At 40.0% G+C, this 144,179-nt stretch overlaps 2 protein-coding genes across 5 annotated transcripts; one reads left to right on the plus strand and one right to left on the minus strand.

Moving 5' to 3' along the window:
* Nucleotides 1–60,188: 60,188 nt before the first annotated feature.
* On the plus strand, nt 60,189–114,488 carry SYTL4 (synaptotagmin like 4). 3 transcript variants are annotated; one of them, XM_084789946.1, is made up of 17 exons: nt 60,189–60,331; nt 87,034–87,208; nt 87,432–87,647; nt 88,659–88,768; nt 89,006–89,108; nt 97,848–97,949; nt 98,453–98,528; nt 98,870–98,960; nt 99,067–99,170; nt 99,934–100,029; nt 101,075–101,253; nt 101,537–101,639; nt 102,401–102,562; nt 107,059–107,167; nt 109,347–109,446; nt 110,149–110,357; nt 112,863–114,488. In XM_084789946.1, exons 2-17 carry the CDS (start codon nt 87,099–87,101, stop codon nt 113,009–113,011), a joined length of 2,019 nt encoding a protein of 672 aa, XP_084646072.1. In that variant the 5' UTR covers nt 60,189–60,331; nt 87,034–87,098; the 3' UTR covers nt 113,012–114,488. The 3 variants fall into 3 exon arrangements, with proteins under 3 accessions (XP_084646072.1, XP_084646073.1, XP_084646074.1); XM_084789947.1 differs by having other exon boundaries at nt 87,060–87,208; XM_084789948.1 differs by lacking the exons at nt 107,059–107,167; nt 109,347–109,446; nt 110,149–110,357.
* Nucleotides 114,489–117,810: 3,322 nt separating this feature from the next.
* Nucleotides 117,811–139,993, minus strand: SRPX2 (sushi repeat containing protein X-linked 2). 2 transcript variants are annotated; one of them, XM_084789954.1, is made up of 12 exons: nt 139,644–139,993; nt 139,427–139,475; nt 137,777–137,986; nt 133,174–133,254; nt 125,161–125,352; nt 123,108–123,284; nt 122,709–122,835; nt 122,447–122,568; nt 120,808–120,987; nt 120,368–120,501; nt 119,301–119,422; nt 117,811–118,291 (listed from the first exon to the last, which is right to left on the minus strand). In XM_084789954.1, the coding sequence occupies exons 3-12, from the start codon at nt 137,856–137,858 to the stop codon at nt 118,111–118,113; spliced, it is 1,398 nt and encodes a 465-aa protein (XP_084646080.1). In that variant the 5' UTR covers nt 137,859–137,986; nt 139,427–139,475; nt 139,644–139,993; the 3' UTR covers nt 117,811–118,110. The 2 variants fall into 2 exon arrangements, with proteins under 2 accessions (XP_084646080.1, XP_084646081.1); XM_084789955.1 differs by lacking the exon at nt 137,777–137,986.
* Nucleotides 139,994–144,179: the final 4,186 nt, after the last annotated feature.

Here is a 144,179-nt window from a genome sequence, read left to right on the forward strand (position 1 = left end):
GGCTACATAGTGAGGCACTGTCTCAAAAAATATTTGCATAACTTACTTTAGGTTTCACAATAAGAAGCTGTGGCATGGTTTCTTTGGTGCCAGAGACTGTGTAAATGCTGTTTTTACTCCCTCCTAATATAACTGAGAACATTTAGATAGCTCAATATGCTTTATTACCATCTTGGGAAAATAATGTTAAGCATATGATCTTTTGATTGTGAGTAGATAGCTCATAGAGTAAAACCACCAAGAAAAGATTGAGGCACTTAGCCAGAATTAGTTCTGCATCACCACCCATCTGTGGAAAATGTACTGTATGTACTATCACATCAGCAGCTAAGCTGACTCTAGTAGCTATGCAAGAGGAGGTGGTGCAAGGGTATATCCTAATTGCTGTTTTATCTTTGGATTTCCTGCATAGGCTGTGAATTAGTTACTCTTAGCTCAGCGCCTGCCTATTGAGAATCTTCTCATGATTGGGACATTCCCTGTGTGGCATTTCTTTTGTCATCAGTTTATCGAAAAGTGAAGACACAAAGTGAAACGGCTCATCCTCTTGTAGCTGTTATGTTTGAGAGCTAAATTAGCAATGATATGGATATGATATTAAGAAGTAGGAAAATTTTGCCGGGCGTGGTGGCGCACGCCTTTAATCCCAGCACTCAGGAGGCAGAGGCAGGCGGATCACTGTGAGTTCGAGGCCAGCCTGGTCTACAAAGTGAGTCCAGGACAGCCAAGGTTACACAGAGAAACCCTGTCTTGAAAAACAAACAAACAAACAAACAAAAAGAAGTAGGAAAATTTTAACAAAAAACATTTATACACCAGTGGAATTATATTGGATAAAGTTACTTGAGGGCTTTAAAAAGATAAACTAACAAACAAACAAACAAACAAAAAACAGCAACAAAAAAAAATCAAAAGCCCTAACAGAGAATCAATGATTTTGGGAATTGTGGTGGTTTGAATGAAAATGTCCCCGATAGGCTCCAATGTTTGAATACTTGGTCCACAGCTGGTGAAAGTGTTTGGGTAGATTTAGGAAGTGTGGGCTTACTGGAGGAAGTACATCATGGGGACAAGCTTTGAGCTTTCAAAACCTTCATGCTCTTCCCAGTGTGCTCTGCTTCTTGCTTCTGGCTCAGGATCTGTGCTTGATACATGCCTTAATCTCCTCAAAATTTGTTAATTTCATAAGTGAACAAAAAAAAAGTCATGTTCACAAACAATGAGTGTAGCAAACGGACTTGGTGGCTCATGTCTGTAATTCCAAGAGTCCAGGAAGTAAGGGAAATCCCTTGTTTGTCTTGCAGAGACTATATGGAAAGAAGACATTCTTAGACAGATACAGTGGTGTTTAAATAATTATAGATGAAACTGGTAGTGAGAAAAAAAATGCTCAATAAACAGAGCCTGCAAGAAATAAGGAGGGATGTGACTTAGAGGCAATACAGTGTCTGGTTGAAGGTCCCAGTTGTCTTTGTTTTCAGAAATACTGATCCTACTTTCTGCACTGCTGCATTACCATATTGGTTCTACAACAATGTGACTACATTTTGATAAGGCTGGAGGTTTTAGCCCTGCTATTCCCGAATAAACCAGAATTGTTCATTTGGGTCTTTTGAGTTTTATCACTTTTATTGATTAGTTAATTAATTTTGTTCTCAATGCAAGCTGTGTACATTTCTCTATTCCATTTCCTAGAATCTTGGTCCATCATAGAAGGTTCTAGGCTCTTATTCCATATCTTTATCTTCAGCCTGTATGTGTGTCATGAAAAGTGAGGTGAGTTTCTTGTATATAACTATACACTTGGGTCTTGCTTTCTAACTCATTGTGTTATTCTACATGCATCAATTGGAAATTTTAATTCACTTATACCTAAGGAAATTATCGATAGGTAAGGCTTTATTACTGCCCTATTGCAACATGCTCCCTGGTTTTACTGTGGCTCATCTTTCCCTCTCTTACAGTCCTTGTGTCTAAGTGACTCCCTAGAGTATTGTATTTTGACTCTTTGCTTAGTATTTTTAACTATTAGACCAAATAAACTCTTCCTTCTGTAAATTGTCTTGGTCATGATGTTTTATCATAGCAATACAAAAGTAACTAAGAGACTTTTTTTGCCTACCACAAATTTTTCTTATATTTTTCCTGCGTATATGTATATATGTGTACCACATGTGTTTGCTGCCCATGGAAGTCAGAAGAAGGTGTTAGATCCCTTCTAACTGGAGTTACATATGGTTATGAAGTACCATATGGGTGCTGGGAACTGAACCTGGGTCCTCTGCAAGAGCAGCAAGTGCTCTTAACAGCTGAGTCATTTCTACAATCCCTTCTATAGATTTTTGTTTTGGGTTCTCACAATGCTTACAGAAACCCATTTTGACTAAAGAAGGGTGTTTTGAGATGAGTGTAATGTAACATGACCATAAAGATAAGCAAGAGAGAGAAAATATTCTAAAAGGCTGTATTTGTATCTGTTGCTTTCTACTTTTTGATTATTTATTATTATTGTTATTATTATTATTGTTGTTGTTGTTGTTATTATTATTATTATTATTATTATTATTATTATTATTATTATTATTATTATGGTTTTTCAAGACAAGGTTTCTCTATTACACAGAGCTTAGCTGTCCTGGACTCACTTTGTAGACCAGGCTGGCCTTGAACTCACAGAGACGTGCCTGCCTCTTTCTCCTGAGTGCTGGGATTAAAGGTGTGTCCTACCACACCAGGTTCCTGTTCTTTGATTTAAAAAAAAACAATATTGATGTTTTAACCCACAGTTTTACACTATTACACAAATGCTCTCTCATTCTTGAATTGTGATTATTTTTTATTTTTGAGGTAATGTCTCATATGTGGCCCACCTTGGACTCAAAATCTCAGCTTTCCAACTACTGAAACTAAGTCCATGGGTTACCATGCTTGGATGATTTTTTTTTTAGATGTTTTATTAGTATAGATTAATTATATATAAGAATGGGTAAATTATGACATTTTCATACATATACATATTTCAGTCATATTTATCCCCATGATTCTCTTTTGTCCCCACCCCACTCCTATTAATCCCTTTTCTCTTCCCAACTAGACCCTTTTTGACTTTCACACCTCTTTTTGGTAACCCAGTGAGTTTCATTAGGATTGTTTACAGTAAAGGTAAGAGTTTGTTTACAGGATCATGGGCATCATGTAATGGCTTTACTCTTTTTTTTAAAAGAAAATAATCATATTTATAATAACATATAAAAGATAAAATATTTTAAAATATGTTATCTGAGACAATGAAGATATCCACACTGAAAACTATGAACAGTGAAGAATTAAAAAAATGCAAGTAAATATAATTCCATGTTCATGACTAGAAAACAAAATTAAATGACCACTTTTCACAAAACGATGTATGCACTCAATGCAAAATTCTATAAAAATTGCTGGATATAGGCAAGACTTTTAAGCTTATATCCAGCAATTCCTCCTAGCTAACTGGATTGGACTGAAAGCACACATACCTTCAAAAACAGAAATAGTAAATGAATGTAAGGATACTTCTAATGCACATCAAAACCCTTTAAAAATCAGCAAAGATAAGTCAAATGTATTCAAATTTTCCTAGAATTGTATTTAACTGTTGGGAGAGAATGTTCATAGAGAATCTTGGTGTGCACAGCACAGTGCAGGTGTGGGTGCTGTAGACTGCTTTGTGGAGTCCACTCTCATCTTCCAGCTTGAGATATGCTCCTGATATCAAAGAAAAATAATAATAATGGTAAAAAATAAAAAACAGAACTACATTTACATGGTGTGTGATTGTGAAAGTTGGTTATGCTATAATAAATACATGAAACTAAAAAGAAACACAAAAGACTGCATGAAATTCCTATTTTTATTTGGCTATAAAAATAACAATATTAGCAACAGTAAGAAAATCAATCACATTCATTTTCTGTACAATACACTCATTGGAAGACACTCAGCTTCCAGTTTTAGTCATGCTGTTAATGTGTCTTCCTACAAATGAAAATCCCAGCCACTTCAATATTTTAAGTTATATATTTACATTATGTTTTATATATTTGACTATTTGACTATTGCTAGAGTTTGAATGATAGTGATAAAATATTGCTAAACATGGCTTTTGGATAAAGCAAAGAGTTTATCTTTACCACCACAAATTTGTTAGAGCTTGGGCCAGCTAGATGGGTCACTGGGAAAAAGTGCTTGTTGTGGCTTTACTCTTGAGGAAAGTGTCTCTCTGTCCTTTCATTAACTGTTATCAGCCAAGATATCCTCTGGGAGGGCTGGAGCCCCATGAACTAATCTTCGCTTGCAGGGTGTTGACAGGTAGTAATCTTGTGCACATCTTATGCAGACATATACTGCTTCTGTGACTACTTGAGGGATGCAATAGCAAGATGATGCTCAGAAGTCAGTGTTGCCACTTGTCCACTTGTCCTACCAACACATTTCCCACTCTTCTTCAGTGTTCCTGAGCCTCATAGGGGAAGTGCTGTAGAGGCCTCGGTTAGGCTGGGCACCCATCGGGTACCTCCTCTATGTACTTTCACTACTTGTAACTCTGTAATCACAGCTGAACACTGTAAAAAGGAACTTCTCTGACCCAAAGGACAGCAGCACGAGTCTGTGCTTATAGTCACATTGGTGGCAACGTGACAGGCACATCATGTTCATTTGGACACAACAGCAGTAGCTCCCCGACTAAACCTATGACCTCCCCAGGCACTCCTGTGGAGTGGGAATCAATCCTAATCAGAAAGCTATTGGCTGACAATTTTTTTCTTTTTAAAATATTTTATTACATTTTTGGAATCTCTTAAGTGTATACAATGGAACATCATATTCTATACTCTTGATGCCTCCAACTTCTCCCCTCCCCTCAACATTCCACTCCCAACTCCATGTTTTGTTTTTTTTTTTTTGTTTTTTGGGTTTTTTTTGAGACAGGGTCCCAGTATGTAGCCCTGTTTGATATGATGCTGGTTATGTAGACCTGCCTGACCTGGAACTCACAGAGACCTACCTGCCTCTGCCTTCTGAGTGCTGGACTATAGACATTTGTCACCATGTCTGGCCTCATGTCTGCTTTTTGACACCCCACTGAGTCCCCTTAGTGCTGCCTATATGTACATGGGTGTGGGACCATGCTCTGGAGCTTGGGAAACCCACAAGTGGACACATCTGCAAAAAGGACGACTCTGCCTCTCCCAGAGACTACCCACTGCCTATAGCTCCTTGTCGGAACGTGGTCCGAGAATGGAATCCTGTGAAGAGATTTCTGAGGGCTTGTGAGAAAACTACAAGACTCCAAGGCGAGAGTCCTGTGACCTTAGCTTCCTCAAAACCACGGAACTGTTCTCAGGTTGTGCTTTTGTCTCCCTCCTAGCTGTAGTGGATAGGAGTGAGTTTACTTCCGATTATTTGTTACAATTGGCTATTGTTACTGGTTTATATGCCTCTATGGAAAACCATGTTTCTGGCCATGTGTGGTTTGCCTTGTGATTGGACACCTTTCTCGTGTGACTCCTCTTAACCAGGATTTGAGTTGGCTTGATCTTTTGCCTATCTCTTACAACTTAAACATGTTACTATTTTTATTTATTTATTTATTTTGCACGCTGACATACTTGTAAAAGTAATTTTGTTCTCCTGGTTCAATTGTTGTCTGGGAGGCTTACTGCCTCCTTCTGTTAACCTAGGTCTAGTCCTAGGAGCTTCTGGCCTCCGTACAAGCTAACCTAGGCCTAGAATGCTTTCAGCCTCTGAGACTTACTGCTTAATGAGTTCACCTTTTCTTGTTCTTTCTGAGCTCTGGGCTGGCTGGTTCAACTCAGCTGTTCTGGCTCAAACTCTTCTCCCAGCTGACTTATTTAATCTGGTTTCTCTCTCAGCCTGGAATTGCTCTGCTTGGCCTCAAACTAACTCAGCGAACTACTCTAATTTCCTGGCTTCTTCTCATTTCCTGGCTTGTTCCATCTTCACCTGAGTTCTCTCTCTCTGCAACCCATCTCTCTGTTCCTGTCCTGGTAAAACTTCCTCCTCTCTCTGAAAATCTGCCTCTTAAGTAGCTTTCCTTCCACTCTCTTCTCCTGAGCATTGGGCACATGCTGTTTTGTCAAATCCTCACTGATTCATCACATTTTATGCCACTCAATTAGACGTCACTTTCGAATATGGGTGCTTCCTTCTACAAACTAGCTTCACCTTCATTTAGGATTAAAGGCATGTATCACCACACCTGAACCTAAGCTTTTCTTTACTTGATACCTGCTCTATACCAGGCTGCCCTTGGACTCAGATCTGTTTGTCTCTGTCTCCTGGATTAAAGGTGTGTTTGTAGTCCAGCCAGATCACACAGACCCAGAAGATCTTTGGATGCAATCTCTTGCCAGAAAAGCCAGGTTCTGAATTAACATTCTTATACACTGACTTTATATATATAATTGAGATTTTTAACAGTAGTTACTCTGAATTTGACATCACTCTGGTAGTGTTGACAACTTAACAAACCTGTCTCTGAACTCTTAACAAGGAATATGTTTTCAGTTTCATCTTTAACATTTTTCTAAAACATTTTTACAAATTTTCAAATGAAACATTTTAGTGTAAAAATGTCTAAACTCTTTGGTTAAATGTATTTCTTGAAATGTTTTTCTTATTGATTTTTATCCTGATTTTAGTCATTTCTATTTCCTTTTTAGATTATATAATTCATTTGTATAGGAACAACTAATTCTTATGTGTTGATTTCATACTCTGCAACTTTGTCTTCTTTGCATGCTTTGATAGTTTTGTAGAAAACTGAGCATTTACGAGAAGCCAGCCATCTTCCATTATTAGTTATTTTAGTTTTATTGTTATAATATTTACAGTGTTGATATATCGGGTCATCTTTCTGCAGCAGTAATATTACTTTTTTTTCTTTCCAATTCAAATTCTGTTTGTTTCATCATATCTACTTGCCCCGGCAATGCTGAATTTCTTTTATTTAGGAATGCCTCCATTTCTCCCTTATTTTGGAAGAACAGTTTTTTCCAGATGCAGAATTCTCTGCCGACTTTGTATTAGTCTTCTAAATATGTTATTTGAGTCTTTATGACACCCATGGTTTTATGGAGAAATCCACTGAATATATTTCCTTTTTTTGAAATAAGTTTCACTCTATATCTCTGGCTGGTCTGGAGCTTGCCATGTAGAGTAATTAAAGTTGCCCTCAGTATGGAGCTACAGGTATGCACCCCCCATCCAGGCTTCCACAGATAATCTTACTGAGAGTTTCTTGTATGTGATGGAATTAGTTTTCTTTCTGCTTTCAAGATTCACACCTTGTCTTAGTCCTTTGGTAGATTATAATGTGTTATGGTATCTACCTCTTTCAGTTTACCTTATGTCACTGAAATTCTTGTATTTGTAAGTGAATATCTACCATCATATTTGGGGTCTTTTAAGCCACTATTGCATTCAATAATTCTTCTGTCTCATTGTCTTTTCATCTTCTGAGATTTCACTGATGTGTCAACTTGATGGTAATCCCTAAATCTATTAATCTCTGTTTTTCTTAATTCTTTTTTTTTTCAGATTCAAGGGTTTTGTCTTCAAATTAAAGTCTCTTCCTTCTTCCTGTTTGAGTCTACTGTTGAACCCTTACAGTGAGTTCTCCAATAAAGGTACTAGCATTTCTGTTGCATCCATATTTTAAATTTCTCAGTTTTGCTTGCTTTAGATGATTTAAATGTTTTAGTATAGCCATCTATGTCTAATCTTTTGCCTTGGATGCTTGCACCTTGGTGGTGTATTTTTAGTTTTCATAAGCAGTAATAACTTTCCCTAGCCAGATATTCAAGCTACTGGGTTTTTTTCTCCCATATGAGCACTGCAACAGGGAAAACAGAGGCCAGTAGCTAAGGCAGACTCTAAGCAGGTTAGAATACTATGACTAAAGACCACTTTCCTTTCTCCAGAATTCCAGGGAGGAAACTGACAGTTGGTCTGTTGCTTTCTTTAGCTATTCCAAGAGAAAGTGGTGGGACAAAGCAAGTAAATATGTTCCAATTCTCCTATAATCTAGCATGTAGGTTTTAAAAAATTCATTTGATATTTGTATGGCTCTCAAACACCTTTGACTGTTTTCTTGACTTCCTGCCAAGCTATTGGAGCTATTCTCCAATATTTTGGCAATTTCCTTGGAGGTCAGGGCCTGAGGCTTCCTAATCTATCATCATGTAAATGCTACTAAAATAGTAACTTATGCAAGGTTATACTGAAGTTACAGAAGACATTTGATTCTATTTCATTTTTTCCTGGTATTGTGATTTCACATTTTTGGTGTGTTTTAGAGTTATTTAGTTTCAATAAAAATTGCAAAGATGGTACACAGAGTTCCCATATCTGCCTACTCCTGCCCATCTTCTCCATACCATCATAGATTAGTCTGTATATTTGTTAAACTTAACAAACTATTATTGACACATAATCATAGCTAAAGCCTGTACTTTGTTCAAATTTTCTTATTTTTTATCTAACATATTACTTTTAACTAGGATCAAATCCATGATGTGGCATTCTACTTTATTATTGTTTTCTTCCACTCTTCTTTATTTAAATTTTTTTCTTCAGCTCTTCTTGACTGACTGTACAGGCTTTCCTTGTTTTGATGATGTCAACAGTATTGACAGAAAAATGCCACGCTGGCATAGAATACTGTGGTACATTGTAAAGAGCATATTCTTATTTTGAAACAACAAGATGTAATTGTATACCTTGCCACAGCTATTCCTCTATAAGCTCTGACAGAGGATGGTTCAAGCCCAGTCTGGGCTACATAGTGAGACTCCCAACTCAAAAACAAATCTTTCAGAACACAAAAGATTCTGTTATGTTGTATTTGAGCCAGTGGCAACCCACTTGGAGGAGTGTCTGAATACACTCATGGTTAATAGAGCAAAAATTAGAGGAAGATGGGAAGGTTCATAATCTTTTTGACTCCTGAATAATAATGGTCGATGATCAGAGACGATTTAAAAGCACAAAGAAAAAGTCAGATATCATAGGATCAAATCCTACTTTATAGCTGTGTAGTTATGAATCTCATGTTCTTCATCTATAATAGAGGTATAATAACCTGAGGGGTATGATGTGATGAAACTTAAGTGGAATAGAATACATGTTTGAATGATAAGTGTATATGCAAGTATTGTTAGTAGTTTCAATTCTTGTTTAAGCTAGCTACTATACTATAATGTTACTGGCATTGTATGTACTCATTTGTTTTGTTTACTCTTTTCTCCCTTTCTCTTTTGTTGCTTAGCTGGCCTTTATTGCTTTTATTTCCCTAAGTATAGCTTTGATACGATCTGGCAATTTTTTCCTTTTGTAGTTATCACTGAGAGGCTGACAATGACATCATTACTTTGTTCTGGAGAAGTACAGGCTGAGGGGCAGAGAGAGGACTCTTCATTGCAGGTTATGATTCTGGAAGTATATTCATTCTCCTTATACTCTCATTTAGGTTTAGTCCTACTTGAGTCCTTAGTAGTCCTGTTGTTCTAGGCCATAAGGAAATTGTTTTTTTATGGTAATGTATTCAAATCTGTATTAGGCAGCATTCTCTTGAAGAACAGAATATGTTTGTGTGGTGTGTGGTGTGTGTGTGTGTGTGTGTGTGTGTGTGTGTGTGTATGTGTGTATGTGTGTGTATGTGTGTGTGTGTTTATTAGCTTCGTTTACCAGATAAAGGTTGGTATTCTAGCAATGGCTGACTGAATGCAGGAGAGAGAAAGAATCTGGTAGTCACTTAATCTCTGAAGCTAGATATTTCAGTCCTAAATCAGTGCTGGAAGCTCAGAGTTCCCAGACGAGTTGCTGATGTTCATTAAAGAAGGCAAAAAAATGCAGTCCCATAACATGAGAACAACTGCAACTATAGATATATGACAATCATCACAATGAACAGCAGCATAAGGAACACTATAAATCCTCTTTCAAAAATGCAATTAGAATTTTACAGATAAATGGCTAGAACTGCAAATAGCCATCATGAGTGAGGTAACCCAAACCCAGACATTCAAATATCCCTTGTTTTTTCTCATATATAGATGTTAAGCTTTTTAGCTTTAGCTATATGTGTTTCATTTTGAATACCCACAAGGTTAGGAAACTAGGAAGGTTCCATAGGGAGTAAGGGAATATTTCAAGGAAGGGGAAATAGAATATAGTGTTATAAAGGGGGAAAGAATTGGATTGATGGCACATATCTTTAATCCCAGCACTAGGCAAGCAGAGGCTTGTGGATTTCTGTGAGTTTGAGGCCATCTTGGTCTACATAGCCAGTTCTAGGACAACCAAAGCTACATTGTGTGTGTGTATGTGTGTGTGTGTGTGTATGTGTGTAAAGGGGAAAAGGGAATTTAAAGTTGTTATAGGTTATTTTATAAAACTGTGTTTCTCTTTTAACCTGGTTATCACACAAATAATTGAGACTTTTATATTTGTGTATAAGGCTTTAATACAATCTTGAGCAGTTTAAGTCGGTTCTTAACCCTCTATGTTATCCTGACTCCATCTTTGTCAAAATCCCCAAGTTACTTGCTTTTTAGTTCTTTCTTTGTTCCAGCTGAATCTTCTTCATCCTCCTGCCCCTCTGCCTGTGGCTGAATTCCCTGGCTGAATCTCCCACTTTCTCTTCTAATTCCTCCTCCCCTGGTGGGCAAGAAGTCCAGCCCTGTTCCCTCCCCCTGCTCAGCAAATGGCTGTATGCTGCTTTATTGGCATACAAGGGAACACTTGGGGAGCGGAATTTATACAACATTGAGACAGGAGATTCCCAGAACAAGGATTGCAACCAGATGTGGGGGTGGGGTACAGAAATCAGCATTTGAATTATGCAGTAACCTTATGCCCATATCAAGTATTAAATTGGGTAAGGGATGGCTGGGCAAGGGAAAGAAGGGACTATGGGGAGGGATAACTAATGCTAAAGGCACTTTGAAAAATCTATATTGAAACCTGCTGTTGTAGAAGCATCCTAAAATATGTGCATATCCATACAGAAAAAGAGTTTAAGTGTTGTTAGTTTAGAGGAAAATACTTCACCTAGATACCACATGCTTCCAAACAAAAACTCCATTTACAAGGAATGGGTTGCCTTTTGAGTTGTTAGATAATGGAGTCCCATAGAGCTCTAAACAGTATGGGCTACTGCCATTGCTCTTGATCATCCACCAGAACTTTCTGGTAAGACTCTAAAGATGCCACACAATTGAGACACAGAACATAGAGAAATCTACCCGTTAGTCAACTGGAAGCTTTATCACTACTGGCTTTAAAACAGGAAATGAATAAATCACTCAAAGAAATGCAGGGAAATACAAACAAGGGAGGGAATTGCCCGCAGCTGTCCTCTGATGTATGCTCCTCAGGACCCACTGGACTTCTTAGGAACCTGGGTGTGGTTCACCAGGGGAAGTCCTGCCGCCCACCTACTGGCTTTCTTGCTACAATGTTAAATTCCAGCTGTCCAGACACTGCGGTCAGACATTGTGGTCCTTGAGTGTAGCCATTTTGAAGAACCTGCGAGCTCAGAGGTTTGCTTGTTCTACTTAGGGAGACCAGTTCACTTTAGAGAGGCAGCTGGGGCTGTTTCAGTGGATCCCAGGCGTCAGGGAGCCCCGAGGTTGGAGCCTAACACCACTGTACCTGGAAGGTATCCACCGATGGGACCGTGGGAGTATGTGGGTGGCCAGGGTTTGAGACTGCGCTCTGGAGGAACCTGGAGACTTTTCCAAGGATTAGCTGGGTGACCTGAGGTTGGACCTGCTGTTTCTCTCACTGTGGGCTTCCTTCTCATCGCTGAAGTTTTGGGGTCCATAGCCACAACCTGGGGTTGCTCTGTAATCAGTGCTGTCCCGCTGATCTGATACCATGTTCGGATCGGTGCTGCCATCTTGGATCGCCCCCCAAATTTTTTAAGTATAAGTGTATACAGCTGTTAATTTTGCTCCTAGCACTGCATTTATGCAGCTCATCAATTTTGATACATCTTTGTTTTGTCTCAAAATACTGCACAAATATGTGTGAGTGTGTATATTTATAGAAGAGGGGACCAGAAACAGAGAACAAGGGGATATAGATAAAAGAGGTAGAGAAGAGGCAAAGAGGAACAGACAAGGAAATAGGGATGGAGAAAAACTTAATTTAAGGAAATGAGGCACGAAAGAAGGGAAATTATTACTGATTTTACAGTGAGAAAAAACTATAGGGAAATATTATGAACAAATGTAGCCTAGAAAACTAGGGATCCTACATGAAATAGACAAATTCCTAGAAAAGCATGCACTACCAAACCCTACTTTGAACGAAAAGAGAATCTGAGTAGACTTGTAATATTAAAGAGATTACATTGGTAGTCACCATCCTTTCACAAGGTTCGCATGGCTTCCCTGATGAGTTCTGTCAGACACTTAAAGTACTAACATCGATAACATTCCTTTTGATATTAGGAGAAGGAATGCTTCCCAATACATTATATGAGGCAGTATTACACTAATATCAACACAGAGATATGCAAGAAAACAATGCTGGGCAGTGGTGGCACACACCTTTAATCCCAGCACTGGGGAGGCCAGGCCTGGTCTACAGAGTTCCAGGACAGCTAGAGATACCCTTGTTTGACCCTCCCACCACACAAAGAAAATAAAACTACAGACTCTTTATGAAGATAGACAACATTCTACAGCTAAGTACTAGCAAATGGAATCTGGTAAATGATTGTATACATAAAAAATGGTGTTGTTCTTAGGAATTTGGTTCTATGTTTCACCTACTCTAATGTAATATATTACTAGAAAACTTAGAAGACACATAAGATTATTTTAATAGGAAAAGGTATTTCAAAAACACCAGAAACACTTATGGTAACAACAACAAACCAGGTACAAGGAAGGAATTTCCTCAATCTGATAAAAAACATGTATGCAAACTCCACGTACAGCAGTGAGCAAGGGAAATCTGTCTGCAAGCAGGAAGAAATAAGGATGTCTGTTTTACGATTTCTATTCAGCATTGTGCTGGAAGGTCAAACCAGGGCAATTAGGCTAGACAAAGAAACAAAAACACCCAGATTGGAAGGAAATGAACACAGCTATCTCTACTTACAGATTTACCCCAATCCCTATTAAAATGCCACATGCCTTCCTAGTCACCCATTTTGACAAAACAACTCTAAATCATATGGAAATTTAAATGAAATAGCCAGAACAACTTTTATAGTAAGACAACAACTCTGTTGTCCTTGTTCCTGATTTAGTTACTCACTAGCAACCTGGAGTAATAAGGCAGTGTGGCACTGAAATGAAGGCAGTCACAAGTGGGGATGGATATATGTCATTCGGAAGAGTGCTTTCCTAACATGAATGAGGACGCCCTGAATTCTGGCCCAACCTCAACAGTTAGGAGGAACAGAAGTTCAAAGTCAACTTCAGTTATATAGCAAATTCTAGCCAGATGGAGATACATGAGATCCTGTGTGTGTGTGTGTGTGTGTGTGTGTGTGTGTGTGTGTGTGAGAGAGAGAGAGAGAGAGAGAGAGAGAGAGAGAGAGAGAGAGAGAGACAGAGAGACAGAGAGACAGAGAGAGAGACAGAGAGGGACAGAGAAACAGAGAGAGAGAGACAGAGACACAGAGAGACAGAGACACAGACACAGACATACAGAGATAGACAGATACAGAAAGCAGAAACAGACAGAGGTAAATAGATGAGTGAAGTAGAATTGAATATCCAGAAATAAATCCATATACCCATATATCTGTGGCCATTTTATTTTCAACAAAATTGTTAACACAGTTTCTTAAGACAATTCAGTATTAAATATATCAGTGTTGTTAGGAAACCTTTCTGAGATAATTGGTACATCACCTCATTCATACTCAAAATGCAACAAAAGCTTGCATTTAAGAGCTGGTTCTATTAAATTATAAGTTGAAAATACAATTACACACCTTTGTGTATTTGAGCCAACCCATGCAAATATAGATGTTTCACCAAAAAGAAAAAAGCCTCCTGCTTCAAATGACACTGTCAATAAAGTAAAAAAAGAAAAAAAGAAAAAAAAAGTCACCCACAGAATGGGAAAAATGCTTGCATTATCTAGTATTTACGGATATAGTATCAAGAAGGAATAATGCTCTCATACATAGAAACAAACAGATAAATAACTTTATCTGGAGAGGGTCTCCTGTAGATGAGGATAACTGTGACGTCACTATTAGCAAAAGATGGTTCACCCTCCTGCTTTCATCCCATTACAGGTGTGCACCACTACACTCAGCTAAATGAACCAACATAAAAATAAAGGAATTAAGTGAATACTTCTCAAAGAAAACTATGCAGATTGTAAATGACTTGACAAGATGCTTAACACCGTCAGTTTTTAGAGAAAATCAAAACCATAATGAGATACTATGTGACACACTCCAGGATGACTGCAATAAGAATTTTAAAATGACGGTCAGCGGCAATTGTAAGTGTTATTAGGATAGGGAGAAACTGCAGCCTTCATACATTGTTGGTGGGGATATAAAATGGTGTAGCATTCTTGTAAAGTGAAATCGTAAAATATTAAACATAAATGTGGTAGAGTAATCTCGCTCAAAGCTATATATTCAAAAAATTGAAAGCATGTATTCACATCAACTTGTATGTAAATGCTTATCACAACCTTCATAATAACCCAATAAGATAACCAAAATAACCCCAGAGAGGAAATGACTTAACTGTTTATCAACTGATGATTGAGGAAATGTGATATCTATACAAAGGAATATTACTTAGATATTAAAAGCAGTGGAGTCCTAATATACAGCATAGATAAATTTATCAACAATATGCTTCATGAAAAAGCCAGTCCTGAGTGTTCATATACCCCATGTTACCATTTATATGAGACATTCACCACAGACAAATGTTCAGAAAGAGAAAAGATTGCTGGTTGTGTAATGCTTGAAGAAAGGATGGGGCAGGGAAAGGAATGATTGCCAGATGGTATGGATTTTCTTTCTTTTTTTCTTTTTTTTTCTTTTTGGTTTGAGACAGGGTTTCTCTGTGTAGCCTTGGCTGTCCTGGACCCGCTTTGTAGACCAGGCTGGCCTTGAACTCACAGTGATCCACCTGCCTCTGCCTCCCGAGTGCTGGGATTATAGGCGTGCGCCACCATGCTCAGCTTGGATTTTCTTTAAGATGTGACAAATTTGTTCTAAAATTGGTTGTGGTGATGACCACATAATTATATTAACCTACCAGTTCACAATGATACATTATAATGTTGGGTGTCTGTAATATATGAATTGTCTCTCAATTAATATATTCCTCTAATTGGAAATACAGGATCACATAGCTTTACAGATGAATTCTAGTAATTATTTAAAGAAGTCTGACTTTCATACAAACTCTGGTGCCTCATATTTGGCCACGTCCCCTGGATGGGGAGGCCTGGTGGCACTCAGAGGAAGGATAGCAGGCTACCAAGAAGAGACTTGATACCCTATGAGCATATACAGGGGGAGGAGGTCCCCCTAAGTCACAGTCATAGGGGAGGGGAGTAGGGGGGAAGCGGGAGGGAGGGAGGAATGGGAGGATACAAGGGATGGGCTAACATTTGAGATGTAATATGAATAAATTAATAAAAAATAAATATAAAAAAGAAGAATTGAGTCAACTTTACATAAACCCTAGCTAAAAATGAGGAAATGTTTCCTCTTTATTTCTAACATCAAAATCATCAAAGAATATGATAAAAATAAGTTATATGAAAATTTTTAATAAAAACATTTTAAAAATTACCAAATACCTTACAAAACAAAGGACCATCATTCATTAGAATATAGATGAAAAATCCTTAACAAAATAATAGTTCCTTTCTCTTCTTGTTGACAGTTGTAAAAAACATCTAATAATTGCATAAGTATTAAATTGTCAAATATGTTTAGTGTGAATTGACAGCATGAGAGTGTTTCCATTACTCTGTCAATATAATGGATTACAATGGTTGATTTTCAAATTATTGAACTGATCCTTCACACTTAGAAGAAATTTAGCCTATATAAAATATTTTATGTAGCACTGAATTCAAGTTGTTATTCTTTCACTGACTGTTGTTTCATATCATTACATGAGACACTGGTATGCTTTCTGTGTATGTATGTGGTACAATAAAATGTAGTATTATTTGGCTATAAAAAGAAGATCTGACACAGAATACAACATATATGGACATGAAAGCATGATGCTAATAAAAGAAACCAGCAAAGAAAATGCATTATATAATTTCAATCATGAAATGGCCTGAAAAGTGAAATTGAATATAGATATGGGACAAATTACTGGCTGTTAGGTGTTGAGAGGATGGTAGTGATAAGAGAGTGAGAACTACATGACACAAGGCTTCTGTTTGAAGTGATGAAAATGCCCCCAAATTGACTGCAGCGTTGGTTGCGCACACATACCATATATATACACACACACACTGACTTGTAACATTAAAAAGATGAATTGTGTGATGTTTGAATTACAGAAGAAAATAGAGAAAACAGCCAGATGTGGTGACACGCCTGTAATCCTAACACTTGAGAATGGAGACAGATCTATTAAGTTCACGTGTCTTTGAGTACACAGAAAATCTTAGGTCATTATGGAATATGAAAGACCTGGTACAGGAAGGGGTGGGGGGGGGTAAAGGAAAGGGTAGAAGGGAAAGGAAGCAGGGAGGGAGAGAAGGAGGGAAAAACAGAGAGGGAGGAGGGAGAGAGAGAGAGAGTTCTCTATAGGCATGGAATCAGTAACATGGCAGAATAGGAGACTCCAGGCCCTAGTTTTCCCATGGAGACAGTCACTTAATAACGATCAATGGCCCAGTTGCCTTGTAAGAAAGCTGTAAAATAGGTTAAGAGGTTGCTGCCAATGGAAAGACAGATACATCGAAAGTTGGTAGGAAAGTTTGTAATATTCACCAGAGCCCACCTCTTAGAATAGGAGGTGCACTTGGGAAGGAACTCTCAGTCGCTTAGTTCTATCTAAATAGGCAAAGAGACTGGAATATGTATCCAATATTCAAGTTTTCGAGGGAGCTGCCTAAGATAGTGCTTTCTGTCTTGACTAATGTTGAGTGCTAGTAAGAGTTCAGTGTCAAGTTGGAGGCTCCTACAGATGGTCACACTATGCTGTGCAGTACCACAGATAGTCGCTAGGTGGCACTCCAGTACTGCGTGTTACTAGAGCACAAGGACCGATGTAATACTACAGCCAGACAGGAGGGGCAAATTGTGGGCAGAGAACCTCAAAGATTACAAGCCAGAGACCAGGGAACAAACAAACAAATAAACACATGAGAAGGATTGAGAAGTCTTTAATTTCTAGTTAGCTGTCCTGGAGAAAGTGCTTCCCCCACACGAAACCAGACTGGAAAGATTAGGGGTGGAACTTACTTATTTTTGAATGCAAAAAACCTTAGAAAAATAACAAGACATGCAAAGAAATAGAGCGTGAGCCACCATGAGAACAAGTCAAATCTCTGAAAGTGGAATGTAAAGAAACAAAGAAGCATGAACTTCCAGGTAAACGATTCAAAATTATCGTCATAAACTAAATGGAAAAACTCACTAGAGGCTTCCATCACCAGTCTGCTCTGGGAATAGAGTCAGTGAAGCTGAAGATAGGGCATTCTAAATTGTCTAGGCTGAAGAGAAAAGGAGAAGAAAATAAGGAAAAAAGTGAGCCTGAGGGACTAATCATACACCACATGTAAACACATATGCATTCTGTAAGAACCAGAGAGAGAAGAAAAGGAGATGGGAATGGAGAGGCCCTTTGAAGATCTAATAGCTGAAAACCTCTTAAATCTGAACACACACACACACACACACACACACACACACACAAATTTAGGTATATCAAGCAATTTCAATTTGCACGTCTACACTGAGACACCATAATCACACGATCAAAACTCATAGAGAATCTTGAAAGCAGCAAGAAAAAAATGACTCATTTTATACAACTGAGTTCCTATTAGAGCATTAGCAGTTTTTTTCTCAAGACACTCTTTGCTGTATAGAAGGTAGTAGAAAGATAAGAGGAAAACAGCTGACTAAAACTACTGTATCTGGGGCTACAGATATATCTCAGTTGGGACAGAACATTCTCAGTATGTCCCAAGCCCTATACCCAGTACTACAGAAAACAGGGCATGGAGTGCATCTCTGTAATTCTAGATGGAAACAGGAGGACTAGAAATTCAAGATCATCCTTAGCAGCACAGAGATTTGAGGCCATTTGGGGTAATGAGACACTCTGTCTCAACAAATAAAATAAAAAGTATAGTATCTTGGGAAACTATCCTTCAGAAATGAAGGAGAAAATTAAACCCTTTCTAGGTAAACAAAAGCGGAAAGATTTCATAACAGAACGCACAAGAAAATGCTTCAAGGAGTAAAGTTGATCTCATCACTTCTCAATAGTACCTAAAGGAGACCAAGCTACCAACACAGATGATTCTTTTGGGAAAGGGATAATCCACCATCAAACCATGATAAATGATATCTTCTAGGCATCCCAAATAGCAGTGAGATTATAACACCAAGAGGTGACTAATAACTCCAAGGAAACAGCCTTTTTTAGACACAATAAGGCTGATGCTCATATGAACTCACAGAAACTGCCACAGCTGCTGTGAGCTCCTATGTGCACCTGCCCTGCTGTGTCCAGAAGACTCTGCTTTCTTATACTCAGCCACCACCTCTGGCTCTTATACTCTTCTGTGCCTTCTTCCACGATGATCCCTGAGGCACTGGAGGAGTGGTTTCAGTATAGATGTTTCATTTAAGGCTGGACTTTCTGCGGCTATTCCATGTATTTTATTTTTTAAATTTGAGTTCTTGTACTTGTAACTCCAGAATCTTGTTTTGTGTTTTAAAAACATGGTAACCAGGGCTTCATTGGTTTATTCACCCATAATTTCTTTAAAAATTTATAATGGTCACTTCAAATTCTTCTGTTGGTAAACACATCATCTGGTCACTCTTTAAGGCAGTTTCTTTTTTAAAAAATTAATTTATTCAGATTACGACTCAATTGTTAGTCCCTTAACTTGTATCTTCCCATTCCTCCCTCCCTCTCGCTTTCACCCTATTTCCCTCCCCTAGGTCTATGACTGTGACTGAGGGGGACCTCCTCCCCCTGTATATGTTCATAGGGTATCAAATCTCTTCTTGGTAGCCTGCTGTCCTTCCTCTGAGTGCCACCAGGCCTCCCCATCCAGGGGACATGGTCAAATATGGGGCACCAGGGTTCTCATGCCTATAAATTGAAGCACATTTCCAACTTAGATTTTTTTATTTAGTAGAATAGAGGTTTGTTTTGTTTTCTTTTCTTTTCGAGACAGGGTTTCTCTGTGTAGCCTTGGCTGTCCTAGATTCTCTTTGTAGACCAGGCTGGCCTCAAACTCACAGAGATCCCCCTGCCTCTGTCTCCCAGAGTGATTGGATTATAAGCATTAGCCACTGTGCCAGATTTCAGATGATTTTCTTAATTTCATTATTATCTTCTATAATGTTTCTCTTATCATTTTTAATTGTATTAATTTGAGTCCTCTCTCTTTTGGTTAATTTGAATTAAGGGTTTAAAAATAATTTTTATCTTTCAAAGAACAAGCTCTTAGTTTTGTTGATTGTTATTACTTTACAGTTGTTTGTTATATTTCATTAATGTATTCTTTGATTTCGATCATCTCTTCCCATCTACTATCTTGGTGTTTGCTTTTCCCAAGACCTTAAGATGTATCATTATTTTATCACTTTGAGGTCTCTTAAATTTTTGGGTGTAAGGATTTAGCACTATAAACTATCCTCTTTATTGAATCCCACATATTTGGACATATTGTGTTTTTATTTTTATTCGACTGTAGGAATTGATATCTAGCCTTGTTCCATTGTTGTCAGATGGAATACAGGTTGTGGTTTCAATTTTCCTCTATCTGTTGGTACTTGTGTCCTAATAGGAGATCAGTTTTGGAGAAAGCTCCATGGGCCGCTGAGAAGAATGTGTATTTTTAGTTTTTGTGTGGAATATTCTGTGGATGTCTGTTGGGTTCATTTGACTTATGATGTTGTTTAACTCCAATGATTCTCTGTTTAGTTTTTGTCATGATGACCTGTCTGTTGATGAGATTGGCGTACTGAATTCTCCTACTAGCACTGCATTGGAATTAAACTGCGGTTTTAGATCTAGTAGTATTTCTTCTATGAAATTGGGTAACCTATGCTTTGTAAATATTTTGTTTAGACTTGTGATGTTCTCTTTGTGGTTTATTTCTTCAATAAGTATGATGAAGTGACCCTCTTCATTTCTTCTGACCAATTTTGTCAGATACTAGAATAGCTATTCCTGCCTGCTTTTTGGTTACATTTGTGTTGGATATATTTTTTCCATCCCTTTACCTTAAAGTGGTACATATCTTTGCTAGCAAGGTATGTTTCTTGCAGGCAGCAGAAATACAGATCCTGTTTGCTAATGCAATCTGCTAGTAAGTGTCTCTTTATTGGATAATTGAGTCTATTACTATTAAGAGTTATAATTGAAAATATCTATTAATTTCTGTCATTTGAGAGTATTTTCTTAAATCTTTTTCAATTATCTTGGCATTGTGTATTTATTTCCTGTGTCTTCTTAAGTGTATTTATTCTTGTGTTTATGTTAAAGGTTTTCTTTCAGTATCTTACGTAGAGCTGGCTTACTGATCATAAATGTCTGTAGTCTGTTTTTAACATAAAAAACCATTTTTTTAATTTCTCCTTCAATTTTAATGGATAACGTTGCTAGGTATAATATTCTGAATTGACAATTATGGTCTTTCAGAACTTGCAATACATCTATCTAGGCCTTTCTGGCTTTAAACATTTCTGTAAAAAAAAAAATCAGGCTTTCCCCCCTCAGTTAGGCCAGTGTTATAAATTACTTGCTCTTTTTGTCCTGCAACTTCCAATGCCTTTTTAAAAATTAAAAACCAGCTTTTCATGCAATATATTTTGATCATATTTTGCATCACCCAAGTTCTCCATATCCTCTTCTCTTTTCCACCCACTCAACATGTACATATATATATATATATATATATATATATATATATATATATATATATATTGACTTTTACTGAGTGATTCAATTTCTATGTTTTTTCTTCAGCCCTGACACTGTTTCCACATTCAATTAGTGAGGTTTTCAATTGAGGTGTTTATTTGGCTTATTGAAGTTTTCATTTCAGTTTGGCTTTTCTTCAGCAATGCTCTCTTTGTTAAATTCAATTTTCTGCTCATGGATTGACTTCCTTACTGCATTCATGGTTTTGTGTTTGCTTTCTTGGAGGATAGTCATACCTTCTTCTTTAAGTCATTTGAACACATAATTGTAATCATTCTTCATCTGGAAGTTCTTCCGGGTCATTTTCACTAGGGGATATTACTATGAAATTACTAATATTTGAAGGAGACATGTCCCGTTTTTTCTTCTTGCTTTTGTTTCCGTGCTGGGATTTGCACATCTGGAGTTAGTGTGTTAGCTTTCTCCCTTCTCCCTTTGTTGTTTAAGTCACCTTTCTCGCCTCAGTGGAGGCTTGTATAATGTTTACACGTGGACTAACTCATTCAGTCTATGGTTGAGATGGCGTTTTCCTCAGTGGCTCTTGTGTTGAGAGCTGTAACCTCTATCTATCCCAAGTCTTTTCTAATTATCAGTTATTGCCTGGTGATTGCAGTGCCTGGAGAAAGTTTCCCCTGGTTTTGTGGGCTGTTTTCTGGCCCATGTGGGGAACAACTGAAGGGTTCCTGGTGGAGAGCCAGGAGGGCTTTGCTTGGGGGAGGGGCGTTTACAAACCATGAGGGACTGAGAGAAAAGGTATGGGCTCCAGGAAAGGTAGGGGTTGGGGATTTGTGGATTCCTGAGTAAAAAGAGGTTGAAAGGAGGAGACATAAGGCCACTCCCTGGGTTGTCAGGTTTTCTGCCTTGTAGGGAAGCAGGAGGATCCTGGAAGAAGCAGCACAGGGCACCAGAAGCCAGCAGGTGGGAGAAATAGGCAGGGAGGAAGGAGCTTAGGATCCTAAAGCGAGAGTGAAGCTTTGAGGAATCCAGACGACAGAGGAAAAGAGAGAAGAGGTTTGGCAGCAAGGCTCCAGGGACTCCCAGAAAGGCTAGGAGGAGGAGGCCTAAGTTACCCGTCTGGGTCTTTTCTTCCCTCACCACAGAGAGTTGCAGCTGGAGGGTCTCTGGCAAGTGGTTGGGGTTCCCCATATGGGGCTCTTTGCAATGTTGGGCAGCTGGAGGATTCCTGGCAGGCAGCTGGTAGGCTTTGGGGAATCACAGTTTAGGTAATAGATTGTAGTAAGTGTAGATACTGATTTTGCCTCCGTGTGTGTGATTTGTTTTGTTCTTTTCTTATTTATTATGGACTCACTTGGCTGGACTATGTAAGTAGAATGTTTTTTCCCATGCGCTATGAAGCCTTTGTTGCTGCTGTTTATGATTAGCCTGGAGTGTGCTCACTGTCTATGGTACGAGAATGTCTTCAACAGGGTTGTCTTTGGTCTTTCTCATCTGTCTTTTCAACTGTCTATCTCGCTTGCTATCACACCCAGATGTTAGGCTCCTTTAATTGCTGGCTAATTGCTCTATTGTTTTAGAGAATACCCTGTGGTTTAAATTGTTTCACAGCTGAATCCAATTAAGTCTGAACCTCTTACAGGGATAATTTTGAGGCTCCTATTTGAGGTTTGGTTTGATGCCAGGAGGGTCTTATCTTAGCTTTATAATTTCCCTGGTTCTCTCTTGGAAATTAGCTGGCCTACAATTTAGCTTGGTGCTCTCGTAGAAGTTTTAGCTTGCTACAAATATAACCATTGCTTCTGAGAGTACCCTTAGGATTGAATTTCCCCACAAAAAGGTTTCAAATACTGTTAATTCTTACCGGAGAACTTCGGAGTTCTGTGTTTCTACAAGCTGCCCTTTGCCCTGCAAAAAGATCTCTGGGATTTTCTCTGACTATTGGATATGTCTAGTAGCAAGCCTCCATCTCTCCTAACACGGAGCATTCATTTTTCAAATGACCAAGAGGAAGGCAATTTTGATCACTAAACATTTGGTCTAACTGTTAAAGTGTCTCTGCTCTGGGATCTGGCAGCAGGTGGAAAGCAGGGAGCTGCAACTTAAAAAAAATTTTTTTTCACTAAGTGTTTTGTTTCTTCAACATCCAGGGCATGGGAAATGCTGGTGACCTGAATTTCCTAATAAGATACGGTAACCTTGATTTTAAGCTTAAGAGAGACCTTCCTTTTGAGCGACCTTCCGACAGCAGGTTACCAAGAAGAGACTTGATACCCTATGAACATATACAGGGGGAGGAAGTCCCCCTCAGGAACAGTCATAGGGGAGGGGAATAAGGGGAAAATGGGAGAGAGGGAAGAATGGGAGGATACAAGGGAAGGGATAACCATTGAGATGTAACAAGAATAAATTAAGGAAAAAAAAGAGAGAGAGACCTTCCTCTGGTCCCTACTCTCTTGGAGTAGATCTTCCCTCACATCTATCTGAGGAATGGGCATTGAAGAAATGGATCCTGGCTAAACCAGCCCAGCTTCTTGCTGTTCTAGGTTTTAATGAGTTTTTTTGAAAAAAAAATTTTTTCTTCATCTATTGTTTTCTATTCAAGACATCTTCCAGGGAGCCTAATAGGTGGCTTTAAGTGTATTTTCACCAGTTTGTCCTGTACTTCCCTCTTCTATATGTTGCGGTGTCAAACAGTTTTAATGAATTAATGGATCAGGTAGCATTCAATTCATGAAACAAACACGGACTGTTTGTTAATCTGTGTCTGATGATTAGGTGTTCAAACTCGAACAGTGTTCTGTAGTCAACCAGTAGCCATTTTCTAATGAAGAATAATTGTTAAAAGATGAAAATATAATCTTTTTCATAAGCCACAGTGATTGTTAGAGTGAATTTCTGTTTTTCTTTTAGGACTTACCAGTGGTCTGTACTGTTCACTTTTTCTCCTTAGCATGGCATTTTGTGTGGCATTGGCTCTTCTGAGGTATAGGATCCAAGTGTCACACCAGTTTGTCCTACTGAAGCTTGCGACAAAGATATTGTTTTTAGTGTGAGGTTCCTTCAAAAGTAAAGCCTTATAATTTTCCTGGCAAATAGGCCAAATGGCATTTAGATACTTGTCCTCAAATAATGTGTTAAGGGGCTTTACTCCCAGGGTAGTGTTGTTGTGAGGTGGTGGGGGCCTTTAAGATGAGGGGACTAAGCTCATTCTCTTCTACTTCACTCAGTCCTGATGTGACTAGATGTGTTGGGGTGGGTTGATAAGGGGTGGGGCTCCCCTTTTCTGAGAAGGGGAAGGGGGAGGGGGAGGGGGTGGGAGGATTGAACCAGAAGGAGATGAAAAGCTGACTAACATACAGCATAATCAGCTATGGTAAATGTTACCGTCAACATCCAAAGACTCTCACTAAGTAGTGTGACTAATTATGTAAATGATACAAGTATGGGGCTTCAGACATGAACCATGCCATTGGACCCTTGTACACTTTAGTTTGGTAAGCTCCCTAGCTTTGTCTATTCTCTCACATGCATGCCTTACTAAGATATTTAGGGTGTTTGTTATTTCTTCCATACTGGATTCACTTAGCATGATATTATCAGTATAATAAAACCATGAAGCATTCTTTGGGATATAGAGAAAATCCAGTATTTGCTAGATGCTGACAATGAACAGAGAACTGGGAAGCAGTGAACATATACTGCTATCCTTTTGTCTCCAACCTATGAATTAAAACTGTTTCTGATTTTGTTCATTGATGAAAATGAAAAAAAAAAAAGGAATACATTTTCTGGTTTAATTGTTTCATATAACATATATACCCAGTTATATTTGTATCAATTATTAAGTCTATAATAATTTCTTCAATTTCCCATAATCCATTTGGCTCACAGTAGTCAAGTAGGTGGGTTTTGGTATACATTGCCTCTATACCTATCTCTTAAATCTTAAATTTTAATGACATTAATTTGTACAGTTTCCCAAGAAATATGATGTTTCTTTGGGTTAACTATCATGAGGCCAATTTCACCAGCTTCCCCTTAGATTTCACTACTGTAATACTACGAATAGTCCATGGGTCAATGAATTAATTTTGGAACTTTGCCTGTTAATAAATGTATCTGTTCCTCTTATAAATTGTGAATATTAGAAAATAGCCATTAGACGTGTCCTCAGTTGTACTGTGAGATATAGTCAAGGAAAGGTCCTATTGTATAAACCCCTTAGGACCCCTATTCTCAGTCAAGGGCCTTGGTGTCTCTGTTTGGTTTATGAATGTGAACTGTCCGAGAGGCTACTCATTATCTGTAGAGTGAGTAGAGGATGCACAGTTTATTTGTAGCATACATATAAATGTTATTCTTGTATATGCATGATACTTGCGGTCCAGTAAGTAGAGTAAGAGAACAAATGCGATGATGTGTTTGTACAGCTAGCTAGCTAGGGGCGTTGAGCTAGGGGATTTATTCCAGGAATTGGCTCACAAGGATACAGAAGCTAGATAATCACATTATGATAGTCTATTTGTAATCTGGATACTATGGAAAACTTGGCAGGATGGTTCAGTCCTAGTCTAAAGGCCTAAGAAGTTGGAAGAGATACCAGTACAAGAGGCACAGGGGTTGAAGGACTGGTGTGAGGCCAGACTGTGCAGGAATACACAAAGGAAGGCCTGGGAAACCTATCAATCCCCTCTGTCTGAAATAGGGTCCTAGACAGTTCAGACTTGTCTCAAACTTGTTATGTAGCTAAGAATGAATTTGAACTTCTAACCCTTTTAACTCTACCTCCAAATTACTGGGATTTCAGGTGTGTACCACCAAACTGTTTTAATGCAATGCTGGGAATTGAAGCCAGTCTCTTGTGCACACTAGGAAATCAGTATACCAATTGAAGTATATTCCTAACCTTGCTTCATTTCTTATTAGGGTGAGGCACAGTAAAATTTTGTGGGACATTTGGAGGGCAAAGCAGGAGCCATCCATTCATCATTTCACACATCAAATTGTTTATTTTCTGACTCACCTTGTTAGTGTAATGTACCATCTGGCCTGCAACCCCTCCATCAGTGCATCCAACTTCTGGCCCAGATATGTTTTCTTTTCCTATTACTTTGTTTTAAATATAATTTTTAATGTTTAACTTAATTATTCTTTTTAGCTGACACAAGAAAGTTGGACATGTTAATGTGTGTGCTAGTTAATGTTTGCCAACTTGAGACAAGCTAGAGTCACCTGAGAAGAGGGGACATCAATTAAGGAATTACTTCCATCAGGTTGGCTTGTGGATACATATATAGAACATTTTCTTTTCCTTTCTTTCTTTCTTTTTTTCTTGAGACAGGGTTTCTCTGTGTAGCCCTGGCTGTCCTAAGGGCGTGTGCCATCACACCCAGCCAGAACATTTTCTTTTATTTTTTCATTCATTCATTCATTCATTCATTTGTTCTTTATTTCTTTTTTGTTCAGTTGGACAAATTTCTAAATTAAAGTATAATTACACTATTCCTTTGGGGGCATTTTATTGATTGATATTGATGTGGGAGGGTCTAGGCCACTGTGGATGGTGACACCCCTGGGAAAGTATCTTGGCTTGTCTAAGAAGGCAATCTGAGCAAACCAAGGAGAAGAAATCAGTAAGCAACATTCCTCCATGGCCTCTGCTTCGGTTCTGACACCAGCTTTCTGCCTTACATTCCTTCCTCCAACTTCCCTAAGTAATAGACTCTAAGTTGTGTGATGAACAAAACTCCTTTCATCCACAAGTTGGTTTTGGTCAACCTTTTACTATAGCAATAGAGAAAACTAGCTAGAACAGAAAAAAGAGGGAGGAAGGTAAAATAACAATAGGGATATCTCAAAAGTAATTCAGTGTTTAAGTATACATATATAATTTTAATGAACTTTTCCCATTTGGGTTGACATTGCTCCTTCCAAATCAAACACCATGAACAAAACAAACGTCAACACCAGACATGAGACACCCTCTTTTGAGTTGTTGACCAGGGTTCTTCAAGGGATTCCTAGATCATGTGCCTATTGCTATTGCCTTTCGTTGTCTGCTTAGAGGTGGAAGGCAAGTCCCTCAGAAACTCCTGAGCTAGGAATGATCTGAATGTCCCCTCACTGAGGATTAGCCTTCATGGTACCAGAAGGCACCATGTAATCTTCCAAAGGAGGAAGGTAACCAACAGTCCTACCAAGCTATGACATCTATGAACAAGAGTGCATTTAGTAGCATGCATACCTTGATGGTAACCAACGAGCTTTCTAATTGGACTTAAGACAAGAGGGCTATCATACCTGGTACCGGAAACCTAGCTAACTACTCACTGCTAGTGACATCATGGTTATTGGAGGAGAATCTACAATCACATCAGAATAGCTAAGAACTGGAAACAGCCTAATTATCTATCAGCTAATAAGTCAAGACAGAAAGTATATTTTGGCATACCACAAGGGAATTTGTAGAGGAATGTTAATTCAGAACATGGCTGTTCTGGCAAGAGATCACATCCAAAAACCTTCTAGGTTTATGTGATCTGGCTGGCAAGTGATCATATCCAAAGATTTTCTAGGTCTGTTTGATCCAACTAGAATACAAATACGCCTTTAATCCAGGAGATGGAGGCAAACAGATCTCAGTTCAAGGCAAGCCTGGTATAAAAAAGCCTAAATCCAAGTGTGTAATACACGCCTTTAATCACAAATGAAGGTAGAGTTAGTTTGTAGAAGGAAGCACCCATGTTTGAAAGTGATGTCTAATTGAGCGGCATAAGAGGTGATGAATCATGTAAGATTTGACAGAATAGGAATATGCCCAACTCTCATGAGAAGAGAGAGGAAATGGAAGCTACCTAAGAGGCAGTTTTTCAGAGAGAAGAGGCAGTTTTTTTTTTAAACCAGGACAGTGATAGAAAGATGTGTTGCAGAGAGAGAACTCAGGTGAAGACAGAACGAGCCAGAAAATGAGAAGAAGCCAAAATAGTAGGGCAGATCGCTGAGTTAGTTTGAGGCCAAGCAGAGTAATTCTGAGCCCAAAGTGAAGCCAGATTAAATAAGTCAGTTGGGAGAGGAGTTTGAGCCAGAACAGCTGAGTTGAACCAGCCAGCCCAGAGTCAGAAAGAACAAGTAAGGGTGAGCTCATTAAGCAGTAAATCTCAGAGGCTGAAAACATTCTAGGCCTAGATTAGATTGATGGAGACTAGAAGGTTCCAGGACTAGACCTAGGACAGCAAATGGAGGTAGTAAGCCTCCAAGACAACAATTGAGTCAGGAGAATAAAAGTTGTTTTTACAGGAATTATATTATAATATCAAAATATAATTTATGTATATATATATACTAGTACGGGGAGGAAAAGGACTCTTGAGGTCTCAACCCTAGCTAAAGTGTTGTTGGCAGTTGATAAGTGCTAGAGGAAAATCATGTCTCAGGAAAATCACAGAAGAGTGATTTTCTGAAAGAGAGTGTCAAAGAACCAGAGGTCCAGGATGTCTACTGTGAGATAGTGTCATATGGACATGTCAGGGAAACTGTATCCATGGACTCTCAAAAATGACTGCTTTAAACAAGACTTGCAAAATGGCTGCATAGCTCAACAAATGTGCCAGTGTGAACAGGGGAAATTTCACAAGGCCCCAACCCTAGATGAAGTCTTTAATCCATGAATGGCTGATAAGAGAGGGAAGAAGTTTTCTTCAGAGAAGCACCCAGGCTAGGTGTTCTAATTCTAAGTGTTTGGCACTAAATACATGTGCATATGAGTAACACTAAAGGGCTCAGTAGGTAGAAGAATTTGTGAATTTAAGAAGGGTGACAGGGGAAGAGTTGGAAGGGAGAAAGGAAGGGGTGGAGTGTAACTACAGTACTCATGTGTGAAATTATAAAAAAAAAACTAACAAAGAAAACATTATGCTAGGACATGAAGTAAGGGTAGAGCTGTGATTGAGGGTCTTGGGGGAATAGGATAGGGAACTCAGGGTGGACATGATCGAGAAACTTTCTGTACATGTATGAAAATTTCAAAGAATAAATAAAAATTCTAACAAAAATAATTTTAAAGTATTATAAATACCATACTTAAAAAACCTACTTTTACACAATGCACAGTAATGGTTTTACTGTAAGTAGGCATTTGTCCAAGGCTCTCTTGTTTCTTTTGGCAGAGAATGATATTTAGCAATCAACGTCTAGGTGATAATTGTGATTGTAATACCAGGAAGCCATTTTTTTAAGGCCTTCCCAGCACACAAAGCTAGGACTAGATATATGTATAAGAGTGTGGTTAATTTCTATATAAATGCATATCTGTACATTAAAACACACTTATTTCTATGTGTTATGTTGAAATAATACAATTTCTCATTGGTTCATCCATGTGATTCTGGTCTAATACCACAAGCCTCTATTTTCCCCCTTATTATATCCGTAGCTAGTTCCCTTTTCTGTCACTGAGAGTCCTGTATTCAATTAGCATTAACAATCTCATTATGCTTTTTGTTTGTAATTAATAAACATATTGTCTAATACCACTTCACCTATGGAAATACCATTCCAATTTTTTTTGGCACATAATGTCAAACCACTTATGCACATGGATGTTCTTCATGACACTCCCCGTTCTAGGCTATACTTTGTGGAGATTCCCATTTAGTCCTACTCAGTCTCTGATGATGCTTATGTCTTATCTCCTCCCCACTTCTACTGTGTGGATAGCTTTGTAACTACACATGGCTTCTGATACTTCCTGCCAGGCCATCACCATGCAGAGATGGCCTCCTAACCTTTCCTTGCTCAGACCCCACAAATGCCAGGCTGCCCTTCTTCTGTGGATTGTTTCTAACACTTGTTGGGCTCTGAAATTTACACTAGAGAACATTTCTCTGAGGATCCCCCCACTCTGCTAGGGTGCAAGAATTCTGTCTTGGGGTGAATGAAAGTCATTGTCGTAAAGCTGGAGTCATCACACCCCATACCAACAAGTCCTTCCCCTTTGCTAGCTCTTTCCTCAGTCTCCTCAGACTTTGACACTCTTTTGTTCCCAATTCCCCTACCATCAGTTCACTCCATCTCTACTCTGCTTAGACTCTGACATATAGCTATGGGTTACTCTTTTGCCTCATGGACACACCCTTCATCTTGCTCAGAACCTAGTACCTGGCATGCATCTGCTAACCCTTTTAAATCTACTTGGGCTCCTATGCTTTAGGTTGGGCTGAATCTCTATGGGAATGCCTTCCTCACATTACACGTCTCTGACTTTATACTCTAAGTAATTCTCCAGCATGGGATGGTCCTAACTTTACCTAAGGCCTGACATTCTGTGCTTAGGGTACATGTTGTAGATGGGTACCCTCCTTACTTATTTCATCCGGAAAACCCTTTTACTGCACATAGATGTGTTCCACATTATCTTTGGACTCTAATATTACATGCTGAAAGACACCTCTTTGAGGGGATTCTTCTCCCTCAGCCTTGGTTGTGAGTCCCCATGCAGAACTGATTTCTATTATAGATAGCTATTTTAACACTACTTCAGTTCCTGTCATCCATTATTGATCAATCCTCTTCATAAACTCCCTCTTTTCCCTGTTTGGATTTTTGTTACTCCACACTGGCCTGGCCTGTTTTGTACTCACATGGGTACCATCCATACTCTGTGTAAGCTTCATTACCCTATGCCATATATTTTTCCCCCAACATAACATTTTTATTGATTATTTGTGGTCCTGCTGTAGGTTGGGGCCATGTTGATGTCTGTGGCCCATGTTACCACCGTATCTTTCTTACTTGAGCTAGGCTGTAATGCCCTGATCTCCATGTACTGATCCCTTTTTCTTTTATCAAATTACTTTTAGACTAGTATTTTTCAGAAATTGCAGTAAGACACTGATGGCTTTTAAAAATGCTTTAGTAAATGTATCCTTTGTGTGTTCCTAGGATGTATTGTTAGAGTGGTAGCTGAGCAGTTTGTACATATATCCACTCTATTATATCAATTTCCAGGTACCTTTGGACTTACTCCATAGGATACTAGAGAAGTTCAGATATATTGACTTCAGTAATTGCAGGCCATCATTGAGGAGAGGTTTTGATTAGCCAGAACATTCAATTCCAAATTATGAATGAGTTCACCCATGTCAATAAATTTATGGTTACCAGCCCTTATTATCGAGCTTGGGCAACACCCCTATATAATACTTCTGTATGTGCTTCTTATGCTCTTGTCAATAAGACTAATGACATCTTATGATTCTTCTGAGGGTATAGGCTCTCTTCTCTGCTCAGGCTTTGTTCTTCTTCAGTTGGTGCTTCGGTGGATCTAACTTCCACTGTGGACTTGGGCAGATAGGAATATAGATCATTAGGAGGTTTAATGATAATTAATCTCATAACTAACCACAGGATTGTTTACTAAGAAGATTTTGTGTAGAGGAGAACTGATTATCTGCATATAAAAGACAGCAATGTAAGAAGGCTACTAACTTCTCAGTACTTAGAAACTTTAATAAAGATGAATATTTTATGTTACTGTACTGTTTCTTTTTCTCATGCTATCCTTTTTAACTTTCTTGATGAATGATCCTGTGGTGGTTACTTTAGAGTCCAGACAAAAATGTAACTGAATTAATACATTATTATTATTATTATTATTATTATTATTATTATTATTATTATTATTAGCTTTTTATTGATTCCTTGTGAATTTCACATCATGTGTCCCAATCCCACTCATCTCCTCATCCCTTCATATCTGCCCTCTGCCCTTGTAATCTTCCCCCCAAAAGAAAACAACCAACCAACCAACAAAATCTCACCATGGAAGCTGCAGTGTGTCACAGTGTGTCCCACAGCATACCCTTGTGCCCACACATCTTTATTTGCAAATGTTCATTACAATGATTCATTGGTCTAGTTCAAGGCCTCTACTACACTAGCAATTCTGGATCCTCACCAGGATTCCTCTGGGAAACCCTGTTGTTGCCCTGTGTCATGATGATCCTGCAGCTTCGGATATACAGGACCTGTTCCTTCACATACCCCAGCAGTTCCACCAGATCGCCTGCCCCCATACCACCAGGGCAAGCTCTCCAGTACTGCCCCGGCTAGCTCACTCAAGTGCTACAGGAGTGAGGGGCAAGGACAACTCTCTTGCTATCATGCCCTTGGGGTCAACTCTCTCACCTGCCTCAGGCAGTGAGGGGAGACATCTCTCCTGCTCCCAGGTCACCACAGGGCATGAGCAGCTCTCTCATGCCCACACCACCAGGGCCAGCTCTACTGTGCTACCCAGGTGAGGTACAGGGCCCTGCTCCTCCAAGTACTGCAGCTGGCAATGGACAGAGTCACCTCTGTTCACCCCTCAGACTTCAGCATGGTCCCAGGCAGCAGCCCAGACCAGGGGATGCCCTCATAGCCTTTGGTGGTAACATGGGCCAGCCGCTGACATTGACACCGATGCCCAGTACTGCAGGATCACAGACCCAGACATGACCTTCAGTGGCATCGCAGCATTACAGGCCAGAACTTCGCCCTGATCTTAGGCGGCAGTGCAGGCTACTCACATCAGGCTGTTGTTCCTCACCACCCTTGTATCTCCAGTTCTTTCTTTTTAGTGCTCAAACTATTCTACTTTTCTTTCTCTCCCATCTCTCCACCATATTGTAATGGTGCTCACAGTGGACAGGTTATGCACGGGGTGGGCCTTTATTATTCTGTATGGATGATGTATGCACATGTGTGTGTGTGTGCGTGTGTGTGTATGTGTGTAAATGCCAGGGGAGGATGTGGGATGTTAGGTTCTATCAGTCTCTGCCTTATCCCCTTAAAAAAGGAACTCTTCCTGAACCTAGAGCTATGCTGGTGGCCAGAAAACCCAAGCAATACTTCTATTTCCTTTCCTTACAGCTCTGGAGATAAAGGCATGTATGGTCATACCTGGAATTTTATGTGGGCACTGGGTATTCACACTTAGGTATTCATGTGTGTGCAGCAAGCACTTTTACTCACAGAATAATTTCCTCAATATCATATTCTTTTGATGTGGTGGCTTATAGAATTTTGTGTATTTTCTCTACTGGGAATCAGAGTTTTCCCCTTGCACAATGAATAATAATGGCTATTATTCTGTGGTATTAGAGATGGAACCTAGAGGTTCATTTGTTCTTCCTAGGCAAGGTTTTTTTCTTTTTACTGCTGAGATGTATCCCCAGAATTAGAAATGACTTTTGAGCCTCAAAAGTGGTATAACCCATGTCTTCAATAAATAGCACCAGAAAATAGCATACCCACATATTAAAAATGTAAATCTACTATTTTATATGCTTCATATGCATACACACATATGTATTTCATGAAATGGAGTTTAATTGGAGTTACCTTACATAGGGAGTTTAATTGGAGTTACCTTACACAGGGAATAGTGCTCTTCCAAGAAGCCACAGGTTGCCAAATAAAAAGCCTAGTGCCGGGTATGGAATTCTCTCTTCAAATTGTTGGAAAAGAGTGTCTTGGAGACCTCTCCCAACTATAGACTATTGACATTGCTCTTAGTTGCCCACCACAATTTGATGGTGAGAACTTGTTCCTAAAGACACCATACATTTCAGTCAAAGACATGGAGACATCAAGTTTATACTGACTATGAAGCTTCTTCCTTGCTGGCTAGCTTTCATAGTACCAGATTGTGATATGCAATTTACTAGGTAGGAAAGTCATCAGCCTTCGTATCCAACTGTGAACCCTGTGAATTACTGCCATTCCAAGATACGCTAATTAGTACAATAGTGGCATGAATGTTAATGGTGGGTAACCAACCATGTTCTGATTGAAATTAAGGCACAGGTTAAAAAGATAATGCATATCTGTAAGTGAGGAGCTCACAGGCCCTGGGGTGAAACCTCTACTATTATTTTGCTAAATGTATAACATCAAATGCTTCTCTAAATTCATATCTATATACCCATAGATTAGTGAAACTCTCAGACATCATCAGACAGGATGTTTTGTGTAGTGGACATATCTCACAAGTGGTCAAATAACAGAGAATAAAAATGTAATGTTTAACCAGAAACGAAACATCTGTATCACACCTTCTCTCCTCTCCATCTCTCAGGTAATTCATGGAAGGAGCAAGGAAAGAATGTAAGAGCCTGAGTTTCAAGAATATCACAATAAAACAATGTCTTTGGCACATAAACTAATAGAAGTTGTGTTTGCCTGTACAAGACCTATATAAGATCAAGCCAAACAACATACCAGCATGGAGGTGGGAAAGGGTTCATGAGCCCCAACCTCAACTGAGAAGCTACTGACAGTTTATGAATTCTGGGGAAAGGACAATGGGCTTTCTTTATGGGTGTGGCACCTGGTAGGTTGTCCGTTCTCCCATAGATGACCTCATACCCATGATTCTATGGGAAACACAAATTAGACTGGATTTTTAAAAAAGAAGACATGAAGAATGGAGGGCCAGTGGCACAATGGAAAATGTGTCTGATTACAGATCAGAATAAGACATGAAGCAGGTGGGTAGGAGGGGTAGGGTGGGGTGGATCTTAGCAGAGCTATAGGGAGGAGTGGGAGTAAATATGACCAAAATACATCATGTCCATACACAAACTTCTCAGAATTTCAATAAAATATATTTTACTACAAAGAAAATAATTGGACTGTTATATTATAACACACACACACACATACACACACACACAAACTGAAAACAAATTAAACATCTGAACAGAATAGCCAATATATATATATATATATATACTCATAGAAAACATGGGGTAGTACTTTATGATACTGAATTTCTGGCAATGATTTCTTCTTGATTATAACACTAAATTAAAAACGGCAAAACCAAACATAGATGGGTGGGGTTATATCAAACTAAAAATTATCTACAACAAAGAAGCAGTCAACAGAATGAAAAGGAAGGCTATGAAATGAGAAAAATATTTTCAAACCATATACCCAATAAAGGGTTAATATCTAAACTATGAAAGAAATTCTTACAATAACCTGATTAAAATGGGAAGAACTAAATAGACATTTGTCCTAATAAATTGCATACATAGCCAGTAGGTACATGGGAAAAATGCTTAACCACTAACTATTAAGAAGCTATAAATCAACAACAGGGAAAGGTAAGCATGGTAGTGACAGCCCATGTTTATCATCTCAGCATTCTGAAGGTGGAATCAGGAGGATTAGAAGGTCAAGGTCATTTTCGGCTATGTAGAAAGGTCAAGACCAACCTGGGCTACATCCTCCCTCTCCCCCTCTTTCTCTCTTGGTCTCTGTCCCTCCCTTCCTCTCCCTCTCCCTCCCTCCTTCTCCTCTCCTCTCCTCCTCTCCCCTCCCCTCCCCTCTCCTCCCTCCTCCTCCTCCTCCTCCTCCTCCTCCTCCTCCTCCTCCTCCTCCTCCTCCTTCTTCTTCTTCTTCTTCTTCTTCTTCTTCTTCTCTCTCTCTCTCTCTCTCTCTCTCTCTCTCTCTCTCTCTCTCTCTCTCTCTCTCTCTCTCTCTCTCACACACACACACACACACCAAACCACCAGCACCAACAACAAAAAATAAAAATTCAAAAAAGAAAGAAAGAAAGAAAAGAAAGCCACAGTGAGATACTCTCTTACAAAATAGGAATGGTTAATGTTTAAGAGAATGCAGACAAGCCCTATGAGATGGCTCAGTGGATAAAGACATCTGCTGCCAAGCCTGAAGATCTGAATTCGGTCCCTGGGCCCCATGCGATGGAAGAAGAGAACTGACTCTCACAATTTGTCCTCTCACATCCACATATGCACTATAGCACGCTCCCTTTGCCTCACTGCCAAAAAAGGGAAAAAACCCCTCAACAAATACATACAAATGACTAAAGGTAATGGGTACTAGAAAGGATCTGGAGGACAGGAAACTCTTACACACTGTTGGGGAGATCATAAGCTAGTACAGCTATTGTAGAAATCAATACAGGAGATCCTCAAAATTTAAAAACATAAGTACCAGATACTCCTGAAATTGACTTCTAGGGTATATATCTAAGAGAAATAAAATCAGCATCTGGAAGAGATGCATACCTGCATTGTCATGTTCACTGATGAATTATTCACAGCAATGAAGAGGTTAAGCAACCTAATTGTCATCATTTAAGCTTACAATAGAAAAAAAAAAAACCAATGCAGCCATCTACAACACACGAAGAACCTGGAGTCTATTACACTCAGTGTTAGAATCTAGACAAAGTAAGGTGAACACTACATGGTATCACTTATACAGATTCTAAAATAATTAAACTCATAGAAGCAGAAAGTTCTAACTGGTTTTTGCAAGATTACTTAGAGATCTACCATTAACATATTTCCTATTAGAAATACTGCATTTTGTGTTTACATTTTTTGTTGTAAGCATATTTATAAGTGTTCTTATAAAAATAATAATAAATAACAAGGATAAGAAGAAACTTTTGGTAATGATGGGTAAACTTATAGTTTACAATACCAAGTGAAAAAGTGTTTCCTAGCCAGACATAATACCCATTACCATAAAACAATTAGGTAAATGAGCTACATATCTTTACACAAAACTGTTTAAACAGGCCAACATTATCCTCCTATCAACGATTGCGTGTTTGTCTTCTAATCTTAAGAACTCGCTTCTCTTCTTGCAACATTTTATAATCTTTCACAAAAGGCTTTAGGTTCCCGGCAGAAGGCATCACCAAATGACCCTGACCCTCTTGCTAATCTTTATCTTCACTGCTTTGCCCCCAAGAAATTTTAGATCATATTTGTCAATCAGGTTTTTTTTGCCTTTTGCCTTTTCTTTTTATTTATTTTTAATTTTTTAATTTTTTATTAATTTATTCTTGTTACATCTCAATGGTTATCCCATCCCTTGTATCCTCCCATTCTTCCCTCCCTCCCATTTTCCCCTTATTCCCCTCCCCTATGACTGTTCCTGAGGTGGATTACCTCCCCCTGTATATGCTCATAGGGTATCAAGTCTCTTCTTGGTAACCTGCTATCCTTCCTCTGAGTGCCACCAGGTCTCCCCCTCCAGGGGACATGGGAAAAAAACTCTGGTGCCTTTTGCCTTTTCAAATGCCTCTAAACTGAAGTAAACCTAACAAACTTCTTCCAAGATTATTTTTTTCAGTTATTTGAGACAGGGTTTCTCTGTGTAGCCTTGGCTGTCCTGGACTTACTTTGTAGACCAGACTGGCCTTGAACTCACAGCAATCCACCTGCCTCTGCGTCCTGTGTGCCATTAAAGGTGTGCTAGGATTAAAGGCATGCACCACTACGCCCAGCTTCAGCTTCCAAACTTTTTAATGTTAAGGAGCCAGCATGCGCTCCTGTTGCTCTGCCAAACATGCTGTTATATTGTATTAAAACGTTTTTAGTTTTCATGTTACTCATCTCGTTTCTTTTTTTTTTTTCCCCGGTAGTGGTGGTGGGGTTCAAGACATCATCTCAGAATTCCCATCCTGCTAGGAGAAGTCCAGCAAATCTTGTGTTTTCTTTCTTAAACTCATTCACACCAATGCTTTCTTTCTTTGTCTTATTTCTCAGTCACTTTAAAATTTCTACTTTCTTGAGATATGAGCTAAGACTCTCCACTTTGTTTTCCCCTATTTTCTTGTTAATGAACATAGTGCTTTTTATTTACTTTATGCAGTGCTGGGGATCAAATCCAGGTTTACTACTGAGCTTCACTTCCAGCACTGACCATTCTTTTTTATTAGCATTCCTAATACTGTGAGGGAGATGGTGAGAAAACAAAGTAGATAAGGCTTCCTGGACTTCCTGGACTTCCTGTTTTGCTGCAGTAATATTGTATGGGGGGTGCATACTAAAGTGGCTCCCTTAACCACTGCATTTACCATAACTTGATGGCATATTCAGTGGATGAAAATGTTGGTCATCTTAAAGCCAGTCCCATGTGGCTTGCATATAGCCACTTCATTCAGAGTGTTCCCTTGGCACTTGCAGTTGGTGGCATGCAGTCATTTTCCCCCAGGGCAAACAGACTTCATAGTTGCTTTCTTCCAGGCCACAAGCTGGCTATCCCTTAGAAATAAGGGGTATGTTTGTATTGCGTACAACCATCTGTGATTGTTCCACAGTGAGCTAGGCATCCTGCACCAGCCCAAATGTTTTCTTCTACACTCTCCCTTAAAACCAAAGACCTTGTTCTCCTATCAGTTGCTTTTAATGAAAGTCCATTTCAGTAAAATCTCCTTTGGGAGCTAATGCCACTAAATCACAAGATGAGACAATGCTTTCATGCTATACCCTCTACTTTTTAGTGGTTTCTACTTTTGCCCTTCCGTGTTAACTATCTTTTTGGTGACCAAATGTCTTCAAGGTATTTTCTGTTGCCATGGCATACTTTTCTTTGTTGAATGGTAGTGAGGCTCATGGTTTGAACTCTTACACACTACCTCAAAGCCTGATGAGTCACTCTGTTCTACTTTCATTTTAGGTACCACAGATAGTGATACCAAGACAATTGTGTGTTTATTCTACCTCTTAGTTTTCATTTCATTAGATATCCAAGAGCTAGTTCCTTGATAGTTGGGTATGCCACTATTTCTGAATTTCACTGGTGATGTATACTTTCTACAACTGAACACAGAGCAGCTATAGTTTCACATTATATGTGACCAAGCATGAAAGATTTCTTATCTCGTATCATTTAATTTTTTTCCTTCCCTAATCATGTATTTCTGTGAGCTGGGACCATTCTAGAAAAATTCCATCTCACTGATACTAAACAAGTAAAACAAACGAACAAACAAACAAAATCAAATTTGGTGTCTCCTATACTTAGCTAAATACTTTTGAGTGTAACACCCGTGTGTGTGTGTGTTGTCCATGTTATGGTGTGGGTATTCTTTGTTTAAAAGTCAAGCAATGATGAAACAGCAAATATCAGTTTGGTATTCTCTGATCCAATTTCAGCCTGACACTATCTACCAGAAGAGAACATCAGACCCCACAGACTGGGAGCTCAGTTCTTAAGGGTATCATGATTTTAGAATTCAGTTTCAAATCCTGAGGTTATTTTACCTATGCTTCTGACCAACTAGTTATAAACCAGGATTACCAAAATCCTTTTCTAGCATCAGGGTATAGCTTAGTGATAAACTGCTTGCCTAACATGACTAAGGCCCTGAGTTTAGTTCCAAGCACTTAAAGAAAGGTAAAAGAAAAAAATGTTTCTCCAATCTCCTCTTTAAGGTTAGTTAATTATGCCCACCGGACTCAGGAAATACTTAGTTAATTTGTTTATTTTAAAGCATATTGTATAGTATACAGATAAGCAGACAGATGGAAGCAATGTGTAGGGTAGGCAAGACAGGAGGGCATGGAACACATGCTCTCTTTTGGGACAGCACCATCTAATAACCTATATGTGTTCTTCTCTTTAGAAGCTGCTAGAAGTGCATATGACATACATGGTAGTATAGATTTTATGGATTATACCTATCTACAAACTCATCTAGTTGTGTGTGTTAAATATATACATAACTTCATATGTCATTATGCCACAATAAAGTGAGTGTTTGTACGTATAACAGGAACAGACTGACTTAGATAATTTTGTTCCATATCTTCATTCATTTCTACTCTTCTTAGTTCCTCTCTAGGTCCTAGCAGGTTTACCCCTTGTTTTAGTTTCATTTCTACTTCTGAGATAACATATCCTGACAAAATAGAACAGAGAGAAGAAAGGGTTTATTTTAGCTAATAATTCCAGCTTACAGTCCATTATGGAGAAGTCAAGGCAGGACCTTGATGAAGCTAGTCATATCCATAATCAAGATGAGAGAGAATAAATGGATGCATACTTATTTATGCTTAGCCATCTCTCTTTACTTACACAGTCTAGTATCCCCTGCCTAGGAAATAGTGCCACTCACAGTTGGCCGGTTCTTCACACACCAATTGACAACAATAACCAAGACAGTTTCCTACAGACATATTCACAGTACAATGTGATCTAGACAGTCACTTATTGAGACTCTTTCTCAGGTGATTCTAGATTACATTGTTAACAAAGCTAACCATTACACCCCTTATACAATGTATAGTCTTGGTTCATATGTGTGTTGACTTGTAGTTGGCTTTGGTAAAGTAATATGCATAGGATGTTAAGAGATCAGGTCAGATGGTGGGAGAAGAGAAAGGTCAGGATTTCCATCTTACTTTGATCATCCCATGGAAATAGTTGTGTTTCTGTACATTGATAGCATCATCTGAGCAACTGCTCATCCATAGTACTAAGGCTCACTGGACACTGACATTTACATCCTTTTGTTTCCTTGACCTCTTGGCTATAGCAGAAGTAATGTTTTTCCATTCAGACTTCACTATTCCTTGTTTCTTCCTGTAACACTGATCACTTCCTGTAAGTGGTCTTTTCACAAATGTTCTGAATGAATTACAGTGAGTAATTTTCCATTTGAGGCATTGTTGATGAAAGTTGTTCCTGTCTCCGTCCATTGTGATGAGTTATAAACGACAATCATGCTGGACAGAGAAATAGCCTCACTTGGGCACTTTCCTGTATGTTCTCAGTTGTTCAACAGTGCCTGGAGATAGAATATTTGGATTTTAAAAGTATTCATGTTGGAAGATCACCTTTCTAAAGGAATTAAAAATACAGGAATAACCCGGGGCCATGACAGAAAATTTAGGAAGCCATAAAAAGAAACACAAAAAGCATATCCATGAAATAGCCACCATTTTATGTTTTAATGAGTATCATTTTGAAATTGCACATATTTAAGTTGTACACTAATTTTGAATTCCACAGTTCCCGAGGAAGCACCATCTTCAATTCTTGGTCTTTGGTAGTTGTTACTAATTGTCCCTATCCATGGTAATGGTGTGTGTGTGTGTGTGTGTGTGTGTGTGTGTGTGTGTGTGTGTGCGCGCGCACGCACATGTGTGTGTGTGTGCATGTGTGAATTGAAGAAAAAACACAGAAGAGAAACATAACTGGGGTGTTTTCACAGTTCAGTCCCTTTCATAGCCTGACATAGTTGATGCACTAGGTGGACCGCACCCATACTGAGTCCTGCTGCATTGGGCTGGGCTTGTGTGCTCTTTGGGAGGGACTGTGTTCCATGGCTCTCACACTCAGAGCAATCTATGCCAGAGACATGGGTAAATAAGCCATTGTTGCACAGCTGGCTGCCCTGCACCAATCTCCTTTGGAACACATGGAGACCTCTAGAGCCTAAGGCAGCCCAGAGAGAAAAGTTAAGAATCAATTAATTCTCCAGCAGCCCTGAAAAGGTTAATCCCAAATTGACTGCTGAACATAAATGTGTTCCCACAGGGAAGAATCTAATCTTATTGCGGGTAATAACTTCAATCTTTGGAACTGGAGCTTATTTGGTAGATGCCAAGGTCATTTTGTTTTCCCTCAGAATCAGAAGAGCAAAAAATCCCTGCTATTTGATTACTGTGTCTCTCAAAAGAAATGGTACTATTAGGTATGTGTGGAACATCTTGTCCTTGGATTCATTTTTTTTCACTGCCCAGTGTTATGCTGACCCCAAATAAGCAATCCTTTTGTCAATAAGTTTATAAATAAGGCTGGTAAAATAGACTGGAGAGAGAGGGAATCGGTACATGCAGAGACTTACACAGAGTGGCGAGCATTCAGTGCTAGCAGATTTGGTGAGAGTGCAGTATTTCTTTGGGGGACGTATACTCTTATCTGACTTTTGGCCTCACTACTACAGAGCAACTGAAACATCCACATTCTACCACTTCCCTTCTCTTGGACAGTTAGAAATAGCAACAAAAAGATGAAATGTGATAGCATCCTTCTTTGTCCTTTTAAGTATTGTGATTGTATTGACATTTAAGGCCCAATTTCACTGCAAAAAGATTTTGCTTATAAGTCTGATATGTTAAAGACCTAAATAAAGACACATCATTGTGAAAATTTTATTATGGACTAACCAAAGGACATAGAGTACAGATACATCCCCAACTGTGTATTTTGAAAAAAGGAAGACCAATTTTCACTTTAATTCGGCTAGTCAAACTCCTTTGTTTTGGAAATCTTTATGTATGTATATACATATATATATTCATACATTTTTATTTATTGAGTGTATGTGCATGCTCATGACACGGACTGTGTGGAGGTCAGAGGACAACTCATGGGATTTGGTTCTTTCCTTCCACAATGAAGGTTTGTGCGAATGAATCCTGATTGTCAAGCTTTGCAGCAATTGTCTGAATCCACTGAGCTATCTCTCTGGCACTGTTTTGGAAATCATGTTGTCTTTTCAGAACATGCTAAGTGAGATAGGTATGAGTTTATTGAGCTTCAAGTAGGAATGATTTGGACAGAGCAGACTCTAAATATCCTTGTTTATTTGCTAAAAATGTGTGCCACAATTCAACAAATTGCCTGCAGCTTCCCACTTGCATATCAAATTGAAATGTCTTTTGTCGTGCTTCATTCTCACAGACCTTTGGCAACACAGTAAGAACAGATTCAACATTGTCAAGAGTTCAGGATGAATCATAAGGGGAGTATTAGATGAAGAAAGTGGGATTAAACTAATGTAATTTTTAGGGCTGTGGATAAAATAGTTCAGTATTAGAGTGCTTGACACACACACACACACACACACACACACACACACACACACACACACACACACACAGACTGGAGGGGAAGAGGGAGATGTTGGTTGAGATTTTCTTTGTGATCTCAAAGAGGAAGTTTGAGCTGCTTTATCAAAAATGGAAAGGAAACGATAAGGAAGGTAGAGAATGTGACCTTGATCCTTGAAGACAAAGCTGGTAATATTAAAGTGGACATAAACAGAGAAACTCTAGCAATGCACATTGTGGTATAAAACAGTCATAACATTTACTATAAACACACACACACACACACACACACACACACACACACACACACACACACACAAAACCTCTTTTCCCTTGGCCAAATGATAATTCACTGAAGCATTGTAAGACACTGACACTCTATTCCAAATGGACACCATTCCTATGACACCTCTATAAGTTATGAGAAGGCAGTCTTCAGTGTGCTCACAGTAACAGCAGAAATGTATAGTGCATGCTTTCCTGATTCTGGTCCCTCTAATGAGTGATTCCCTTTTAGGGAAGCAATCTTATTTTTAAGTACACATGATTTATTGAATGAGCTCATATCTTTTCCTTCCCAAACCAGGTATGATCCTATTGGCATGGAGTGTCCCCAGGTAGAAATATATCAAATGAAGATAAGTCTTATAAAATTGTGAAAACCCAAATAAAAGGTTAATGGAACTTAGTGTATGCCAACTTGCTTTTTGTTTGTTTGTTTCCTATGCTGGAGATTAACCCTAGGTCTTCATATATGTTAAGCAGGCACTCCACTCAGCCCGTTTCTTCTTATCTAAGTTTTAAAGCACTGAAAGTATTAAAACATCGTTTGCTTTGAGAACTGACTTTGATGTACTTTAAAACTGAGTCATCTTAGCTGGGTGCAGTAGACACTGAACTTAAGCTCCCATTTTGTCATTTGGCATTAATGTTTTCTGAACTTCTGTGGGCCATAGTTTTACAGCGTTCATTTTGTAGTGTTACTGTGAGTATTAAAAGATGATGTGTGAGCCTAGCCTTTAATGGCTGAGCCATCGAAGCTTAGTTGTTTAGGGGTTAAGATATTTTTTGGGTCTAGATAGATGTTTTAAGTTGATAGAGATGAGATATGATAGTGATTTACATTCAGAATTTTAAACTCACCAAGATAAGAAAGATGTTTTCTTCAAGGTTGCCAAATTCAAATAGCTAAAACACTAAGAATGTAACATTTATATAATTCCTGATTGTTTCATGGTTCTTCTTGCTATATTTAGTATATTGTATTTTTTATAATAATATAAATGTATATATGTAAAAAGAAAATTAATAATAAAAATAAATAAATATACAGGACTTTACAAAATTTGATTTGCTGAAATAAAAATAATTCCAATGTATGAAAAAGTCATAAGACTTCAGCTTTAAAAAGTTCCAAAAGAGACAGGGTTTTTCTGTTACATAGAGTCCTGGCTGTCCTGGAACTCACTTTGTAGACCAGGCTGGCCTTGAACTCACAGAGATCCGCCTGTCTCTGCCTTCCAAGTGCTGGGATTAAGGGTATGCGCCACCATGCCCTGGAAGTGTTTGATACTCAGATTGAACAAGCATGGTCAGGCTCGAACCTGAATGTACTTCAGAGCCAACACTCGAAGGGTGGGAGCACAACCTATTTGGTAACAAGGTGTACTACACTGTGGTATAAAAAAGGCATGGTGAAGTGTACCTTTTACTAAAGCTCATGCAAGTCCCTTGGTCCATAACAACTATGTTAGATGTGTGTCTTCTAGCCTAACCTGTACTCCAGCCACGTATCTATTTCTTGATCATTTAATACAAACCAACCAAAAAGGTTGTGGTAGAATTTTCTGTCCCTTAAGCATGGAGCCACTAGTACATTACGAATGCAAACTGTAACTTTTATGGCATTTTTAGTGTCTTTCTGGCTCCCAGGACTTCTGAAAGTTTTCACTTTTAAGAATCCTTTGTCGGGAGCGTTGCCTTCCAGCTTTGCTGCTTTCTCTCACTGTTTTCATAGACTGTGCCACTGTAAATGCCACTCCGACCATCTTTAAACTGCCTCCTCCTGGATTTGTCAAGGGGAAGGCCATCTGTAAAACGTGTGGTGGTGCCAGGTTTTTTTTTTTTTATCAGCCTCAGGCTGTTCTAACAGGTCCTCTTGAGATCAGCTGCAGCCAGTCTCCTCCCCGCCCCACACACACCTCCGGTCTGCTTCAGTGATCAGGGCAGAGCTCACTCTGGCCTTACCTCTCTTTGCAGTAACTGTTATCAGCTTTCCTTCAGAGCTGCTTCTATCGAAGCACCACTCCTCAGCTGCGGTGGAAGCAGGACACTGCGATCTGTTCAGAGAGACTTAGCGTTTTGTTTCCCAGTGCCCCTGTGCCTTCTGAGGTCCTAGGTTTGGAATTTAGTTAAGAAATAATTAAGTTAACAGAACAGATGAGACGCTTTTGAAGAACAAACTATTCCTTACCCAGCTTTGTAACTTAAACTTAAGTTTTCAAGTACATGCCTTTATTAAAATGAACTTTGACTTTTTAAAGTGTTTATATCTTTTAAAAATAGATGGTATGTGTATAAGTACTTACATCTGGCTTGTAGCTTCCTTATCTACTTGTGTAGCACTTGCTCCAGTGTTCTTAGTTTGAGTGTTTCCCAAATATGGGTTTTTACATACATTTAAATTTATTTTGCTCATCCAGCAAAACCAAATGAAACTCTAGCCCACAAAAAAACTATCTTTATGACTCCCTTTTCCTCCTCTTCATTATCTTAGACTCCAGAAGACGGGACTGAATTTCACAGGCAGCTATATAATTCAAAATAAGAAAAGCAAAGCTCAAAAGTATACAGGAGTTGTGATGTTTTGCTTGCCATCAGATAGTGTTTCTTAGCTTCAGTACTATGGATATTTGGGGTTGGAAATTTCTTTGCTGTAGTGGGTTATATAGAGCACTACTCCTGGTCTCTATGAGATATAAGTAGTAATTCTCCGATGAATGTGACAGGCACAAATGTCTCTAGAAAACACAAATAGACCCATGGTAATGGTGACAGCATTATTCCTGGTTGAGAACCATTCCCCTGAGAAACTCATCAGTGAGTTCTTTGACATACAAAACAGAGGCAGACTAAAGTGAAATTTTGATAGTGATTGAAAAGTCAATTAGAAAGGTGAAGTACTGGATATGTAGCTCAAAGGCACAGTGATTGCTTGGCATGCACAAGGCCTTGAGTTCTTCCCCCAGCACCACCACTACCACCACCACCCAAAAAAAAAGCCATTGGGAAAAAGAGTTTGAAATAAAGGGTACTATGGGATAATAGGAGAACTGAGCACTGATACCCACCCTAGAGGAATTCAGGGAAGGCTTTCCATGGGAGGTCACATATGAGTTGAAGGCACAGTAGGAATTAGCCAAGAGAAGAATTACTAATGGCAGATGGCATGGATAATTTAGTGTTTGGGGGGAAATGTGAATCCTTTAGTTTTGCTGGAAGCCAAATTGTCAAGCCCAAGGAAGAACGGAAGACGTGCAAGATAGACAGGGGCTATTTCAAGCCATGAAAACACAAAAACTCCATTCTAAGATCTATGGAAGGCAGGTAACACTTTGAAAGTTGATGAAGTCTAGATGAGAGATGCTTCCAGTCTGAGTTAGATTAGTGATATTCCAAATGAATCCAGACACCATGTAGATATAAGAACAAGATCTAGAGACAATTTAGGTGTGAGAACGATTTCTGGCTTACACTATTGGGTAGATGATACTACTGTCCACTGGGCTAGAAAACATTGGGGCAAAAATAAAGTTGGACTAAAGGTAAAGCTCAAGCTTGCAATAGCTGAATTTTAAGGCACTGGTTGTGGTCATTGAGGTGAAGATAGTCATCATTAAATACATGTCTGAAGGTTGGGACACAGTCTATGTTTGGATGTAAGATTAGAGTTATCATGGGAAATGAGGCTGCAGGCTCAATTTTCTTAGCAAATATATTTTATTATGAACTTATTAACTGAGAGTACCTCACTTATAATCCGACTAACTTAAACAATAGGAAAAGAATATTAAAGAATACAATAATGAAACCGTAAAGATATCAGTTCTGAGGAATGATTCTCCTGGCGTGATCAGCAGGATTTCTTCTGCTGGAACCTGGAGTAACCAGAACCTGGAACCTCAGCAGGAGCACAGAGCCCCGAAACCTTCCCTCCCTAGCAGTTCCAAAGTGGAGCTATAAACAGCCAGAACTATCCCAAGTCTCCAAAGGCCCCGGCCTCTTGTTTTTGGTTCATATTTATATCTCCTCTCAGAATTTGTTCAAGGATGTTTTTCAGCTGATTAATAACCAATCTCCCCCACATGGTGGTCCGACCTGCTCTCTCACAAGTCTTTTTCTCATCCCCCACTTGTGATCTAAACAAAAAAGGCCTTCATGAAGCCGTAGGAAATGATGCTACCCAAGTCAGAACATATATAATAAAAAGAAACTGACTAATAGGTATAGCATATGCAAAACATCTCTCTCATCACTTTCTATTAATTTATCTTTTTTACCAAATGCCATTCACATTATTTTTTTATATACCCCATTATCTCTTGGTTATTCTCATAATTTGTAATAGTTTAATTTGTAAATATTAAATATTCAAGCATTCAAAATTAGGAATAGTATCTCATAACCAATTAAAAGCTCCAGCTCCCAAGCTCTATTGTAGCTTACTGTGCAATACCACAGATCCACTAGAGAAGGAATATGATTTGGTCTTTCCTTTCCTTTTTTTTCCCCTTTCTCTTCCTTCTCTGCTTGGTCTAATGCTTCTGAAAACTCCTGATTGAAGGTAGGGAATGGCATGTGTGTATATCAGCATTTCGTTGTTGTGGTACAATACCTGGGAAAAGCAACCAAAAGGAGGAAAATTTTCTTTTGGATCATCTGGTCAGATGTTTTTAGTCTATGGTCACTTGGATCTTTTTTCTCTGAGCCCATGTGTGGTAAGGTAGACAGACTATCATGGTGACTGAACAAGTGGATCACTTCATGGTGGACAAGAGGCAAAGAGAAGAAAATAAGAAGCAGCCAGGGACAAGATACACTAGTGAGAGGCATTCTTGGTGACTTACTTCCTATGACCAGACCCTACATATTAATAGCCCATTCAGTTAAACATTCATCAGTGGATTAGCTAATAATCAAGTTAGTGCCTTCATGACTCAGTGACTTTTAATAGAACTACTAGTTTTGAACCGAGTGTTCAACACATGAGCCTTCTGGGTGTAAGGCACTTCATATTCAAGCCACAACAGTGAAAAACGCAATTGACTGGTGATGGTATAATTAACTGCCAAGGTGCTTTATGAAGTAAGCACCCTCAAAATATTGCCTTTGGGGGGCCACGCTCTCATAGTTTGTTCACAAAGCCTTCTCAACTCCTTAGGACCTTAGTAAGCACCTTTTCCCTGTACCATTGACAGCTTTCCCTTTCAGTTTTTATCCATATAATTGTCTTCTGGGATTCCCACTTTATGCTATAGTGGCCGGCTATGCATAGAAGAAAAAAAAAGCAAATCTGTCTGTCCCATAGAAAGCATAGTCCATTGGAACATTGCAACTCTACATGCCTCTGTTTCACCACTGTGAGTTCTGTCAACTAGAAACCAGGATTCTTTAGATAAAAGTCAAGTACACAATTTTACTTTTGTCTAAGCACCATCTGATACATGTACGTTCTTCCAGGAATTCTCCCTGCTTTGGTAGTAATACAGGTGAGCCTAAAACTGATTTAGCACAGCAGCCTTCCAGCCTGGAATTAAGATGACAGTTTCATCCCTTGAAAGGTTCAATTGTTTGATTTGTTTGTTTAATTATTCTACTTGGCTTGAGCAGGAAGTCATAGTTGCTTCTTGCTTCTATGAATTCCCCTAAAAGTCCTCTTTGCTTTTCCAGTTAATCTCTAGAATCCCCTTCTCTCTCTTTTACAGACACATACACACACATGTGCACACACACACACACACACACACACACACACACACACACACAGGCTGGAGTTGATTGGTTGGGGTTAGTAATGAAGATGGCAGTTTATTTATTTATTAGGTTTTGTGAGAACCTACCCAGCATCTTTATTTGGACTGGAGTTATTCTTCAATATTGAGGCTTTAGGAAAAATTTGTAGAAAGACAGAAAAAGTACCACCATCAAACATAATTTTACTTATATTTGTATCAACACACACACACATATACACAAATATATATTATTGTACATGCCTGTGTATATATATGAATATATGACATATTTACTTATTATTAAACTGTAACATAGTTACCTAGCTAAAAATATGAAGTGTGAAGCTATATCTCACTTTATACCCTGAGTTAGTCTGTAAGTGTAATAATAGTAGCTAATCATGGAGTTTTAGAGTAGTTAGTGTAATGCAAGTGTATCTTAGAACAGTGTTGATAATAGTAGTAAGTATTATGCATGCTTACTATTAGTGTTGCCTCTTTTTCTTAAACTAACAATGTATGATCCACATGGGCAAGATCTTTGTTGTTGTTTATTGCTGTTTCATGCTCCTTCAAAATTGCATATATAAAACGCCAGTAAATTTGAGTGTCTGTAGACTTCTTATGATTAAACTAATGTGACATTTATGCTTTTAATATGTAAATAAATATAAATATAAATATTTATTAGGAGGAGGAAGAACAGGGTCTGAGAATATTAAGAAGCACAAGCAGAAGAGATGGATGAACCTGGAGGCCATGTTGTTGTTTCAAAAGCCATAGAAGAGGAAGCCTAGGTGAGGAATAATTAGGGAACAATGTCAAACATTGGGTGAGATTCAAAAGAAAATTCAAATAAAAAGAAATCATTACATCTGATAACAGAGAAACTCCGTGTTTTCCTTTCATATCTGGGTACATGTTGATTTTCTTTTCTTGAAAGATGCTCTTATTATAATGAATGACCACTCAGAACAAATCTTTGAAAACACATCTTAAAAGTTTTCATCCTGAATTACCAACTGCCAGAGAACAAATCAATCCAGCACTTACCTAGTCTTGGCCAGAACCACAAAGTACTCATCCTCAATACAATTTGGTACAGGTTTCTCTGACCTGGACACCCCTCTTGAATCAAACAACAAAACCTGCTGTTTATGTCTTCATGCCACTCTCCCTCTTAACACTGTCTTTCTCTTTTCCTCCTGCCTACGTTTAAAACCATAATTACACCATGCAACAACTCTTATAATTCAATAACAAAAGGACAGTTCAATTAAAAGTGGAAAAGTGATGTGAATAGAATCTTTTTCAAAGAAGAAAATGCTAATGGATAATAAAGCACATGAAAGATGTTCAATGTTATTGGTTTGTAGGGAAATGCAAATCAAAGCCACAAGAAGACACGACTTCTCCCTGGGATGTCTGTAATAAAAAGACTGACACTAGCAAGTGCTATTAAAGATCTATGGAAATTCAGTCCTCTGGCCTTGCCCTTGGAAAAGTAAAATGGGGAGGCCACTTTGGAAAGCAACCAGGATTCCTCAAAAGCCTGAACTGCGTTTTAATAAGAACCAGCAATTCTATCCATATATATATATATATATATATATATATATATATATATATATATATATATATTCATTATAACTTCATATATGGTTGTTTATGTGAGCATTATTCATAATGGACAAAACTGGAAACAATTCAAATGGTATCATTTCCTGAATATATAAAGAAAGTATATTAATCTATAAAAAGAGTATTATTCAGCTAGAAAAGAAGATGAAGACCAGTGAAAACTAGTGGTGTCACCAAAAGCAAAAAATCTTAAAAAACACCCTGAAGTTCTAACTCCTACCCATATGTTGTGAGTTGGATTTTATATCTTAAAATTGATGTTGAAGTTCTAACCTCCAGCACCTTAGAATGTGTTCTAAATTTGATCACTGAAGATGTAATTAGGTACGGTAAATTAATTAGGATGGACCCTAATCTATTATGATTGATGCTTTTATTAGTGTAGCTCTTATCCCTCATAAAGCTTTTTTTTTTTTGCAGCAGATGGAGATTATTGGAGAGATACACAGCAGGTCAAAATGCAAAGAATATGGGATAATGGAGTGCCTCACTCTAAATGATACATCTGCAGTGCAACTCATACACCCAAGGCTTAGGAAAATCACAGATGAGGAAGCAGAAAGATGATAAGAGCCAGAGGCCTGGGGGCATCTGGTTTTAGATACTCTTCTCTATACGTGACAGGGGAAATGTACACATGAACTTGCAACAATATGGTTGCCTGAATGAGGCTAGTATGACAAAAACAGGTGACATGCCAAATTGGATAAGGAAAATTCCACATTGTCGCCACACTAACATGAAGAGCTGCAGGAGTCAATGTCTGCTGAGAGAGAGGGAATCAGTTTCTGACAGGAATAAACTCCTGGGTAGGATTCTAATTTCAAATGGTCAGTCCTGAACACACATACATATAAGCAACTCTCTTGGGTGCGCTCTCTCTCTCTCTCTCTCTCTCTCTCTCTCTCTCTCTCTCTCTCTCCCCCTCCCTCATTCTCTCCATCCCTCCTCTCTCCCTTTCTCCCCCTCCTCTTTCTTTGCCTGCCTCCCTCCCTCCCTCTCTCTGCCTCCTTCCCTCCCTCCCTCTCCCCTCTTTCTCTCTCTGTATGAAAAGATCATTCATTAATTTGGCACAGGGAGAGTTGGACAAGCAGGGAAGGAGTGATGTAGATACAATACAAACTTCTCAAAACATATTTTGAGGGAAAATTGACTGGGACACAGATACACATAGGAAGGCCACTACATGAGGGTGAAGATAAAGTTGATCTCTACAAACCAAGAGACCACTAGCTGCCATGATGGAAGCATTAAACAGTTTTTCTCTCATTACTCAGAAAGAGCCAAATCGGCAGACAGCTTGGTTTCAGACTTCTAGTTTTTGGAACTATTAGACAAGTTTCTGTTGCCTAGGCCACTCAGTTTGTGATAACTAGCTATAGCAGCACTCGAAACTCATACACTGTATTTCCCCTATTTTCTATTTACTTTTTGGTGTAATGAATTTTGATCATATTCCACCCTTTCCCAACTCCTTTCAAATTATATGCATCTCCCTACTCACCCAAATTCATGTTCTTTCTCTTTCTTTAAAAACACCACAAAAACAAAAAATTAAATGGCAAAAACTGATAAGATAAAAAGTGTCAAAATGAAACAAAATGCACACACACATACACACACACACACACACACACACACACACACACACAGAGAGAGAGAGAGAGAGAGAGAGAGAGAGAGAGAGAGAGAGAGAGAGAGAGAGAGAGAGAGAACCTCATGGAGTGCGTTTTGTGTTGGGCATAGGGCTTGCACTGGAGTGTGGTGGATATATAAAATAATACTCTATTGGAGAAAATTGATTTTTTTTCTTTCCTAGAATGTTTCAAATAGCTTCTTGGTTAGAGATGGATTTTGGGTCCATTTCTCCTTCTCCATGGAATTTTGTCTCGTTTTAATCTGTATAGGTCTTATGTGTGCTGTGACTTCATATGTATATCAGTCTATTGCCAACCATCTTTTTATCCTCAGCCATCATAAATTTTCCTAGTACTTTATGCTGTAACAAAACTACCTTCTTCGTAGTTCCATTGTACATTGCCTAGTATTTATAGCCCTTTTACTTTACTGTATGCTGTTTTTCTCCTGTAATATCTTTCAACCTTCTTGATCTAAATCCTGCTTATGTTTTAAGAGTCAAAGACCCTAACTTTTCCCAGGGATACTGTATTCATTGCTTTTCTATTGCTGTGATAAAACACCATGACTAAGGCAACTTAGAAAGGAACATTCTTGTTTGGCCTTATGGTTCCAGAGTATTAGAATCCATGATGTAGGCCAGGCAGTGGTGGCTCTTGCCTTTAATCCTAGCACTGGGGAGGCAGAGGCAGGTGGACCTCTGTGAGTTCAAGGCTAGCCTGGACTACACAGCAAGTTCCAGGACAGCCAGAGCTGTTACACAGAGAAACCCTGTCTCGAAAAAAAAATGCTGTGATGTAGTAATGAGTCTTTTGAAACCTTAAATCCTACTCCTAAAGACAGACCTCCCCCAAGACAGCCACACCTACTAATTCTTCCCAAACACTTATATCCACTGGGGACTAAGTATTCAGACATATGAATCTATGGGGGCCATTTTCTTTTTCTTTCTTTTTGCTTGTTTGTTTGCTAAATACTTTTTTTAAAATTTCTGACTGGAGAAAGATGAAATTCCAAAGTAGTTTAATATGCATTTCCATGCTGATTAAGGATGTTGAACATTTTAAAAACTATTTCATAGTCATATGCATTTCTTCTTTTGAGAACTCTGGTTCCATACCACAGTTTTCAATTGGGTTATTTGTTTTCATCATGCTCAATTTTTTTGAGTTATTTACATATTCCATACATCAACCATCAGATGTAATGTGATGGAGATTGATTTACATTCAGAATTTTAGATGCACCAAGATAGGAAAGATGTTTTCTTCAAGGCTGCCAAATACAAATAGCCAAAACACTAAGAATGTAACATTTATATAATTCCTGATTGTGTCGTGGTTCTTCTTGCTATAGGTAGTTTATTGTACGTATGTGTAATATAATATATTGTATATATGTGTAATATAAGCATATATGTAAAATATGAAAAATACCTAAGACCAACAGATAAATGGGACCTCATTAAGCTAATTACTTTTTATGGTTTCATAACTTTTTTTAGTTACTTATAAGGTCATAAATCAAGACATTTTCCAAACATATTGGTAAGAACATCTAATAGACTGCTTATAGCAAACTGGGGGAATCTTCACCTGAAGTCTCAGATACTATCTGATGGCATCTTTCTTTTGTATGTATGCATATATGTATGTATGTGTGTATGTGTATGAATGTATTTACTTTATATCCTGATTGCAGTCCCCCTTCCTCCTCTCCTCCCAGTCCCACCCTTACACTCCCCCGTTCTTTGAGAAGGAGATGCCCCCCAGTAGTGCCAACCTGCCTTGGCACATTAAATAATAGCAGGACTAGGCACACTCTCTCCCACTGAGGCCAGACAAGGCAGCCCAGCAAGGAGAAAGGGATCCAAAGGCAAGCCACAATCAGAGACAGCCTTTGGGAGTGGGGGCATTTTAATTCAAACCACTACAGATTCTTCACTAAGCATTCGCAATCAAGATGGTGTACATGGGCTTTTTAGATATTCCTATATCAATCTACCTAGATTTACATTCTCAGTATTTTATTTATATTTTTAATCCACCTATATTTCCACACCATACTTAATAAACTGTTAACTTCCAGAGGAAAGAGTCACTCATATCTCACTGCCTGTCACAGCATGTGTTGCTCAAAGTGCAGTCTCAGTCCATTTCTCTGAATGAATGGGCTTCTTTAACATTTGTTTTCTCTTCTGCCTTCCCTCAGCACCTACGGCAATGCTTCACACATAGATGCTACTTTGTATATCATGACTTTCTTAAGTGGGGTCATTTGTGAACATATGAAGACATTTTTGGTTGGCATAACTTGGGGAAGTGCTACTAGCATTTAGTGGACAGATGTCAGAGGCGCTGTTCAACATCCTACAAAGCAGCCTACCCCACCCCCGCAGCAGAGCACTCTTCTGTCCCAAATGGCTGTACTGTGAACACTGAGAAACCCTGAACTTGATTGAGTGAGAGACTAAATCTACATTTTCTACCCCATACTCATGGAGTCACTGTGGTTTGTCAAGATACTAGGTTTTTGTTTTGCTTTTACAAAGGGGGTGCGCTGGCAACCATGATTAAAACTTTGACAATTAAACAGTTTTTGGCAGTAGGAGAATACAGACATAAATTGTAGTAGCTTCACGTTTGGGAATGCGATACAGCAGTGAAAATGAGGTCTATCTGCAACAAGGATAAAGTTGTATAAGAATACTCCTGAGTGAGGGAAAAACCTTCAGATGATGGTATATAAAGCTTCATACAGAATAATACTATTTATGCAAAATATTAGATATTATTTTAAGATAGATATGTATATAGCAAATGTAGATATTCCTAGAAATTATAAAGCTTAAATCTGAGACAGTGAAAACACATGGAGAGAGGAGACTACAGAATGTTTTAATTTTATTGGTAAATACAAATAATTTTTAATAAAATTAGTCTTTAGAATTTCTGTTTGAGGGGTGGACTATTTCCCTATTTATCCTCGACTTTCTTTAGATGCTTGATATTCCACCTTAGCTTCTCAATGGCAGTGGATTGTCTATGACACCAACCTGGGCTATTCATGTATTTTTTTAAACACTTCAAACAAGCCCCTCAACATGAAAAATCGGTCAATTCATTTAATCCAAACACTCCCTATAAGATAAGAGATTATACATCAGAACAGGGTTTAAGTAAAAATTCCTGGTTAAATATTTTGTTCTGTTTTCTTTTTTGAGACAAGGTTTCACTGTGTATCCCTGGCTGTCCTGGACTCACTTTGTAGACCAGGCTGGCCTTGAACTCACAGTGATCCACCTGCCTCTGCTTCCCGAGTGCTGGGATTATAAAGGCGTGTGCTACCATGCCTGGCCTGGCTAAATATTTTTATTTTGTTGTATTATTGAGGATTTCAGAGAGAGGGGGGGGGGAGGGAGCGTGAGGGAGGGAAAGGGATGGAGGCAGAGCTGCTGAGTCCATTTAATTTTGCTTCTATGTTTACCTCTGGTCACTTAGGATTGGATAACCGCTCATGGTGCTTGTTCCTAGAAAAGACTGACCCTCCCTCTCTCAGTAGCCATTTAATTGCCTGTAATTCTTCATCAAGGTGTCTGGCCTTGTGAGATTTCCCCAATCCATGTTGAAAAGTCAGCTGGTGCTGTCATTGTGCAAATCCTGTTTAGGTGATCATATTGTGGTGCTGCTCCCAGTGATACAGAGAAGACACTATTTCCCAGAAGATGCACTGGTTCTCTGGCCATTACAATCTTTTAATTCTCTCTATATGAGTTGTATTGCAGATAACCTCAGAGTTAGTTGTCTATATTTTGGCCAGTTGTCAGTTTCTGTGATGGTTTTTCCTCCTGGTACCAAAAAAAAAAAAAAAAAGACGCTTCTTTGACAAGTGATAGGAGCTTATTTATCTGTAAATATAAGAGTAAGTGATTATCTTGATTTAAGAAAGTGGCAATAAGCTAGGCACGGTGGCACATGCCTTTAGTCCCAATGCTCAGGGAGGCAGAGGCAGAGGCAGGGGGATCTCTGTGGTTTCAAGGCCAGTCTGGTCTCCAAAGCGAGTCCAGGACAGCCAAGAGTACACAGAGAAATCCTGTCTCGAAAATGAAAAGAAAGAAATTGACAATAAAAGTCCTGCTCTATAGTCCCAGACATGAAATTTTCTCTTGAACTGACCTTAAGTTCAACTAAATAGATGATTGTTGGGTTCCTTCAAGATAAAAGTGCCACTATTGCACCAGTGGGGCTATTATGAGAGGCCAGTCATTGCTGTCACTTCCTAGCTTTACAATTGGGGAAGATTACTGATTACTTTTCTCCCCTGGTGGCTTACATACAAATTCAGATACAATGAGAGCTAGTCCTTAGGGAGGGAACTCTCTGGATCAATTCTAGCTTAATACCTCCTAGTCCTGTGTCTGAAGTGTGTGGTTTCTTTAGCAGTAAGGTCTTCAAGTTCTGTGCTGCAGTGAAGGGCAGCAGCAGTAGCCTGTTGGAGTCTCTTAGAATCCCCTGACCAACAACTTGAAGGGAGGTTTCCCATGCCTTATAGTAGGGTTTTTATTAGATAGTGTATAACTTTTGAGAGGACCGTTGTCACTCCCCAGCAACATAATTTCATTCAAACTATTTATATGTGTATTCACATATGTACACGTATATTATTTGTGCATTTATATTAAGTAAACATAAAACAGTAAGTTTTCTTATGGGGTTTTCAGTCGTCCTTAGTGTTTTGTATTTCTCTTCCTCCCTATTGCCCTCCCTTCACCCTCACAAGTTAAAGTCCCCCCATTTCCCCCACTTTTTCCTTCATAGCATCTGTGTCCTACTGCCCTCCCTTTTGGAGCTCCTTCATGCCTGATTACATGTTTTTATTGTCTGAATTTGCTTCCATTGTTAGACTCTTCGAAATATTTAGTAGAATTTGAACACGGAAGTATTGTAGCAGTCAAGTCGCGTCCAACCAAAAGTGACAGCAATTTGCAAAGCATAAACTATGTGTAAAAAGGTCAGTTTTGGTTTTGTTTATTGTTCATGCTTGACTCAGTGCATTTACTGCTGGGTAGGGAAAACTGTCCTTGTATGCTTGAAATGAGGTACCTCTTAGTGAGTGAGAAAAGGCACACCTAGAAGTAAAACCTTAAAGTGTTGCTGAGCAATGAAGGTGCTGGAATAATTGTCTTTTTAGGTTAATTCTGGTTGAAGATATTTTAATCCCTACTAGGGACCACCTTCCAAAAAAAGGTGTTTGCACAAGTGTGTGTGTGTTTGTGTGTGTGTGTGTGTGTGTGTGTGTGTGTGTGTGTGTGTATGTGCATAACACAAAATCCACAGACCCTCCCACTCCAACCTAGAACTTAGTTCAGATTTTATTTTCAAAGGTTTTTCTTCACACGTTAGGGTAGAGGAGGGTATTACAAAGTCATGTTTCACAGCCTGGAAGCTGGGTTTTTATTGTTTTGTTTACCAAAATTAGGTGATTTTTCCCCTTTTAAAATTCATTTAAAAAGGTTTTTTAAAAAATCTTAAAAAAGAAAACACCCCAGCAGTACTCCACCAGTACTGGGGCTGGAGAGATGTCTTGGCAGTGAAGAGCACTGGTTGCTCCTCTGGAAGCCTGGAGTCACTTTCCAGCAACTACATGATAGCTCATATCCATCTGTAGCTCCAGTTCCAGTGGGTTTGATGCTTTCTTGTGGCCTCTGCAGACACTATATGCGTATGATGCGCTCACACACATGCAGGCAAAACACCTAGACACATAAAATTTAAAACATTAAAAATTTATAAGAAAAAAATTTGCACTATCAAAGCCACATATATTCATAAGAAAGCTGAAAAATAAAGAACAATGAGAAAATAAAAATTCCATCAGTTGTGTTACTTACAAATATTCATTATTATTATTTTTGTTATTTCCAAACATATTCTATTTCCCTTTTAATAATAATATTATCTATTCAATGTACTTTTTTCAAATAATATTATATATTATACATAATATATTCAAATAATATATACTATATTATACATAGTATAAGCATTTTCTTGTCATTATAAACTGTATTTATCAGTTTAATTGATCATAATATTCCATTTGTAAGACTATAAATATTTTACTTAGCATTGAACTATCTTTATCTGTTTTTAAATTCTAGTTTATATTGAAGGAGAAACTTTGTATCCATCTTTATTTCCTCAGGATTTATTAATTAATTAGTCCACCATACAATTGTTGCTCATGGCTTACCATGTATTATATACTATTTTAGGTGCCAGGTGTCTGACTCAAATGGCTGGTTGTCCTTTACTAAGAATCCCTGCGGAAAAAAAAAAGAATAAATTTTAAAGAAAAGCTGATGGGTTCAGCTTTGGTTGTGGTAAATTTGAGGTGCTTGCAGGATATCTGATTAGAGATGCTAAGGAAACAGAGCTCAATGTAGCCATCTGGGAAGAATTATAGAATTACAGTTGTGGTCATATAGATGAAAGATACCATTTAGACAGAGCATATTTATCTTCGCTCTGAAATTGTCTGACATGACAGCAGAACATGAACCCTACTAAAGAGATGGACGAGAAAGCAACATACTAGAGGAAAAAGCACAACAATGTGATGTCACAGATAGCACAGGAATCATTTCAGGGATAAGGAAATAGCTATTGGGGCTAAATGTAGGGAAGAGGTCAGGCAAGATAAGAACCAGCAATACTTTATTTGTTTATTTCTCAAGGAATGTATTGACACAGAGATCATTGGTTGGGTATCTTGTTTAGCTCAGTTTCAGTGGGGGAAGGAAGCTAGATTGGTAAGAGTTGAGAAGTGAATGAAAAGCGAGGGAGTAAGAAATTGTAAAAAGCATTTTCAATAAATTGACCTTTAAAGGAGGTGTAGAGAGATCTTGCATACGTGCAGGACACAGATCTTCTTTTAAGATGGTAGAAATGTGAATATGTCTAATTGTTGGTGACAGATGAGATCTGCCCACCTTTCATGGCTGCTGTGAAGCAAGGAGAGCCAGAGAAAAAAGTAGAGATGTGGGTAAATGTAAGCATTTTAGTGTGTATTGATAGACACTGCCCACTTGCTTGCTTCCTTTTTTTGAGACAGGGTTTCTCTGTATAGCCTTGGCTGTCCTGGACTTGCTGTGTAGATCAGGCTGGCCTTGGACTCATAAAGATCAGCTTGCCTTTGCCTCCCAAGTACTGGGGTTAAAGGCATGTGCCACCAAGCCCCGGGGCTGCCCACATGCTTTCAGAGAGGGGAGCAGCATACCTTCCTGCTAGTAGTTACAAAAGAGTTTACTTGGCGATTATTCGGTCATCATTAAATGCTATTTACAACTCCCAGAACTGTTTGCTAATGAATTCCACTATTGTTCTAATTTGTTCTCTAGTTTCTAATGAGTTGACTATTTTAACCAGTTGTGTCTTTGAATGTGAATGTGTGAACTTAATTTGTATCCTTTCCCTAAAAGATACTTTTAGTTGCCTCAAAACCCAAAAGGTCGGTCAAAATGTGCATACATTAATATTCCCCAAATAAAATTCAGACTCCTTTTTCATTTTGTACCTCCCGACTATTACCCTCTCCTGTTCCCCTCCCACTCCCGCTGACCTCCTTTCTTTTCTCATCTAGTCCTTTTTCTATTCTTTTTCAAATTTATTTATTTACTTTTGATGACCCAGTCTATTCCATTAGGGTTGCTTAAGGGTCCTGGGTGATTATTTACAGGAGCATGGGTTCCTTACCAGTGCCTATACCACTGAAGAAGAAGTCTTTCCCTCCCAGAGTCAGACTCTAGATTTCTTAGAAGTACTTGACAGACAACTTTTGGCTCGCTGAACCAAGAGGTAAGCGAACTTTACTCCCCACCCCCACCATTTAAAAGTGTGAACAAAGATAGACGTAAATGACATCTAGTAGGCCCTCAAACTCTACTAACTCAGGAGGAAATTCCTCCAGTGCCTTAAGGCTTTGGTTCCCAGAGCGCTCTACTGTGCCAGTTGGCACTCTGCTAAAATATCCCTGCTCTCTGTGCGGCCCCTTTAAGAGTCCAGCTCCTCCCCGCTCCAGGGAAAGTTGCAGCTTTTTCCGCCTCCTGGGAGGGTGAGTAGGACTGGCCGCCTGGGTTGTGGTCTTAGTCTGTTTGGAGCTAAAGACCTTTCCAACCATTCAGCACCGGGACGTTTGGTCACCTAGTAGCACCTGTTGCAGGTGACAGGTAGGTGGCAGCTAGTGTTTGAGCGCCTCCTCGCCCTCTGTCTGGGACTTCGCAGACCCTCCCCCCCAGCACAGTGTCTTGCCCCTTCTCAAGGGCTTGTGTCCTGTTGTACCTTGGGTACGGTCCCTGGTCCCTGTCCTCTCTCCCCAGCTGCTACGCTATCCCTCTGCCATGTCCGTGTCAAGGGACCGCACCCCCACGCGGTGCCTCCCGTCTGCTCCGGGCGGTTTCTCCTAGCCACTTTTCCTTCTCTCGGGCTGCTTCTGCTTGGTTCCCTTGGACCTTGTTTCTGGGTGCCGTCTCTCCACAGGTATCGCTGGCCCAGTGTGCCCCAGCTTTTTCCTGCCAGCCTTGGCCCCTCTGGAGAGCTGGCCCCAGCGCAGGCTGCAAGAGGCTTCTAGCGGAGCTGTGTCCTCAGACTTGGCAGCTAGTCACTTTTTTGGTGACTACTTCTAGAAGGGTTTGGCTAGTCCCACTCATACTGTGGCCCCTCGCTGTTTCTGAGCTCCAGGCTTCTGTTTTCCTAGCTTCCCCTTGTCTCTCCATCGCAGGTACAGGCTAAAGGCCAGTTGACACTGAATTCTGCCTCAGTAGACTCCCTTTGGGCTTGGAGCTGGAGACGCAGCTGTGTACTTTGGAGCTCAACTCCTTTATCATGCACTCTTCAAGCAGACTGGGGTCTGCTCCTGGCAGAAGGACACCAGTGTTTCTCCAGCCTGTAACACTGGAGAAGATAGGGTGGGGGGGAAGTTGATGGCAAAATAATTTGGTTAAAAAATTCTGTTGGCTTGAAAAAGTGATATGTTTTGTTTTAACCAAACCTTTCTTCCACTACTGTGTTACAGTTTCAGGGTTACAGGATGTAGCCTTGTAAAATAGTGCTTCTAGCAGGATTGACCCTAGCTAAGGCCTGTATGTGTGGGAGAAATTAGTCTCCTATGTCCCTGGGCAATCCTTACTCCACTTTTCCTCCTTTCCAGTTTTGGTATTTTGAGACAGGATCTCATTGTAGCTCAGGTTGGTCTGGAATTCATTATGTAGATCAGGCTGGACTCACATCGGCTGGGAATCCTGCCTCTACCTTCCAAAGTGCTATTGCAGGTGTGCAACATCACATCTATCCTCTGCTTCTTTTTTTTTTTAAAAAAAAACTGGATACTTTTTTGCTTTCTTATCCCCAATATTCATAAATGTGTTGATATTAAGGAGATAGTGAACTAAAGAATAATCTTAATGTAAAGTAGTGAAAACAATGTTTAGTGCAGAGAGCTCAGGCAGTTTTTTCTTGGTGTGTGTGTGTGTGTGTGTGTGTGTGTGTGTGTGTGTGTGTAACTACCTGCTGGAAATCCTAGTAGGAAAAGCCCCCACAAAACTGGTTTGTGAGGCTCCCTGTGGGTCACACAGATGAACCCTGGTAACATGATTTCAAATGCTGCACGCTAGGTCCGAGTGGTAAATTTGAGCTTGGAGGCCTGCTCTGGGATTACTACTCTGTAAATGTATGAAGCATGCTGGTTCGTGTTCTCTGAGCACTTTCCCTTCAAGGTTGGAACTCCTATAATGATGGTATGATGAATGGATGAAATTGGGCATGGCGTTAAGTTCTCATAGCATCTCAGATAAGCCACATACGACTTCTACTCAATAGGTACTACAGTTACAGCCATGATATGATGAAAAGGAGACTGAGAGGCTAAGTGGGGTGCCCTAAGTTACACTCTGACAATAGGACAGAGCTTGTGTGAAGCTAAATTTTGGTTCTCGGCTCCATCTTAGATGCTCTGTGGAGGAGGCGAACCACCTCATTCATGTCTTCAAACACAGGGCCGTTGACTGTTGCCATTGTTAAGTACCTACCCCTGAATGTGCCCGGATGCCTGACACCTCCAATGCTCACAGCTCAGTGGTAATTGTCTCGAAGTTTGGAGAGTATAATCCTGGATTTTAGGGGTGCATTCCTGGATTCTAGGGATGGGCACCTGATTTAACTTCTTCCTTTCCTGATGGCCAGGAGAGAAGCAATAGTGTAGCCACTGACAAGTATTTGACAAAAATATGTGTATGCGACCAAGCCACATCAGGTCAACAGAATGACAGTGCCCTCTTTATTTGTAGCTTAGGCAGAGATATGCAGAATGTCTTCCTCAACCCCACCTCTTGAGCTTTGCTTAAACTATTGTTTTTTCCCCTTCTGGTAAACTTGCCACTCATATCCCCCCCCCCAATTCATTTTTATTCATCTCCCAGGATTTAGCTTAAAGTCATAGCTTCTGAAACAAGCTCATTGAATGCATACCTCCTTCCCCCAAGCAGAATGACTAATTATACTATCTTTAAGGGCTTTATTTATACTTCAACAAAGGTCTGAATACCACTCTGGTTTTCCCTCTGGAGGGTTGTAATCTCTGTAAAGGCAGTAACTGGATCTTGAAGCACAAATATTTGTACCAGGGATTGGGGATGCAATGTCTTCAAGGGATTGAGATGTGGTGGTGGGGAGGTGGAAATAAGAAGAAACCATCCTGAGGTACTTGTAACCCACAGTAGGGGTTTGTACATAAGTATTGCACCTCTCTTTCAAGGCAGTCACTTGGCCAACCCACTTAAAATGGCAAACCTGTGCCTAAGCATTCTTCTTTTTTATTTTTTAAGTTCATTTATTTTTATTTTATGTGCACTGGTGTTTTGCCTGTGTTTATGTCTGAATGAGGGTGTTGGATCCCCTGGAACAGGAGTTACAGACAGTTGTGGGCTGCCATGAATGTGCTGGCAATTGAACCCTGGGACTTCTGGAAGAGTAACCAGTGTTCCTAATTGTTGAGCCCCCTAACATTCTTCCTGCACCCTTCCTACATTTGTTTTGATTACTGATTGTTGTACTTCTACTCCTTAACACTTAGGCCACATGGATAGGAATTGCTGTCTTTTGTATTTAGTGATGGTTGGAAGAAGCAGATTCTGAGGACATCACAGGGGCTATACTGATGCTAAGTGAGAGAATGGATGGCATTGCTGTTCCAGGAGTTGGAACCTTTTTCTACTTTTCTGAGTCTGAAACTAAGCCTTCTCAGTTTGCTACCTTATACTTTTAACGGCGTGCCATGCCCAGGCCTAGCTCTCACACAGCTTCCCTTCTGCTGACTTTTTTTCTCCCTTTGAGATTCTATTCCTGATAACAACTTTGACCTAACTATAAATATTTCCTCTTTTTAATTCTAAGTTGTTGGAGATGGAGTCTCATAATGTATCATAGGCTAGCCTAGAACTCACTGTATATCCTAGCTGGCCTCATATTCATGGTGATTGTCCTGTCTCAGCTTCCTGAGTGACAGGAGTGAAGATATGAACAAACACGCTGGACTAGAATCTCCTCTTTATGTTTAAGTACAGGTCTGTGGGTGGAAATATAAAGATATGCCTCTCCTTGGTTCATCTTAACAGTGGCAGCACTGGGAAGGAAGGTGTGACTTATCAGCTGTCCTGAGGTCTTTCTGGCATTTGGCAAGGTCAGTGAGAGGGTACAGAAGGTGACTGCAACAGGGAAGTAAAACAGCCTGAGAGAATATAAACTAGGTTTTTAGTCTTGTCACCTGTAGCCTTTGTAGGTGTGAGATGGTTATTAGGCAACAGACTCTATGGAGAAGTTCCAACTAAGTGGTACTTTTATAACACCTACCTAGTTGTATACTGCTTTTATATAGGAGTAGGCAACAATGGTGTAGCAAAATAAAAGTGCTATTTTGCTTAAAGGTAATTTGAAATATCCAGCCTGAAAAAAAGACCAGAATGCATTTGATAACATTGGACTTGGAAGGAGTTATGCCCTGGAAAAGGTAGAGCTTGTGTACTTCTCAATATATATATATATATATATATATATTGTGTGTTAACTTCTTTGAAATCTAAGTTTGCACAAATAATTGCCTAAGCTCTTTAAAACTTACCTCCCCAAACACTGAGCAGTAGGGTGTCTCCCGGCTCAGCCTACAGACTTTTTTCTCCACCCCAAACCTCCTCAGAAGTTCTCTTTCAGCATCACTGCCGTAATACCTATCTAGACAGCCATCGTTCGTGTTTCTGTTCTGGGCCTTTCTTCTATGTGGACGCCTCATGTTCTTAATGACCTATTTGACATTTTTCCGCGTCATTTGACATGGTAGCATGGCCGAATGAGGATTAGTGATTGCCCTAACATCTTTAACCCTTCCCTTTGCCTTCCCATGACTAAGAAAAAAGGCCACCATTATCCATTTAGTTGCTTGAACCAAGACTGTTGGGTCACCCATGATTTCTGTCTTCTACTTAGCCCATCACATACAGTGTTTGAACCCTTGATTTCACTTTCAAACTGTATCACGTATCCTTCCACATGTTTCCATCTGCTCTGCCTGTTACCCTTGTCCAAGCCACCATGAAGCTTCACTGAACACTCTTGCCCATTGGTCAAATATATAACTATTTCTGTAGAACAGCCTTGTATGGGTGTGGGATGTATATGTGCATGCATATATGAGCTTGTGGTTGTGTATGCAGAGGTGGAGGAGGGCTTTGTATTGGTGTATGATGCATATGTGCATGCCCACATGAGCTTATGGTTGTGTACACAGAGGTAGAGGAGGGCTTTAGGTGTCCAGCTCTATTATTGTTGCCTTATTCCTTTGAAACTGAGTTCTCACTGAACCTGGAGCTTGCTGTGTTTTGGCTAGGCTGGCAGCCAGCGAGCCTCAGCAATATTCCCGTTTCTAACCTGCCTGCCTATATCAGGCTTTTTACATGGGTTCTGTAATGAATGAGCTTAGGTCATCATTAGAGATTTTACCCACTGAATCATCTTCCCAGTCCCTGGAAAATCATTGTAGTAAGTGACCTTCTGAGTGAGAGAGGAATTGATCAATGGATAAATAGTTTCACTTCAACTGGATACATAAGTTTTAGTCATTTATTGTACTGTATGCTGACCACTGCTAATGCATTATTTATTCTTAAAATGTTAAAAAGAATAAAATGAATCTTTCTATAATATATACATAGATCAAAAATTGATTCTATCCCATAAATATACACAATTATTATCAATGAAAGATAAATATTATATACATATATATATTTAAAATCGAGTAACATCTCAGAGGGTTTATATATTTACTATCAAGAGTATTTTTCACTTATGCCCTTATTAGGGATAGATGATCTTTAAAAATATCTTTCATTTTTTTCTATTGTGGAGATCAAAACCATGGTCTCATGCATAGTAGGCAAGTAATATACTGTCAGCTACACTCCCAGTCTGGGACAGTGTGGCATTTACACTAAAGAAGTTTGGCTATGATAGGAAAGAGACAAGGCTCAGGGGAGATCAGGGTATTAATTTTGTGTTGCTTTAAATACAGGACAGAGAGAAGCCTATTTATGAGTCGATCACATAGATTGAGATGATACAGGGTCCCTGAGGAAGCTGAGAGGTGGTGGTTTAGGATAACGAAAGTGGAAAAAATACTGGACTTAGAAAAAGGGAAATAGTTTTTTTTTCATTGAGACAAAAGAGAGAGGGCAAAACTAATGATGCTGTGGACGACAGAGCTGTAGAGGGCCAGTATTCTGAGGGTAGTTCTCCTGACAAGAGTGTTAAAGGGCTCCAGTGCATTTGAGAAAATGAAAAAAGAAGGTGCGCCATCAAGAAGATGCATATATGTTTCACAGCCTCATATAGTTATACCTCCATACAGCTGAAAAACAAAAGGGTTTGGTTTATTGTAGTGTGCTTTTATCTCAAGTCACAGAGGCTGGATTCATTTCTTTACAGCATCACTTTCCAGCCAAGGTCTGGAAGCATTGTGGGCAATCTAGTTTGAGAGATTTGTCAAGATGGCTGTGACAGAAAATGACAAGGTCAGAGATTAGACGGTTCCAGCAACTGAAGAATGGAAATGATAGATCATAGTCAATTTCATGTCTGTGACTGTCTAGAAGTACCTTGAATTCAAGGTCTTTTAAAGAGAAGGAAACACCCTCTGATATCTGAACTATTTCATGTTTGTAGCCTTTTCAGTTTAGGTCCTAGGAGCGCCTTAGTGCCTGTGTCTTTAAATTATCGCTAGTGGCATATCTGAAAGTATGGTGAGAGTCCACAGTATGCTTACTGTGAGGACTTTCAATGTTCTAGGAACCCTGCAATTGGGTCTGGCCAACCATACACTTAACTTGTAGTGGAGATAGACACTGGTCTTTTTTTTTTCCTGCAAAGCATTTTAACAGGGAAGGCATGTGTTAAACAATGGATCATAAAATTCATTGCAATCGGAGAAAGTTCTGTAATGTTCACCTGACCTACAGAGTAAACGAAGCTGGGCCTATCAACCAAAGAGCATGCATGGACTAGACCTTGTTTCCTTACACATATGTAGTTTGCTATTCATGTGGGTCCCCTAACAATTAGAGCAGGGGCTGTCTCTGAGTCTGTTGCCTGACTTTGGATCCCTTTCACAGAGCTGGGCTACCTTGTCTGGTCTCAGTGGGAGAGGATGTGCCTAGTTCTGTACCAACTTGATGTGCCAGGGTGGGTTGGTCCCCATAGGGGGGCCTCTCCTTCTCTGAAGAAAAGGGGATGGGAAGATTGGGGAGGAGGTATGAAGGTGGAACTGGGAGGAGATGAGGAAGGGGGCCTTGGATCAGGCTATGAAGTGAATTTTTAAAAAAGAAAGAAACATTAGCTTGTTTTGACAAGGTTTTACCAGTTCACATTTATCATTGGGGTTGTAGAGATGACTCAGTGGTTAGGAGAGCTTGCTGTGCTTTCAGAGGCCCTGTTTCTGGTTCCTAGCATCCACATTAGGCAGAGTACACATGTGGCATACACCAACAAATAAATAAATACACATGAATAAAAATAAATATTAAAAAATTCAACATTATATTTCTGCAATTTTGCTGAATTGACAACCAAACATGTAAAAAATTATTGCCAGTGTGGGTGGACTTTTTTCTTTAGATATCTCTTGACCATTTGGCTTTCCTCCACTAAGCATTATCTGTTTTTATTTTCTGTCTATTGGACATGTTTTCCCTCTTGTTTGATACTACTAAACACTCTTCTTTCCCTCGTCCATAAGATTTGGAGAGCCTACAACACCTTTTCTCAGTATTTACTGTCTATCTCCTTTCAACTTTCTTATATACCTTAGTGTGCTCAGGGATATGAAGATATTTTTATTACTTGACCCAGTAAGAGTTAAAATATAATTTTATTGCCTCTGCTTATCTTAATTCCTAGAGGGAGATTTTTTTTTTGTTTGCCTTTTTCTCCAGACATTGTTTGTGTACCTATATTAGATATTCCTATCTAGTCATCCATCCTTTCCATCTTTTCATCATAAAACATGCATTTTATTTGATATCCTGTGGTAAGCTTTCAGTGTCAGTGCATAGAACTGCTTTTATTAACAGCTACATATTTTGCCATTACATGTATCACAGCCAATCAATTTCCTATTGATGGAATTTTTTGCTGCTTTAAGGCATTGTTCATCCCTGAATATCTCACTGTCTTTCTCTGTCTCTGTTTCTCTCCATCTATCTGTCTGTCTGACTGTCCATCTGTCTGTCTATCTCACCTTGAATGTCAGCTCAATAGTTTTTTCCAAATATAATAGTCGATTAAAAATGGCCAGTTCTGCTATATTAAAAATAGTTAGTGATATCCAGGCATGGTGGTGCTTGCCTTTAATCTATGGAGGCAGAGACAGGCAGATCTCTTTGAGTTTGAGGCCAACCTGGTCTACAGAACAAGTTCCAGGACAGCCTAAGGCTTCACAGAGAAAACCTGTCTTGAAAAACAAAACCAAAGCAAAGCAAAGAAAAACAAACCAAATGCCATTGGTGCTAAGGACTAAAAGAAGTCTAGGAAGACAGTTTCCCCATTGGATTTGGAGAGATCCTGACTCTTACCATAGTAGGAGCAATTTCAGAGTATTACAAGGTGGAAAGATAGACTGATTAGTTAGGAAGTAATTTAGGAGATGAGGAATTGGAGGAACTGAATATGGACAATTCTTAGAGAAATTTTACTCTAATGAGCAGAGAAAGAGTGGGAGCAGGAGAGGGTTTGAGATCAGGGAATTCACTTTTCATTTAGTATCTCTTAAGGCTTATGAGAAGGACAGTATAATTGATAAAGCAGAATCCTATGCCCCATGGAGGGGGGATCTGGAATTAGGTGGAGGTTCACCATGAGTGGGCAGAGATGAGCATAACTTTATAGATTCAGCAGCAGGAAGTTGTCTGGTGGCATTTATATTTCTGTATGATAAGACAAGAAGCAAGACCAGCCGCTTGGGCAAGAGTTGAGGTAGATAAGGTTTGAGTTGAGTATTAGAGTCACTCGAGCAATAGATATTGTGGAGAATAGGAGAGCAAGCTAGACCCAGAGAAGCATATTTGTGGTGCCAAGCAGTGTTGAGGTGAGCATGGTGATGAAGAATTTATGTGGATAATAATCTACCAGGTCCATTCTGGATCCTAGGAGCTCTCATGAAGGAATAAAAGCACAAAAGTGAGCTCAGATGGGCTAGTGTTTTTATTCAGATATTTGTAAATGAAATTAGGAGTTAATGAGGACACTGTCAAGAGTGTATTTGAAATAATAGAATTCAAACTGTCTAGGAAAGAAAGTGAAGACAGAAAGGAGCTGACCAGATGACAGAGGGTTTAGAGAAGACTGTTCAGTGAGTTCTGTGAGTAGGAATGGCTTGGGAGTGACCACTGGTAGGGTTTTAAATTCACAGAGGAGTATTGAATCAATGATATCAAAGGTGGAGAAGTCTGAGCAATAAACTCTTGGGTGTGGTTGAATGATCAGTGGTATTTTTGATGCCAGCTCATTCATTCAACAAATATTGATTGAGTGCATATTGTAGGCCAAGAAGCATTCTAGACACTACAGGCACAGAGATGAACAAAATAAGGTCCATTTCCTTCCCTCTCCAATAATCTATGAAGTTCATTCTTTCATAAAGTTTACAGTCCAATAAAGGATATTGTATATATTAAAATTTTTGACATTTATAAAATAAGGTAATATAGTATCTTCATTGCTGAGAAGATTTCTCCATGTGTAATTCTGCTTAGAACTAATAATAGTAATAATAATACTAAGGGTAAATATTTACACATATGTGGCAAAGAAAGTACATCTAGTTGTTTTGACTGCTTTACTTTTTAAAATTCTACTTACTTCATTATCAAAATTCACATCTTTCCCCCCTTAGAACTTTTAAAGGTACTTTTATGTGTCTTATTAGTCTTGAAAATAAAGAAATGTATGAATGTAATTCGAACATTTTAGTGTTTGTAACTTTTTATTTTTAACTGTTAGAACATTCTGCAGTACACCAGATGTTGATAATGCCTGTACTAATCTTGCACTAGGGATTTGAAGTAATGTGTCAAGTAATTATGGTTAAACAGTTTAGGAGGCAAGGAAGACTTGCAGTAAGTTAATATATTACATTTATTTCATATTTGGTAACTTCCCTACCTTTTGTGTACACATACTCACATGTGTACTTGCGAGCATTTTACTTGAAAGAAATTAATACTTTAAAATGATCTGCTGAAGTTCCAATCAGTTAAAATTCAAATACAGGTTATTTGGTTGTGTTTAAGGTTTCTGTGGCCATAGCTAGCTCACAGAAGCCCTAAAATTAAAAAGAAGCCAAATGCATGAAATCACAGCTAGGTGTGAACATGGGCTGGATTTGTTACCAACCATCATGATTTCTCATTTCAGGGGATGGCGTGGGTGCTTTTTAGGTGACGTGGCCTGAAAGAAACAGATGCTGGTTAGAGTTCAGTTTAGAAATCACCACCATCTGTGACCCTGACAAGAGAACGGGGTCTTCTCTGTGGGGGTTCTGCTGTACCAGAGCTTATCTAGTAGGCGATGATAAGGAAGCTACAAGGCGATATGCTTTATTGAGAAGTTACAGCTTTACCATACTTTAAAAATGGTTATAAATGAATTAGATTTTATAATAGTCCTTTATTCGGGGGAGTAGGGGTGGGGTGAGTTGGATCAAACCAAATCCAGGGCTTTGTGAATGCTACTCAGTGCTCTTCCACTGAAATACACCCCTAGCTCTTGGATTTTTAAAACAAGATCTCCGTACATAGGCCAGACTGGCTTCAAACTCACAGTCCTGCTGCCTTGGCTGGTACTTGCTGGGATTCCAGGTATGCACCATTCACTATGCTAGAGAGTTTTGATTTTTGAAGGTTATTAGGCTCCTTAGTATAGAAACTTTAAGGCTCTTTAAGGACTTCAGTATAAAAGGTTGTGAACTGGTCAGTCTTCTACCACCAACCTCACGGGGCCTTTATAGAGCCTACATAGTTCATATGAGAGGAGGATTTTTCTAGTGCAGATTTTGAAAGTTAGAGAATTAAATAGGAATTTCTTAATAGCTATTTCTCCTGTTGTCAGATAGGATGTGAGTTCATTTCCGACCAACAATTTCACTTTTTATGATCTTTAATACTTCTGTGAACCACCCGTCTGGAGGCCTGCCTCTAGGATTTGTGGTGGGTATTGTCCTGAAAAGCAGGTTTTTATGACTGTGAAGGCAGGAGGATAAAGCCACAGCCTCATGTTCATGTATGCTGCTCTGTAAGAGCGCTGTGTAGAGTTGGATATCTAGCCCTCTCCTTACAACTTACTGTAGAGTTGTATATAATATATGAAGTAGACATTTCCTCAAACCACTTGTGAACATGATTTGACAGTTTTGAAAGTTAACTGTGTAGACACCATCTGGTGGAAACTGTCCCTGCAGATGAGTCTAAGAGCTAACTAAGGAAATTTCATCTTGGTTACTTTTGCCTCCTTCAGTTTGCCCCCAGTGTCCATTAGAAGAGATATCCTAGATGGGGAAAGTGGGTCTTTTCCTGCCTGCAAAGGAGAGGTTAGTGGAATGAGAAAGTAAGCCAGACTGAGGGCCTCTTAAACATTGATCCATTAGTAGGTAATGACTTTAAAAACCTACCTCAAGTTCCTAGGCATAAAATGTCCCCTTTCCCAAATGTCACCATGCAGAGCACTATTTCTAGAATGGAAAGAGGTGGTACAGTCAAATGGCTAAGACCTTGGACTCTGGAACCTGACTGCCTAGTCAGAAAATTAGACTGTCTTTTCCAGCGTAAATGTCCTTGGGCACATTATTTGCTCAGTCTGTGTCTCACTTTCCTCCTTTGTAAAATGTACACAATATTTTAGTACCTGCCTCGTGATTCAAAGGACTAAACAACTCTATGTGTAGGAAATGCTCAGGAAAGTACCTGATACAAAATACATGCTATAGAAATGTTAGCTGCTGTCACCTTTAACTCAGTCGTCCTACTTGATACATATCTTAAAAGGAGCTGAGACTGCAAACACGATCCCCTTTCATAGAACCCATTAAGAGAAAAAAAAATAGTTGCGATCATAAGCCTTCGTGTAGAACTGTGAACTAGCTGTAAATTTCTCACCATTAATGACAAACAGAAGACAACTGTGCTCCTATAAAGCTGTTGACAGTAGCCCCAGAGAGGTCAAGGCCTGGTGCATATGTGAGAGGAGATTGAGCTCCATGGATGACCTGCTGCAAGGCTGGGCTGCAGTTGGCTCCAGGTACTGAACTGTGAAGCCTCACTTGCTCTTTTTAATTTAGGAGCCTTGGCTTTGAATCTTGTATTTTGTCTCTATTCCTGTTTTCCATTTTTTCTAATTTTTTGATCCTTACTTTAAAAATTTATGACATTTTTCTATGTTTTATGTATCTTTATAAGTCACTTTAAATCCTGTCTGGAACAGTGTATAAATAATTATCTTTAAAACCGATCATATCTAATTACTAACATTTGCTTAATATTTATGCTTACCAGTCTACATCTATGCAGAGAGGTACGGGCAACTTTCCATCTGGGCAAGCATACTGATTAGATTTCTCAAATTTCATAGAAAGATGTCAAAACAGCCATATGCTCATATATTTTCCAAAGCATATGGTTAATAATAATTAAAACTAAGCAGCTAACAATATTGGGTATTTTATTTTAAGCCAGACACTATGCTATGTCTTTTACTTGTGATGCATATTTGAATCCTCACAGTCCCTGGCAGGAAGTCTCATTAGTGCCATTCTTTCAACTGGGAAAACTGAGCCTCAGAGTTCAAGTAACTTTTGCGAAGTTCATAGAGATAAAATGCCATGAAGATTTCATTTGAACATAGGCAGCCTGCCTTCAGATCCAGGACTTTCAGGTACCGGCCTATGCTATATTGTCGTTAATTAGAAATCTAGTCCATCAGAACTCCAAGTCCCCCTAGGAGAGGCTGTTTTTGGTGTTAGAGAACATTCACAGATTTTACTTTAGTGTTACCTTTGCCATTTTCTCCTTTCCCTCTCCACTACTTCTGTGGCCTGAACTTGTTTCTTGTCATGTTGCCCTGGGATTTACGTCACACACGTCTCAAATCAATGTTCTTCACAACTGTTTGAGTGCTCTAAAATGTCCTTGCCTTACCCAAAACACTTCAGTGTGTCCTGATGTCAAACGCAAACTAGCCAAGCATCTGTGCCTAATGTGCCAAGCTCCTGGAGACCTTCTGCCCCTTAAGTAGCACCCTCCCTTTCTAATTTGTCAGTCATTATCACGGGAGTGCTTACTATAGCATGTTGCTTTATGCCTCCATGCTTTTTCCTCTTGATGGAAAGCCCTCGCTCTACTGGTAACCCAGCTGCTACCCATTAAAGTTACATTCAGTTCATGTGCTCCTGCTGATAATTCTCTTTCGAGTCTCCTTTCCGCCCCGCTGGGTTAGAGGCTCCAACTTGGTGTGTGTGTGTGTGTGTGTGTGTGTGTGTGTGTGTGTGTGAACACTTTTTAGACTTTAGAGACTCTTATTTAATTTCAAAATTGTTGATAATTTTATGTGTATACAATGTAACCCCATTACTGTCTGTTGTCTCTCTCCCATTCCTCCTAAGCCCCTTCTTTTCCCACACTACTTCCCCTCTGACTTTCATTTATTATTACGTTTTGTGCATATCTTGCAACGATAGCTGCAGCTGTTGTGTGTAAATGGTAGCAATGATTCTATCGTATCCAGAAGATTAGTTTTCATAACACTCTTCCTAATCTTCTGTCTCTTTCAATCTTTTCTATCCCTTCTTCCAGGCCTCGGAGGTAGTGAAAGAGTTGCCCCATTTAAGGCTGAGCACTTAACATTCACTTCTTCTCAGCAATTTAGAAACACATGACTCTCCGCATTAACCATCACCCACTACAAAAAGAAACTTCTCTGATCCAGGGTGAGAGTAGCACTAATCCATAGGTATAAACATAAATATTTAGTAAGTGGTTTAGTTACATAAAAATTTAACAAAACATCTGTATTACATTTCTCACTAAGGCCTGTGGCCTCTCCCACTATAGGCTTTTGATCAGGTTTACAGTACAAGGCATGTATTTCTTACCATATACCAGGCCTCAACTCTACCTAGAATGTGGTTGGTTATGCTGTACATAGCCATGCCACTGTTGCACCAGTGGACGTATCTTGCCTGGCAAGTCTTACTGAATCACACAGAATTCCCAGCTGGGTAAGATTGTTACTGGTTTTTCTCTCTCAGCAGCCTGCTTAGTGCATCCCAACACTATTAATGCTATCTAGTGGAAAGGAAGCTTCTAATGTAGTTCCAGCTTAGTTATTCAAAGTGCACAGTGTGTTCAGCAACAGTGTCTTTTCTGATTCTGCTGGGTAACCAAGAGCAATGACAATATTTGGGGGAAGCTGTGGGGCTCCCTAGTCAACAACTCATGAGTAGTGATCTGGCCTTGAGATTTCATTTGAAAATGCATGGCTTCTAAGAACAGCATTAATGTACCAACTATGCATACATTTCTTTGCTTACTTTTTAAATGATTGTTCAAGTGTCTGCTTCTCTGACTGTGTGATCTTTGTGGTCATGGTTTATGCTTTATTATGTTACCCTTAGTTTGCTTGCGTACTACTTAGAACATAGTCAAGCTAATCAGTGAACACTGATAGAATTGTACACACTATGGAATTCAGAGCACCAAGCCAGGGAGAGAATTAAAAATCATACAAATATTTAGAGGTAACTATGAGAACAGTAGAGTGGTCTCATGGAAAAGTCCATGGGGCTAGGTGAATTTATACTTACAAACCCAGAAGACTGAAGAGAGTTGAATACTCATAGATATTGATTGTGATAGAGCTTTTGGTTGATCTTCCTCAGGAATTATCATTGCCCTAGCGACAGTGAATGGAATCCACTCTGGAATGCACCCAAAAGAACTTTTAATCATTTGAGATGCCAAATCTAACAACTTTGCTATTTGAATGTATGCTAAATTTCAGCAGTCTAGCCTAGATAGTTCAGACGTATGTATTTCCATGAATATATTTATTAAACACTTCTAGGAAGGAAGTCACCCTAAAACGGAAATGAACAGCTGACACACAACCAACACAGTAAGTATTCCAATGTGGACATTGTATGGCAGCTAGTGCCTTTGAGTGTAGCAGAATCCAGATGGGATTTCTGGAAGCATTGAATCCCTAGAAGCTAGCCTGTTTGTTTTCCCTTTGCCTTCTTTCTATGTTACTCCATTTCTCCTGTCCTTTTCCCTATCCATCCTTCTCCTCTTCCCTCCCCCATTCCTTTTCTACTCTCATCTACACCCTCTCTTCCTTGCCTTACCTTTTCAAGACATAGTCTTGCTGTGTAGCCTGGGTTGTCCTTGAAGTTGTGATTCTTCTGTCTCAGCCTCACGAGTGTCAAGTGAAGGCTTTGTTTCTCTACATAATGTGGTTTTGCTTGTTTTGTTTTAAGTTCTAGAAATTGACCAGACCTTCTGGATTTTTTCCCACTTTATCATGCTCTGAGATCAACTATCTTACCTTAAGATTGTCACATAAGTAAACCTACGTGGATTCTGGGTTTTTCAAAGCCTTAAGAGCTATCCTTCACCCATGTTTTGGAATCTCATACATATAACAAGTATTAATTGTGACAGTGATTTACAACAATCTGTTTCAAATACTGTCATTTTCTTAGTGACAGTTAAGAGAATCCACTCTGGCATGTGCCTTAAGACTGTACACATTTCTATGCTGTATTATATTCACCAGGATAACTTTATTGTAGATATCAGAATGATAACTATTTCCTAGTTAACATTACTTTGCATGTCCACATACAAGCATATTCAGAAAACATAGGGAAAGTAGTTTCTAAGAATGGGTTCCCTCAATTCTCCTGTAAGTGGCTGTTCAAGGGTTTTGATTCATTACCCTTATTATTTCAATTTTTAGCCTTTAAAATATGTACATTTATTTAGCACTGTACTAACAGCATATTATGAAGAATGTACAAAATGATAAATAAGAATGAAAGATAAATACTGTAAAGAAGGCTTTAGCTCAGCTATTAAAAACAAGGAATTCCCGAAACTTGTGGACAAATGGATTGAACTAGAAATGATCATAATGAGTGAGCTCACCCAGAAGCAGAAAGAGTCAAATGGTATATACTCACTTATATCTGGACACTAGCCCAAGGGGCATGTCCCATGAAAGTCTTCACTCACCAGGAAAGTGGGTCAGAGGGGAGGGCATCCTATTGGGACTCTAGGTGAGAGAAGCATGGGAGAATGGGGAAATAGAAGGATCCAAAGGGTCCTAGAAACCTACAAGAAGAACATTATGATGGGTGGATCTGGGCCCAGGGGTCTGCGCAAACTATGGCACCAGGCAAGGACAATATGTGCAGTAAACTTTGAACCCCTGCCCAGATCTAGCCAATGGACAAGTCGTTCTTCACAGTTGAGTGGAGAGTTGGGATCTGACTTTCACAAGAACTCTAGTGCCCCATGTTTGACCATGTCCCCTGGATGGGGAGGCCTGGTGGCACTCAGAGGAAGGATAGCAGGCTACCAAGAAAAGACTTGATACCCTATGAGCATATACACGGGGAGAAGGTCCCCCTCAGTCATAGTCATAGGGGAAGGGAGTAAGGGGAAAATTGGAGGGAGGGAGGAATGGGAGGATACAAGGGATGGGATAACAATTGAGATGTAATATGAATAAATTAATAAAATATATTTGAAAAAGGCTTTAGCAGCTATTAAAAGTGATTCCATTTGTACTGAATGTGATGAGAGCAGTGATATTAAATGCTTTTACTATATTAGGATGACGGGAGGGGAGGAGGGGAAAGGAGAGACAGAGGGAGAAAAGTGTATGTGATTGTGGGCATGGAAGCAGCGCATGTAGGGCAACCTTTGGGAGTTCGTTATCTCTGTCTACCTTGTCTCCTTTTTGGTATTTCTGTTGTGCTACACACTGCCTACTCCAGGCTAGCTCTATATTTAGACTTCTGAGCAATTCCCTAGTCTCTACCTGCCATCTTGCCATTGGAGTGGCAGATATGTATCATAGCATCTGGATTTTTACATGAGCTCTGGGGGTTAAACTCACGTCATCAGGCTTGTGAGATAGGTGCCTTTACCTAGTGAGCCATCTTATCAGATCCAAGAGCAGTGATTTTAAGCAAAAATTTGGTTTATGATATGGTTTCTTGACGATAATTCTAACCCATGCTCATTTTATAGTTGATTTTTTACAAAATATATTCATCTACAAATGAAAGAAGTGCCTTGTTGTATTACTAACTAAATAATAGTGCTCACAATTCCACATATTCATTGCTTAAAATATTTTGTTATTATTTCACCTTCTATGCTCTGATCATGTTGTGTGCTGATCACACACAAATTTTAAAGACTTCTTGAAAGTCTTTATTTAGGGGAGCATGGGAGGGAGGGGAAATGATATAATTATAGACCAATTACAAATTGTACAAATGTGGTGAAAAGCTGTAAATTATATAAAGAAATATGTTAAACCTAGTTCATATTGTTCTAATTTTTTAAAGACTTGGAATAAAATATGTTAATGTGTTAATTATTTTAAAACTTTTGAGATACTGTACCTATTTTGTGATGGTAAAATCCACAATAACATAAATGAAGTTTATATATATATGTGTGTGTGTGTGTGTGTGTATATATTCTTAAAAATTAAGAATAATGTTATAAGATATAATTGACATATAATAATAATCTACATGAAACCATTAACCAGACATTATTGTGGGAGTGAGTTCATTATAATAGTAGTTGAGATCTTTCTTTCCATATCCCTCCTTGCTTTTTCTTTCATGCATGTACCTTTGTTGTCTTTCCAAACTTTCTGCCATGGGTTTATAGAGCAAAAAGGACCTTCTAAGATGTGTGATGTGAAATGAGTCAGATTGAAACTTCAAATGTGGCGTTTTTTCATATTCAGATTTTAAAAACATGTAAGTACATAAGGGCAGCTGTTATGGATTAGGAAGGGTATCAGTATGTATATGTGGGGAGGGGGCAAAAGAGAACAATGTGCAGTGAATATGAACAAAATATGTTATGTACATTGTTGCTTTCTATTGCTCTGAAAAGGGTTTCGCTTATCCTATAAAGTTACTGTCTATCATGAAAGAAGGCAGGGCAGGAACTCAAGCATGGCAGGACCTGATACATAGGCCAGAGGGAATGCTGCTTACTGGCTTGCTCAGCCTACTTTACATAGAACCCAGGACCACCAATCCAGGCATGGAACTGCCCAGAAAGAGCTGTGTCTTCTCACATCAATCATCAATCAAGAAAATACACCACAGGCTTGCCCACAGGCCAGTCTAATGGCGCGGGGAAGGGGGGGGGCTTTTCTCAATTGAGGTTACTTCTTCCAAAATAACTCTAGCTTCTATCAAATTGGCAGAAAGCTAGCTGACACATATGTTTATGACAATATAATGAAGCTCATCATCTTGAAAATCCTTCATTAAATGGTATAAACAAAGCTGGGTGTGGTGGTGCACACCTTTAATCCCAGCATTTAGGAGGCATAGGCAGACGGATCTCTGTGAATTCAAGGCCAGCCTGGTCTAGAAAGTGAGTCGAGGCCATCTAAGGCTACACAGAGAAACCCTGTCTCAAAACAAAAAAGTATAAATAAGGGTTGGGGATGTGACTCAGTATGTGTGAGGCCCTGGGTTCCTTTCTTATTGCCACGAAAATAAACTTACTAAATAAAATAATTTATAAAATGAAATAATATCTTAAGCCACTAAATTAAAAAACCTAGACACTATCCCTTAAAGTTTCCAGCTCCAGAACTATGAGAAAAATATATCTTTCTTTATAAATTTATTCAGTCTGTCGTGTTCTGTCATAGTAGCACAAAATGGAGTGAGGTACTTCCAAATTTTTTGTACTCTGCTCTAATCCTTGTTTTCTGTCATTTAAAAAATAGTTTTTATTTTTATGTGTGTGTTTTTATCTGCATGTATGTCTATGCATCATATGTGTGCAGTGCTCTAGAGGCCAGAAGAGAGCCTGTAATTATGAATGGTGTGAGCCGGTATATGGGTGCTGAGAAGCCAACCTAAGTCCTCTGGAAGAGCAGCTGGTGCTCTTAACCTCTAAACCATCTCTCCAGCCCCTGAGTCTTTCAACTTTTGCATGTTTAAAAAAGTTTTTCATTAATCCCTTACTTTTAGAAAAGACTGATTTTTGTTTTTAATTATGTGGGTGTTTGAGTAGGTAGGGTATGTGCCTCATGAATGTTCATGGTTGATGATGTCAAAGGCATTGGATCCCCTGGAGCCGGAAATTCACTCAGTTGTGATCCACTGACAGGGATCTAGAAATTAAAATCTAGTCTTCCATTCTGGGAGGCAGAAGCTGGTGGATCTCTGTGAGTTCAGGGAAAGCCTTGTCTACAAAGTGAGTCCAGGACAGCCAGGGCTACACAGGGGATCCCTGTCTCGAGCCCCCCCCTGCAGAAAAACACCCCCCCAAAACAAAATCCAGTCCTCTGTAAGAACAGTAAGCTAAGCTCTCCTTAACAACGGAACCATCCTTCAAGTCCCTCAACTGTTTTTGAGTAGTATTTCTTGTGTTGTATATTTTTAAAGTATACTTATTATTTACTTATTATTTATTATATTTTTATTAAATATTTTTACATATACATTTATATTATTACACACACACTCACACACACACACACACACACACACACACACACACATATATGTAACAAACTAACTACAGCAATAAGAACCATAAAACAATCAGGAATTATATATATGTTACATTCATAGTGTGTTATATATTTTTAATAATTGTATTTTTCCTTTTAATATTTTTATAGATATTATTCCACTTTTTTCCTAATTAATGTACATTCATCATAATCTCTGTGTATCAGCATGCAATGCACCTATGTCTCCCACTCTAACTTTTCTTATTATTTCTGCTTTTAAGTGATTTGACTATGGTATGCTACATGCCACAACTTTCCTTATATATTATGCTTGAAGTTCACTGAACTCTGTGAATTCAGAGTATTTTTCAAATTTAGTTCACTCTTTCTGATTTTTCTTTCTTTCTTTTTTCTTTTTCTTTTTTGGTATTCCCACTTTCATTGATTACTCTAGAGTGTTTACATGTGTACCAGAAATGGTGGAATTGTCCTGCCACTCATTAAATTTCTTTTCTTTCATATTTTTCTTGCTGTGTATCATTTTGTATATTATTGAATCTTCATACTAATCATCTTTTAACTACAATGTCAAATCTGTTGTTGTTGTCATGTTGTGTATGTTTGATCTCCAGCTCTATAGTTTTATCTTTCAAATTTTGACTTCAGTCTATTATTTTACAACTTCCATATTCCCATGTAAACTTTCAAACACACGGAAAGCAGCCATAGTAACTATTCTTAGTGACTTTGTTAATTCTAATAAAGAAATTTGCTGAACATTTTTAATAATCTTGTCCCATATTATAAATGGAATTTTCTTGATTCTTGACAGGCCTGCTAACTTTGAATGGGTACTAGATATGATGAACCTTACTTTATTAGTGTTGTATATTTTTATATCATAAACATTCTTGAGCTCTGTTGTGGGATTCACTTAAGCTGTCTGGAAGCACTTGAGTTACTTGAAAGTAGATATAGCCCTTCAAGTTTTTCTGGTTAGGTTTGGTAGGCAGGATCAGAGCAGTTCTTAATGCAGGCCTAATTGTTTCCCACTACTGAAATAATAAGTCATTTCTGGAACCAGTGGTCCATGACCATGAGGTTTTACAGTCTGGCTATGAAAATAGACACTTTCTGATTTTATTTGAATGATAGGCACACTGCTTTTTACCCCTTTCAGATGGCCTTTTCGCTGGCCTAGACAATTCCATCATATTTGTACAAGTTGGTCCTTTGCTAAATATTTAGATGAGAGAAGCATGGGAGAATAGCAAAGTAGAAGGATCCAGAGGGTCCTAGAAACCTACAAGTAGAACATTATGATAGGCAGATTTGGGCCCAGGGGTCCCGCTCAAACTAAGGCACCAGCCAAGGACAATACAGGCGGTAAACTTTAAACCCCTACCCAGATCTAGCCAATGGTCAGAACATTCTCCACAGTTGAGTGGAGAGTGGGGTATGACTTTCACACGTACTCTGGTGCCTCATATTTGACCATGTCCCCTGGAGGGGGAGACCTGGTGGCACTCAGAGGAAGGACAGCAGGTTACCAAGAAGAGACTTGATACCCTAGGATCATATACAGGGGGAGGAGGTCCCCCTCAGTCACAGTCATAGGGGAGGGGAATAAGGGGAAAATGGGAGGGAAGGAAGAATGGGAGGATACAAGGGATGGGATAACCATTGAGATGTAACAAGAATAAATTAATTAAAAAAAAGAAAAAAAGAAATATTTGAGGGAGGCCATGTGTAGGTGTTTGAGTGGTTGACTTTATGCTGTTCTATCACATACTCTGTCTTGAGAACTCTGGTCACCTAAGGTTTATTCAATTTCCCAGCCTTCTCAATCTGGGAAGCTTAGCAAGCCCTCACTGATGTCCTCCTATGTGCTTTGGCCTGAAAACTCTCTCAAGATGGTAAAGCTATAAAAATAAAAAAAGTCTCACCCCACTTATCTCCCACATCATAGAGATCACAACCTTGCATCGCTTCATATTCAGTGTCTTGAATACCATTGTTTGGTGTATTTCCCCAATTTATTATATGGGAAAATATACATTCTTTGTTACTTCGTCTTGAATGTCAGTAGGTGTGGCATTTGCTAACTCTCAGTGATTATGACCCAGCTCAGTTTCAGTTGTCATCTTTCAAACATGTAGGCACTATCACATTACTTGTTTGACATAACCAAATAGCCTCTAAATAACTATGTCCAAATGCATAAAGAATCTGGCATCTGGTAAGGTAAATATCACCTAAGAAATCAGTGTCTAATGAAGTCTAGTACCCCCTATTTGACTACTTCCCCTTAGTGGGGAGGCCTGGTGGCACTCAGGGGAAGGGGAAGCAGGCTACCAGTATGAGACCTGATAGGCTGTGCTCATATGGTGGGGGAGGAGGTCCCTTTCTGTCACAGACCTAGGAGAGTGGAATGAGGGGGAAGGGGGAGGGAGGGGAGAACAGGAAGATACAAGTGAGGGGATAACAATAGGAATGTAATCTGAATAAGTTATAATAAATTAAAATAAAACCAAGTCAGTGTCTATGTATATGATAAAAACATTGGCTTAGCAAGAGTAACTTAATTAAGGGCTTCATGGATAAACTAACATCCTTTGAACAAATCTAGTTCCCTCCTTTATGCTTAGTAAGATATTAATTTTTATCAAAATTGTTCATTATCCTTTGGTGGGAAATGGCTGTTAATCCATTAGAGTTCACCTGCAAAATCATTATATAATTAACATTTGTAAGTCTAGAAAAATATTTAATATTACTGTAGCCTTTTAATCCTTGAACATGAGTTGGGTTTTCAGAAATTCTTCTGTTATATCTGAGGCTATCAATGTAATTTCCTAGTTAAAGAAGGGTTAAAGCATCACATACAGTCTAGCTAGAGTCTAGTTCATGATCAACCCATATTCTTTAAAAGAAAATGAACATGTTCCAAGATGTAGTAGAATCTCAAAATATGAATTCACATATATAAAGTGGTGATATATGAGTTGGGTAGCTCAGTGGTACAGTAGTTATTATAATTAGCGAAGCTTTTTAAAAAGCTAATGCACAACATCACTGTGTCCATGTAACTTGAAGCATTTGTGTGTTTTAAAACTTATTTAATACAAGAACGCTGCAAGAAGACCAGCAGAGTCAAGTAACCTAGACCCATGGGGGCTCACACATATGGAAGCACCAACCAAAGAGCATGCATGGACTGGGCCTAGGTCCCCTACACATATTTAACTGGTAGGCAGCTTGATCTTCATGTGTGTCCCCTAGTAAGCTGAGCAGTTGCTGTCTATGACATGAGCTCTGTTGCTTGCTTTCCATCACTTTGCCCTAACTGGGATGCCTTGCCTGGCCTCAGTGGATGAGGAGGAGCTCAGTGCTGATGTGACTTGATGTGCTGGGGTGCGTTAGTGGTGGGGGAGTTTGGGGGAGCTCCCTTTTTCTGAGAAGGGGAGGGGGATAGGTGAAAGAAGGTGGGAGGGAGGGACAAGGAGGAGAGGAGGGAGGGAGCTATGATTGGGATGTAAAATGAATATATAAGTTAAAAATAAATAAAGAAGCATCTCCTTACTCTATATTAAACTATCTTCAACACTAAAAGAAATAAAACTAAAACCTATTTAACATTTACAAAAAAACTCAGATGTGTAAATTCAGTTACAGATGTATAAATTTATTTTGTAAATAAAGAAGGCACTAATGAGGTTTAGCAGTTTACCCAGAGTCACATAGTAAATGATAGAGTTGAGATTCTAATTCATCCTGGCTCCATAGTTGTAGAACTTAAGTCCAGAACCACACTGCATCAGAAAAACAACTTTTTTTTCTTCTCTCAGCTCCATTACCACATTTCAGTTTTTGTGGATCTAAATCTAAATGCATAAATACAAATAGATTTCTCAGTGATGACATTGAAATCATACTTTGTGTCAGGTACTGTTCTAAACCTCTGGGTGTGTGAGTCCATACCCAAGAATTTCTTTTAAGGACGTCACATGTGGCAGAAGTTTGTAGTTTGAATATTGCCATCTTCACATTTATAAATACACTCCATGTTTGAGAGAGATTGGGGGGGGGATTGGTGTGTTTAACAGTTGTAACACGTAATCAAATCTATTGTGTTTTCTAATTTGCATCACTTTTCATCTTTAGAACACCAGTATTGATTTTTAATCTGAGTACTATTTAAGGAGATGTATATATCTGAATGACTTTCTAGAGTATTTCCAAAGGTCAGATAGCTAATAAATAGAACCAGAGTTTGCATCCAACACTGTCCAACACCAGTATTTTCATGCTTTCTTTTTTTCATTTAAAAAACTATCTTTAGAATTTAAGATACTTTAAGATAGCTCCTTCATATGAGGATTTATATTTAATCTTATTGTAACTTGTTATGCCATGTTTGGTTGGTATCCCTGGGAGGCCTGCTCTTTCCTGAAGGAAAATGGAGGTGGAGTAGATTTAGGGCAAGAAAGGATGTTGGGGAAGGGGACTGAGAAGAGAGGAGGGAGGGGAAACTGTGGTTGGTATGTAATATATGAGAATATATGAGAAGAATTACAAAAAATGGAAAAGACAGCCCCTTTCTTCCCTTTGTAAAATCCAGCTTTGTTGGAGTTAGCAGTTAGCATTATGGTTCATATATTATTATTTCTTTTATTTATTTATTTTTTTGAGAAAGGGTCTCTCTGTGTAGCCTTAGCTGTCCTGGACTCACTTTGTAGATCAAGCTGGCCTTGAACTCACAGAGATCAATGTGCCTCTGCCTCCCTGAGTGCTGGGATTACAGGTGTGATCCTCTATGCTTGGTTAAATTATTACTTATTAATCTATAGGATCAGAGTGCAGATTATGTAGAATTGTAAATATGTCTACTAAATCAAACTTATTGTTCAGCTTGCCATATATTTCTTAATTTTTTTCTGCTAGAACTATTATTAATTGAAACATATGTCAACTTCCTGTCCTGAAATTTAGTTTCTTCCCTTTCTTTGGTATTTGCATGGAATACTATCCTCACCTTCAGCAATAAATACATGCAATTCCTTACTAAAGAAGTTGCCTATTCTAGAATATCTGGTTCTGGGCCTAGGCCCTACCAAATGCTAAATCAATGAAAACTGACACTACATAACTACACAGAACAAACAAATGGTCCACTAGAGCCCAAGTTTTGACAAGTGATCTTAGCTATGACTTGGCCCTTTTCAGTATACACTTATAACAGAAAGGAAGTGAAGTGGCATAGCAAGTCCTCTTAGGCTTTGATGTCACTATTATGAGGGTCTAAGTCCATAAATTGAGAGTATCTGAATGGCTGCAGCTTTTTATATAACGTTGTGTTTGTCTGTCTTTCTGACTATGTTTATGGCTCTATTGTTTTTCGTTACTCTGGTTTTTAAAATGTGATATTATCATTTGCCTTAAAATGATATAAATCTAATTCATTGCATAGGAAATCATTACTTTTTATCCAATACATTACTTTTTCAATTTCCAGAGAATATTGTACCCCATAGTATTCAGACAGCCATTGTGGCAGAGGTGAGGCAAAAGGCATGTTTATTTGCTCAGATATTAATGACATGCTTAGTCCGTTATGAGTTCTTCTTTGACCTATGAGTTAATTAGAAGTATCTTGTAAATGTTCAGACAGTACTGAGATTAGAATTATCTTTTAAAATTAACTTCTTATTTAATTTCCTTGCAGTCAAAGCTTGTGGTTTGTATGAAAAATACATTTTTAAAAATTTATTGAGAGTTATATAACAGTCTAGTACATGATCATTTCTTGGGGTAAATATTCCAAGTATGCTTGAAAAGAATACTTATAGTTGGACATATAGTTTTTATGTGACATTTAAATCAAGTTTCTTTTGTTGCTCAACTTGTTTATACATTTACTAATTATTTTGGTTTCAGTGTTTTGAAACAGGCTCTCATGTAAACTAGGCTGGCCTCAAACTTCCTATGTACCAAAGAACACCCTGAATGTTCTGTTCTTCCCATCTGTGCCTCCAGAATGTTGGGGTTATAGGTGTAAGCCACCATACTTTGTTGATAAACTGGTAGGCTTGAACTCAGGTCTTTATGCGTGCTAGGATAGCGCTCTCTCTCTCTCTCTCTCTCTCTCTCTCTCTCTCTCTCTCTCTCTGTCTCTCTGTCTCTCTGTCTCTCTGTCTCTCTCTCTCTCTCTCTCTGTCTCTCTCTGTCTCTCTGTCTCTGTCTCTCTCTGTCTCTCTCTGTCTCTCTCTCTCTCTCTCTCTCTCTCTCTCTCTCTCTCTCTCTCTCTCTCTCTCTGTTGAGAGCCATGAGCATATCATGTTCTAACAAAAAGCATTACCAAAGATGCTTGATGGATTTCTACTGTGAATGTAATGACTTATAAACTTCTTCATTGTCAAGAATATTTAAGAGGCATATAAGCTGGCTCCAACCCATGTTTCCTCTCATTCTCCTTTATCAACAAAAATGCTCATAGGGCTAGAGAGATGGCTCACTGAATAATAATACATATTACTCTTACACAGTTATGTTTTCAACACCCGTGTGGAGTGGCTTACAACTGCCTATAACTCCACCTCTATGAGATCCGAGGCCCTCTTCTGGTTTCCCTTGTATCTGCATGCATGTGTTCACACACACACACACACACACACACACACACACACACACACACACACACACACACACATTAAAATCAGTTATTTCAATAAGGCAAAACATCGACTTTCTCTGTAAAAATTCTTACATGTAAATAGCATTATATTTGTTTGTCTCTTTCTTCCTCTACCCAATCCCCTGTCTATGTAAGACAGAATTAGATATTTCTGTAAGTTTCCATAGCTTTGACTTACAATTCCTTGATAGCATGTAGCACAAGTACTGTGTTCATGTCTGTAAATTTCTGAAATGCAGGGACCATGGTTTACTTATCTCTTTATCTCCAGTGCTTTGCAAAATACTCCACAGTGTGGTGCTCAACAAATGTTCATGAAATGGGAGAAACTGCTTTCAAGTGCAGGGCCAGTGAAAGCTATTTGGGAAATAGCGGGGGTGGTAGAGTCTATTGAAGCATTATTAGGAAGCTGACTAAATTCTAGGAACATTGGAGCCAGTCAGGAATGGAGAATTAAGCCTAAACTGGTAGCCCCCTTCAATAAAGAGACTACCTGCCTGCTTGTTTGGGTTAATAGAATTAATAGAATTGGGAGTAAAGAACCCTTGAAATAATAAAAGTTGGATGATTGAGGACCTCCTTCATGGAGGGAGAGTTTGACTCAGCTGTACTGTGATCTTTCCTGACTAAGACGGTTATTCTAAATGACCCAGCCACTTCCCAGAGTCATGAGTGATTTCTTGAAAACTCACTGTAGGCCATGGTTCAAGTGTGAAAAGTAGAAATAGTGAATAGCAGATTCTTTTACTTTTCCTCTTTAGCTTGACTGAAAGTGAAGGTAGCCTGGAGCAAGGCTCTAGGGCTCTGTAGTGATTTTAGATTTAATCATCTTCACCATCAGTTGCTCTTTTATTTTAGACAACTCTGGTCATTCGCCTTGCCAGGTTGCCTTAAAGCAAGAAGAGTAGAAGACTAAAGACATCATGTCGGAGATACTAGACCTCTCTTTTCTGTCCGAGATGGAAAGAGATTTGATCCTCGGTGTTCTGCAGAGAGACGAAGAACTCAGAAAAGCAGATGAGAAAAGGATTAGGTAAGAGTCCCAGAAGTAATATGCACTTCCAGGTTTTTAACCAAGGATACCCAAGCTTTGCAGTTGCTTATTTACTCACCGTCAGAGTTTTTATGATTTTAAAGCTTAGTGGTCTAGTTGGGATCTTAGTTTTTGCTCTTGCAGAACCCAGTAGCCTTCCTGTCATCACCTCAACTTATGTAGCCCCTGAATCTACTCGTGCTTCTCTTTTGGGCCTTGGCAGGCGACTGAAGAACGAGCTACTGGAGATAAAAAGGAAAGGTGCCAAAAGAGGCAGCCAACACTACAGTGATCGGACCTGTGCCAGGTGCCAGGAGGGCCTGGGCCGCTTGATTCCCAAGAGCAACACTTGTGTGGGTTGTAATCATTTAGTGTGCCGAGAGTGCCGCATTCTGGAAAGCAATGGTTCCTGGAGGTGCAAGGTGTGCGCCAAGGAAATGTGAGTGTCACTTAATGGCATAGTAAAGAGGGGAAATGAGTCGGGCTGTCCTGTGAATTTTTCTCATCAACCTTGTTAGTTGAATGGCAAGAGTCATTATTTGTACATGTCTCAGTTAGGGTTTCTATTGCTGTGACAAAACACCATGATCAAAAACTAAATTGAGGAGGAAAAGGTTTGTTTGGCTTATACTTCTATATTGCTGTTTATTATTGAAAGAAGTCAGGACAGGAACTCAAACAGGGCAGGAACCTGGAGGCAGGAGCTGATGCAGAGGCCATGGAGGGATGCTGCTTACCGGTTTGTTTCACATGGCTTGCTCAGTCAGCTTTCTTATAGAACCCAGGACCACCAGCCCATGGATGGCACCACCCACAATGCACTAGGCCCTCCCTCATTGATCACTGCCAGAGCCCGCTCTGGACAATATCGAACAGGCCCTAGATCAGAGAGTAAGGCTGAGAAATAGGAGATCAGAAATAAGAAACGGAGGCAAGAAATAGTCGGAAACACAGGATAGACTTGCAAGGGCCTGCAGTCAGTACCACATGACATCTCAGCTTTATTCACCAGTTCAAATTATACACATCTCAGGCATGGGGAATCAAAGCAGAAGGTCACTCTCAGGAGATAATGCAGACATTCTCACAGGAAAGGTGGTGTAATCTCAACCGACTCTCGGCCTTGAGGCCACAGTGTACTTTTTCTGATAGTCTGAAGACCTTGAGTGTATACACTTGGCAGAACATCTTGCTTAATCACAGTCTTAGCAATCTATGTGATTCTTATGCTGGAACAGAGAACAGGAGAGCAATGCATATGGACAAAGGGCCTTTACAAAGGGCTCCCGACAGATCACTAATTGAGAAAATGTCCTACAGCTGGATTTCATGGAGACATTTCCTCAATTGAAGCCCCCTCCTTTCCGATGGCTCTAGCTTGTGTCAAATTGACACACAAAATCAGCCAGCACAATGCATCTGACATTTTCTTTTCTTATTTTTCCCCTAGAGAGCTGAAGAAAGCAACTGGAGATTGGTTTTATGACCAGAAAGTAAACCGCTTTGCTTACCGAACAGGCAGTGAGATAATTAAGATGTCCCTGCGCCGTAAACCTGCAGGTATTGTTCCTAGCTAGAGGTTGTTTGAGGGATGTAGCCTCAGGGATAGCTAGGCTGCTCTGGAATCCAGCTATGTTCTGTCGGTGGTGACTTAACTGCAGGGACTCAGCTGGTTTGTGGGACTCTATAAGGTTGTATCTGTCCCATCTGCAAGTGTGTGTTTGTGGGGAGATGCTTTGAACGTTGTTTTCTTCCTTGCCCTCATTATTATTACCCTGTCATGCCTTTGTTTTGAAGCGAATAAAAGAGAGCTAGTGGGACAGTCCCTTCTTCAGCAGCCTCAGATGGGTGATGTCTGGCCCGGAAGAAAGATCATTCAGGAACAGCAGAAGGAACCCAGGTGAGAGCCAGAGAATTGGTATTGTTTAATCCTTCCATTGCTTTTACTTCATTTTCTAAAATAGTAGGCATTGTTAGGAGGAAATTGGAAAGCACAGATAAACAGAAGAAGAAGAAGAAGAAGAAGAAGAAGAAGAAGAAGAAGAAGAAGAAGAAGAAGAAGAAGAAGAAGAAGATCGATCCCATTAGCCCTATGAAAATATCAACATTTTGGCAAATTTACTTTGTTCTTATGCCTCACTCTGGTGTGGAAAAGGCTATTAGCTCTTAACACAGATTTATTTACTTAAAAACTTATGTGTCTGTTTGCAGGTATGTGCACATGTGTGCAGGTGCCTACAGAGACCACAAGTTTGTTAGATACCCTGGAGTTGGACTCAGAGGCAGGTTTGAGCCACCTGACATGGGTTCTGGGAACCGAACTTGGGTCCTCTGCCAGAGCAATATGCATCCTTAACAGTGGAGCTGCTTCTTCTCCCCAGTCCCATATTGCTTTTCTCCACACCTTCCTATTCTTTTCTTGTATTCTCTGTGTTTGATCTTAAAATTAATTTTCAGGCTTTGTGATACTTTCTTTCTGTTATGCAATCATAAATCAACGGACTTTAAGAACTCGGTTAGTTTTAGTTTCATATTTATATGTATTGTTTGCTACTCTTGAATTCTTTATTTTGGCTTTATTTCTTGATTGTCTAGGTTTCATCATTGGGAAGTTCCTTCAAGAAGGGTCTGTGGTGTTTATTGCATTATTTCATGTTTAGAATGCCTGTTAACTATCTTTGCATGTCCATAGCATCTTATCTCAGTCTTACAGACTTGAGTCATGTTTCCTTTCTTTTGGACTATTGTAGATGTTGCTCTGTTATCTTGTCTTTGAATCTAACTATGAAAGAGGTCAGCTTGACCTTTTTACCCTTGTAGGTAATTTTGTGTGTGTGTGTGTGTGTGTGTGTGTGTGTGTGTGTGTGTACATTGGTGTGCATGGGTATGAGAACTGGTGTTGATATAGTTGGATTTACTGGAATTTTTAATAGTAATAATTAAAGAATATAAGTCAATGATGATTATTCTGACCTTTTTTGATATATATTATACCCTTGATCATATTTTTCTTCATTGTTGGAATTTTTTTTCTGTACCATGTCCTTAAACTTTTTTCCTGTTCTGCTGGTTAGGGGTACACCTCAGGACTATTGGAGTCCATAATCCTCTATTTCTGTAATGTTTTGAAAGCTATAAGATGCAAAAGCAAAAGAGAAAGATGGAAGCAATTAGACATGAAGAGCCCAACTTATTCTTTCTCTTCATGCTATTTGGGTTTGGGCCATTCTCTTTTCTTTCTTCATCTCCCTTCTGTCCCTTCCTCTCTGCTTGCTGACTTTAATTTAATGGTATGAAAGAATTATTTTGTTTAGATTTAGTATTTATTTTCTTCAATTGTTTTTTAAATCAATTTTTGTTTTATCATCTTGTTTTTGAGCTCCTGCACTTTATCAAGTCTACATTTCGCTTGTGCAAACAGATAAAATATATTTATGCAAACTAAGATGGTGGTGACATTGTTATGTGATGCAAATTTGTGGACGCACCATCATATATAGACACCCTCTTTGAGTGAAGTATCCTTTTGTATCACACAGCTTGTTTTAAATTAATTTTTAAAAGGTTTTAAAGTTTTATTTTGGAGCTAAAGACCAAACCCAGGGCCTTATGCTGCTAGGCAAGTGCTCTACCACTGAGCTAAAATTTCAACCCAAGATTTAAAAGTTTTAACTGATACACACAAAAAAAATGTATATACTTATGGGATAACATGTGATATTTCAGTAAATGCATACATCATTTAATACTTAAAGTAAGTAGTGATACTTTTCATAATTCTCACCTCTTCTGGTAAAAACATTCAAAACAATTTCTTATTTTCTTTAAAGATATAGTACATATTATCTTGTATAGTCATATAAATGGAGAGCTGAGCGTTAAAACGTCTTACACTGATCTATAACTTAGTGCCCTCCCATTCTCTCTTCTTTTGGCAAGCACCGTTTTACTCTTATGTGTATGGATGTTTTGTCTGCTTGTATGTATTATACCACATGCATTCCTTGTTCCTGCAGAGGCCAGCAGAGGATATTGGATCCCCTAGGATTAGAGTTACAGATGGTTGTGAGCTTCCATTTTGAGGCCATTTTGAGCTATGTAGGAAAAGCAAAGATTAGAAAGTTAAGTCCTCCAGCAACCTAATCTTATTTGTTCAATCATTGCTAATGGGCATGTGAACTACCAAGATCTTAATACACATCCATGTGACTTAAACTCCTGCATTTTAATTGTTTTAAAAGATTATATTATGGCCATGTTAAGTTTAAAAATTAAAGAAAAAGAACTTTGAAAACATTGCTACAATCCCATAGAAAAGGAGCAAAAGATCTGAACAGATATTTCATTAAAGATACTATACAGATGTCAAATAATGATGTTCAACATTATCAATCACTAGACTACAAATAAAATAACAATGAGACACCATGTGTCAACCAGGGTGGCTATTATTTCAAAAGCTTGACTGTACCAAGTTCTGGATGCAGAACAACAGGAATACCCATTCACTTCTGTGGAGAAATATGCCACAGTTACCTGCTCTGGAAAAGTGTAGTCTTTTAAAAGGTCACTGTATACCTACTGTGTGATTCAGGTGTTTCATAGATAGTTAACACAAGAGAAGGCAAGGTGTATGTCCATACACACACACACACACACACACACACACACACACACACACACACACCCATACACACACACACACACTCATATTCGTAGAAGTTTCATTTATTTTTAAAACAAGAAGGAATTATTTTATTGGATTTTTGCTAGTGCTGGGAATTGAGTTTAGGACCTCACATATGCCAGGCAAGTGTTCTCCTATTGAATTATATTCCCAGATCTAGAATTAAAAGATATTTTAATGTATGGACCTGGAGAGATAGCACAGTTGGTAAAGTGCTTGCTGTTGTACTACAGTTTAGGTCCCCCAAACCCACTTAATAGTTGGTTTGGTGTGGCAGTTGGGGAGGCTTTTACAAAGAACCCCATAGCAAGATGATGGATGGTTTGCCATGTCACCCGGATACCATGCTCCAATATATGAGAAAGAGGGATCAAAGAGAACACCCAAATGCCAATCTTGGACACACACACACACCTGCACATTTATACACCTATGCACACACACACACATTTTAAAGTATATTTTATCGCAGAATTAATTAAAATTATTTTGCATGTATAAAACACTGGAAAACTACAATTAAAGCAATTTTATATTGTATTTTTCAGTGTATATGATGACCCCCAACTTTAACATTAACTTTAACTTTTCCAGTTAAAATATAGAGTTTGAAGCCCAAGTCTGCTGCACAGGGTGTGTGTTGGAAGAGGGGTAGTCTTATATGGCAAGTGTATTCCAAACTCTATATTTTAACTGTTAAAGTTAAAGTAGTTGGGGGTCATCTTATATGCTGGAAAATAATACAACACACACACACACACACACACACACACACACACACACACACACAGAGAGAGAGAGAGAGAGAGAGAGAGAGAGAGAGAGAGAGAGAGAGAAACTAACTAAATATATAATCTATAAAACCATACAATGGCATACTAATATACTAATAGTAATAATACAAGTTTGACAGGCTAAATTATACTATACCAGTAAAGCTACTTCTCTGCTTGCATTTTATCTTCTTTTCTTTCTTTTGTCTGTAGACGTTATCTTGTGCAGATAATCATAGCTGCAGTGAGTTTATGAGTGGAGCAGTAGGCACGCCATGTCCCCAACACAGCCTTTAATGGTACTCATCCTCAGCCTCTGGCTCCTCTTAAATTTTATCCACCATTCTGTGATGTTCCCTGAGCTTTGCCAGAGGATGGGAGGACAGTTGCTATAGAAGTTGTATTTAGGGCTAAGCACTCAATAGGCACTTATTCTCTGTGCTTTGATGGATTATAATTCTTTGTATTAACTGCTGGCCACTGCAGAGAGAAACTTATTTGGCCCAAGTTGAAGGCAGCATTAATTTATGGGTATAAGTATAAATGCTTAGAAAGCAGTTTAACAACATGTCATTTGCCAAAACATCAATAGTAGGCTTTTCCCTAGGACATAGGTTCTCAATCATCCTAGTGCTGTCACCTTTTAATACAGCACCTCATGTTGTGCTGACCCCCTGAACCATAAAATTATTTTTGTTCATACTTCACAACTCCAATTTTGCTACTATTATGAATTGTAAAGTAAATATCTGATATTCAGGATGGTCTTAGATGACCCCTATGAAAGAGTTGAGCACCACTGTCCTAGGGCCTCTGACTTGCTGAGCCATGAGCTTTTAATCAGGCTTACACTACTAGGCCTGAATTCTTTCTGTGAAACAGTTTGTTATCCTCATAAACTTCATGCCACTATTGCACCAGTAGGTGCATCTTGCCTGGAAGGTCAGTACTGTAGCATGTAGTGGTTTTTTTTCTCCCAGTGGCCAATGTAGCACCTTTCAGTACCATGAAAGCTTATCAGAAGGAATGAGGTAGTTGTATGGCCTTGTCCTGGATTCTAGTTCATTGGCATATGAGTCTGTTTTTATGAAAGTACCATGTGGTTTTATTACTATGGCTCCATAGTTTAACTTGAAATCAGGTATGGTGATACCTGCTGCAGTATTCTTTTTTGCTCAGGATTGGCTGCTGGGGTCTCTTGTGCTTTCAGGGGAATTTTAAGATTTTTTTCCCTTTTATTTCTATGAAAAAGGTCACTGGAATTTGGTAGGGATTATTTGAATCTGTAAATTGCTTTTAGTAAAATAGCCATTTTCACAATATTGATTTTTCCAATTCATAAACCTGAGAGGTCTTTTCATCGTCTGGTATCTTCCTCAATTAATTTCTTCAGTGTGTTAAGGTTTTTATTGCGGAAATCTTTCACATCCTCAGTTAGGCTTATTCCAGGGTACTTTTAGGCTATTAAAACTGAAACTGTTTACTTTTTCAGTTTGCTTGAGATTTATATATAGAACAACTGGTGACTTTTGTGTATTAATTTTATATCTTGCCATTTTGCTGAATGTGGTTATCAATTTTAAATGACTTCTGGTAGTGTCTTTAGAGTCTATTATGTATACAATAGCTTCATTCATGGTAACTAAAACCTGGAAACAATTCAAATGCTCACCAACAGGTAAATGGATAAACTCTGGTTTGTTTATGCCACAGAACATTGATCTGTTAACGAAAGGAACAAACTGTTGATAATGCAGTGTCATGAATGGACCTCAGAATACGTATGCTGAGTGAAAAGCACTACAGAAAAATGTACCTGAGTTCTGAGTGTGGTGGTGCAAACCTTAAGTCCCAGCAGTTAGGAGGCAGAGGCAGAGGCAGAGGCAGAGGCAGAGGCAGAGGCAGAGGCAGAGGCAGAGGCAGAGGCAGAGGCAGGTGGATCTCTGTGAGTTTAAGGCCAGCCTAATCTACATAGCAAATTTCAGGTTGATCAGAACTACACAGTGAGACCATGCTTCAAAACAAAACAAAACCCCAATCAAAAAACAGTATAAAATAAAAAAGAGTACCTACTCCATGTGTCTATATGATTCTGTTATATAAATTTCCAGAAAATACAAACTAATTTTTTAGTGACAGAACTAGATTAACATTTGCCTTGGAACAGGGCATTAGAAGGAAAAGAAGGGATTGCCAACGGGCATGTAGACACTTTGAGAGAGTGATTAATATGTTCCTTAACTAAACTGTAGCAGTAGCGTTTGAAGTGCATATCTATTACCAGAAATCATCAGCCTGCGTAATTAAGCACGTACAGCTTGTTTGTGTCAATTAGTTAAAAACAGCAGAAAACTGCAGCACAGACACTTTTCCAACGCCAGAGCACTTTGTTCATTTTTATGTTTGTTGCTGCTTGACTGTATATATGTACTGTGATTTTATCAGATAGCCTTGGGTGTATGAGTCATCTGTTCCAGGTGATGAGGCTCCCTTATTCCTTTGTAGTTAAGGTTAAAAATGGCTTTTATTTGCTGAACTTGATTAACACATCTGACATCACTGGTCAGAATGTAATTTCTGAAATCTATGGCTTCTGGCTGTCTGCGACCTCTTGTCTCATTGGATTGAGAAGCCCCTTATTTATTATACACATGAAAACAGATTGAGTGAGTATAAGTGATTTTTACATACAATTATGGAGCCTCAGAGATAATTCAATTCAACCCTTTTATTTTTATAGAAAAGAAAACAGGCTAAATGATTTACCTGAGATCACACAGATAAAGACCAGGACTCCTCTCTGAGTTTATTTTTACTGCACAGATGTCAAATAATTGCTTTTTTGCCCTACGGTTGTTTGCATCAGCTCAGGATCAGAACGTATTCATCTTTAGGGGGGAAAAAAGAAATACAAGCACCAAACACTCCATGGGCTATTGTTGAACAGTATCTCTAGAGGAATGATTCTGTTTGAGGTTCTTTTCCCCTTCTCAGTGAAGGTGACAAAAATGATTTTAAAGTAAAGTAAAGAAAACGAAGCACCTTGCTGTGTTTCGTATGATAGAGCTGGTACATTTGTTAAGAACGACCTCTGTTTCACCTCCTGTATATGCTAAGATTTCAACTCAGCTCCTACTGTTTGCACAGACCTATCTCAAACATCACCTGACAATCTGGAAAGTTTTTTTTTCTCTACTGGCTGCAACATTGTAGATTTGGTTACTTGTTCATTTGTTTGTTAAATGTATGTGAAAGCTTTACTATGTGCCAAATATTGTTTTATGCACTGGGATACTATTGTGGATACAAAAGGGCCCCTTGCTTGCAGATTACAGATTTGGGGGTAGGGAGCCCATACAGCAAAGAAAAAGCAAATAATCAAATATATGTAGTCTGTCAGATAGTGACAACTTAGATGGAAAGAATGCACCAGAGTGAAGGGATAGGGGATGCCAGGAACACACGTATGTGTGTGTGTGCTGTTTTCCTTAGGATACTTAGGGCAAGCCTAAATTGTAAGGTGATATTTGAAAAAAATGTAGGGGCAAATGTGGAGAATTTTTGGAGGGGATGAGCATTGTAGACAGAAAATTTAGTAGGTAAAATGGAGAGATGGCTCAGAGGTTAAGAGCACTGGCTATTCCTCCAGAGGTCCTGAGTTCAATTCCTAACAACCACATGGTGCTTCATAATCATCCATAATGTGATCTGGTGCCCTCTTCTGGCCTGCAGGCATACATGCAAACAGAACATTGTATACATAATAAACAAACAAACAAACAAACAAATAAATAAAATAACTCAGAATGAGTTTGACACACATGTAATCTGGAGTTGAGTTGGGGGTAGCTGTGCGAGGAAATAAGTACAGAAGTGGATGGGAAGCTAGTTGCATAAGAATTTGTTAACCTCTGTAAAGACCATAACTTATTTTGAGATAGAGAAGGATGTTAGAATCAATGTTATGATGACTGCTTCTTCGCGTTGTTGTTTTACAATTGAGATAAAATTCACTTAGCATTAGACTATTTTGAACTTTGTGAAGTTCAATTCTATGTGTGTTAGAACGTTTAGGGTGTTGCACAACCGTCACAGCTATTGATTGTCAGAACATCCCTACTACTCCAAAAGGAAACCTTGTACCTTAAGTAGCCACTGCTGTTTCTCCCAGCCCTTAATATACATTCTACCTCTCCATATTTGCATACCTTGCACTTATCATCTGAATTGACTCAGACCAACTGTGGACATTCTGATGGGTTTATTTCAGTTAGCATAAAGTTTTCAATATTCATCCCTGTTGCCGCAGACATTCGAGCTTTATGCTCTTTTGTAGATGGACAATATTCTTTTGTATTGCTATACAATATTTTGGTTATCCCATCATCTGTAGATGAGCCTTTGGATTCTTTCTACCTCTGGGGTAATAAAAATAATTCTAAGTGAAGCTGAGGAGATGGCTTAGCTGTTAAGAGCACTTGTTCCTCTTATAGAGGACTTGGGTTTAGTTTCCAGCACCCTCTTGGTGGTGATTCATAACCATGTAACTGCGGTTCCAGGGGATCCTGTGCCCTTGTACTGACTTCCACAGGCACCAGGCATGCATATGTCACACAGACATACACATAGGCTAAACCATTATTACACATAAAATAAATAAATGAACAAATCCTAAAAAAAAAATCATGGAAAGGGAGTATAATGTTACTGCCAGGCCTGTAATCATAGCATTCTGGAAGCATAGGCCGATGGAGCTCTGTGAGTTCAAGGCCAGCTGGGTCTGCATATGAAAAAGGACAGGCTTAGGATATTTACAAAGTAGGAGATCTTAGTTTTCTGAAATGTGGAGTGTGAAGAAGAGTGAGGATAAGAGGTGAACCTGGAGGCCTAAGAAGGGGTGCGCCATTACAAGTTTCATGTTATGCTAAGGAGTTGAACTCCTTTTCCACGGGTATGGGGAATGACTTAAGTGCTTGCTAAGTCTGTTCACAGGGCTGGGGAGGCACCTCAGTGGTAGAGTCTTTGTTTAGCACCTGTGAAGCCCACAATTGTAAAATTTACTCACATTGCTGTTCAAATTATCAGTGAGATTACTACTGTGGATCAGTTGGAAAGATATCTATCCGGAGGCAAGAGAGCTCACTTCCTGTAAAACAATGAATCTTGGTTTTTGTTCTAGTGTGCCGTTTGAGGTGCCAAAGCTGAAAAGTGGAAAGAGTACGCTGGAGGATGAGAGCGAGAGCCTGGATAGCTACACAGCTGACTCTGATAGCACTTCCAGGTGGAGGTCCCCCAATGAAGTCACTTCTACCCATGCTGAGCTCTCATTTTGTTCTCAAACATCAACATGCAGGTTTCTTCTACCTTGAGTAGTCCTCGTTTCTGTCCTTGGCCTGTTCTGTCCTCTGACCTCACCAGAAGTCTCTCTTTAGTACTTCTATTGATTTGGCTTTGAGCACAGCATCCTGGAGTGAGCGAACTTCCCTGGATGTGCACTGTGGATGAGTCTGCTTTTGTTCTGTAGGAAAGGGTGTGTGTGTGTGTGTGTGTGTGTGTGTGTGTGTGTGTGTGTGTGTGTGTGTACACGCATGCACACACACACACAATTGTTTGCCTGATGTTCTGCACTCCTTCAAGGTGACTTGGATGCAAAATGGGTCTTCTCCGTTTGGTTGCTATAGCATCGTCAGTGACTCTCTTTCCTTGCTAGAGCTTTGGGGGGGGGGTGCTGGCTAGAAGACAAAGGGGAACACATGATCTAGTTCGAACTTCTGATAATTCTAGGAGAGATTCTCTGGATAGGTCTGGACTCTTCCCAGAATGGAAGAAGATGTCTGCTCCCAAATCCCAAGTTGAAAAGGTAAACTGAAGGCCATTGCTTTTGCTTTTCTTCCTTTTTCTCCCTCCCACTTCTTTCCTTCCTTCCTTCCCTCCCTCCCTCCCTTTCTCCCTCTTTCTGCCCATGTCTTCATATCTCATCAGAAATTCAACTAAAATTTTACCTAGAATTCATTTGGAATCATCTCAAAGGTCTTGGCTCAAATACGCATGACCATGGCTTCTCTATCAATCTCTCTTTTAAGTTTGTCATAGTCATAGTCACCTTAAACTCTGACCCTGAAGCTGCTTGTGCGTGTTCTTTGCTTGCTCCTGGTCTACCTGCAGGTCTTTTGCCATGTCCTTGACCTTATTCCCTTTTAGGACATTCAGTCAGGGAGCCCAAACGCAGTCTCTGTTGACGAGGGTGCCATGATCTTCAAGAAGAACACCAGAAAAGTCCTGAGGCCTCCAGGTAGCCTTCCCCTCAAGGATTCACAGGGCTCATGCTCTAAGTGCGTGGCTCTCAGTGTGGAGTACAACAGGTTTCTTTTTTCTTAAAAATTTGGTCTTTCATGCAGAATACACGAAGTCTGTGATAGACCTTCGCCCAGAAGATGTGGCACAAGAAGGTGGCATCTTGGGAGACAGAAGCAAATCTGTACCAGGCCTCAGTGTGGATCTGGTAAGTACTCTTACATTTTTACTTGATCACTGTATTAAAAATTTAAATTTAGAGTTAACTTTAGTACAGAATTCTCTCATCCAAATTGTTAAATTCTTTGGGAAAGGTGAAATGACCCATAGTCCCCTTGATTTCTGAAGTAGTCCCAGCTCCTGGTTTGCTTAAAGTACTGTCTTTGTTGTTGTTTACTGTTTATCACACTTTTGGGAGTATGCTTGGCTACTCAAATACTTATTTTGACTAAAATGCAAAGATAGAGCCAGTGAGCTGACTGATGGGGCAGCAGCAGTTGCTGCAAAACCCTGACAGTGTGGGTTCGATCCCCAGAGCCCACATTAAGGTGGAAGGTGATAACTGATTTCCTAAAATTGTCTTTAGACCTCCTCATGCATGCCATCGCACATGCATGGCTGAACACATACATTCAAATGATAATAATAATAATAATAATAATAATAATAATAATAATAATACCAGAAAATACATACAATAATAACAACAACCATGACAACAATAAGAGTAAATTTTCAAACATACAAAGAGATGGCTAGAGTGGGGTATTCAAATGGGAGAGTTACAAAACTCCCATGAAAATATTAAATGCTTATATTCTTTTGAGATGAAATATTTTTTAAAAGGATATGTGCATATATACTCACGTGAGATCTCAGAGCTTTTGCAGCCCTCTTTGGTCCTCATGGAAGGAAAGACAATTGGTTTTTGAACTTTACTCTTATTAACTCTCATGTCTCCATTGTTCCAGGAAGAGGAGGAAGAGGAAGAAGAGGACATTGACCACCTGGTGAAGTTGCATCGCCAGAAACTGGCCAGAGGCAGCACTCAGAGTGGCTCCTCCATGGTATGTTCAGGGCCTTAAAGACACATGGGGCGCCCAGAAGGAAAGAGGAGCTAGCCTCCCTAGGGCAGCCTCGGACCTGGGGAAATTGTCCCAGTCACTCTTCCTAGGGAAGGGGCACACATTTGTTTCTTTGTTTCTGTCCTCAGTTAGGGCTTAGGTGCTCAGTGTAACTTCTAGGTGACAGCTAGGTGACAGCTCCAAGAGGTAGCAAAGACTCTAGCCATTATTTCATCATAGCTTTGTGAAAAGCAACTGTAACTCCTGTAAGAGAATAGCCATGCCATGAAGTAAACAAGAGCAGACCTCTTCATCTTAAGCTGCTCCCTGTTCTCACACTAGATGCATCGTGAGAAAGATCTTTGCCAGATTGACATCAAGGTGTGGATAGGGATCAATATAAAACAGCCTCGTGAACACCTACTAATCAGGGCCTATATCTACCCTAAGTACAAAGACTGCTATTTAGGCGAACAGATTTAGCAAGTAGAGTAATTAAATTTTCACACTGCCACTGGAAGAAACTGTAGGGCTCACCTCACATACCTGACTGCTACCAGGGAGGAGAGCACCTTTATATTTGCAGTGGTCGCTTTCTGGCTGCTCTCAGTTCTGTCTCAATCTTTTTTTCCCTCTGTAGATACTGCTAGATAGAAAGTAGAGCATTAAAGCCCCCTTTAAAACTGGGGATTCACACCTTCTAGCCAATGTTGCAACACACATAAGACATACCATCGATGGACTTAGCTGTAGCAGAACTCTTTACTCCTCTTCAGCAGTCTACAGATCGGGAAAATTATCAGTAGACTGTGTAAGATGAGGGAGGAAGAGCCACCGATAGTCTGTATGAGCCAGAAGGAGAACTATTAACCCAAACACCTATGGATGTGCTACTGGCGCTGACTTACCCTCTGGGTAGAGGTCTATTGGCAGTACTGGCTCCTTGCAGGCCTTTCTGAGGCTTTTGGCTTTAGCATGAAGGAAGATGAGAGCAACGAGGGATGTAGAGTGTGTCTTCCTTAGACCTCTGTAACTGCTTTCCCCTCAGAGTACCATTGGCAGCATGATGAGCATCTATAGTGAGGCTGGTGATTTTGGGAACGTCTCTGTGACTGGCAAGATTGCCTTTTCACTGAAGTTTGAGCAGAAAACGCAGACTCTGGTCATCCATGTAAAGGAGTGCCACCAGCTGGCCTATGCTGATGAAGCGAAGAAGCGTTCCAACCCGTGAGTGCCTCTGGGACCTGACTAATACCCTGACAGGAGAAAGTAGACCTTGGAATCTGTCTGGGTCTTCTTGAGTCAAAATGATCACTTCTTTAGGGGAAGGATAGTGAGATGTGCTATACTAAAGGGCTTAGGACTTAGAAAATGCAAAAATGACATTTATGACATAGTAGTTCATCATATGCCAAGCAGGAAAGAAAAAAAAAGCGGGGGTGGGGGGAACGAGGGTGTGGGGAACTTGAGAAAGGCTAGCAAATAATTTAGTGTGGCTCTTGATTTCTAGGTATGTGAAGACTTATCTGCTGCCTGACAAATCCCGCCAAGGAAAGAGAAAGACGAGCATCAAGCGGGACACCATCAATCCACTATATGATGAGACCTTTAGGGTATGTATCTGACCTGAGAGGGGACAAGGTTTTATGTCTTCTATAGCTTTGCCTCCTCAACATGGCTGGAAGACCGTGCCTGTGCCCAAGGAGTCATGGACGGCATGTGGTCCATATCCTCACCTCTTGGGGACAAGAACAAAGGTGAATTAGACTTCCTTAGATTGTTGTGAAGTTGGACATTCACATGGTCACAAGGCTCAGTATAAAACCTCACTTGAGGACCTGGAGACATGAGTCAGCAGTTAAGAGTACTGGCTGTTCTTGCAGAGAATCTGAGTTCAGTTCCCAGCACCCACATGGTGGCTCACAGCTGTCTGGAACTCCAGTTCCAGGGGATCCCATGCCATATTCTTGCCTTGGTGTGCATCTATACCCAGGTACACATTCACATCAAATAACAGAAATATAATCTTTTTAAACAAGAAGTTATTTGAGGGACAGCAAGGCGACCCACATGGTATAAAGAGACTGGTAACTCCTGCAAACTGTCCTCTGATCTCTACAGTCATGCCATGGCGTGCTCGTGCACACACATATACACATGGCATTCATGTACTCACATACATGCACACACACAAATAAGGAAAATGTAATAAAAAAAAATAAAAGTAATTTGCGACGAGTTTACTCGACAACTAAAACCATCTGGTACGCTGAAGTACAGATCATGGGGACAGGTTGCTTTGGGTTTGGAAGACTTCATTGTGGAGGAATAACTCCTAACTGGCCACCATGGGCTGCTTCCTTTCCATTCACAGTATGAGATTTCAGAATCTCTTTTGGCTCAGCGGACTTTGCAGTTTTCTGTTTGGCATCATGGTCGTTTCGGCAGAAACACTTTCCTTGGAGAAGCGGAGGTCCACATGGACTCTTGGAAGCTGGATAAGAAGCTGGACCATTGCCTCCCTTTACACGGAAAGGTAGTCCGCTTCAAAGCTCTTTTCACAGCTTGGTTCCCAGATGGATTGTCTGCAGTGACCTCTGCTGGTCTGTGTCGGAAGTGGCTTTGCATGGAGCTGTCTGTAGAGTTCTGCCGCACCCTTCTGGCCTTTCTGAGTTTGGCAGCAATTTCAGAGGTTCTTGCACCTGGTAAGCAGGAGCAATTTCTTCCGTGTAAACCAGGCAAAGCAGGAAGCTACAGCATGCCAAACTTTTTCTGCTAACCTTCCAGCGCCTGACTGTATCCTGACGTCCTAACTTGCACTTCCTCTCAAGTCTAACCTTTGGGATGTTTCTTCTTAAGCCAAACTTCTAGTTTTTGAAGCAAGAGGCAAAAACATGGCTATCCTCTTGGTCCTGTGCACAGGGCAGGGGACTTTTGCCTTAGAGATAGGACCTCAGATGGCTGTGTAGTAAGGTGGCATTATAGTGACAGGTAGCTTAATGCAGATGAGGACTAGAATCTTGCTTCTGTGACTTACTGGTAATGCAGCGAATTCACCTATCATCTGTGAGCTTCAGTTTAGCCTTCTACAAAATGATACAGCAGTGCTACTCCCTGATATGGGACTGAAGGAAGTCATCCTTTAGTGTGTAGCGCATAATCACCATTCCATCCATAGCTTATTACCATTCTGGTTAAATAGCTACATCAGAGACCTTTAGGCAGCAACTTCCTGTTTATCACAACAAATCGAAGACAAACCCCTTTAAAAGCTATAATAACATTTTGAATGTTTAAAACAAAGCACAGCACATAGAATATATTTGCAAGGATGGTCAAGAAGCTCAGAATAGGGCTGCCTCTAGGAAGAGAGCCTGATGTAGAAGAGAAATTCTCTTTTAACTGTTCCATTTTATTATTGTCTTTTAGGGGTTTTGTTTGTTTGTTTGTTTTAAACTTTTGAACTTTTACCCTGTTAAGAATATCAAGTGGAAAATGATCTATCTATCTATCTATCTATCTATCTATCTATCTATCTATCTATCTAGTTCCAAATTAAAACAATCAAAAATATCTTTAAAAAGAGGGGGGGGGGGCTGGAGAGATGGCTCAGTGGTTAAGAGCACTGACTGCTGTTCCAGAGGTCCTGAGTTCAATTCCCAGCAACCACATGGTAGCTCACAACCATCTATAATGTGATCTGATGCATACTGTATATATAATAAATAAATCTTAAAAAATAAAACAACCAAAAATATGTAAAAAGAAAGTAAATCTCATTACTTAGAAATAACCACTCTTAAGTATTTAAGTATACTTCTAGAATTTTTGTACTAAGCAGGACAGATGTTAATTTGCCATCCCTCTGTTATCTATACATACACATACATATTGTATTCTTTTTTGACCCAAGTGACTTCATATAAACCTTGTTGTTCATATATATATATATATATTATATATATACATATATTTTAACATATATATTAACAATTTATCATAGGTATCCTTTTGTGCCATTACTTACAGATTTATTTCATTTTACTTGCTATATAATATTCTCTCACATTTTTATATTATAAATTGATTTACCAAACCCCTACTAGTGGGTCCTTAAATTGTTATGTTTTAAAACTATGCTGTCCTATATTTTTTCCTTTTTGTTTGTTTGTTTTCAGTACTGGTGATCCAACCTAGAGTTTCACATATGCTAAACAAGTGCTGTGCTGATGGCTGATGAGCCATACCCTGACCCTTATCTTTCCTTCTTTGGGGAAAGTAGTTGTCATAGGAAGCCCTAGGGCCAAATAGCTGAGTAGTTTATGTCTCTAGTCATTTAATGCCTGTGGCCTTCCAGAAAACCTTAGTGACATTACATTTTTCCACTTTAAATAGTCATAAAAGCAGGAAAGCAATTACTATCAAAGCAAAACATGCTTATTAGAGCCTTAGAATTTCTTAAGAATTTGTCATGCAAATCATTCTTCCAGTGGCTTAGAGTTAGTATAATTATATTGCAAATGGCATTGTAAACCACCATGAATTGCCACCCAAAAATCTCTTCCATTAAAAGGAAAGTATGTGCTTTTTGGAAATATTTTCAGAAGACTGAAAATGTGCTGTGGAAACAAGCCTGCCAGCTTCTAATTAATACTAAACTCTGGATTTTTAAGAGTTCACTATGATCAACAGTCTAGGAATTAATAAATTGTATGGCTTATGAAACAAAATACTATTTTATCTTCCTCTAAAAATTTTAATACCTTGAAATTTTTCCTTTATATCTTATATTTAAAACTATCAAATCATTATTACTATAGTGTTATTTAATATGTAAACCGTATTTGCTATACATAAAATAAGGGTTTTAAAAACTATTTTTAGCTAAAAATTTTAAAAATCATTTATTTCCTTTTAATATAAAAGACTCTATATTTAATGTTTCTGACCCCACCTCCAACAATCCATGTGTTGGTATTTTGCTTTCTCCTGATGACAACTCTTTCCCACTTCTTTTCTATCTTCCCTACAGACTAGCTTGTTTATTCTGGATATGCAGTCTGCCTGTTGAAACATAGGAGATTATGCCTTCCAGCATCAGCATGCTCAGTGGGGAGGATGTAGCTAGGCCCAGTCTCAAGAAACATGGGTATATGAAAGGGTACCTCTAGTTTGTGCCAGCTTGTGCTGGGGAAAACTGGAGCATAAGGAAAGCAATACCCTGTGAGCTAAGAGAGTGAAGCACTTCAGCGGCCCAGAGCTACTTGCTCTGTGTCCTTGACTCTTGTGTTCACTCACTGTTACACCCATTCAGTCAAGTAGGTACTATGCTAACTAAGTTTTGGCCTTTCTAAAAGGAACAAAAAGAAACTTGACTCCTGTCCTTTTGGCCCAAAGATTCAAGAGGTAGAGAGATGTTCCCAAAAATACGTGAGTCAGAGCTGAGGACATATCTTAGAGGCAGATTATATGCCTAGCAGGTGTGAGGCCCTGGGCTTGATACCTGATACTGAAGCAAACAAGCAAACTGTCAATTGTTAAAATCTGTGTAGCAGCCTTTTACCTCACCCTAAAACCAGCACAACCCCCTGCCCCTTTGAAAGTAACTTTATTTTTAAGAAGTGGTTGTATCTCTTTTTCACAAACAGGATACTATTGATGATGTTATAAAGAAAGGTAGCTTTGATTTTTTTCCAGTCTGTTCTCCCTATTGTTGGATTCTTCTGTATCTTCTTCGGTTGTTTTCTTCGGTCTAATGGGAAAAAGCATGGACTCTGGAACCAGGGTATCTGAATCTGAATCCTGGGTCTGCTAATTATGATTGTGTGTTATGGGAAAATTACTTCTCTGTTTCTTTATTCATTATCCCAAAAATGAGGGTAATACCTATATCATAGAGATTACTTTAGGAATTAACGATATATTTGTGCCTCTAATAATACTATCTGGGAAATAGTAAGTGCTATATTAGAGACAGTGATACAAAGGATTACACAATGCAGTTCACATGTATATTTTTAGTATATTTTGTGTTTATACTTAATATGAGATTTTCTTCTACTTCTTGCTTTATTCACTTACTAGGAAGTATATCTGTTATATTTTCCCTTTTCAGAAAGTACAAATTGGATATAATCTTATTTTAGGATATAAATGAAAACATAGATTTAGGTTTGTTTTACTCAACAGGTACAAGGTAGATTTTTATAGGTATATGACTAAGTATGCGTTATATTCAACCAGGATTTGAATAAAAAAATCATTTCTAGGAGCAGTTGATACATAGCCAGGATGGGTAGCATGGCTGGAGTCATCTAGGTTCTATTTTATCTAGCTGGATTTTAAGAGGAAGATCATGTTCATGCTATGACTGAGGAGAGGAAAGCCAGCTGGTTTCTTTTCTGCAGTGATTTGTCTTTACTTGCACGTGGGCTTTCAGAGATAGCTTGTGTTCTTTCTGAGAACCTCATGCCACATGTCACATGAAGGCATTAAAGTCACTCTTAACCCTGCCTGCATTCACTGATACTTAGATTGCTTCCACTTTTTGGCTCTTACTAACAATTCTGGTAACAAGATTCTCAATCATATATCATTCGCTCCTTTGTGATTTTTATGGCCAACTTGTTGGCATATCTTTGGGATTATTTGGAATCTAGTAATCATATCCCCAGAGTGCACAGTAGTGCCCCTCACTTCTTCTGGATCTCCTCCCGAAGAGACTGCCAAAGAAAACCATAGCTGCTGTGGGATTGTAGCCATAAAAGAGGGACCGTCTTGTGCCACGAGCCTGTGCTTAGGATAATGGTATCTATTTACTTTCTTTATTTTTGAGATAGAGTCTGGCTGTGTGTTCCAGGCTGGCCACAAATCTGTGATCCTTTCACTTCTGCCCCCCCCCCCTGTGCTAGCACTACAGAGGCGAACCACCACACTGTCCTATGGGAACAAGTTTATAATCCTCCCAGGGTGAGAGGTCCCAGTGCTCCCTGAGAGGGCTGATTTCACTGGTTGGGTTTCCCTATGTTTCAGATCAGTGCCGAGTCCCTGGCTGGCTTGCCAGCACACAAAGGCGAATTGGTGGTTTCCTTGAAATACATCCCAGCCTCCAAACCCCCTGTTGGAGGTGACCGGAAAAAGAGTGAGTTTTCCTTGGGGCCTTGGATCCAGCTTGTAGGCTTCTACACAGAGTCTGTGAAAGATTGGTTGCTGGCACTGTTGGCTAGGGCAGACTGGGGTGTTTCCTGGATCTTGTAGGCAGCATTCCTTTCCTAAGGAAGCCTTTACCAAGCTCAAATGGAAGGAAATACCAAAGTGCTGGCATTCCTTTTAGATGACTTTTAGGCAGTTGATGTGATTTGGTCTTAGTCCATCTTTGTCAAGCTACTAAGAAGGCAGAAGAGAATAGGAGCTTTGTGTCTGAGAAAGGTGCTTGGAAAGAGTGGTAAAGTATGAGGAATAGGAAGGGCATGTCTGAGTCACTCAATATGGCCAACACGGTGCTGGTGACTGTGGATGCATAGAGAAGAGAGGCATAGTACTTGTCTTCCAAGGACACATTTTTTAAGAAAAGTCATCATGTGCCCAAACTAGCCACCTATGAGGGTGCTGGAGAGCGCTTTGCCAAGGAAGTGATATTGAAACTGGACCTTGAGATTATACCAGGCACACAGGAACAAAGATGAAAGAGAGGAGCAGTTTTGGAAGAAGGGACGGGGCTTGAACAGGTTCTTAAAGAGCTTGGTAGTTGGGGCAAAGTAGTGGGTGCCTGTAGTCCCAGCACTTGGGAGGCTGAGGCAGGAGGATTAAAGTGAATTTTCAAGCTGGATAGGTTATACACTGAGTTATAGGCCAGACTTGGCTATAGAGTAAGACCTTATCTTAAAAAAAAAAGAAAAGCTAAAACAAAAGAAAAATAATTATAAAGATTGTAAGTAGGAGATGCAATTTAGTTCATATAGTGCTCGCATAGCACATATAAAGACCTCTGTTGTATGCACAGAGCACTTAATAAGCTGACACTTGGGAGGTGGAGGCAGAATGATCAGAAGGTGATTAGCTACATAGTAAATTTGAGGCAAGCCTGGGCTACATGAGACTCTGTTTTGAAAAAAAAAAAAAGCTCAGCCTATATATATCTGGTAAATGTGGGGTTGTGAAGTCGTGGGTCAGTGATCCCCAGTTATGGTGGAGCTGGAGTTACGATGTGAATGGGTATGTATATGAGCGCAGCTGGGATCAGAAGTGAGTCTGGAGCCAACTAAAAAAAGAAAAGGGGCTTGAATGAAGAGTTCAACTTGATCGGCTGGCAATGGGAAACCAAAGTGTAGATTTGAGGAAGCACTAGGTCCCAAAGAGTGCGGCGTGTGTGCAGAATAACTAGAAGAGAAGTGAAGACAGAACCTTTGGGAACAGCACCATTTAAAGGGTAGAAGAGATGGAAAATGTCAATGAGGGAGAGGGTTATTAAGACACGGAAAGAAAAGCTAGCAGAGCGTTTGAAGAGGAGGTGACCAGGAGCTGCCAACACTCTCCAGACACTCTACGCAGCCAGGCCAGAGGACGACTGAGAAGATAACAGCTTGTTACAATTAGGTTGGAAGGTATGGATGGAATCTGATTTTCACAAGAAACTAGGCTGAGTGGATGAGGCAAAGAAGCAGAGGTGATGTGCGTGGTCAATTCTTTGCCGGTGTAATTGGTGATCCTGAAAGGAAAGAAAGGCACAGAGAACAGCTTCAAAGGGATTAGATCGAAGGGAGGGAGGTTTTTATTTTAAAATGGATATTAAAAAGAAAGAAAGAAAGAAAGAAACATTAAGTTCAGCATGTGTTTAGACTGAGGGCAAGAGGACAGTCTAGGGAAAAGGATATTCAGAATGGTAGGTGGAGGGTGGAAATTGGTGGTGCTCTGGTGAGTCCTGTGCAGTAAGGGGTGAGGTCAAGGACTCAGCAGAGGACTTCCTGCTTTAATTGGTTTGCAAACAATAGGCAACTCTGCTTCTTTTAGCCACGGTTGACTCATGTATAAAATGAGGACAATCATAGTGTGCATCTCATAGGACTAAATGAAGAAATTAAATGCTTAAGGTGGCATGCGGTTCATAGCAAGCTTTTAATGAGCATTTGTTGCTATTGGGTTTATTAATTGAGTTCCTACTTCTTATGCTTGGGCACTGTGCTAGGAACAAAGGATGCAGGCATGATTCAGTTAAGGAGTTTGCTGTATCCCAAAGCAAGGAGAGGAAATGCTATATAGTTAAAGCTCAGGATACACCTGGTGGCATGGCGTTCACTTGCAATGGCCAACATCCCTTACAGGTAAAGGTGGGGAAGGGGGAGAACTCCAGGTGTGGATCAAAGAAGCCAAGAACCTGACGGCTGCCAAATCAGGAGGGACTTCAGACAGCTTTGTCAAGGGGTGAGTCCCTGGACCAGCATCAGACTAACCAGTTATAGAACAAGCAAGTTAGTGGGGAACCCAATGTAATTCTCCACAGTAGATCCTGCCCTCATCCTGCCACCATCAGTAGCTTTGTTTCTGAAATTAGGTAATGGCACAATCTCTACCACTGCCTTTGCACTGGTCTGAGATCAGTTTGGTCCCAACTCTGGGCCTAGCTTTCAAAGGGGAGGGTGATAGACAGGTTCTGACTTTCTCAGACTATACCTCTTCCTTACTCCTAGATGGAAATTCCATGTCCTATGACTGTCTAGATTCGGGGTTCAGGGCTCTGTTTTCTATAATTTTGAAGCACTCTAAGTTTCCTCTGTATCATTTACTGACTTCAGCTCCCTAAGAAGTCTTATTTGACTAAACATGCATACTTCGTAATGGTTTCATTTACTTTGAGTGAGAAAAGTGGAAGCACATATTTAAACCCTTCCTTGCTAGAGCATCGGCCACAGCATGACTAACATTCTCACTTTCTCTCCAGGTTTAAAGGAAGTAGATGATCTAGTGCAAGTAGTGGGAAGTGTGGCTCAGCAGATTCAAAGGAGGGTTGTGAACTTGGACCTGGGTGCTGGCTTACCATCCTGGGCTAGGCCTGTGGTAGGGTCAAGGGAACTGAGATATCTTGCCAGCTTGAGTAGGTGTTGATGATTCCCCACCCTCTGCCAGATACCTCCTTCCCATGAGGAACAAGGCCAGTAAGCGTAAAACTCCTGTGCTGAAGAAGACCCTGAATCCCCACTACAACCATACATTTGTCTACAATGGTGTGAGGCTGGAAGATCTGCAACACATGTGCCTGGAGCTGACTGTATGGGACCGGGAGCCCCTGGCCAGCAATGACTTCCTGGGAGGGGTCAGACTGGGTGTTGGCACTGGTGAGACTCTCTCTTCCCCATCTGATCACCACTTGTCTTAAAGGCCTCTTGTCTCTCCTACTCTTCCGACCTCTTGCCCACCTCAAGGTAGAAAGCTCTTTTCTAACAGAAATTTTCTCCCTTTATAGAAACATCCAATGAGTGTCTCTCTTTTCTTTCCACCTCTCGCTCACAACAATGTATAAAGCTCTTTTCTGACAAAAATTTTCTTCCTTTATGTAAACATACAACATGCACTTATTGAATGCCTGCTACCTGCTAGGCCTAAGGGACACTTGAATTCATACAGTGTTCTATGTACAGAAAGGGGACCCTGAAAGCTAGGAACTTCATCCTCCTCTTACAAAAGAACATTGAAAACTACCTAAATACCTGAATTGTTTTGTCTGTATTCTATCTTGCTATAGCGAGAAGGGTCCTTGCCAGCAAATCTTCATTCTTCAAGGATTCTTGGTTACCTACTGCTTCTCAAGGGTTCTGCTTCTGCAATAACTGTGATCATCTGTGTGATCAATGCTATTTGATTTGACTATTGAAGGTGAATGTACATCTTCTCTGGCAATACCAATCTCTTTGTTCATGTCTCTCCTTGTTTTGAGACAGGGTCTCATATAGCCCAGATTGGCCTTGAACTCCTGATACTCCTCCCTTTACCTCTCTAGTGCTAAGATAATAGACATATACTAACCTGTTCAGGCCTACTTTGATTAGGGAAGAAGTAAATCTTCCATTGGCCACATGTCCCACTCACTCTAAAAAGAATGCCCTCTATTTCCTGGCCTTTCCTTAAATTCTTAGTCCATGTGATATGCGATATAACTCCCATTCTTCTGCTCTTCTGAGTGGTTGCTCATGCCAAAAATGAGGTTATTATTTCACTAAATAGAGCAGATCACTCCCTTTTCTTGAAACGCTTACCACTTATTGCCTTCTTCAACTCCCTTTGATTCCATTGTATACTACTTCTCAATCTCCTTCTTGGGTTCTTCATTTTGTACTCAGATTTGAAATGATGGTACTTTCTGGGCTCCGTCTGGAATGCTCATTTTCCCTCTTTTTATAGTCTTAATTACATCTATCCAAACTTTTGATATTGTGATATAATGACATTTGCTTTGTTTGTTTGTTTTGTTGGTTTTTTTGTTCTTTCGAGACAGGGTTTCTCTGTGTAGCCTTGCCTGTCCTGGACTCACTTTGTAGACCAGGCTGGCCTCGAACTCAGAGATCCACCTGTGTCCCTGAGTGCTGGGATTATAGGCGTGTGCCACCGCAGCTGATTATGACATTTTCAAGTATAGTGTTCACACTCAAGAATTGTGCAATTGAGTTACAAAAAAAATCACAAAAAGTAAACAAACAAACAAACAAACACTTCATTGTTTTAATTAGTTATGATCTTGTGTTGGACCACATTCATAACTATCCTTAGCTCCATGCAGTTCTGGTTGGACATGTCTGCTTGATTCTTATGGCCTTGAATACTACTCATATATGAATAACTAACAGAAAGCATCTACAATGATATTTTTTCAATGTAAGCTTCTTTATGTTGGTTCCCTGTTTAAAGCCTTTCAATGTCTTTTTCTCATATTGAGAAATTCTTACCAAGTCTACAGACTCCTTGTTATCTGGACTCTTCCTTTTTTATCCTTCCTGTATCATTTCCCTGCTCACTCATTGTGTTCCAACTGTTGTAACTTTTACTCTGCTCTCCAAATATATCAAGTTACTTCCTACTTTGGGACTTTGTACTCATTGTCTTTTCTATTCACATGTGCGCTGCCCAGGGTAGAGACATTCTTTGTGTGTTCATCATATTTCCAAACTGGCATATAATAGGCACTCAGGACATGTTCATTGAATTAATTAATTACTATTCAATAGAATAGGATTAAGAGCACATAATCCTAACTTTAGGCTGAGAATTTATAGCTGTAGAAAAAGGAATTCAGAGGTTTGGCATGGTTGTGCATGCCCATGATGTCAGCACTTTGTGGACAGAGTCAAGAAGATTGCCACAAGTTCAAGGCCAGCAATGGTTTCAGCATGAAATCCTGTCTTCAACAATAAAAACAAAAATGATAAAGTGTTCAAATTTCTAAAAATGTTAAGTCAAGGTCCCATGTGTAGATTAGTACTCTAGTTATTAGCCAGCCTACTATCTTCTTACAGTATATACAATTAACTGTAATTAAAAAACAACCTAAAAACTCAAGTTGCCAGTGACAGAAGGGTAGCACTTCTGGTATGGGATGTCAGGCCAATAAGCAACAAACCTCCATTGACATAATGTCATTTCAAGTCCTATATCATCAGCCTGTACCCTCCCAATTGTCTCGGGAGCACAAGTATTTGTAGACTAAGCTTGCCAGCTTGCTGTCCCCAGCAGTCTATCTTCACTATACAATGTCTTTTCTGGGCTAGATTCCTTTGCTTTATAATCCATCCTCCCTGATGAGCTCAGTGGTAGGACTATGTTCAGTCTCCTCTGATGTTTTTCTTCAGGGATCAGTAATGGCGAAGTGGTGGACTGGATGGATTCGACTGGTGAGGAAGTGAGCCTGTGGCAGAAGATGCGACAGTACCCAGGGTCTTGGGCAGAAGGAACTCTGCAGCTACGTTCCTCAATGGTCAAGCAGAAGCTGGGTGTATGAGTCCCTGTCCTCATCTACAGGTGCAGCCCTGGGTAGTCCAAGTCAAAAGAAGCAACGCAACCACAAGGAACGATTACTAATTTAATGTGTGTGTATGTGTGTGTGTTTGTATAAACATGTATTTCTGCAGATCTTATTTTACTGGCTAGTGTGACACAGGCATGTTCCTCCTGTGAAATCAACCCAAGAATATAAGGGTCTTTTCAAATGGTTTTTATTTATGTCTAGTCTAGTATATTTGCTGAGTACATAGTTGCCTTTATCTTTCTATGGTTTAACTACCTTTAAAAACCTTTTACAACAAGTCCCTACCATCTATCTTGTTATTCTTATTCCTACATCCCCTAGACGTGTTTTTGACATTAGTTCTAGTTTTGGGGTCTAGGTGAGCCTGATCGAAGGTGAAGGCTCTTGGAAGCTGGGTTTCGTTATAAAAGATAGTAGACTACAGGAGTGGCCTATACAACCAGTCCTTCCCCTCCCGTTTGTATTTCATCTCATTATCTATATTAATATACTTCTAGAACCTGCCTTTTAACTTTTTTGTTTTTAAGTAATTTCCACCATGCTTGAGTATAGCGGTTTTCTTTGAAATGCAACGAAAATTCCCCAGTTCTTTCCTAGGCCTTTGGGGAGTCACTTTAGAAAAATCACTTTAATTAGATAATGGCTTTTTCACTGAGACACTAACATGCCCTGTGAGACCTACTAGCTGATCCCAGATTATCTAAGTGATTCTGAATGAAGTTTTCACAGCCCATGCTGAATTCCCTGTTTTACACTGTTACAGAAATTACTGGAGAGAAATGTCCTTATTTCCCTCATGGAAGATGACACATTTTTACTCTCATGTACTATAGCTTTCTTCAAGTTTGTGTCTGGGATATTCTGCAACCTAGAACACAGTCTGTATACCTCTGTCTCAGCCAGAAGAGCCAAAGACTGTCTAAACCAACACAGTGCTACCCCAGTCTGGGGACTATTACCACCCCATGAAAATGTGGATGGACCCAGCCAGCTATTCTAACTTTTGACTTAATATATTTTCCGTTCCCATTTTTGATTGTTTCCTAAATTTGACCTAGGTATAACATGGGAATAGTGTGTCAAAACTTACAAGAGGGATCTAGTGAGCTTTCATTTCCTGCCACTTACTTTTCTAAACTGGACTTTTCATTCATAGCGGCCCATCTATCTATACAAAGGTGTATGTGAAGGTATCTATACCAGAGAAGAAACACTGTCAATGGAGCCAGCTGCAGGTTTACTTTCCTGTAAGGTCACTAGATTGCAGGCAGCTAGAGTGGTTAACATTGTAGGTGTGAATTGCATAGAATGTTCTTTGAAGATCCCTTCAATATGGATTGCTACTGTAATGGAAGCCTAACTCAAGAGCCCAGGCACATTCTTGTTCTTTGGTATTCCACCTCAACATGCATGTGTGTGTTTCAATAAAGCTTTCTCACTTGAGTGTTTACATTTGTTTACGTCAGATTTCTTTTGTCTCGGATGTCCTGACTTATTGTCGTCACTTTCACTCATAGCTCGAAGGTCAGAACCAGAGAAAGAAATGCATCTTGCTATACTAGAAGAAAATAGGCCTTTTCCCACATTGCTGCCTGATATTTACCTGAGCCTGGATTCCTTGTCCCATGTGTTTAGAATCTTAAAGTAGCATCACTTTTTCTCCCTCTCAGGTACCAATAGCTGTTGGCTTTGTAGACTGACCTTTGCTGAAGGAAGAAGAGAGATGATGTTCCTATAGGCATGACGGGACACATTCCTTGCTACCAGCACTTCTTTCTAGATTATTCAGTTCCTCTGGGAGGTACAGATTTTTTCCTCATCTCTCCATTATTTGGATTTGAGAGCTAAATCACAATGCCAGACAACTCACCTTTGAAATTGAAGGCTCTGAGTTTCTAGCTAAAGCTCCAGTGATTCTTGACCTCTGCAAAAGTGTATTTGGAAAAGAAACATGTATCTTGTACAAAACATTTTACATAATATTGCCTGACTGTCTCCAACACCTTACGAAGCAGGAGCCTTCCCTTCTTGCAGCTGAAGAAACATGAGCTCTTTGTCAGTGACAGAATCGAACTTTGAATTTGAGTCTGACTCTACCCTTGCCTCCTATGAGAAAGGTGTCTGTTAAGGGCAAAGCCTCAATCAAAAGGGTGGCTCATCTCTTCTAGAATACCTTAGGGAAATGGAAATAATTTACAAATGGAAGACAGTAAGAATGCCTTGGATATCACCAAGCCATCTGAGTGGCAACATAGCTTGTGCTTGTGTGTGTGTGTATGTATGAGACAGATACAAGAGGGAGAAGGAGGCAGGGAGGGAGGAGGAAAAGAGTGGTATAAAGGGAGAGAGGGATGGAGAAGAGAGCAGGAGCAGAAGGGAAGAGGAAAGGGAGCTGCAGAGGAAGGAATTAAGTGACTCTCATCATGCCAGCCCCTTTGTGTCTGACTGCTTGTGGCCCTGATTCTTAATCCCTGTCTTTTTCCCCCACTTGGATTTCTTAAGTCATAATCTATAAAGAACTACAAAGGAGGTTCCTACAGAAGTCAAGATTGATTTGATGACTCAAAATGAAAACAAAAGCCCCTAAAGTTGTTCTAAGGCCCAGTTCCTTGAAACATTGCCATGCAAGGGTCAGGCCCAGCTGGGCACTTTAGTCCGGAGGCAGTGGGGCCCTGTGTTATCTTCAGTCCCTTTGACCTGCTAGCATGTCCTGGCTTGCCCTTGACATGCTAGTGTAAAGAGAAGGAGAACACTTATCTTTTCCAATGTTCTGTTTTTGCCTTTGGAAACAGAGACCACGTGGGACCAGAAATTTCCTACATGTGCTCATTGTTTTTCACCTTCTGCCTATGATTCGCCTTCTGCCTCTCAAAGCTCTGGTATCTCTTGCAAAGGAAAATAAGGAACAGGGTTTCCCCCCTTTTCCCTGCCTGATCATTTCTTCCACTTTACCCTCCATTGAGCAACTGGTTGACTTCTTGTTTTGCCTCTGAAAATTGAGATTTCCGCTAAAACCCCAGTTGAAATGGCTTCTGTCTGATTCAGTGCTAACCCCCAGCCATTGTGGGCTTGTGATTTATGTCTTACCACTCTGCTTTAAAGAGGAATTTTCCTGGGCCGAGAGCCTTTTGTTTTGTTCCTTCCTCCTGGGCCCACTGTGAATATTGTATCCATAGAAGATAGGACCTTTCCCCTTAGAGTGTTCAATTATCTTTTAATGGGAAGTAGAACAAGAGGAGGTCAGATGGCATAGTGGAGCCTGGCTGCTGCTCGTTATGCCTGACTTACTAGTTGTCGGGCCTTAGCATATTGCCTAGTCTCTCTGGGATTCAATTCCTTCATCAGTAAATGGGACCTAATAACAGCGTCTACCATCTAGGGCTCTTCTGAAGGTTTCTGCATCAATCAACGGTGTGTTTATAATGACACCTGACACATAGTAGGTACTAGAGCATTGGTATCTCTTTCTTCCCACTCAGCCTGCTTTCTGTCTCCAGTTGCCCAATGATGGTGCCCAGGAGAAAGCTGAAGAAATAGGGCATCCGAGTCTTGACTATAACTGTGGCTTCTATCACTGTATAAAAGACAGGACTCACAAGCAAGGGAAGAATATGTTGCTTCAAACACTGGTGAAACACTCCCAGTGACACAAATCAGAGCAGAAACCCGCAGCTGGAGATGCATCTCAGCAGTAGGCATGTGGATGCCCAGCGTGGAAGGGCAAAGAATAGGGGAAACAAAGGATACAAGATAAAGGAAGAAAGAAGGAAGAGTAGGGAATCTGTGTGTGGCTCCATTTCCCCAAAGTCAAAACCTCAAGTTTACTTTCTGGCCTTGTTTCTAACCTTGACCTACTGTAGCCACCTGCTCTGTGCTCCTATTAAAAGTGGGCATCTGAGGAAGTTAATGCACGAGGTAATCCATTTTGGTTTTTTGCTGTTTTCTGTTTGGTGGTGGTGGTGGTACTGGTGTGTGTGTATGTATATGTGTCTGTGTGTGTGTCTATGTGTGTGTTTGTGTGCGCGTGTGTGCACGCATGCACATGTGTGCACATGTGTGTGAAGATCAGAGGTCAGTCTTGGGTTTTGTTCTTCATGCCCCATTTATGATTTTTCTTGAGATAGAGTTTCTTGCTTGGCCTGGTACTCACCATTAGACTGGACTTGCTGACCAGTGATCCCCACACATCTGCTTATGTCTACATCTTTGCTGGGATTCCAAGTGCACACCACCACATCTGGAGACTTTACATAGCGTCTGGGGATCAAACTCAGGTCTAAATGCTTACATGGCAAGCATTTTACCAGCTGTGCAACTCCCCCTATTCCTTAAGGTAATCTACTTCACAGACTGGGGGATCCTGTACTAAAGGGCCATCATCAGGGCACTGAAGACCTCAGTAGGCAGAAATTGTTGCCCATAAGCTAACTGGAGCATCTAGGAGGAAACATCCTGCTATGGCTGAATTTCCTGCTATGGCTGAGTGCTGCTTCCCAAGCTCCCTCTGGAGAAAATGTTTTTCAAATTCCGATGAAGCAATGGTTCAAGCAACATTTTTTTTTTAGCCCAGTGTCCTGGAAGGGTAAACAACAAACAGCTTCAAGAATGCTTTGTTGTAGAGCCTAGTTACCACTCTCCTGCTCCTAATACAATTAATTAGCTGTAAGGAAAACCTATCTATACTTATTTAAAGTGTCCTGTTCGTCTGTTGCAATGCTGCCCTCTGCTGTCACCATAGGGTAAAGGAACCATTTTACAACACAGTAAAGGAGTGAATTTGGGGTTTACTTTTATGAAAGACTTTGGAAAGCTACGCAGAGGCTCCAGTCAGGTGAAGAAGACCTTGTACCCCCAACCCACTGCCCAGGGCCTGTCCTCAGTCTCTACCTACTTTTATATGCTCCTCCAGTACTACCTGAAGTGGAGACTTGCTTAGGAAAGTAAATATTCTCTCTGCCTTAAAATGATGCCTGGAACTGTCCTAGATTTGGCAAACCCCACCCCACCTGAGTCCTGCTCCCAACAGGTTAAGCTACCTAGGACAATTGCCTCAGCCACACCCTGGCTCAGGGTCACTCGCAAACATCCCTTTGCTCCTGTCGCTGTGCCAGTTCCTGGTTGCTCAGCAGGTAGTCATCGATGAATGTGAAGATTTCCTCAGGGGTGACAGGTTCCATGTAGCGTTCCCGGTCAATACCCTGCTTGTCAATTAACACCATGTTGAAGTAGGAACGAGTGAGGCGCTGGAATTGCCTAGACAGAGAAGTCAAGAGAGGTGTGAGACCTTGGTCCAAGTTCCACAAGATTGAATCACTTACCCCCTGCTCTTTCGTAGCTCCACCCCTTCCTGTGTGCCCCACCCCATCTCAAATCCTTTTTGCTTATTTTGTGCTGAGTTCCTAGTCTTGGCAGCCTTACATGTCTAGCTTTCCTTCCTTTCCTAGCCTGTTATTTCTGTACCATTTTTTCCACTTGAGGCAAGACTATTGCAGACTGCATGGAACAACTCCAGGAGGCACATATTGTAGACACTGACTTGTGTGCACATCATACCTAGCAGCCATGAGGTTGATAAGAAAATCCTGCTTAGCTCTTCCGTCTATAGCTGCAAGTCTGCTGTCTGCATCCTCAGAGTGTTTCCTAGTCTCTTTAACTGCCCTGGATCCTTCTGTCTCCATTGAAACTGAATCCTAGAGGTAGATACAATTTCTCAGAGAACACTGATGGCTTTATTGGACCTGAGTATAATTGGGGAACAGTAAGGCTGATAATGGATAGATAATGAGAAAGATCAACTTCTACCACCTGTTACCTATAGCCTTCTCTTTCATGAGGAACAGATAGATGTGATTCAGATTTCAGCGACCAAAGATGCCTTTTTCTCCTTTGGAGACTGGAAGTAAACAGAGGAGCTCATAGGCAATGAGCTCCGATGCTTCCTAGCGATTGAGTCTTGAGTGGAATCCTCTATGTTGCTCTCACTTGTGGCTCTACAAAGTCACCTGAGGTGCCTTTATGAAGATCCCAGAGATGTGGTTTGTGGCAGAGCACGGTTATGTGTATTTTAAGCCTCTGTTTAATTGTCATGTTCCTTTAGAGCTGGGGCTCACTGTCCTTCCTTTGTGCAGTTAAAAAGAGTTCAAGCACAAGAAATGCCTCCAAGAGACAAATTCATGTCTGCTGGTTCAGCCCCTGCTCTTAGTTGCTAGTGTCCTGTATTAAGTTCTTGCCCACTGTTGCCCTGTGGCCACCAAGCCTGCACCTGAGCTCCTCAATGATGCCGGCTGATAGTTGTTGCTCCCGGATTCGGCCCACCTCCTGAGGTGGCTGCCCCACCAGCTCAATGATGGTCACATGCCGCAGGTCCAGTCCACAGGTGGATTGCTGGGAGAGAGAGAACATTAAATAGAGCAGCCTTTTGTACTTCCCTTCTTAGAGGCCTTGGTGGATTCCTGTCGTGACCCCATTAAGGCATCACGGGAAAGGAAGGGTTTCTGCAACGATCACACAATCTCATACTCCAAGGGTCACAGTTCTAGGAGGTCTGTGCAGCCTCTTCCCTCTCATTCCTGAAGTACTGGCTACACAAAAACGTTAAGTGTCTGAACCTGATTGTGCAATGTGGCATAGAAAAGAGAAACAAGTCTTCAGAGCCACCCAGACTGATCTTTTTATCAGTCTTCTACCTACCTATCTCTTCCACACATCTCTTAAAATCACCGTGCAACTTTCTTGCTTTCCTTTGCGATACCATGGCACCTTTTGTTTGTTTGTTTAACTGATGATGATAGACATCACAGACCTGGAGCTAGAGAGCTTGGGGTCAGTCCCAGCTCTACCACATACTAGCTAGTGATCTTGGGCAAGTCACTGACTCTGTCTCAGTTTCCTCAAGTCTTCAATGGGACACTGAATAGTCCCTACATCATAGGGGATGTTGTGAGAACTAGTTGTGTAGGTGTAAAAGTAAGTCAGTCATTACATGACACTTCCTCAGCTCTTACTATACAAGTGACATTTCTTGAAAACACACATGTTGTTTATTCTTAATACTTACATTTGATCATAGTAGGTTTACAAACCTCTCCACATTCTTTTCCCAGCCTACACCCAGTTCCTTGCAAGATACATCTGCCATTCCACACTTGCTGACTTTTCCATATATACCATACTTACTGACTTTTCCACAAAAATAACACTTGTAAAAATGTGACCTAATGTACCTAATTGTAAAACTAAACAAATGCTACCCATAAAAATAGGAATATATACATTTTGTGTTGACAGAGCAAACATTTTGCTATGCCATCTCTGGGCGTTCGGTCTCACCTGCAGCATAGAGATCTGCATTTTGTAGTATCGATTGGAGGGATCAGGAGCTGAGACTATGAGGAGTCGCTGTCTTTCATAGAACTGATCCAGGAGGCCAGCGGCTGAGTTGACATTGACATTAATCTTCATAGCTAGAGCAAAAGCAGATGGTCAGTCAGTACATGCCCATCTTCCTAACCCTTCAAGGCATTCCCGTCTCATATAGCCTTGTCCTCCCTTCCCGGGGGTGAATTCCAGAAGGAAGCCTGAATATTTTATACCATCCTTCCTGAAGTCTAAGTATTCCTTGGGGGATGTTGGCCCTTAAAACAGACCCATTTCAGAATCTCCACTCTTACATCACACACATTGATATTAACCCCTTGGACCATGGAAGAAGTTCTTCCAAAGTGACCCCGAGGCTCAGGCCTATTCACTCATTTCCTAGTTTCACTCACGAGTACAGATAGGTGCTGGTCCTGACCACTGTCGACTTGACTGGCAGACTCGGGAAGGGGTGCCCTGGCGGTCATAACCACCATCACAGTGGTATTCACAGGTGGCACCGTAGTTGTTCCCCGCTGAGGTACAGGTGAGGTAGCCATGCTGTGGTGGTTTCAGAATGGGACAGCGTCTCACTGTCAGGGAGAAGCTCAAGTTAGGGGTTATGATGCCTGTCATAGGCAGGAAAGACTAAAGGACCCACTCCAGCATTTCTAGGACAAAAGGACTTGAGATTATACAAATGAATGGATTTTCTATATTTTCAGTAGCTAGAGATGGAGGTACAATTTCCTTTCCTAAAGAATTAAATTTGAGCCGGGCGTGGTGGTGCACGCCTTTAATCCCAGCACTCAGGAGGCAGAGGCAGGCGGATCGCTGTGAGTTCGAGGCCAGCCTGGTCTACAAAGCGAGTCTAGGACAGCCAAGGCTACACAGAGAAACCCTGTCTCAAAAAAAACCAAAAAAAAAAAAAAAAGAATAAAATTTGAAATGCAAACACAGATTCCTAGTCTTTAGAAGCACACACACACACTCATCAGATGACTAAATATATAAAAGGAAATACTGTCATCTGTATTTATAGACCTTTATTTCTACACAGTGTAAATATGGCCAACTTTCAGAATGACTTTCCTTTTCTTGAGTCCTAGTATCACAATCAATATAGCATAGGCTGAAATGGATTCTCTGTGGGGCCAACAAGGTCCCCCCTCAAGCTCACTGTCTGCCTTAGCTCCCCAAGTGCTGATATTACAGGCATGTGCCACCACACTCGGTCAGACTTACTTTTAATAGCATATGTTAGATGAGTCCATGATTGAGAGAATGTTTAAACCAATCATGATACAATCTTAGAATAGAATTATTATGTTGTGCTTCAAAATATTTCTAAAAACAATATCAAAGAATATGGGAAAATTACTTGTGTTTTTATAGAAAGTGGAAAGGTGATCTTAAATTACATATGTATAGAGAAAAGAGCAGAAGGAAAATACTAAGTGTTATCAACAGTGACCCCTGGAAGATAGATATAATAAATTATCTTGCTTGTGTATTGCTTTAGTTTTGTTTTTGCGACAGCATCCTGCTATTTAGCCCAGGCTGACCTTGAACCTGCTATCCTTCAGTTTGTGCCTCACATGTTGGACTTATAGGCATGTGCTATTATGCCTTGCTATTTCCTTCTTTTTCAAATGTCTAATTATGAGCACGAACTACCTTAATGATGAGAAAAACGAAGTGAAACAATGGGACAGGAAGCAAAGATGAAAATATTGGGCTGGCAACATTATTATTTTGGTAGATGTGAATGGGGGCAAAGGCTAATTAGATTTGATCATTTTGAAGGCCAAGAAAAGAAATGGATATAGACTATCTGTGAATTTTATTGAGATTTAGATGAATAATAAAGCCTTCTTGGAGAGTCAAGTTTTCTGAAACAATTTTTTGCCCATATAGTGTAGGTTTTCATAATAAGTCTGTTTGATGAAGTTGGCTTTCCCCCAATATAAATGAGAGGATTATTGTGGGTTTCTGAAGATCAGGGCAGAGCAGGAATATTGAACAGTGTGTACAATGAAGAGCATTTTCTACCTTGTACTTTTACAATGAACTTGCAGCTGGCCCGGTTGTAGGCTCGGTCATAGGCAGTATAGCGAATCACATGCTCTCCTTCAGGGAAGTGAGAACCAGGCTCTGGGCCCCGAAGTGTCACCCTGCATGAGACAGAGTGAAGGAGCTACTGAGCTACTAAGGGAAAGACGGTTAGAATTGAGATCTGAGACACATTCTCTCTTCAGGCTCAGCCTGTATTGTCTGACTGGGGACCCAAGAAGCATGTATGACTCAAGCTCACCTTGTGATGGTACCATCAGCAGAATCTTTCACTAAGGGTGGGTCCCAGTATACGCGAGCAGTTAGTTTCTCTGGCTCTGCCATCTTCTCTCGTGAGTGAGGACAACGAATCTTGGGTGGATCTATGTCTGCCAAGGTAAAAAATCAAGTGTAGATTTATAGATCCCGCGCCTTCCCTTGTGGAAGTAATATTACACACCACTGGATAGGTAAAAGGACAAAATTTCACCTTTATGTAGGAAAGAGGGAAAAGGAGCCTGGCTCTACAGGCAACAATGCTATGACCATTCTGTATTCTCAGTGTGAAAAATAAGGCCTTCAGTGGCTAAAACTCCACATCTCTGAGGATAATGCCAGGTTGCCCTTTTGTAACAGAATAACTGGAGCTATCAGTATTTACCTACACATACAGGCTCGCCTCCACTCCATCGCCCGTCTTCCATGCAGACACGGCTGCGATCGCCTTCTAGGTGGTAGCCACTGGAACAGCTATAGTCACAACGGGAATCAAGCAGCACCCCATTTGTGCAGGTGTAGGTGCCGCTAGTGATGAATGGCAGGACATGGCATCTCATCTCTAAGAGAGAACCAAACAGCAAGCTCAGCACCACAGGGGGAAGAGTGTTATATTCAATAGAGAATATAGAAAGCTCACCCAGGCTGCCCTTAACATTTTCTATGGAAATGCCTTTCCCTCAAATTGCCTTTTAATTTTCATATTGCAGAGTAAAGGAACAATCTTAGTGGGATGGAGAGCGGGGACTAAAAGAGGTAAATCAGTTGTCTGAGTGCACGATTATCAAAATAAGACCTTGGTTTGCAGACTAACTTCATCTCTTGTTATGGTGACTTACAGACATTGCTTCATTCCTCTGAGCCTCACTTTTTTAAAACTCAGTAAATATATATTTACCTCACAGGACAACGTAAGGAAAGCCTCGGCAATGGTTAATTTTGTTTCTCATTCCTTAGATACTATTTCTTCTTCAAATGTGACATGTCCTATACCATGCTCAAAGCTTCTTGGCTGCACACACCATTCAGCCAAGGCTCACTTCCATACCACAGTCAGCTGGCTTTCTGTCCATGTGAGTCAGGCCAAGCCACTGTCTGGAGGGTGTGGTGATATTTAATAAAGGCAGAATCTGTGCTTCAAAGACTGTTAACATAGACTAGTTGGGAGCATGTCATTAGTCATGTTTGGGATACTTCCTTGAGAGACGTAAGCCATGCACACTTCTTTAACTTGTCTAAGTTATAATCCTACATAAAGTCTTTTAAGAAACTCCATATTGACTCTGTTCACTGTTCTTCTTGACTAAGCAAAGCATGAAGATTATTACTTTACTTTCCCCTGCATTTGTTATATAAAAATCACACATACACACATCCAAAAAATGCCCCCCTTTGAAATCAGAGCCAAGGAGAAACACTGGTCTCTTCAGATGAATTCACTTACTCAGTACTATATGATAGTGAAAACAATAGATGAAGCCATGAGGAAGTTCAAAGCTAAATGCAGGACTCATCTGCAATATCTGCCTCATGGAAATGGCCACATCCCTACGCTGTTGATTAGTTTAATGCTTATAATTTATAGCCTTATATCTTCCAGATCAATTCAAGGTCACTTGAATTTAAGATTTAAGTCCTAAAGCAACTTACTTATCGTCACTGCAGTGACTCCTTTCTGGCCATCTACCTTCTCTTCTCCATAGTTTCTTTCCCCACCAAGCTCATTTATCTCTGAATTCCCAGGACATATGCATACAGAACATGCATGTGCACACATTTGAGTCTACATCCCATTAGCCTATGAGCCTCCTGTGAGTTCTTGAAGTAGCCCTGTGCATATGGATGTCCTGCAAATGGCATTTGCTGACCACATATGGAAAGATGAATCTATGCTGCCAAAAGGCTGAAGAGTCTGAAAAGGAGGTAGGTGTTTGGGAGATGAAGTGACATAGGATTTAAGATATGTGTGTATTTGGATGCCCACAACATTCCATTGGGGAGTCTTCTAGTTTAAGAAGAAAATGAAGACTAGCAGATGTCTCACTAGCTTTACTGGCAAGGCTCTTCTGAGGCTGTAGGATAGGAAGGATGACACTTGACCACAAGTAGGAAAGAGTCTGGAACACATCCTTGGAAGCTTGGAGAAGTGGCCCAGGCCCACATCAGTTTCTCATGGCCAAGTCTTGTCCTCCTCCACACATTCCTGGGTTTTATGAGTCATAGTGGCTGGCTGTGACTTAAATACCCGTATTACTTGAACAGTAACCACCACATACAGAGAAAAAAACCCTACAACTTCAGGATGAGGAAAGTCTCTGTTGGAGGCCTATGGAAAATTCCCACTTTCACAGAGTAAAGCTTCTGCTATATACTTTCTGTGGTCAGCAGGCTGACTTCTTTCTCATACACACATCAATATATGTTCACATCCAACTTACGCCTGCAGTAGGCAGTTCCAGACCAACGCCGGTTTGGCAAGCACTGCACCGACCTCCGTCCAATCAATCGAAAGCCTCGGTCACAGGAGAGCTCACAACGTGTGCCTAGGCTGCTGTGATAATTTCCTCCTCTTGGTGAGTAGCATGTGGCTTCTCCATCCTGGATATTCAGTGTATAACACCATCGGGGAACTGTAGTAGCAGAAGAAAAGTAAGCTAGAAGTACAGTAATTGGCCTTACACAAAGGCAACTGAGTAAAGATGGGAGTGGAAAAGGTGGCGCTCCCCAGGGAAGAGCACGTTGATTTGTTGTCCAGTGCTTTGATGATTAGCCCTAAAAACATATATAAAAGTAACATTGTATGGACTAAAATAGCTTACATTTAGGAACACACACACATATATGTACATATATATATGTATACATGTGTGTATGCATTATATATACATGACTAAAGTGCATATATGTATACAATAGCAACTGATAATAGATTAAGAGGCCATAAATTTGAAGGAGCATGAGGAGTGGGTATATGGAAAGGGAAGAGAGAAATGTGATTAAAACACAACCTCAAAAAACCAAAACAAAACAGCAGTAGCAGCAAAACAGTGTGGTGGTGTCAAAGAAGAAGGCGCAGAACTCACTGGAACAGAATAGAGATCCTAGAAATAGGCTTAAGTAGGTCAACATGATTTTGAACAAAGGTGCAAAAACAATTCAATGGAGAAAAGACAGCTTTTCCAAACAGTGCCAGGGAAACTGGAGTTTCATGTGCAAAAATGATGCAGAAGAAGAAAAAAAATAGAACCCAAGTTTCACACCTTACACACAAAAAAATCAACCAACGTGGACGTTACATTTACATTGAAAACAAAAAGTAAAAACACCTATGGAAAATTAGAAAATCTCTAGGATTCAAAGATAAGCAAAGAACTCTTATGCATGACACCAAAAGCATAAATCATTAAAGAAAATCAATAAACAGGACCTTTTCAAGAGTAAAAACTTTTGCCCTATAAATGAATTCAAAGAAAATGAAAAAAGTAGGAGAAAATATTTGCAAACCACATATTAAGTACACAGCAAAAGACTATAGAAATAATTTTTAAAACTCAACAGTAAAGATGATACACTCCGAACAATCTAGTTACAGTGTGGACAAAAGTCACATAGAGACATGTTATTAAAGAGGATCTATAAATGGTTTATAAACATATGAAAAGATGTTCTGTATCACTAGTCATTAAATAAATGCAAACTAAAACCTCAGGGCAATGTCATTAATGAAACTCCTTGGGATATCTAATGTATGGAATGACAATACAAAGTGCTGAAGAAGATGGAAAGAAATCAGAACTCTTATAAATTGCTTGGGGAAATATAAAAACAATGTCACACTGGAAAATTGTAGTTTATAGAAAAGGAATATATTTTCTTTGTAAAGAAAGGATTGCTTACCATTTGACTCTGCAACTTTATTTTGAGGTGTTTACTCAACAGAAATGAAAGCATGGGTTCACACACAATCTTATACAGTAATGTTTGAAGTACCTCTAGTTGTAATTGTCAAAAATTGGTTCTATGTGTGAACTGCAGAGCTAATGGGTTTATCTCAGTATAAGAATGATGTGACAATAGATACATTCTAAGAGTATTTTAGGAAGCTAGAGAAACAACACTTCATTATATGACAAATATATGGGCAAATATACTGGCAACACCACAGGCATAGAGTATGGGCCAGAGCTTGCCAGATGCCAGAGGTAAAGACAGAGGAGAAGTGCAAAATGACAGCATGGCACACATTTCTGAGGTGATGAAACTGTTTTTATTCTGTGGTAGCAAACATCTTACTCTATGTATTTGTCAAAATTCATAGACCTGTACACCAGAAGGTGCATTCTGCTGCATGCAAAATTAAGACAACTTTTAAAAAGACACGAAAAATGTCCATTAGAGAGAGAACAGGAGGATGACTTCAAAGCAGATTGCTGAGGACTGAAAGTCCAATTCCAGTTCAGTACTGAGCATACAAGTTTACAGGGTGGTTATATCATAAAGACACTTTACTGATAACAAAATAAATGACTCTTCTACTGGTTCCATAGTTTTGTTTGTTTTTTTGTGATAAAGTCTGCTACATAGTCCATGCTGGCCTCAAACTCACGATTCTCTGCCTTAATCACCAGTACTCCTTGTTCCAGGTGGTTAAGATTTCAGAGGGACACAAAGAAACAAATGGATGGTGGCCTGCACAAGTTTACTCACAGAGCATGACACAGATCTGTTTGCCTAGGATTTGGAAAGCAAAAGGACCGTATAAGCTTATTTGGTTTTCAAATCCCAGACACAAAGATACGGGGAACTTTTACCAAAAGCACATTATGCCAGGAGGTCAAGGAACAATGAATGGCGAGGGCCTCTGTTTGTATGCAACCAGAGAATAAAGATAGATGACAGGCTGAAAACTATTCCTCAGCCAGTGTCATGCTTGGGGCTACCAGTATTAGTTGAAGTTGGTGGCTGTGGCAGGGCTGCCATCTGGAGACACCATCTCTACATTACATACTGCTTCTTAAGTGCTAGATTTGTGCAGAGCTGGTGATTACAGAGTCACAGCACATATCACAAAGACTTACATGGGAGCCTGGGACCTCAAAAGCACCTCTGTTCTATTTGTCTTCCATGTTCTGTCAAGGAAAATACACACCAGATTGAAGCTGGTAGGGGAAACGAGAATGGGAGAGAGAAATACAAAGCTCAGCCTCAATGTAAGAACAGCGATAGGAGCCCAGCACCGACTGTAAATATGTTCAAGTTTCCTGGCCTAATCTCAGAAAGATAAATATCACATATGTTTTCATATTTGCTGTTCCTAGACTTATATACAGATGTGGAAAACCATGGCCTGAATGTACAAATGGAACTGTCTAAAAGGAACAAAGGGGACTAATGGATGCAATGAGGGCTGAGAAATGGGAGGGTATAGAGGTAGGGAGGGACTCATTCGACACACAGCATATATTTGTATGATTTTTAAAAAAATGCTATCGCAGAGAAATTGCGACATAGGGACAGAATGTTGGAAGACAGGAAAGGGGCAAAACCACAAACTCAGCTTTCAAAGAAAGGAGAAGAAGGTAGTCTCTAGGACATATAGTCTGGTTGCACTGGTGGGACTGATAGCACAGTGTTCTAGAATATTTCAAGGTGAGGCTTATGAGCTGGCAGGAGGACTCAAGAACAAGTCATTCCAGACAGACCTCATTTCCTTCTTGGGCAGGACCCAGCAGACTGGTAGAGCAGGGATGATGATACATACTTTACGTGGAAGTCAGTGAGGCGTAGGAGAGACAATGCTTTCCCTGTCGGTGGTGTGGATAAGATGAAAGAATAGAGGAGCGATGACAATGCAGGTAAAGAGAGTTGTAACTGGTTGAACTGTACACAAAAACTGCTAGTGGAAACTGAAACTAAGACTATAGTCAAATAGTGCACGGTAAAATGCCTGATCGGAAATGTAATACTGAGACCTGTGTTTAAATGTCAGACTTCCCTTTTTATGTCCATCTCATATAGTTCTCCCAATAGCTCTATGAGCTATGTAGTCTCCATCCTTATTTTGTAGATGAAGAAGTAACTTTCCCATAGTTCCTTGGGAAGCAAGGGTCAGGGTCCTGATGGAATCCAAGCTTTGTCTAGTCTTAAAAATATGTTTTTCTAAGTATAAAGCCTGTCACTACAGCTGCTATTTTGAAGTCGCTATTGATCTTTTGAAGGAGTCTATCCACGTTTCACGATCCCAAGGTATAATTAGCTACAAAGTAAAATGTCTCCTCTCAGTTCTTCTCATAGTCCTATGCTCATTTTTACCACTTCCAAAGGACCCATGTTAACAGTTTTTTTATAGATACAATGCAAACCCTTGTATAGCTTCTTATTATTTATTTTTTACCCATCCAGTAGCATATTGTGTTCACTGTTCCCACTTCTGCTTTATATTTTGTGGTTCTTTGCTTCAAACCCAGGACCTTATGATGCATGCTGGACAAATGCTCTATCACTCACCTATAGGCCCAGTTCAAACTACTATTTTTGAAGTGAATAATGTATTTCAGAGATCTTTGCACATGGCAACATAGCAAGCGTGTCCTGTACTTAATGGAATAACATTTTTAGAACACTTAGTAGTATGAGTGGCACATAATAACAGCTTTCCAGAGCTAAGAAACTAGAAAGGCTCTCTTTTTTTTAAGGGCATACAAGGATGAGAAAGACAGACAACAGAGAAAAGACCTTCTCTGTGGTAAACTTGAAGTAACGAAGCCAGTGACTAGTCAGTTTACTCAGGACTAAGGGGAGGCAGCTGCTTAGCCACCCATCAGACTAAGCCAGCCCTTCCCATGCATCATGGATAACCTCAGTTAGTTAGTTAGGGTTTTTTTTTTTTGCCTGGAAACTAAGTTCCAAAGTGACCAGCTGGACACTAGACACCAAGGTCAATGCTACTGTGTAGCATTCAAGTTTCTAAAGGGCTTTTTGATCATTTAAACCTAACCAATGAGGCAGGTAAGTAGTAACTATGGGGATGGCAGACTCTTTCAAAGTAGTTCTGGGGCTGGAGGCATGGCTTGGTGGGGGGACACATGCATGAAGCCCTGGGTTGAACTTGTAGCACCACATAAAGAAATACCTTTTGCATTTGGTGCATTTTGGTATCTTATTCTTCCTTTCTTGGTCCCCAGGGGGCTAACAGTCAGCACCTGCTTTTCATATGCTTCTGTGGGAGTGATATAGATGGTTTATTTTGTTAAATAAATATTCTGTTCAGAGCAATAAACAGCACATGATGAAGGCCAGATGAGTGAGTGGTCTTGGCAAACACACAAATGAAGCAAACATTAACTTCAAAAGAGGCACGTAGTAGATAATTAAATAATGAGGGCCAGCAAGATGGCTGCTGAGTGGGTAAATGCACTTGCAAATAGGTCGGGCAGCCTGTGTTTGACCCACAGGAGCCCCATGGTAGAAGGAGAGAATAAACTCCCCGGCACATTGCCCTCTGACATCTACACATGTGCTGTGGTGCACCACTGCCAAATAAATTAATAAATCAAATGGAAAATAAGAAGTAATGGATGAGGGAAGACCCAGTGTCTACTAAATCAGTTTGCAGGGAGCAGTACACCACCCTAGCTACAGCACTAATTTCATGTGGGGGAATGAGTAAAAAGTGATCAGACAGGGACCTAAGGCCTGACTTTACATTAGAATGTGTTTCCTAGTTCAATACATTGGGGGAGTGCAGAAACATGAGCCAGGGAATCTAATTTGGAAGCAATAGCCTTTGTTCATGTATGGAATAATAATAATTCTAATCCCATGTATTAAAGGAATGATAGGTCTTGGTGAATGACTAGTAAGAAAGAGGGGGTTAATTAAATGTGATGGTGTTATTAGAAGGGACACTAGGGTACTTCAAAGTCTGAGTCACTAAGAGGATGGTGGTAGTATTATCAGGACATACAGGTAGGACAGTCAGGTTACTGTAGAATAGCTTATAGCTTTTTTTTTTTTTAGAGCATGGTGTGAAACCAGGGCTGCCCCAAATTCAGATCCTAGGCTTCTTCTCTCTATGGTTACTACCATAAACCCCATTTCCTATCTTGGCTTCAACTATAATCAGAATATTGAAAGGACCATGGAATCCAAGGAAGGTGAGCCAAGAAGAAAAGGATGTGCTTACTGCTGCTTGAGAAACCGAAACTGAGAAGACTGAAGCTCAAGGCCATATGATTTGGAGATGCAGAGAGAACTGTATCACTTTCAAGATGTGTCATGTCAGCTGGAGATATGTGTGTAGATGGGGAAACAGGCTGCAGGAAATTTACAGGCAGAGGTAGTGGTTGTGCACAATGAGCAGTAAAAAGAAGACAAGAAAGAATTAAAAAAAGAAGACAATAAAGAAGCATAGAAGAACCCTAAGCTTGGATCACTTCTCTACTGGAACTGCTTTCCCAAAGGGCACCATTAATTGCTATCCTTCAGTTTGAAATAACTTACTTTTTGCAGTAGTTGATATAGATGAGGCCATACCCATTCCATATTTGTAAATTTTCATCTGTAGTTTTTGTAATATTCTTGATAGAAGATCTTCCTCCGCATTGACTACTAAATGTCTCTCATTTGATGCTGCATCTTTTTCTCTACTCATATCTAAAAATTTCTTATAAGCCTTGACCTTGGCTCTCTCTTCAGAGAGCCCTTTCATTTAAGGCATGGAGACTCACAGAAGCTTCTCTTTCTTTTTCAACTGTTTACCCAACAATCTTCCAAATTAGTTTTTGTTTCTTCTTGTTTCCTTATGGTGTGTGTGTGTGTGTGTGTGTGTGTGTGTGTGTGTGTGTGTGCATGCACACACACATATGTTCACATATGTGTTGGGTCTGTGTGTCTTTATCCCATGTGGTGCCAGAGATTAAACTTAGATGGTCAATTTTTGTCAGCAGGCTCTTTTTACCACTTGAGCCATCTTGATGGCCCCTAGTTTACTTTTTAAACCTTATCTTTCTGAAATGGTTTTTATAGTTCTCCTTGGTATTCACATTGGATTATTCCAGGCATTAGTTTCTTGACCCCTTAGTACATCAAATCTTCCCTCAGTCTTATCATCATCCTGTTAGTGGGGTGCTGGGACTGAAACACAGGAGAGCCTTCTACATTCCATGCATTCCCTGTCATTGAGCTACAACTCTAGCTTCTCTTGGATCCATCCTTATTCTACATTTATTTGTCCCAGACTCAAATATTTCTACCTAGTATTGCTGTAATTGTTTCCTGGAGTGCCTCCCCAACTCAAGATCTACTTCTAACCCTATTTTCTAAAGAAAAAAAAAACCTAGTTAGTGTTCTGCAATACATTTTACAGTGTCACTTGCTGGTTTAAAAAAATCACATGGCCATGCTTTAGAGCTTCTAGGATAACTGCTAAACTCTTCTGTGTGCCCAGGAAATCATGAGCAGAGAGTCAGAAAGTGAAGTTACATTAGACATTGCCTGACCTAACTTGCTATCCAACACAGGAATTACTATTCAGCATTCTTTCTGACTCTCCTTAGAAGGACCCTTAGGTCATGTTAGCTTTCCTAATTCATTCTTTATATTCAGCGCTATTCTCTGAGACTCCACCCATATTCCTTCCTTTCAAGTCAGTGTCAGATTTCTTCTTAGTCCTTTAGTGCAATGCATTTGGTTTTACCTTAACATTTTTGGCCACCTGCTTTGGTAAACATTTCCCTATCACCTTTTCCAGCTCATAAGAAGTTTTCCATTCCCAAGGACTATCTTGTATGTCACCTTTCACGCATGACCTTTTTTCCTGAATTCTTCACTTTAAATTCCTAGTTCATTTATGGCTAACACAGGGTGTCACACTTATTTGCTTTACATATGTTAATTTCATTCTCATTTCACAACCAACAGAACACAAGCTCCTGGGGGGGGGAGGTGGGCAAACTCCTGTTGTGGCCCTTGTGTTTCCCACAGGCGTGTCTTGCACAGGAATAGGCATAATGCAGACACTCAGCCCACGCTTAATGACTCCTTCAGGCTATGGAGGTAAAATCACACAGCAACCAAATTGGTAATTAGAAATCTTAGCACCCCTGCTGGGTGTGGAAGGGCACACCCATAACCCCAGCACTGAAGAGTCTGAAGCAGAAGGATGTTGAGCTCAGAGCTGTCCAGGCATATATAGTGAGACACTGTCTCAAGGAAGAAATGAACAAAAATGAGAAGGCTTAGGCTCAGTGCCAGAGTGCATACCCACAACAAGACAAAACCACAAACCTAAACACACTAAAAACAACCCCAAAGAAAATCCTAGCACGTGATGATTCTCTGAGCTCAATTCTGACACATGTGAGCTAAGCATGGGTGAGGATGTTTCCGGGAAGGCCCAGCTCTTAGGCAAGAAAACATCCTTCCTGAGCTTACGAAACAATGAGAAATACCTCCATAGTCCAGAGCACGGGTAGCCGGGACCTCTTCCGCATATACTTCATTGTAGCTTTCATCTGGATAGTTGCCTGAGCCTAGAATGAGGAAAACAATACAGAAGAATATTCATTTCTCCCTCATGTGCTTCCCAGTACCCTCATCCCTATCTTCTTCTGAAGACCTGGCACTTCACCATAGAGGGCCCAAGTGATTTGTAAAGGTGCAGAACTACAGTGCATGAGCCTGATCCTGTGAGGTACCCAGAGAGCACCCTCAGAGGGGTGAGGTGTAGTGGGGGCTCCCCAACTATACTAGAAGACTTGTAGAACAACAGTAACTGAACATCTTAGCTACCTATCAATTCTGCCAATCTAGACTGTACATGACCCTTGCTGCAGCTCACTAGTCTTGGTAAGACACCGATAACTAAGCTCTGGGGATGGGATTGTTGTCCCAGCTCTGGGGAGATAATAGCACCCAAGTGTCTTCTCCAGTGACAGACATTGCACACAGTTTTCACAAGGAAAGAATGTTTCAAGTTGTCACTAGCCTCCAGGGCACATTAAGCACCTGATTGTCACTGGTGCCGTGGCATGCGAAGACAGATGGATGGTTTAAAGGGTGAAAGGGAATGAAAACACTTTCATAAGCATCTTATTCTGGCTTGGAGGAAAAAGAGGAGCCAGAGTAAGGTTTTTGTTGTTGTTTTTTCTTTTTTTCTTTTTTCTTTTTCTTTTTTTTTTTTTTTTTTGTGCTTTGCTTTGCTTTGTTTTCCCTCCCCAGTGCTCAGGATTGAACCTAGGGCCTAGCACATGTACTGCAATGAATAATTTCCTTTCCTTCTTGTCAGGAGCAGCTTTAGCAGTGAGCAGCTAAACTAGAAACATTCCCAGTCGATGTACTTCCATCCAGTTAAGCGGCACAGTCCCTGCTGGTGGCAGGTCTGCGGCTGTCTGGGAGACTAAACAGTATTTTCCACCAGATGCAGGAAATCGGTCATGAATATGAACTAATTGGAAAACAATTTAGTTCTTTCCATAGCAAAGTTTCCAGAGGACTTTCCCTAAAGCCCGAGCTCTAACGCATGTGCAGGAGGAGGGCAGTCGCTGTGTTGGAGTCTGAAGACAAATCTCCACTTCCAGGAGAGGGTGTGCTTCCAGGACAGGGCTGGGCTTTAGAGCCGGAGCCCTTTGACCTAAGGAAACCCACAGAACATCAGCTCATGGCCTTTTCTTGGGTAGAGGCACAGGACCTGCTGCAGTAAAGGGTGGAGCAGAGGGCAAGATGATGATGCTCCCCAGGGCCCAGGCTAGGAGTGTGTGTGTGTATGTGTGTGTGTGTGTGTGTGTGTGTGTGTGTGTGTGTGTGTGTGTGTGTGTGTTGGGAGGTGGGTGTGAGTGTCTGTCCAACTCAATAAACATGGAGATGAATCAAATTGCAAACTTGCCTTATGAAATCATGTCCTTGTTGGTTTACCTTCATTCCAAAAGGAAGGGTTCACTTTTCCTCTTCAGTTTTGCTCTGTTACATTTCACTTTGACTTTTCTTTGTTTCTCCTTAGGTCCCCTCTTCTCTTTCCCATGTGGGAGGTTTGTTTGTACAGCATGGAATCCTTGTCAGCTGTTTCAGTTTAGTGTTAGCCCCAATCCCTCACAGCTCTTGTAAACAAGACACCAGATGTGCTTGGTTCCCTAAAGTATTAGGTTTCTCCATTCTTATTGCAGAGCTAGCTTGTGAAGAAATGCTCATCAGGGAACAAACAGCTGCTCACCAGAAGAGAAAGAAGGGTGGCATAGGCCTATGCCTGGATAGAGTAATGACGAAGACAACTTAGCTCTTAATCTGAACAGCATATGCTAGCTCATTATGTTGCCATAACATCTCAACTGCGTACACACCATTAATGTTCACCATTAATGTACATAGATTTAACGTATAGACACAGGAGCTGACTCAGAGGCCCCCCCTAGATAGTACATTGCAGAGTAGACCTCCCAGCCCAGGTCTTTTTGAACCCGATGGACACAGATACTAAAAGTCAAATGGTAATAGAGGAGGTGTTACGACTATGTCCAGAAGGAATAAAGAATAAAAATCTGTCTTGCACTCTAGCATTTCTTTACTGTGGCAATGGGGTAGGGAAACTGTAGATCACGATGCATTTTTATACGATTCCAGAATTACAGGGGATGTGGGAAAACTGAGAGGAAGACTCAATCACATAATTATAGTCCCCACCAGAGTGCGGAGGTAGCTAAACCAGTGTTAGGTTTCCCCTGTACCAGGAATGGGCTTGGGCTACTTAACCACTTCACTTTTTCCATGGCTCCTAGTTGTCTACTTTTGGATATGTTATGCACATGTTGAGGGCCTGAGATGGGATATAAGAATGAAACTATACAGAAGAATGCAACCTCTGTATCGCGCCATTTGCCTGAACACTATTTCTCAGTTCCTTTGCATCAAGTGGTGCTTCCTTACTGTGTGCTCTGTACTGGGCTGCTTCAAATTCCACAACCAAATGGGACCCTCTAAGTCCAGCCTTTCATGGATGTATGATTGGAAAGATATTTGATAACTGAAGATGATGTTAGTGCCTGCCTTCTGATGACAAATCCAGGGGGACTCCCTGAAATATGCAGATACTCTAGTGCACATTTTTAACCCACTCAGCTTCATGTATATATCCCCTAACACTTTCCACTCTGTTGATTATTCCAGGACATGTTTTCTCACATGCCCTGAGTCCACACTTAGCTGCTTTCTTTCAGCTATTTCCATTTGAGAACAAAGGCAAACAAAAGAACAAAATAGTCCTTGGGGTGTATAGGCAACATTCAACATTTAGTTGTTGAATGAACAAATGAGTGAATGGGCAAGTAGACACAAACCCAGTGGGTGAGCTAGCATTGAAGGGGAGAATCATTCAATCTCCAAATATCTCCTATCCTGTAGCCTTCTATGAAGGCCAGCAGGGCTGCCAGAGACCTTAGCAGCCTGGTTTCCTCCCAGGCAGCATTGACCCTGGTGATTCACGTAGAACTGGGGAGTACCTGATTTGCACGCAGACTTCTGAGAACCACACATGAAGTCAGGCGTTTTGAATGCCTTGTCTGAAAAACTGTAACATCTCAGGCTTTAATAAGTTCCATACAGGTTATTCAAAACTAAGGTTTGAACCTCAGATCTCCACTGCCTTAGTTCTGTGGTCTTTTGAATAGAGTTTGGTCTTTGGTACTTGAATTAAAGCCCGTGGGTATTTGGGGGGGGGGGGAACAGCTGCATATTTATCTCCAGAAGACTTGAGGCTCTTTTAACCCCAAACAGTGTGAGCTCTGCCAAGGGTTTCATTTGAATTTCTTCAGCTGAATGTCAGCCCTTGTGCTTTACCCCCTACAAAGCCAGGTTAAGCCAAAGTAGGGGGGAGAAGCTTGCATACTTGCTTGAAAGCTGGATGCAGCTGTTCCAGACAAACAGAGTTGCTGCCAAAGGCCTCTACCAGGAGCTGGGGGTATGTGGAAAATTTCAGCGGCAGTGACTGTGGCTGTGATGGTTGCAGTTTGTTATTTACTCATCTCTGGATAGTTTCCTAACCCCCTTGGTTAGGACTGTCTCATTCCCCCACTCTCTCTAGCCTTTATGAGGGCAGACACTGCTGGCCACAGAATATTCTTAGCACTTGAAATGCCTCTGGAACCCAATCAAAAAACCTCTGTATGGTGGTTCAGTATCCTTTCCTTGTTCCCCACCCCCACCCCCGTGCATTCTACCCACCTCTTCTCCTGAGTCCATTCTTTTTGGTTTGCTATGTCCCCAAGGGGCAAGGAGTGAATCATCTAGGACTCCAGAAAGCTGCATCCTTTCTGAAATAAGGAACACGCTAGAAGAGACAGGGGTTTCCTAATTCAGAGAATGTGATCTGTATTGTCATTGCTCCTGTTGGCCAAAAAGGGCTATACAAATCCTATAGCTAAACTCTGGGAGAAAGAGAGAAAGAAATGACAAAGGCTGGTGATTTTTGTTCTCTCTTAGTAGTCTGCCTATTTCTTATTTTTTTTTTCCAAAAGAGATACATGATCTATTTTGTAGTTTTGACAATTATATTTGACTCAGGAAAGAATTAATATTAACAAAGCTTTGAATTATTAAAAACATCTCAGAAAAAAGTTTTCAGTGGGCTGTGGGTAGAGTTTAGTGGTAGAGTACTTGCCTCACATTTGTGAGACTCTTAAGTTCAATCCCCTGCATAGAAAGCAAAACATACAACGAAACAACCAAACACACAGCCAAACCTAAAAACACCATTGTTGTCAGGAAGTTAAGTGAAGGGGGAAACTGGAAAAAAAAAATAAAAAGAAGAGTCTTGGAAGCATAGCCTCAAAGGCCACTCTGTCTCACTTTTCTGATGCAGTCTATTACCAAGTAGCTCTTGCTAGGATGCCTCATGGGCCTTGGTTGGCAGCCCTTTTTAAAGATATGGTCATTTTTATTGCCACCTAACCGTTTTTCTTTGGGTCTATGTTAGGGATCTCTCACTGTAGTCTCATTCTTCCCTCTTCTAAATCTTGTACTCCTTGGCCTCCCTTGAAGGAATGGACAACAGCTCACAGAACTTACCTGCATACCATGTTGGCGTCACTGCTGGTGTTAGGAAGAGCAGCAGTGAGAGAGCCCCTGTTTGAGTCAGTTGACCAGCCATCCTTAACAGCAAAGCTTCAGAAGACAGGAATAGGGCTAGGGCCGGAAGTATCAGGGTAAGGGGAAATGACTTTCAGAGCTGATCCAGCTATGAGCTTCCCAAAGTGAGAGGAAGCAGAAATATGGGATCTGTGAGGAAGACGATGTTAACATTAATCAATTCCAGTTGTGCAATCTGGCTCATAAACCCTTCCTACTTCGAAGGATAATAAGACTTCTTCGGATTTATGGTTCCCCTTTCTCCCAGCAGGAAGAGACGGGCATTAAGCAACTGGTGCCATCAAGTGAAAATATTGCATGGTCCAAGTCTAGGGAGGGACATTGGAGTTCCAAGACCAGGAAAATACTAAACATAAAGTCACATGGAACTAGGAGGGAATCTGGAATCCAAAGGCTGCTAGTTAGGGATTGTGTCCACTCAGTGTTTCTTAACCACAAATCTGGGGAAACAATAAAATTCATGGCCTAAGACCTTCAGCGCTGGAATGAGGCAGTTCTGGTTCTGAATCCAGTTCTGTCACCAACTAGCATATTAGACAATTTTTCTAGGCCTTTGTTTCTTCACCTATAAAACAGCAACAAAAAATAGTACCTGTCTCATGGACTATATTATTTCCTGCCACAGAAGGAAAAAAAATCAGTGTGTCCTGACATTCTTATTACTAACTTCATATTAGATGAGACAGGGTGTTTCCTTTCTCTAGCCTCCCAGACAGTAACTAGAGCTCTGCTCTCTTCTTAGCTTTGGGTTTTGAGGCTTAGTGGTTTGAGATAATCACTTGTGGCTTTCAAGTCCAGGCTACCCATACAGTTTTGCCCTGCTGAGCTAGCAGGAAGGCAGCGATGACCATGCTCCTATTACTATATCATTTTCCCTTTGCGATGAGATGAGATGAGATGAGATGAGATGAGATGAGATGAGATGAGAGAATTCCTTGGTACTCTGGACAAGGATACCCCAAGTAGCAGTGCTAAAACTTGCTGCGCATCCATATAAAATGGGCACTGGATCTTTCAGCAAGCATGCATCACCCACATGTTTTCCAGGCAACACCATACTGAAGAGAACGAGTGAGTCTCAGAAATAGAGAGACAAAAAACAATGGCAGGTTCTGGGCTGAGTCCTTAAAGGACCATCTGATAAATCAAAAATTCATTTTCTAAGTCATTACTCCTTGACTCTAGACCCACAATGTGTATGAAGCAGGATAGAGGAGAGGATAGTGAGAGGAAAGAATGGAGAAAAACAAAGTGCTGTAGTAAGGATGCGGTCAAGGAAAGGAAAGAAAGACTGCTGGAGATAAGGGAAATAGGTGGACTAAAGCACCAAGTAGCAACAGAAAGAGTTTAAAAAGAGGCAGGGAAATGAGCTAATCACTGACCCTTCTCCCATATCCAGTCTCAAACTGATTCCTTTGTAGTGAGATAAAGGTTTCCTTGTGTCAGCCTCCATACTCTTTTTGAGCCTATGACTCTCTCTCTCTCTCTCTCTCTCTCTCTCTCTCTCTCTCTCTCTCTCTCTCTCCTGCCCACCTCTTCCCCAGTCTCAGACAGAAAAACTGGACTCACCGGAGGGAGCCATCCTGCTGGAAGCTGAGGCAAGAGCAGGAACATACATCTGCAGCCAGCACAAATGAAAACAGCATATGATCCAATTTCATTTTTTTTTAAGTTTTTTTTTTTGCCCCTCCACCTCCAGCCATATCACCTAAATCCCGGTTCTTTTGACCTTTCCACATCTGTCAAATGGGGCTGTTCAGTGGGAGGGATTGGGTGCAGTTCTTACCTTTTTTATTTTACTTTTTGTGGTCTCGTTCTCTCTCCTCTTTCTCCTTGCTCTCTGCTCCTCTCATCAGTCTGGGGAAAAAAAAACCCTTCTACTTTAACATTCCTAGAACCAGTGGCTCCTGGTCTGTCAGGGCCTCCGGGATTCTGGTAACATTGCCCAGATGTTAGGATGTTTGCATCTGCCAAAAGTTGTCTTAAAGCTATATTATCCCCAAAGCTATAGTTGGTACTCCCCAAGAAAAGAGTTTTAGAGAGGTGGAGGGAAGAAACAGGAGGGCTAGAGGAGCTGGGGCTGTCTGCTGCAGAGTAAGGGAAGTGTGAAAGAAACTAGCCTCAAGCTCTGGGTGTAGTGATGACTAACAAAGGACTTCCAGAGACGTGTTCTGAGAAACACTACATTTTGTGACTCAGCATGACATCAGGGGTGAATGAAAAGGAATTTCACCGACTCCAGAGGAGGGACACATGGAGCTGACTTTAGCTTTTCCCTAGGGATTTTTCCCTATACTTCCTTCCTTCTCTCAAATCCACAATTGCTTTGTCACGTGTACAACACGGGGTCAGACACGCTTTGAAACCTTCCTGTTAATGACTTAACTTTTTTGTTTTGTTCTTTTAGAATTCCCCCCCCCTACAATACATCATGATCATGTTTTCCCTCCCCTGATTCCTCCCATATCCTCCCCACTTTCCAACCCACTCAACTTCTTTTCCTCTCTCTCTGTGAAAAACAAATTACTTCTTTTGTCATAAGTTTCTGATTAGATTATGTTTACTAAAAAATCGTGTGTGTGTGTGTGTGTGTGTGTGTGTGTGTGTGTGTGTGTGTGTGTGTGTTGCAGGGCTTCGAACCTGGGCTTTTTGCATGGCACACGAGCACTCTACCACTGAAGCATACCCCTCCCTTATGAAGCAGTTGCCTGCAGGATCAAGAAGAATTTCCCACACTATAAATGGAGGGAAAGTATGCCTAGTGAGGCTTTTCTGGAAGGCTCTTTAAGTAAATCTAAATAATCTATGCATGGCAAAGGGCTACCTATTGCTAAGCTGTTTTTCAGTGGTCTTGGATGGAGGATTATTCATTTCTTCACTGAGCAAACTTTCCTTTTGTCTGACAATGGCATTCATACATAGTATACCCCACCTTATACCCTTTACCTACTCATAGTTAACATTTCCGTCTCTTGAAAAATCAGTTCAGTTGGGTCTGGTGCTATAGATCTAAAATGCCAGCACTTGAGAGGCTAAAGCGGGGCAATTGTGAGTTCCTAATTAGATGCAAAGAAAATTAGAGGATAGCCAGGGATAGATAGGTTAGATTATGCCTCAGAAAAGTAAAATCAGTGGTTTCTGTGAAATGATCTCTTTTGGATGGGACTTTGCTATTGTACTCAAGACTCAACAGCAGCAGTGGCTATGTGCAGAAGACCTGCATGAGAGTGGGCCCATTGACTTCTCATCATGGATAGGGAAGTGGGTTGTTAGGTCCCATCCCTCCTCCCGAAGAGGTGGTTGGTTAATGTTTGCTGTGGGGAAGAAGTCATATTCTTCAGTGTTGCAGTCACTGGTAAGCTGCCCTCATTTGTAGACAACTGCCCACTCATGTTCATGCAGGCAACCACAGTTTAAATGCGCTGAGTCACAAAAAGACATGACAGTGGAGTGGGGACTTGTTGGGAACACAAAAGGGTTTGGTGTAGGGGAGTAGGTGAGGCGATGGGGTGGGGAGATATGATCAAATTCCATCCTTTTCCTTTAAAACATTTAGTTTTCCTTTTTGAGAATTTCACAGGAGAGCTGTTTTTACATCATTTCCACATCTCCTTTCCCTCTCTTGAACTCCTTTCATCCCCTCACAACTCCCTCTCAAATTCACAACCTCTCATCCAATGCTGCAATCAGCCCTAAATATATGCACATAAGAGCAGCATTAAATAAGCTCTGTAGATTGCATGTAAATAATATATGTGTAATATATATTTTTAGATTTGTATAAAATTGTGAAAAATCATGTTTTTTGTTGTTTACTTTTTTTAAATACAAGGCTTCTCTGTGTGGCCTTGGCTGTTCTAGAACTTGACTTATAGACCAGGTTAGCCTTGACTCACAGATCTGCCTGCCTCTGTCTTCTGAGTGCTTGGATTCAAGCTGTGCTCTACCACATCTGGCTAAGAATCAGTATTCTTTCACAAAGGAAAAAAAAATCAGTAGTTGTAGATGAAAAAATTGCTCTCTGTATATAAGTACATTGGTAACATCTTGATCATCAAGGAAAGAACTGGATCTGTAGTTGGACAAAGCTCAATAGTAAGCCTGAAATGTATTTCACTTCCAAACCACCAGTTACATATATGTATTGACTATCTATCATGGCTTCAAAAGTGTGGCACAAAAGAAAACAGTAAATGCATAATTTTGCCTCATTATTTAATAAAAATTTCAAGTATCTACCATGAAAGGGTAGTGGGCAGAAAGGTGGATAAAACAGATAAAATCCCTGATAGACTGATATTCATTTATGATTAGTTTGACAAATATATATTGAGATCTATTTTGTGCCACATATTGTTCTAGACACTTGAACAACTTTAGTGAACAAAAAATAGAAACCAATCACATCAAACAAAAAATGTGTTCAGGGAATCTTTTTTTAATTAATTAATTAATTTATCCATTTTATATCCTGACCATAGCCCCCTTTCTCCTCTCCTCCTGGTTCCACCCTCCCTTCCTCTTTCCCCATCCCAGCTTCCTTATTGCCCAGAAAAGGGTCATATGGAATGTATAAGGAATGTGTGATATGGAATGGAGCAAGGAGTGTGTGTGTGTGTGTGTGTGTGTGTATGTGTGTGTGTGTGTGTGTGTGTGTGTATGTGTGTGTGTTTTATCTTTTATTGCTTTCATTCAGTTCCCAGAGAATTTTTGTGAGTATAGGAGAGAAGGATGGATCAGACTATTAGAAAACAATACATTACCAATAGCAATAAAGCACCAAAAACTATAGTGTAGTCTCTGTGGCTTCTACGAGGAGGCCGGAGAAATCAGGGAGGGAGTGGAGAGAATTAGCCTTTGGTCTATTCTCAGGCAGAGAAAATGACACAAACTAGGGTTCACTGTTAGGTGGGAGAGGGCTGGTGGGTAGAATGGTTCAGGGGAGTCATAGTAAACAAAGTTGAATACAAAGGCTAGGGCTAGAAAATTCATGAAAAGTGGATTCTCTCTCTCTCTCTCTCTCTCTCTCTCTCTCTCTCTCTCCTCGGGTGTAGGGGTGCGGGGAAGGCAAAATAATAATTTTAATATTGTTTGCTTCTTAAAATAGCTCCTTCACTAGCACTCATTCTGCCTCTGAATTGGCAAAAGGAACTGTCTGAGCTCCCAGGCATAACGTGACATGCTGTACTGTCTGTCCCTTTATAAGCAAGCCCACATCTGTCTTAGCCTAGTTTGGGGCATTCATCTCATTACTCTTCATTCCACTGAGTTTTGGCCCCTTCCTTTAACATTTTTATGGCTTTGCACATACAAAAATCCCTCCTTTTTTTCTTCACCCACTGAAGACCATATCTCCAGAAAAGTTCCAGCTCAGCCAACCAGAGGGAGTTTACCTTCCTTCCTTTTCCTCCCACATCCCGATCTGCATACATCTCAGTTACTGCACACACATCACAGTTCTTGCTGTTATTCTTTACTTATGTCTGACCCCTAATAGACTGTGGGGGCCTAGTGGGCCAGGTTCTTATCTCCACTCTTCTTTCTATTTCCAGAACCAAACAGAGAGCCTGGCACAGACTAGGATGAGGAAGTTCCAGAAGGCCTCATAAAAGTAAGGGCATATGTGAGAGGACAGCATTCCTGTGAAGGACAAGGATGAGTATTATGCCTCACTCAGCACAGCTGGGGTTAAACACACACACACACACACACACACACACACACACACACACACACACACACACTTCTGCAGCTCCTATTTTGTGCAGAAAATACTGTGCCAGATACTTTGGACTATACACTTAAACCAAACACCTTTTGTTGTGTTTCGTTAAAAAAGATGAGAATATAGATAAAATACATGCTAAATTTATTAAAGTCCAGGGTCATTTTCAACTTAAGAATGTTAGTCTGGAGCCTCTAAACATTCAATAAATGTTATTCTCTTAAAATGTTAGATAAACTTACTTGAAATCTCAACAAGGCTCAAGGACATGCATATATGCATGGTAAACACTCACACAGGTAAAAGGTAAGTAAGTCTAAGATTGGTGGCACATGCTATTGATCCCAGCACTCAAAAGGCAGAGGCAGACAGATCTCCATGAGTTTGAAGCCATTCTGTTCTACATAGTGGGCCATCCAGGGCTACATAGTGGACCCTGTCTCAATAAGTAACAACCGAATAGGAAAAACAGACATAGAACAGATAATTAAAGAAGAAATAGTGGGAATATGCAAGAGATAATAGGGAATAAAAGATATAACCATTCAGGAAAGTAAGCTTTAACAATGTATAAGTTGATCAACTGATAAAATTATA

The sequence above is a fragment of the Acomys minous genome (assembly GCF_964271855.1).
Source record: "Acomys minous genome assembly, chromosome: 7".
NCBI classification, from domain to species: domain Eukaryota; kingdom Metazoa; phylum Chordata; class Mammalia; order Rodentia; family Muridae; genus Acomys; species Acomys minous.

What these genes read in the sequence shown, in the direction of transcription:
- SYTL4 (XM_084789946.1), top strand. Translation starts at nt 87,099, where the DNA reads ATGTCGGAGATACTAGACCTCTCTTTTCTGTCCGAGATGGAAAGAGAT. An exon ending in AAAAGTCCTGAGGCCTCCAG is followed by an intron (nt 98,961 to 99,066) that starts GTAGCCTTCCCC and finishes TCTTTCATGCAG; the next exon opens with AATACACGAAGTCTGTGATA. An exon ending in CTCAGAGTGGCTCCTCCATG is followed by an intron (nt 100,030 to 101,074) that starts GTATGTTCAGGG and finishes CTTTCCCCTCAG; the next exon opens with AGTACCATTGGCAGCATGAT.
- SRPX2 (XM_084789954.1), bottom strand. Translation starts at nt 137,858, where the DNA reads ATGGCTGGTCAACTGACTCAAACAGGGGCTCTCTCACTGCTGCTCTTC. An exon ending in CCGTGCTCTGGACTATGGAG is followed by an intron (nt 125,353 to 133,173) that starts GTATTTCTCATT and finishes CTGCTACTACAG; the next exon opens with TTCCCCGATGGTGTTATACA. An exon ending in TGCAGATCTCTATGCTGCAG is followed by an intron (nt 119,423 to 120,367) that starts GTGAGACCGAAC and finishes TCTCTCTCCCAG; the next exon opens with CAATCCACCTGTGGACTGGA.